This window comes from Phyllostomus discolor, chromosome 8 (assembly GCF_004126475.2).
Source record: "Phyllostomus discolor isolate MPI-MPIP mPhyDis1 chromosome 8, mPhyDis1.pri.v3, whole genome shotgun sequence".
NCBI classification, from domain to species: domain Eukaryota; kingdom Metazoa; phylum Chordata; class Mammalia; order Chiroptera; family Phyllostomidae; genus Phyllostomus; species Phyllostomus discolor.
Window position 1 is genome coordinate 11424353 of NC_040910.2, and position 108845 is coordinate 11533197.

Consider the following 108845-nt stretch of genomic DNA (forward strand, 5'->3'; position numbering starts at 1 on the left):
CAGACAGGTATTTAACTAGTAAAAACATTATATAATGTGCTTTATTATAGTTGACAGAGTTGCTTCTGGTTGACAGATGCCATCTGACAGGACAAATACTTGGCACAGAAATTACTAGCACATTCAGAAACTAATCTTTCCTGAATCCAGCTGCAATTCTCAAAAGCTGGCTTGAAACACACTGTCCTTTGTAACAGAAAATTCAGATTAAAAAAAAATGGACCGAGTTGTTATCTCAGGTCCGAGTTGTTATCTCAGGTCCATTGTTGTGCAGTACATTTCTCTCAACAGTTAAAATAATATTTAAATGGGAAGTAACTAACTTTAAATATAAAGTGATTTTTAAATATCCTTGTCTCATCGGAACAGGTGTTGCATTTTTGTAAACTTAGTTTTCCTTTACATCCCTGTCTTCATCTGGAGAGGTGATGTGGTCATCTGATCCTGCTGCCAGGGTTTAGCTTTACCATTGGGTCTCACACTCTGGGCCCCATGCTCTATTTCACTTTGACTTTTTTAAATGTATATCTTTTATTTAATTAAAATCAGTCAACGGTCTGATAGTAAAAGAGCTGCCAATGGAAACTGTTGTGAAACTTACATCACATTGCTTGTTAAAGTTGAGAAAGGTTAATAAAATATAGGTTGCTTTTGGACGTGATAACAGCTGCTTCAAAGGATTATTTTAAATACATACTGAGTGTTACAAGGAAGACAGGAGCCTTCAGTGTGCAGTCACACTTGGCATTCAGAAGTTCTAAATAAGGTTTTAGAGAAGGCAGCACTCGGCCAGAAGGTTAAGCCAGAAAACTTCTGGATCTGCTGAACACAGCTAGCTCTTTCTTCAGCCCTGCTGAGGAATGTGAAATGCAACAACACCACAACAAGTCTGCACCAAAGTTCAAAGTTAAGTTTTATTTCTTATCTTAACTCCAATACCGCTGCTTAAACGACCCCCTTTTCGTGGCATAATACACAGCCATCTTATTTGCTCACAAGTATGTGGCCCAGAAATTTGGTCTGTGTTCGGCTGGGTGGCTCTCTTCTGATCTTGCCTGGTCTCACTCTGACATCCTCAGTTGTCCAGCCTCCAGGCTGGAGCAGGATGGTCTGGGATGGCCTGGCTGGAGGCGGGGCCTCTCTCTCCAGACGCTCTCTCCTTCTCATGGAGGCTAACACAGGCTTCTTCACATGGTGGTCCCAGGGGCCCAAGAGTGTGAGAACTCACACCAAGTCATTTTCACAGGAGTCTATCAAAACAAGGCAAGCCCTGACTGGTGTGGCTCAGCTGGTTGGGCATCATCCCAAAAAGCGAAAAGTCGCCAGGTGGATTCCCGGTCAGGGCACTTGTCTGGGTTGTAGGTTTGGTGTCTGCGGTTGGGGCACGTACGGGAGGCAACCGACTGATGTTTCTCTCTCACTTCAGTGTTTCTCTCCTTCTTTTCCCCTGTTCCTTCCCCTCTCTCCAAAAATAAATAAAATAAATCTTAAAGAAATACAAGGCAAACCTGAATTCTAGCAGATGGAACAACAGTCCCTATCTTTTGATAGGAAGATGCAGAAAGTCGAACTTCACAAGACTGTGCACACAGGGGAAGCATCCGTGGCTATTTCCCCCCCAACCCGCTACACTAACAATGGCTCAAAAGTAATTCAGAAGTAACCAGAAACTTGATTACCTAAAAATTAAAAATCTCTTGCACTGCAAAAAATACCATAAGATGAATGACAAATTAGAAAAATATTCATAATTTATATTAGAAACAAAAGTTTACCATCTCTAGTACATAAAGAGCTTCTAAAAAATAGAATAGGAAAGTGCTAACGCTAAAAAATTCACTAGGCCCTGGCTGGTGTGGCTCAGTGGACTGAGTGCCAGCCTGTGAACCAAAGGGTCTCTGGTTCCCATTCCAGTCAGGACACATGCCTGGGTTGTGGGCCAGGTACCCAGTAGGGGGCACTCAAGAGGCAACCACTCATTGATGTTTCTCTCCTTTCTCTCCATCTAAAAATAAAGAAATAAATATTTTTAAAAATTTATTAGAGATATGAACAGACAGTTTTCAGGAAAAGAAATGTACATGGGCTTAAACCAAATGAAAAAATGTTCAACGTCACTCTTAATAAAAGAAATGCAAATGAAAATGACAGATATTTTTCATCTATCACATGATCAGAACTCCAATGCTTGACAATACACTCCGACAAGAAACAGGCACTCAGTACACAGCTATTTTGGGAGTGCAAAATGGTATGGCTCCAACGGAAGGACTGTTTCAATAGCTAGCAAAGTTACAGCTGTATTTGACCTAGCAATCCCCCTTTCAGAAATCTATCCCAAAGATACACTGGCAAAAATGCAAAAAAAAATGTGCAAGAAGCTATCACGGCAGCAATATTTGTGATAGTAAATATTAGAAGCAACGAAAATATCTATCGGTAGGAGACGGATTGAGTCAACCACGGAACGCACCCAGGGAGTTCTCTGCCACCGTGAAAAGTAATGAGGACTACCTCTGTGTACTGCCATAGAGTCATCTCCAGGCGCACAGTTAAATGAGAAAAGCAAGGTGGAGACCTGTGCATACAGAACACTGCAGTTTATCTAGTAAGTAAGGGTAACAAATGTATGCACACGTATAGCTTATACCAAAATATGGAAGAAAAAGCCCCCACAAAGTGGAGGAACCAGATGAAAGGAAGGAAGGGGAAAGATAGACTTCTCTGCATGTATCTTCTTTCATAGATTTCACTTTAGAGCCAGGTAAGGGGTTTACCTCATTGTTAAGAAGTTTAAAATGGTCTTACAAGGCGATCCTTCAAAAGCAATCTGAAAATGATTTGAGTTATGGCAAAGCTACACAGAGAGGAGCTGCTGCATGTGACCTTAAATCTCAGTATACCACTGTGTATACAGTAAGGGTAACAAGTACTCCAAAATAAATTCTGAAATGTTATCAGTAATTTTATGATTAATGAAAAGCATTTTTGGTTTTGAGGTGGCAGTGTGTGTGTGTTACGGGATAATTCACTGGAGTAATTATGTTGGTGTCTTTGAGATGCAAATTTTTGGAGTAGAATAGAGGATTGGTCAGGTTAAATAAAAACCCTGTGGTCCTAATTTGAATCAGAGGTATCAGTATGAATTCATGATGTATTTTATCTTTTAAAAAGCAAACTCCTTAGTTCTGTCTCCTTAAAAGCCTCGATATGATGGCCAGCCCAGCGAAGGCAACCTAACCACCCAGGTTGTTGTTTAAATATTTAAACCCTTAAGTATTACAACCATGTGAAAAAGAAGCAGAGCTCCTGCTGATTTCAGGTCTGGGGCAGGATATTGACATCTTATACCAGAAAGCAAGGATGGTATCCGACTATTAGCATTAAGCCAAAAGGATTCAAAAAAATAAATTAAAAATTAATTTAAAAGAAGAATGGATTCAGAAGACCTCTTGAAGAATCTCCCATTTGTCATTGATGGAAAATTTGAGTATTTTTTTAAATATCTTTACTATTCTTGAATTTGATTTCTTTTTTTTTAAAGATTTTATTTATTTATTTTTAGAGAGGGAAGGGGGAGAGAGACAGACAGACAGACAGACAGACATCAATGTGCGGTTGCTGGGGGTTATGGCCTGCAACCCAGGCATGTACCCTGGCTGGGAATCGAACCTGGGACACTTTGGTTCCCAGCCCACGCTCAATCCACTGAGCTACGCCAGCCAGGGCTATGACCCAGTTTTTTTAAAAAAAAAGATAAGTTGCAAAAGGGAGATGGAGGGGGAACCTATAGAAAAAGGGACTTAAGAATATGTTGACCAACTGCAACTTGAAGACTTTACTTGGATTCTGACTCAAAAACAAACTGAGGTGAGGGGAACCTTTGGGAGGCAGTGGAGGCAACTTGATCACGACTAGATACATAGTAACACTAGAAAATCGTTATCACTGTTGTTACTCCCTATCCGCAGTGGCTGTGGCAGGAGACAGGGGGTGGGGCGGCAAACACCAGGGCTGTCAGGCCTTGAGATCGTGAGTGAATCTGCGCGGGGAACTCACGAAGATGCCTTACTCTGTTCTCTACACTTCTGTTTGGAGTGTTCCACAAAACAATGTTTAAAAAAATGTATGTTTTTAAATGAGGAAATTCTTCCGTTTGAAAGGCTTCTAGTGGACATTATCATGGCTCAGTAGAATACCCAGAACTATATCCGTTCCTCCTGTGATTAGGAGGGGAGTCTGCCACAGATAAAGACCACGTGCTGCTGGATGCAGAGTCTTCCTTAGATTACGTGACCTCTTAGATGGATGGCACTGCGAAGTTCATGTGATGTGATGCGTGTGTGTGTTCATATATGCTGTATTATTTAGACATATAAATATTAGTGAATGAAACAGAAGCACTAAAGATATTCCAGCTTTATTCAAACGAGTTCACATCCAAACTCAAGAATCCAGATGTGCGTACATTGCAGTGAGGTGAAGGTAGAGTGAAATTAAAGCGAAAGCAGGTTGTACGGATAGCTCAGTTCCTATGACACAAAACTTAAACCCCAAGGCGAGAGTCTCTGAAGCTCTTCAGACACATAAGATCTCCAATTCCTCAGTCCTGAAACCTATCAAGTAGATACCAAAAATCTTCAAGGCACATTAAAGTTTTCTAGAAAAGAAGCCTTAAAAAAAAAAACCCAAAACTAAGATGACTAAAACTACAAAAGCACCTGTCAGTCTCTATGGCACTTTGTACTGAAGTGTCAGTCTGCATGCGATTCCTCTTGGGCCTGGGCCTCGGCCTCGGCCATGGCCTTGGTGGCCTCAGCACCAGCACTGGCTTCTTCTTGTAAGGCATCCCCAGCAGAGGATTCTGACTCAGCTGGAGAATTCGCTTCTTCTAGCTCAGCACATTCATCAGAGCTTTCGTTCTCTGCTGCACCTTCATCATCATCGATGGCAAAGGCTTCATCCAGAGCTGCACCGGTAACCTCCGAGGTCGTTTCGGTGCTGACTTCGGTGCTGACTTCGGCAGTTTCGCCCATGGCCACATTCAGAACCTCTGGCCCAGGTTCGGCCCCAACTGCGGGGGTCTCCACCTGAGCAGGCTGTGCAGTGTCGGGACAGGCTGCAGCCTCTGCTACAGGGGCAACTGTAGCATCTGAGCTGTCTTCAGCATCGACCACCTGAGCTTCCACTGGACATACTTCAGGGACTTCAGAACTTGCTTGCTCCGCTTCCACAGGGCTCTCTTTTTCGCCTGTAAGATTTAGTCCATTAAGCAAAGTATAATATTAATTGAAAGAGCATGGGAAGACAGTGCAACACTGTGCACTTAAAAAAAAATGAGGCAGATCTACATGCACTGGTGTAATGTCCTTCAAGGTAGACTGTTAGATGAAAACAGCAAGGAAAAGAGCAATGTACACAGCTCAGTACCCTTTGTATTAGGACAGAAGCAGGGTAGCTTACATGCCTAGCTAGTTACACTTGCAAAGATTCTCTCCAGGAGCATTCAGAGACTCTGGTATTATTGGTTGCCTCTGGGGAGGGAACATGGGGGAATGGACTTTTCTGCAAACCCTTTGAACATGGTGAACTTTCACAAAGAATTTACATGTATTATTTATTCAAATACAAAGGACAGGAGCGTTAAGAGCCAACCCATCATGAGACAGCATGGAGAAGTAGCCAACTTACTAGCCAATGACTCTGAGGAATCACTCGTTTATTCTCACCCTCAGTTGTGTCATCAGCAAAGTGGGGGTATTAATAATATCTATCTCACAAATCTATTGTGAGGGTTGAATACAATGCTGTACACAAAAGGGAGGTTAAAACTACTAAACTGCTATAGAAATGCTGCATTTTATTAGTATGACAATCAGCCTTCTTATCATTATATTCAACAATGTTTACTAATGAATTATGTTTCTTATCATTATCATGACTGAAAGGTTAAAACTGGTCCATGAGCAGCTACTATCTCTGTCACCAGATAATGCTCACGGTAACTGATAATAATAGCATTATAGTTGAGATGGGAGAAAAGTACGGTCTAAGCAAGGAGTGTAAGGCAAGGGATATTTATTAGTGTGCAAATATAAAGCTTCTGTTCCTGTAGTTGCCATTTCATTAAGCAGATCACCTGAGGGGCTCAACAGACATGACCGATTCTTACTAATGTCAAGTGCACTTCGGGCAAAGATGTCCGGATGGCTTTCGCCAAAACTGAAACAGGAATTAGTTTCATGATTTAAAAAAACAAAGAAGGAAACGAGAGGTCAGGCCGCTCAGAGGCAGGCACCACAGTTACGCCTGGGTGGACGGGAGCCTGGGTGGGGAGAGCGGTGCCGCCTCACGGAGAAGCCAGACCTGCTGGGCAGCAGCATCCGTGCAGAGCAGTTTTGTGTATTGACTGCGCTCGTCTGAAACGCATACCAATAGTTTCTAGGTTTGGGCTGGGCTTCCCCTGTCTGAAGGAACTCCTACCCAGAGCCATTCTGGATTAAGTTAGGAAAGAAGCCCAAAGCAAATAGGAAGCATCGTTAGGCTAAGACAGTGAAAACCAGAGCCTCGAGGAAAAAATAATAATAGATTAACTTTACCTTCAAGCGGCTGTAACTCTGTTTTGTTTTTTTCTTTCAGATTTGCTACAGGTTCGCTGTGTTTGCCGTGCTCAGATGTCACTGTCCTGTAAGTCTGAAAGCAAATGTGTAATTAAGTTTATTTCTCGAGTATTTTTTGGTCATGATTGATGTTCATCATGCCAAGTTCATCATACAATTCAAAGAAGAAGAAGCAATGCACATCATCTACTCATTCATTTCCTTTTAGAACCCATAAAGAAGGAAAGAAACAAATGTTCTAACAGGGGTGGAAGCTGACCGAAAATGTGCATAGTAGCTAGAAAGGCAAAGGCAGCTGACAGGAGCCATCTGCTGAGTCAGCACCCTCATTCTCAGGACACCAGTGCTGACCCTGTGCACAAGTTCACACCCCTGAGCTGACCTTCCCAGCAGCAACATCCCAGGGGACATTTGTCTTCTTGTTCAGGGGGCTAGGATGCAAGATGAGAAAACCAAACTACTTTAAGCAGAACTGAAGAGATGATGATATTAGAGTAATTCACACTCATGGGTGGCCCAGAGAACGTAGCTTTTCCAAAACTAATGTAGTCGAAAATGGAGCAGAAGGCCATTGGAGGAGAGGGGCTCAAATTTAGACCTTGGAAGTTATTTCCAAGGGGTACTAATTGTTTATTAAACATAAGCTTTTAATATACACCCCAAGTTTCACACACCAGTCTGGCATTATGTTTTTTCATCCATCCAGATCCTCAAATAATTAAAATGACCTGGGCCTGTCTCAGAACCCCATGTCCTGACCTTCACATTGCTTTGAGTTTCCCACAGCTCGTGAAACATACGAGTCCCTGAAGGCTGGGGGCAAACACTTACATAGTATCCACCAGCGCTGACCGTGACACCTACCACCAGATAGTAGGTCATGTTGGATCCAGGCAGTCCAGGGAACTTTTTAGATGACATCCAGCGGAAAGATGCTGGGAAAACAAGTTTAAACACAGTTAGCTCCTCCACTTAAGCAAAACTGTTTTAAATAATTATGTCTTTAAAAAAACTTCTGCTCAGTGAACCTAGAATCTATTAACATCGAGTGACTTGAGCTTAAGAAAATACGGTATGATGAGGTATGGTAATAATTGCACTTGACATTTTCCCAGTCTAATTTGACGAGTACTTATGAAACCTGTCATTCTGATGCTTAGCACCATGTTTTTTTTTTGGAAGGAGTGCAGGCACGAGTAAGGAGAAATGACAGGAAAAACAGCACTAACAATTTCAAAGTCAAACAAGAGGCACATACGCAAAAGAAATTTGTTTACTGCATGTACTCTACCACAGGACTTAGTGGAAAAGATTACTTTAAAAAAAGGAATTAAATACATTTATACTTAAATCTTTATGTTAAATAAAACATATTGAAATTTAACACACTGTCTATAAGTCTGTAACACAAATGTAAATATATTTTTCTAGTGTAAAGCCTTTAAAGATGGTCAGCGAGAAGCTTTTCTAAGACAAATGTTGCAAGAAGGTCATATCTGAAATAGAAGTACAATTCTATGCAAACTAATAGATGAGAGTGCTGAGTTCTCATATTCAAATATATTAACTCGTAGGGCTGGAATTTGTGTCTACCATATTTCCTGGCATTGAATTTTTATAATAGACTTAAAGCTAGAAGGAGCTGAAAGTTCCCAAAGCTGAAATTCTTTATTTTAAAGATAAAAAATGTGGAGACATTTATTTATCCATCGACAAACACAGTGGAGCACCTACTATGTGTCTGGCATTCTCAGAGGCAGTAGGGATACAACAGCGACCAAAACACACGAGGCCCCTGGCCTCCGGGAGCTCACAGCCTACAGGGAAGGAGCAGATGTTCAGACCAGTAACTGCCTGCGGACAACAATTTCAGGACAGCGCAACAGGCGCTGTCATCGGTGCCAGTAGGAGCTGCAACGACAGCGTGCAAGTACAGGGGAGACTCAGCCAGTTGGCCCAAGGTAGCTGCCACAGTCGAAGAGACGTGGCCTATTATAGAAATGACGATCAAAAAGTGATTAAAAAAAAAGGCACGGCCTGAGTTTTGAAGGACCGTGGGAGTTTGTCAGATAAACGAGGGAAGGGAAACTGCTGGAGGCAGAAGCCGTGTGAGTTGGAAAGGACAAAGGGATCTGGCGTGGCCTGGCAGAGGCAGTGTCGGTGTGGGGACCAGGAATTTGCCCTGCTGGCAAATCTTTGTGGTAGTAGAACTGGGAAAATTCATGTATATGGTCTTAGTTTGAATATAAATGTCCATTTCTTAGAAAAAATAATATTTCCCACAAATGCACCCAAATAAGCTATGGTAAGAGATTATGGGGTTGATTTGTAGGGGGACTTTGTTAGTTTAAAATACATCTGTTATTAAATAGAAAATATATTAGTGTTATAGTTGTCAACCAGACATAAATATCAAGAAGATTTTTTAAGTAGAAAGAAATAAAGAAAATTATTAGAGATTTAAGTAAGGAGTTAAATACAAATACAATTATGGCAAAGTTACTGAAAATGCAATGAAATGGGAAATAAATATTCAATAAGGATTACTTGGACAAATTTTAGCATATTCATACAATGAGGAAAAATAGATATAATTTTCCCAGAAGAATATTTACTTACTTGAGAAAATATTTACAATATATTAAGTGCAAAGTTATATCAAAATAATCTGTGTGGGACCATCCCTAATTTCTGCATGAGGGAAAAAATGCATAAGGGGGAGAAGAGGCCTGGAATATTATATATACTATAAATAAAGGTAAATATTATATTTACTATGTAGAAAGGTAAATAATGGTATTCAATGATGGGTATGATTACAGATGACTTCTATTTTGCCTTTCTGTGTTTTTCTGAATGATCTATTATAACCTAAGTTATTTATTCATTAAAAAGTTGCATTTTAAAAGGAAAAACCAGATAACAAAATTTGATGAGGCACACAATTTTATCCTTCAATAAAACTGAAGCAATTTTCTTTTTCCTCAGAGAAGAACCAATAAAAGGTTAATTGATGTCCATGATTGACGCCAAATTTCCAGTCAATAATAGTTCTTCAAACACACCAGCAAACCAGTGCTACAGAAAAGTAATTAGGTGAGAATTAGAGAAAGATCAGTACTGCTACAACCAGTGTTGCTAACTACCTATTTAGACCATTTAAACCACTCTTCCTTTGCCCCAAGGTAGACAGGAAATTATGTGAACCCTCTGCTCGCGCGCGCGCGCACACACACACGTGCGTGACGACCGTGGGGGGATGCAGACAGATAACCCGCGCAAAAGGCCAGGTCGGGGGGCTTCATCTTTCTCCCTGCCCCACCCCCATCACAACAGCCCTTCACCTTCAGAAGTTTAAGACGAATGGCTTCTCCATAACATCAGCGAAAAAAATTGGCTCTGTCTTACTCGGTATAAAGACAAAGGAAACGAAGACTCTTTATTTCCGTTCCTTCTAAGGCGACTTCTGCCCACCAGCCTTTTAAGAGAAAGATGAAACTAGCTGGGCAGACCTTTCGTCGCTCCCACCACCACCACCAGCAGCACTGGGCTAATCCAAGTGGGAGGTGGGGGAGGCCCATGGAGTTTTCCGCAAGAGTTTTCTTTCTCTCTGGCTCAAATGCACAAACTGGGCTAAAGCTACCCGAGAATTCTTAGGAAGTGAGGCTACGTGAAGGGAGACCTGAGAACTTTCCACGAAGTGACCCACGAGCAGCCCCCCAGTCACGGACACGGAGAAAGGGAGGGGAGACGGATGAGGACTCGCCAAGAGCCGGCTGGGGCCCGAGCGGCATCCGAGCGCGAACCTGGTGCGGGTGACAAATACTCCCACACTCACACCTGAGCACCTACAGGGTCGCAGGCATGTGCTAGGCGCTTTGGTGCCTGCCAATCAACGGGCTTCCAGCTGTCAGGGCAACTTCCCCCTTAAGGAAATTTCTGAATAGCCCCCTTTTCCCACGAATTCTCACATCTAAAGGTGATAGATACACGGACGGTGGAGGCAAACAGCTGGACAGCTCCAGGTCTGTTTGCAACCTCCAAGGAAAGTGCTTCGAAAGCCTCTTCCTCGCCGGGGAATGCCAGGGCCCAGGCTCGTGGGTTGAGGCTGCTGCGCCCCAGCCGAGTCTTGAGTTTATTTACTTAAGAGTCTTAACCAACTTCCACTGGACCGGCAGTCCGTCCTGCACCGTGCCTGGCTCGCTGGTCCGTGTCCGCCTCCCCTCCTCCCCAGGCCTGTACTTCCCCACGAACTTGGAGAGTGCATTGGTCCTTACAGTAGTAAAAATGGTAAGCCAAGACTACGTTTGCGGGCACTTTTCTAAGCGTTAACTACACACTAACCCATTAAAACTCAACCATACAATCCCCAGTTTACAGATGAGGAAACTGAGGTTAAAGCACGTGCGTTAAGATCGAGATTTGAACCCAGGAAGCCTAGTCTGTATTCACAAACTCCGCTGGAAAGGTTCCCTACTTTCAAAGTCTCCAAGAACTTCGGGGTGTCTTCCCCGGACCCTTCCCTATCCCCCCGCCCCACCCCCAGCTCAGGCTTATGTTGCTCTGGGTGGGTTTTGGCCCACTGGGGGCAGACTGGTACAAGGGCGCCCGCAGGATCCGCGCGCAAGTCTCCTGTCCTCTTCAGTTCGGAGCGCGGGAGAGGCGTCAGGGGGCAGCGCCTGGCACTCACCGTCCTTCCGGAGCGGCGCGGGGCTGGGGGGCGCCCTCAGCTGCAGCGCCAGCGTCTTAGAGACCGCTCTGCGAAGATACATCGCGCCCGCCGAGCTCCACGCTGCAGCCTCTGCTGCCTGCGCTCTGCCCGACGCATTGAGTTTGGGCGAGCCACGCCTTGGGGTGGAGCGCGGACCCCGGCCCAGCCCTGCCTGGGCGGCCGCTGTCGGCACCATCCTCCCTTGACCCCAGTCTCCAGGCTCTGTGGCTTTCTCAGAGATCCAAGAAGCTGATTGAGGCATCTCAGAACCGGGATCGGAAACCGAGAAGTCGCTGTCACCTGCCTGCTAGGTACGGTACTGTTGCGCTAAGTGGAATTCCTCAGTCAAGGCTGGAAATGTTTCGGGGTTCGCATCTGGAGTAAGGCATACACTTGGTTTATCATGCCGGGTGAAATATGAACCCACTTTATGCCACGCACTCCCTTAGCTCTCCTAAGAGTGGAAAGGGAGCAGGGAGCGGGGTAGCCTCTGCCTTCCCTTAGTGCCCTGGGTGATGTTCAGAATCGTGAAGTCCCCAAGCAATGGCGGACTTTCTAAGCCATTCACTGTTACAAGGACTTTAAATATAAACCCCCCAAATGCTGTGTATTCCTCTGTGAGATGTGAAACTAGTATTTCTGTATCAACTAAAATGCTAAATTATTAATTCCTTCACCCAGATTTCAGTCAATTGACTCATTGTGGCTACAACAATTTGTCAGAGTTTGAATATGAAAACCAATCATTTACAACATTTTCTAAATGAATACTCTTCGGTAGGGACTGTGCTGCTATAATCCCTTATGTGTGTTTGGCACTTTACAGTTAAAGCTCTTTCACTTATGTCTCCTTTAATTCTCACTTCAACCCTCTGAGGGCTGTGGCACTCACCCCTTAAGCAAGCGACCAGGTGGTGGGCAGGAATGTATAAGGATTAATGGTCATCAAAAAATAACAAGGATGGGCACATCGTTTTTCTGGTTCCAAGTTCTCTAAGGCATGTTACAGACAAAATATTTGCTCATTTGCTACTTGAGAACTAAACATTCTTTGGAGATTCTAGTTCTGAACACAGTTCCAATGATATTTAATGTCTTCTCCTTTGGAGAGTACAAACCAATGGTCAGAACTGTTTGTTTGTTTTTTTTTTTATACCCACAGTAGCTAGCTATTCCTAAGGATTAAATGTTTAACAAGAGCAATTAGGTAATCTGTAGGTAAGAAGAGGTCAAGTTTGGACTCCTAAGCAGCACACCAAGGGGCTAGACCTGGACCCTCCACTGAGAAGTTAGGTGGGGCTGAAAGTAACAAAACGAAGATGGGGACACTCGCTAGCTTTGACCAGTGTAAAACACACACATTCCTGCAAGCAGGGACCAGCTCTCTCGCTGGTGTTGGAGAATGTTGAATGAACCGCTAGCAGCTAGGACAGATGGACACACAAACCCAAATCTGTCCAGAGCACTCCTAACCACTCTGTTTGGCAAGGCCGGATTTAAAATTTAAAAACAAGAAAACAAATCTGTCTACCACTACCTCTCATTCTTTCCTTCTTGTACTTAGGGCTGAATTTTGATTTGGTTGCCAGGGAGAGGAATAGTCAAAGGCAGCAAATGCATTTATATGGCATGCATTATAGTTATTTGATGTGTTGGAAGCTCCCCTAAAAATACTTCTTTCTGAGGGAACAGAAGGAACTTGTAAAGGGTGATGGCTCCCAGGACATCATGTCAGGCTCCCCTTCAGAACTCAGGTGTGGACCGGGGTCTGGGTGTATAGTCTGAGGTCTTCTGGCTCATCCCCGGGTTCTATCAAACTGTCTGGTCTTGTCAAAATGCCAGCAGTATGCTAGGGACTGTGCTAGATGCTGAGGATTGCTTATAACTTATTTCACAAACATTTATTCAGTGTAATGGGTTTGGCCCTGTTCCAGGGCATTCTTTTTTTTTAATTTTTTTTAAAAGATTTTATTTATTTATTTTTAGAGAGGGAAGGGAGGGAGAAAGAGAGAGAGAGAAACATCAATGTGCAGTTGCTGGGGGCCGTGGCCTGCAACCCAGGTATGTGGCCTGACTGGGAATCGAACCTGCGACACTTTGGTTCGCAGCCCGCGCTCAAGGGCATTCTTTAATGAGTAAGATATGATTTCCACTGTCACTCACAGAAGTTAAAATACCAGGCTAAAGAGATACTGAACCAAGCCCACCATCAATGGGGTCAATGATCACAAAGAAACCCCTGGCCTGGTATCACTCATAAATGTAATCTAAGGCCTTTGATTACAACCCAAAATAACACATATGTACATAGGATTTTAAAAACTTTGCCCAAAGTACTGTCATACCTATTTTTGTAGTTCATAACTCTTACCACTCCTGAAGAGTAGGTAGGGGAATGCTGATTATCACCGTTACATACGGGAAAAAAAACCCCATCAAGTTAGTGTGGTTAAGAGCATGAGTTTGAGAGTCAGATACCAGGTCTGACTTAGGGTCTGAGTAAAACGTGGACCCCTAAAGCACGTTAGGCACGAAACACGCTCAGCCTTCGGAGGAGGCAGTGCGCTAGGTTCTACTTCGAGCCTAAGCTAGAGCTCAAGGCTGCCCCACTGTGTCCGGCTGCCTTTCAGGGAACAAAGGGCAGGATCCACTGTGTCCCACTGTCTTGTCTGTAGGTGGTACTGCCCAGTGGGGAGCTTGTCACATCCTTCAGACCGGATGTGGCCTCCCAGCTGGGAAAGGCAAAAGTGGCGAGAGTAGTGCCACTTCTCCAGATCCCTCTGCATCTTAGTTAAAAGCTCATGCCCCTTGGATGGGAGGGGATTTTCTCCACCTACTGCTCCTGGAGGACACGAAGCTTTCCATTTTCATGTCAAACTCGCTTCACGTCTTGAAACATCTCCCAAGAGAGGACATGTTTGTGGGCCGTCAGATTCACTCCGGGGCAAACAGTTTCTCCCAAACCCGAGAGAAGCTGAACATGGGGTCTTTGCTATAGAAGACTATGTGAGGCTCGGGCACCAGTTCGCCCGCCATTAGTCATGCTGTCTGCAGTGCTGCCCTTGAGCAAGCATCCTTGACATTTTTCTTGGTCCAGGAAAAACAAGATCTAGGGTCAGAGATGACTTGGCTTATCTGAGATGACCTCCAACTAACTGTGACTATTAACAAAGGTACTCGTTTTGAAAACATATTATAAGGGTCCTTTACTGGCAATACTAATCATACTTATTCAAGGCTTAAGTGCTATAAAATTAATAAGCAAACTTCAAAGATGAGTGATTTCCTAAACTCCACAGGAAGCTAGAAACAGCTCTGTTTTTCTTAGCACTAAATTCTTAGGCTGTGACCTGTACTTTCAACAAATCAATATGGATATAAAGTGAAATAATTTAGATAAGTATCTAGGAAGACAAATTAGCAAGCAATTAAGAAATTCCTGATAAGCACCCTCTTGATGGCCTAAAATACTTAAAATGAAGGGGAAAGGGTAATCAAGATGGTCAATTCTTCAACTGTTCTCGGGGGTGACTCACTCAGTACTTTCCCCATCTACGCACTTGCTCTTCCATAGCAAAATAAACATGGGATTCCGAGTATCCGTGTATTTCCCTAAGGCAACCACAACAAACTGTACAAACTTGGATGGCTTAAAACAGAACTTGATTCTCTCCTCGTTCCAGAGGCTAGAAGCCTGTAGTCAGGGTGTCAGCAGGGCCACGCCCCCTCTCAGACCCGTAGAGGAGAACTCTTCCTTGCCTCCTCCAGCTTCTCATGTTTGCTGCTAACCCTTGGCTTGCAGATGCATCATTTCAATCTCTGCCTCCATCACTACGTGGCTGTCTTCTCCCTGCGTGTGTCTTTTCTCACAAATACACCAGTCACATTGGATTAAGGCCCCACCCCACTCCACTATGAACTCCTCTTAACTACAGTGACCCCACTTCCACATCCGGTCACGTTCTGAGATACTGGGGTCTTAGGACTACAACACATCTTTTCCGGGGGCACAATTCCACCCATAACTTCTTAGGCTTGAAATGGAGTTTATATAGCCTGTTTTTTCCCCATGGTGAGTTGAGCAAATAATTTAAGTGACTACCTCACAGACACTAAATCTGAAAAATGGTCAGCCTGATTTTGGTCTAATAAAAAACTTGAATGCATTTTTCGTGGGACTACATTTCACCTGCATCCTTTTTCATGGGCACCTTTATGTTATTATTAAAGGAACCATCATTTGACTAGGTATCCTCTTGGGAATTTAGAATCAGGATTCTTTTTCAGTCCAGTACTCTTGAACTGAAACGTAAACCCAGGAGCTACTGGCGGTGGCCAGCTCTTTACAGCGTGCACTGGGGAAGGGGTCTGTGGGCAGACGCTCTAAAGCAGATGTACAGACAGCGGGGCCACACAGCCACGAGCAGAAGCCCTGATGACATCTGAGCCCCAGGCCCTGATTATGTCTGAGCCCAGATGTATTCCTATTGCGGGGTCTGTGAGTCACTCTGTATCCTCACCACCTTTTTCTAGGTTAACATAGTTTTAATGGGGTTTCAGTTTTTAATTTAGAAAGTGGTTTTTGGTTTTTTTTTTGTTTTTTTTTTTTGGTCAGCATCCTACATAGCCCAGCTGTAGGTGTTTACTCATAGGGTAATCTATGTGCTAACACAGCAACTACCAGCCCCTTGTGGCTACCTAGAGTAACTAATATTAAGTATTAAAAACTAAGTCACCTTAATCACATTCCAAATGCTCACTGGATAGCAAACAGGACATTTGTATCACTGCATGAAGTTCTCGCCGATGGCCCTGGTCTTCACGAATGGCTCCCCCTGGAGTTATTCCAGCAATGATCAAGATGCAAGTCCAGCCCTGGCTGGTGTGGCTCAGTGGATTGAGTGTGGGCTGTGAACCAAAGGGTCGCCAGCTTGATTCCCAGTCAGGTCACATGCCTGGGTTACAGGTCAGGTCCCCAGTAGGGCCCATGTGAGAGGCAACCACACATTGATGTTTCTCTCCCTCTTCCTCTTTCCCTCTAAAATAAATAAAACCTTTAAAAAAAAAAGATGCAAGTCCACACAGGGTAACTCTTCTCAAGGCCAGACATACAGTAGATGGTATTATTGCAGTTATCTTTTATTTCCAACTAAGGCTATCAGTTTCCAGAATTTCAAGAATTCCATTCCCTTCAGGAATATGAACTTTTAAGTGTTTTAGGGGAGCCCTGGCTAATGTGGCTCAGTGGATTGAGTGTCAGCCTGTGAACCAAAGAGTCACTGGTTTGATCCCCAGTCGGAGAACATGCCTGGGTTTCGGGCCAGGTCCCCAGTGGGAGGGGCACACAAGAGGCAACCACACATGTTTCTCTCCTTCTTTCTTCCTCCCTTCCCCTCTCTAAAAAGAAATGGTATCTTAAGAAAACAAAACAAAACACAACACGTGTTTTATTGGAAAGTGTCCTGAATTGGGACTTGATACCTGACTTCTTGGTCTCCATCACCACGTGACAATAGTTTTCTACTGCTGCTGTAACAAATTTAGTAGTTTAAAACATAAGACCCACTCTCCTACAGTTTTGTAGGTGAGAAATCCGATAGGGGTCTCAATGGGCTAAACTCAAGGTGACAACAGGGTTGTGTGACCGACTTTTCCATTCCTTGGCTCTTGGCCCCCTTCCATCATCAGAGGTGCCAATGGCCTGTCGCCTCTTCCTCACACTGCTTCACTCACACACACTCTCGCACCCCTCTTCCACTTACAAAGACCCTTGTGATCACAGTGGGCCCAACAAGCTAATCCAGGATAATCTCCCTATCTCAATGCCAGCTGATTAACAAACTTAATTCCACCTGCAACCTCAATTCCCTTAGTAGATATGCAGATTCCAGGGAGGAGGACATGGTCACCTTTGGGCTCCAGTATTCTACTTATGGCGGTGACGCTCAAATCACTCTTCACCTCTGGTTCTGCATTTGTAAAATTATGAGCTTGGTCTGCATGACCCCTAAGGTCCTCTCAGCTCTATCAGCTAGGACTCCGAATTGACAAAAGCTTAAACAGTTACTGTTGTATCTGGTCTTTCACTGAATTTGGATTAAATAATTATCTAAAATAATGTAACTCTGAATGTATTTTCAGAAGTGACTTCCCACGGTCTTGCATGAATCTCCCACAGTAAGTGTTGGCCAGACCCTAAAATATACATAAAGCCAATTATAAGGCAAGAAACCTTCCACTAAACATCAGAATAGGGACACAAATAATGAACTTTTAATGTATGGTATACTGTGTTTAAATTACAAGTTAACAAAGTGGTATGTAAATAAGTTTTAATCGATACACAAGAAAGGGTTTTGATGAAGAATAAATGAGGCGTATTTCAATTTGTGCCTACTAACTCCTCCCCTCCTTTTTGAAACACTCAGGAGTTTGCATTCATTGGATGAAAGTAACACCAGCAACAAGGGGCAACAAACCTGTGTTGCCATCACCAGTCATCCTGGTGAAAATCATTCAAAATCAAAGAAATGGAGTGAGAAGAAATTCTAATAAGAGGATTCAACTTCACTTTCTGACTTCACCAAAATGACTCACCTAGAAGAAAAGAGTACTTGGGCTCTTTTGTATTTTGATTAATAAAGTAGTTCTTATTCTAAAGAATAAGTGTTATGATTAGAAATTCAAAGTTAATATAAGGAATAAATCCTTCAGCAGTGATTTTTTAATCTGTCTCCCTAGAAAGTTTTCTTACCGATGGGTCTTTGGTGACCTCTGACTCTGTTATCAGATGGTAACTTCCACAAGGAAATACGTCTAATAATACACCTTAGAATTCACATTTTCTTTTTTTTTTCTCCTTTGTTTTTATTATTTCATGTGCATTAGAATTCACATTTTCAACACTGCCATAGTATACGAAATCTGAAGAATACAGGAATATTTTTATTTTTTCACTTAATGGTGCAAAACACAAATGCTAATGACATTCTTTCACATACAACTTTTCTCTCACGTTTACAATTCAACAGACTGGAACTGCTTTCATTGGAATATGGTACATACCTATAATGGAAAGAAAAAAAAAACTATAGCAATGACCAGCAGAAATATTAAAATTAGATCATTCTAAATAATTTACCTTAGAGCAGCAAGACAAGTCTAGGAAAAAAATCCACAGAGTCTCAACCCTTCATTTTAAGTTACAACAAAAAATATTTTATTTGAACTACAAAAAAAAATAGCAAAAACATCTGGCTTTGATTTAAATACCTATTTCATTTTATCTCTTGATTGGCTGACTGAAGTAATGATATGAGCAAGGTGACATCAATAGAAAAAAATTAAGAAGTTTTGGGTAACCAAACCCTAAAGAGCCAAGTTTGAGTGTTAATATGGGAGAATAAAATATATATTAGTGATTACTATTTTATTTAGCAGATATTTACTTTAATCAACCTAATCTATGAAAGTTGAGATTTTTAAGTGTGACTTTTTATTTTCCAGAAGGATTAATACAGGGTTTATTTAAAAGGATTTATGCACGCCAGTGGGGCTCAGCTGATTGGAGCACTGTCCCACGGCCAAAAGGTTGTGGGTCTAATCCCCCGTCAGGGCATAATCCTGGGTTGGGGTCCAGGTGCATATGGGAGGCAACCAATCAATGTTTCTCTCTCTCCCTAAAAGCAATGAAAATGTCCTCAGGTGAGGATTTAAAAAAAGAGGAAATATATCCACAGACAATGATAACTTACCATACATGCCACAAAGGCATTGGGTATAGTCCCATTAGATTTAATTAAATAACATGAGTTTGGTTTCATTCTTCTTCTTTTTTTTTTTTTTTAAATATATTTTATTGATTATGCTATTCAGTTGTCCCATTTCCCCCCTTCTCTCCCCTCCACCCTGTACCCCCTCACACCCACATTTCCCCCTTTAGTTCATGTCCATGTGTCGTATTTATGAGTTCTTTAGTTTCTATATTTCCCGTACTATTCTTGCCCTCCCCCTATCTATTTTCAACCTACATTCTATGCTACTTATTCTCTATACCTTTTCCCCCTCTCTCCTCTTCCCACCCTCCTGCTGCTAACCCTCCATGTGCCCTCCATTTCTGTGGTTCTGTTCCTGTTCTAATTGTTTACTTAGTTTCTTTTGGTTTTGCTTTAGGTGTAGTTGTTGATATTTGTGAGTTTGCTGTCCTTTTACTATAGATGCCTTTTCTTTATCTTCTTTTCTTAGATAAGTCCCTTTAGCATTTCATAAAATAAGGGCTTGGTGATGATGAACTCCTTTAACTTGACCTTATCTGAGAAGCACTTTATCTGCCCTTCCATTCTAAATGAGAGCTTTGCTGGATAGAGCAATCTGGGATGTAGGTCCTTGTCTTTCATGACTTGGAATATTTCTTTCCAGCCCCTTCTTGCCTGTAAGGTCTCTTTGGAGAAATCAGCTGACAGTCTGATGGGAACTCCTTTGTAGGTTACTGTCCCCTTACCTCTTGCTGCTTCTAGGATTCTCTCCTTCGTTTTTACCTTGGCTAATGTAATTATGATGTGCCTTGGTGTGTTTCTTCTTGGGTCCAACTTCTTTGGGGCTCTCTGAGCTTCTTGGATTTCTTGGAAGACTGTTCCCTTTGCCAGATTGGGGAAGTTCTCATTTATTATTTGTTCAAATATGTGCTCAATCTGTTGCTTTTCCCCTTCCGATTCTGGTACCCCTATAATTCGGATATTGGAACGTTTAAAGGTGTCTTGGATGCTCTTAATCTTTTCCTCAATTTTTTGAATTCTTATTTCATCATGCTTTCCTGCTTGGTTGATTCTATCTTCCTTCTGGTCCACTGTATTGTTTTGAGACTCATATTCCTTCCTTTCACTATTGGCTCTCCTCCGCGAGTCTTCCTGCATCTGTTTTATGGTACTCTGCATTCTTTCATCTAAATTTCGTCCAAAATCCACCAGTTCCGTGAGCTTTCTGATCACCAGTGTTTTGAACTGCGCATCTGATAGATTGGCTAATTCTTGGTCGCTCAAAAGGATGAGTCCTGGGGGACTGACCTGCTCTGTTGAAAACATGGTTTTGTCCCCCCCCCCCCCCCCCCCCGTCTCTCCTTTTTTTTTTTTTTTTCCAGTCTGGTTGCTCTTGTTACGGTGGGGGGCGGAGCCTTAGGTGCTCACCAGGGTTGGGCACCCTGGTCGCTAGATTGTGACGTTATATGTGGGGGCGGGGCGGGAGCGGGGCGGGAGAAAACAATGGCGGTAGTTCCGTTCCCCTGGACTCCGACCCTTGTCTGGGCTTCCGGGCCGCGAGCTCTGCCCTGGTCCACAATCGCTGCCCCTCTGGGTCTGCCAGCCGCAGCTTGCGTACTCAGGGATCACCGCTGCCTTCTTGCGCCCCCGGATGGCTTTTGCGCCGATTTCGCGCCAAACCTTCCCCCGACCTCCGCGCGCCGCCGACCCGAGCCAGCCCCGCTCCCGCCCGGCTCGTCTTCTCCTACCAGTCCGGATGAACGCGTCTACTTCAACTTCTTGGCTGCCCGACTTCCATTCAGATAAATCCTCTGCCGGACCTGGGTGTTATTCTGATAGTAAATTATTGTTGTAAATTATTGGTTTTCTAATCTTGGTTGTGCGAGGAGGTACGGTGCGACCACCTATTCCTCCATCTTGCTGGAAGTCCCCCGAATTTTTTAAACATATTGTCAGGCTTGGTTTCATTCTTCTTTAAAAAGAATTACTGATTGACTTTAGAGAGAGGAGAGAGAGAGAGAGAGAAACATCGATTTGTTGTTTCACTTCTTTATGCATCATTGGTTGCTTCTTGTGTATGCCCTGACCAGGGATTGAACCCACAGCCTTGAGGTATCGGGATGAAGGTCTAACCCACTGAGTCACTCTGCCAGAGCCTGGTTTCACTCTTAAACATAATTTTCTTTCAACATAAAGCACAATGGTTAAAAATGTTTATATTAAGTGATGATAGAGCCAAAGTACTAAAAATTCATAAATTTGTCACAGATGGGAAGATAGGTGCTAAGAAGCATAAACCTAATACAAACCCCGTCCCAAAATAACATTACTTAAAAAGAGTTCATATTAACTTGCAAAATCTATTCATTCTATAAAAATTGCATACTTACTGTATTCATATTTTAAAAGTTTATTCCAACCCATTTCTTCTTTTATACTCTAAAACATCCTCTCTATGTTGCTGGATGAGCTAGAAGGAGGTAACAATTACAATTAGAAATGTAATCTTTCTGTCAATTAAACAGGAGGCTAATGTTGATATTTTGCAAAGGAATAAGGATAGATGAAAAGAGCTACAACTATTCTAGTTAGAAATAAAAAGTTGGGAGATGCAAAAGTCCAAAAACTAAGAAAAGTATATGCCTGTTCATTGTAATTTGATAAGACAACTCTTAAAAGTTTAATTTTTACTTTTGCCAAGTAAGTTACTTCATTCAGTGGGTAGTTAACCGGATGCCTTACCACGGAGGAGCTAAACCCACACAGCAAAGTAGGCCTTGGTCAGTGAATGGGGTCCAGGCTTGCTGGTGGGTGGGAATTACACTTCTAACCTTAGAAATTTGATGCTGGGGGTGAATGAATAACCCCACACCCACTCTATGTGTATTGATTAGACGTTTCAGAGGACCGCCACTTTTTCAGAACCACTGTCTGACGGAATATGCAACTGGAACAATGGTTGATGTAGGGTGACATTCGCCCCAATTAAAGATTTAATTTCAATCAGAGCTCTCAGAAGCAATCACACTCCTTTTTAGGAAAACTTCAAACGAGGAATGTATAAATTGGTCTGTAGTGCAGCCAGCTCTGAAGTTAGGGAGAACAGGGTTCAGCAAACTAATTTCTCCAAGTGTTTTCTTCATCTGTTACAGGTCAACAATAAGTGTTTACCACATAGTGTTGAGAAGATTAAATGAGTGTTTGCATATAAAGCATTTGGCATGTTGTAAAGACCAAAAAGCCCCACAAAACAAACAAACAAACAAACAAAAGCCTGCTACATACCTACATACTCAGTACAATTTCCGACAATGTGTCATACAAACCAATGACTAAAATCTTATGTTTTGGAAGTCTAATGGGGTTTAATTTGTAATAACTTGTTCATTGATGGTTTGTCTCCATGGCATCTGAAAAAAATGCTTTCATAAAATCCCAAGCAACCTCTATCTTCATTAATAAATAAAATAAAGGATAATATGAGTAATACTGCCATTGGTGACAAAACCATGCTAAGTAACAATGAATGACAGACATTTCAACTTCATCAGATCTTATCGATGCCAATGAAATTTGTAGTCCTTGAGATTCCCCTCACGGAGAAATATGTCACCAGCAATTGTATCCCTACACTACCGCGCCGGAGATCAGCTCATGACTTTCAATCTCACACGGACGTTCCTCCTCCCCGCTGGGCTGGGGGCGCACGACGCACGCGAACACGGGAACACGGGAACACGGGAACACGACTCACATAGATCCACAGGAAGGCGGAAGTGCCCAAGGTCAACCCCACTTTCAGCCAGTCGGGTTTGTCATGTAGCGGCTCTCGAACATAGAACTTTGACCGCGCTGACGCTGGAAGGGGACAGAGAGTCTGTAAATCAGTAATTTGTCACCTTGCTGGGAAAACACCTAACATTAACAAGCGCGTTGTCGCATTTAATTTTCTCATTCACCGCCCCCCCCACCCCCCGCCCCGGCTTAAACTGCCAAAGAAACAGGTTCAAAGAGGTCAAGTAACTCGTCCTGGGCCACCAGCAGAGCCAGAGCGGTCGCCCTGCCCCTCGGGCGCCTTCAAAGCCTGGTTTACTGGTTTTTGCGGACCCTCGGAAGGCTCGGGAGGGGGCGACCCCCAGGAGAGTCTCCCCTCCTGCAAAGAGGGGGTCGGGGGGACCCAAAGCCCCTCACGCGCACCAAGAGGGGAAAGGGTGGCACTCGGAGGAGGGTCGGCGGAGCGTGACGGGGAGCGGAGTTAGGGGTGGGAGTAGACGTGGGCTCCGGCCGGCGAAGGTCACGGCAGGACGATCCCGGGCCGGAGCCGTTCCCTGTCTCCGCGAGCTGGGTTCACCCTGGGAAGGACAGGCGGGGAGGCCAGGTCGGCCTGCACAAGGAGGGATACTCACAGCCCCCCGGGAGCCTGGCCGGGGCGAGCAACCTAGGGAGGGACCGCAACAGCGTGGACGGCGCCATCTTGCCAGCCCGGACCCCGCCTCCTCGAGCCGGGTCTCTCCCGGAGTCGGCTCCCGGCCGAGCGCCCCCTGGCGTCTGGAGGCGCGGGGCTCGCCGGCTCTGCAGCCGCGCCGCAGAGGCTTTAACTGAGAATCACAGTTACCGCCAAGTGCTCCCACTCCTCTGCTCCGTCTCCTGTCTGTAAAATGGGGGGTTAGGAAGGAAATTATTAAAGCTGTAGATGGTAAAGAAGGGAGCAGGGCGAGGAGGAGGTAGTTTATCTTCTTCTCTGTCCTCTGAGAGTTTATTTCAGACCCCTCCCCTAGGGACACTCACCAAGAGATTTACTATAATCTACCGTCAGAAGCCAGAAAACTGAAAATGAAGTGTTGTGTTGGATAATAACACGTTGATTGACTTTTGTGTTCCGGGTACCGTGTATGAATGCATCATATAGTTTACGTGCATTGTCTCCTTTCATCTTCCCAACGACTGCATGCCATGCCATGATTATCTTCAATTTACAGCTGGAGCTCTAAGAAGACAAGCTATTCATCCAGGCTGACATACTACACTTCACATTTTGGAAAGCCCTCCTACAGTTCCTGAAGTCTGTTTACTCGCACTATCATAGTAAAGCCTCACAACCCTGTGGGGAGAAGAGAAACCTCTCATTTTAAAAGAAGTTTTCTGACTTGCTCTAGATCAGCCCGCTGGGGGAGGTGGGTGGGGCTCAGGTTCAGGTCTTCTGATCCGGGAGTCAGAGGTCCTCCTTAGCCCACCTAACAGGCTGGGACAGTCTCCTGAGGCCTTGAGCTGAAGGGCAGGGTTCAAAGTGCCATTCCTGCTCACACCTTTTTAGCTGTATGATTTTTAGGCAAATTACTTAACCTCTCGGTGCCTCAACTTTACATCTGTAACATTAAACCTATCCTATAGGATCCTATAGGGTCGTTGGGTGGCCTAGTTTTTAAAGTACTGTACTTGGTTTTGCCTATTCAAAGACATCATATTTGACCCACAGGTTTTGTTTTTCACAATCGAACCAGATTTTTGTGCACTGAATTCTCATTTTGATTCGATGTCTTAAGACCTTGTAAAAATACGTATAGGTAAAATTTTAATACCTTAATCCTTCCAGCCTTATGTCATTTGGGCTCATTTTAAAAGCAAGATAAATGTTAACACATCTCTTTTCCTTCTATATTTTCTTTAACTATGATACTGAAAAAGAAGCTTGACCAAAAATTATTAACCTCAGAGTAAAATGATTGTATGATGCTTTCTGGTTCATTCTTATGTGTAACCGATGGCTACATCGATTGCTGAACTGTGAATCACTTTATAGTCTGTAACCTAGTTTCAGCCTCCTGGACTCACGCTCATGTAAGCACACTGCTCAGCTAACATGCTGACTCAGTCGCTGGTTCTCAACTTCGCCTCTTCTTGTCCACTCAGCAACCCTTCAGCCATATATCCTTTCTACACCATCCCTTGGAAACTTGTCCTGACACAGCTTTTGCTAGGATCCAACAAGTCAGAACAAAAGCCTCCGTTTAGTCAGAGCACACAGAGCCAGGAATCGAATTGCAAATTTCAGTACTACTACTGGAAAAGGCTGTTTTGTTCTTTTGGCCCTTGGAAGCCTTACTGGTGTATATTTTGGGAAAGTGATGAAGTATAAGCACATTTCTCTCAGCGTGTTAGAGCTGATGGAACCCTACACTTGGAGTGGGCAGCCGTAGGTGAAACCACGTCTTGAAAAGAATCCTGGTGAAGCAGTTCCAGCCAGGAGCTAATAGGTCTGATATTTTGGCAGAAGTTGCTACATCTTTAAGCATCTCCAGAATTTGAATGCTAAAACCTTATTTATGGCTCAGGCAAAGGAAGAAGAGATTTGAATTAGCAGCTAGAAAACCAGAGATTTAGTCCCTCTACATACATCTTTTGTGGAATTAAAGTTCGCAGGATGAGTGGTTTACATTTTTATTTTTGGTTGATTTTGGGGGGAGGTGGCATTTGACAGTAGTCATATGCAAATATTTGGGGTAAGATGAAGTCACCACCGCCACTGTCATCATCATTTAGCCTCGGATATGTTCCCTTCCTGCATAGCTGTCATTCACAGCATAAATAGAATCTCCATCTGTCCAATAGTGGTGACCTATTAGAGTAGATATTTTATTGTTGAGTTCAGGCTATCAAGTCACTGACTGTGTGGTCCAACTGTTATCTGTACGTGTAGTCCATTTTAACTAGGATATGATTCAGATAAATGTTGACTCACACTAGTATTCACTGAATCTTAAAAACTGGTATTTGTTATCAGCCAAAAAGAATAACATTTGCCAAACTATATCGCTGGCTCAACTATTTAGGTGCTTAGCTTCTGATGGAAACTAGTATTTGTTTTAAAGGGGACAGTGAAGTTCAAATATTACTACAAATTAACTGTTTTTATGAATTCTAAGTTCATTCTTAGTTTTATTTTTTAAGTTAAGATTAAAAAACTGGCCATATTCCAAAATAATTTCCTTAATGAAACTTTTGAAGAGAGATCACAGAAACTGAGGCAATTCCAGGCTTTGACTACTAAAACCTTATTAATGGCCCATGCAAAAGGAGAGGGAGTTGGAGATAGCAGAAAACCCCAGCATTAGTCCCAGATTTTTCCACTGGGAAACATTAACTCACATCTTCCAGAGAGGGTGAAGGAAGAGGAGGTGAAACCAATAAAATATCTGGGTAAATAAATTTAAAAGAGGAAAGCTATGGCACATATTATTTAATGATTCACGATGCAAATAATGCTATGGATCAAATTCAGGATCTGGAGAGAAAATAAAAAATACTCAAGAGGCCCTGGCTGGTGTGGCTTAGTGGGTGGAGTGCCAGACTGCGAACCAAAGAGTGGCAGTTTGATTCCCAGTCAGGACATATGCTTGGGTTTTGGGCCAGGTCCCCAGTAGGGGGCGAGCGAGAGGCAATCATACATTGATGTTCCTCTCCCTATTTCCCTTCCCCTCTCTCTGAAAATAAATAAATGAAAATCTTTACACCAAAAATAATCAAGGGTAAAAATGGCTCATACGATGTGAAAAATTGTAGATCAACAATGGAATGCCACTTTTAAAGCTTAGTTCAGGCGGGTGGGTGGAGGTGGAAGAGTGTACAAGGGGATAAATGGTAATGGAAAAATACAATAAAAATAAACTACTAAAAACATTTAGTTTTACTGTGATTGTTAATGAAATGACATATATGTGGAAGAGGCCCTAGTGGACATCTGGTCCGACCCTGCCTACTGCAGCGGTTTCCTAGTATCTTTGGCAGATACCCTTAGGCTTTTGAGATTTGAGGATTTCTGGTGATGGGGGGGAGTTCAAGGAGCCACAATGGAAAGCACTAGCTAGACGCCAGCTCCATGGGAGTCAGGGTCCCTAATTCTACTACCCGAAGGTGACTCAGACAGTCGTCGACCTTGCAATGTATGGATTCAAGTATGAAATAAAAACACACTTTTGCATTCATATGCTTCTTGGCAGTGCAAAATGACACTTTGGATCTGGCTGACTACCTTTCCAGGCTTGTCTTAAGGAACAATCTAAATCACCAGTACTCCAACCAAGTCCTTTTAATTGCTCAGCTGTTTCACGTTTATTAGACTCCATTAAGCACCCTTCTCTCCATATGTTTATAAGTCCCCCACTGGCGTGAAGCCTTTTCCTCTCCGCTCCCCACCCCCGTGCCCCCTCACTTAATTAGGCACTTTGTCCATGATCAAACACAGCGCTCCTTGAATACCTGCATTTTAGCACTGCAAGCTCAAGCTATGATCAGTCGTGAAAGTCGATTCAGTGAACGAAAGGGCAGTCTAACAGCGGGAAGGCTATTTTTTATAGGCGATCGGAACCAAAGTTGACCATTCAGCCCTAGCTTCTTGGCCGCCTCCAAAACCCTCGGCTGCGATAGGATGGGCGGGGCCTGGAGCCATCCTGCCGGCCCCGGCCCGAGGCGGGCCTCCAAGTTTCCCAGCAAGCTCCAGGACAGAAGAGGTGGGGAAAGGAGGTCATCGCGCCTGCGTGCTGGAAGGTGTGACCCGGGTGCGAAAGCCCTTCGCGTCCGCCATTTTGGCTGCTTCTGTCGGTCTGTTCAGTTACCACGTGAACCGCCGACGGAGACCCGTGGTGGGAGGGGGGGGAGGCGGCGGCAACGTTAAGTGAGAAAGGAAAAAGGACAACGAGGGGAAGGGGGTGTCGGGGTTGGGCGACGCTGTGACACCCGAGGCCTGGTGGTGGCGGTGGATCAAGGCAATCAAGGCTGAAGCAGCCAGGGAACGGCGGCGGCGGCGGTCGGACAAACACACTGACCGAGCCGGGCGGTGGCGGGAGCAGCGGGAGGAGCCGGAACGATGCCGGCCGTGAGCCTCCCGCCCAAGGAGAACGCTCTCTTCAAGCGGATCTTAGTAAGTGTGAAGCTCCGAGCAAGCAGTGGGAAGGGTTCAGCCGGTACCGGGGCCTGTCACCCGTAACCTCGGCCGGACGGGCACCGAGCCACCGTGGCCCGGGACCCCGCCTTCCTACTCTTAGGCCGAATGAACTGTCTCGTCCCCTCCTTGTGGTTCCCACTTCGGTTCGTGCGCGTGGGACCCGAGGCTCCTTCCTCCCATCCCCTTGCTTCGGAGGCCGTGGTTCCGGACTAGGCCCTGTTCTCCCGGCTTCTACTTTGCCGGTTTTCATACACCTCACCGAGCGAAGGGAGGACAGGCCCAGCCTTTCGGAGGGAAGCCGGCAGTACGGGCCAGGAGTCACGGCCCGGGTGGTGCGGGAACCCTGCCGGCAGATCGGGGTGGTACCCTTGGAAGGAACAGGTGGTGCGGATGCGGCACAGCTCATTCATTGCCCGAGCGCGGCTTTCCCTCCGTCGTCTGTCCCTCCCTCTTCCTCTCCTCCTGGGATTCACCTGTCCCCGCCCGGCTCAGAGTCACTGAATGACCTGAAAGGAGGGAAGGAAGGAAGGAGTTCAGAAGAGAAAAGGAAGCTTTCTATACGACTCTCTTTTGGTCAGTTGCATATTTGAGTCTCCAGCTTCTCGGCCTCTCTTTTTAACTCCTTTCTAGAGTAGGAAAGGGACATTAATTTCTTGGTTTCTGAGCGGGAAACAGCCCCACCCCATCATTCTCCCGGGGAGGTGGGGCACCTTGCGTGGGGGCGGTCCGGTAGGAAGTGAAAAGTTAAGAGCTTTTAGTTGAGACGTTCTAGACTAGGGTTTTTCTTGCAGGCGAAAGTGCATTAACACCGATGGAAAAATTTAGCAGCAGAGAAAAGAGAATATAAGAACTTTTGAGGTGGATCTCTTGACACTTAAAACTCACTCATTCCTTACGTTTCGAATGTGTGCGATGTTCTCTCCTTTTTTTGGTACCATAAATGCACTGATGTTTGGAGGGACTGTTTACATCGAAAAATATATCTTGTCTCCTTGCACTATAATGAACACATTGTAGCACGTTGTTTGTTTGTTTGTTTGGCACTTAGTATGTGGCTTGCTCTTGCATGCAAACATTTCTTGTGAAAGAATTAACTATATTTGCCAAGCTTAAGACTTTTAAAGTTTGGAGTGTGTGTACCAAAGTGTTTGCTTTTTCTCTTGCAGTTTAAATTTATTTCGCTTGTTTGAAAAGTAGAGCGATTCTGGGGATCCAGTTTTTCTAGAAATAAGGAAGAGTAATCCACGTTGAACTAACTTTGATTTTACAAAAATATACAGATTTAGTGGATTCATGTTGAAAGACATCAGAAAGTCACATCCAATACCATATAACTCTTAGCTTCCTTGAAATCCTTATTGCCATTTTATTTAAGACTATTTAGAATGTAGGTGGGATTATAGTATAGTTTTGCCAGAACACTTTATTTACTTCTAAACCATTGAAAAGAGAAATTGGTGTGTAGCTTCAAATTAAATAATTTAAGAGTAGCAGTTTGTATTTAACCTTCCCCAATTCTTTTCTTACATTTTTTAGAAAGATTTTATTTATTTTTAGAGAGAAGGGAAGGGAGAGAGAGGGGGATTGAAACATCCATGTGTGTGAGGCAGTGGGGACCTGGCTCACAACTGAGGCATGTGCTGTGACTGGGAATCGAACCAGCAACCTTTCACTTCACAGGTCAGTACTCAGTCCACTGAGCCACACCAGTCAGGGCCAGTTCTTTATTTTGAAAAGCTTCAAGCTGAGAGAAGAGTACAAAAAGCACTCGTAAACCCTTTACTAGATTTAATATTTAACATTTTGCTGGATTTGCTTTCTCTTTCCCCATATATAAGAAATAAAAGTGAGTTGCAGACATTCATAATACTTCATTCCAAAATGCTTCAGCAAGCATTTCCTAAGAGTAAGGCAATTGTTATATAAAACCATAATATCATTATTAATCATTCCCTAATATTGTTTAATACCCAGTTCATACTCAATTTCTCCCAAGTGGTAGAGTAGCACTTTTTTAAAAATCAAACTTTATTTTGAGATAACTTATAAGGTCACACGTATTTTAACAAAGAATACCTTGAACCCATCCAGTTAATACAATGCTAATGTCTCCCATCCAAGTACTCACCAGGCCCGACCCTGCTTAGCTTCCGAGATCAGACGAGATCGGGCGCGTTCAGGGTGGTATGGCTGTAGACAATGCTAATGTCTTATAAAACTATTTCAATGTCGTAGCGTTGATGCAATCTACCGATCTTATTCATATTTCTCTATTTTACTTGAACTCCTTTTGTGTCTTTAGTTCTATGCAGTGTTATTAATTTGTATAGATTTTACAACTACCACAAGTCAATATGCAGAACAGTTCCAACAGCTCCAGGATCCCTCTATTACCATCCACACCCACCTCCCTCCCATCCTTTCTACTCCAAACTCTGGCAACTGCTGCTAATTTGTTCTCTATTGCTATAGTTTTGCCATTTCAAGAATGTTTACTAAAAAGTATATAACTTAGGATTGGACTCTTCATGCAACGTGATTCTTTTGAGATTCCTCCAAGTTGTTGGGTATGTCAATAGTTTGTTCCTTGTTACTGATGAGTAGAATTCTCTGAAACGGATTTACCACAATTCAACTTCATAGAATAATAATTTTTGGTTAAGCATCATTAACAAATTGTTTGGTAGTGGTTGTAGTGCAAAACGTTTAATTAAATTGCTAAAGTCAAAGTGCTAAAGGAATACGGTGTATGCAGAAGAAACGTGAAAATCACACTAGGTGAAAAACAAAGGGGGTATGATGTGTCCTTAATTGTTCTTTTACATTGGGAAAGGAAAAAAATATTACTAACCAAAAGTAAAATTAGTATTTCCTTTTTCAAAATTGTATTTGCTTCCTCAGTTGTTGTAACGGTTAGTTCTTTTGACTGTAAGCCTTTTCTCCCTGTTGGATAAAGAAGAAGTTGGGCGTACTGTAGCAGGGGTGTCCAATGCACGAGGTCCAGGATGGCTCTGAATGCAGCCCAACACAGCATCGTAAATTTACTTGAAACACTGTGAGATTTTTTGTGATCCCGTGTCGCAGTGTATTTAATGTGTGGCCCAAACAACTCTTCTTACACCGTGGCCCAGGGACGCCAAAAGGTTGGACCCCCTCCCTGCCAATGCCCTGTAATCAAATGTTGCTGGGTCGGTAACCTAAATCATTTCAGCAGCATTCAGTTTTTGAGCTACTATGTTAGTTGTACTATACTTATTTGTAGTAAACTGTGTAAGAAATGAGATTAGTTTATATTTTAAAAAATTTGAAACTTCAATTTCAAAAGAATGAAGTATATTTTGCCTTAATTTTTTCAGAGAAAAGCTGGCTTACACAACAGTTTGCAAAAAAATTTCACTTTCTGTAGTGGATTTGCCTGGCTTGTTCTAGTCTAGTTGATATCTAAAATTTAATCTTGTTGCATAGTTGGCCCATTTTTTTCCCCCACATTACTGTTTTCTGACTATAAAACATTATCATAAACTGGTCAAAATGACCAGAAATGTGTCTTGTTTATAATTCGTCTAGCACAAGGGCAAGGGATGAATTTAATGTGATATATATTATGTAGGGATTTAGTTTAAAGAAAAGATGTTTGTGTTTGCCAGAAGTGGTTTTGTGGGGTGTTTTGTTGCTGTAATGACACTATTTTAACAATTTGAAAAAATAGTCGTTAAAAAATTATGGCTTTGCCTACTCTTGATGTGATTTGTTTATGTAAACAGTTTGAGAGGTTTTTCGGATTTTTACACTACTTTCTCAGGATGTGAAGGGTGAAGGGTGGGAGAAAAGTGGCTGTCAGGGAAAATCCACACCTCTTTATTTTTTAGCCCACTTGGAAAAGTTAGACATGCTGTCTTGCCTTTCAGTCCAGGTTTGCTAGATTGGTAACTGTTGCTGCTTTCTTTTTCTTTAAATGTTAATGTGAGCTGTAAGAAAAACATCTAAGTTGGGAGTACTTAAAATATTGTACATCATTAATCTATTTTTGGACTTTTGCCTGAATGATTTATGTTGTTAGTTTAAAGTCTAAAGGACAAAATTTTCCTTTCCTGGAAAAGTGGTAAGAGGAGTAGCTCAGCAGGGTGATAATATTTGTGATTTATTGAAAACTTAACATCTGTACTGCAGAATACAACTTTCTGCAGTTCTACATCCGCTCTGTCCAATATGATAGCCGTTAGCCACAGGTGGCTATTGTATACCTGCAAAATGGCCAGTGGGATTGAGGAACTGAATTTTTAATTTTAATTAATTTAAATTCAAATAGCCACATGCGAGGGGCTATATTTTGGACAGTTAACAGACAGTGTCTCCGGGGTGGACATGGCGCCCTGTGCGCCTGGAGGGCTGGGGGGCTGCGGGGCAGCTGGCCTTACCTGAAGGGGTCGCTTTGCTTAGTGCGCGTTCTTATTTTTTAAAATGATTCTGCTTCTGATGATGCAGTTCTCTCAGAGCAGTGATTCAGGTAAGGTCTTTTTTGATCATATAAGTGTTTTTGGACCAAAAAAAAGAAAACTAGGTCATATAAGGGATCATATGCAAAGAAGTGTCCAGAATTTTCTCTCCCAGATACCTGCATGGCTCATCTCTTCTTTTAGAATTCTGCTCAGATGTCCTCTAAATGGGATATACTGAGGCCTTCTTCAACCAGGACAAGTCCTCCCCAATTCAACCTTCCTACTTTCGTTTTGATTTCTTTTTTCTTCATATTACCTATCATCATCTGACATATATGTATACAAGTAATTTGCTTATCATGTCTTGCACAATTAAAATGTAGGTTTTATGAGAATAGGAACTTTGTTCTGTTCATTGCTGTGTCCCAATTGGTTAGAATAATGTACCGTAACAGATGTAAGACACATTTGTTGCATGAAATGAGTGTTAAGATAGTGACTACAGGGCCAGAAAGAAAGAGCTTTGGACTGTGCTTGCAGAGAGATTTTCGTAGAAGGGAGTGAGGCTGGGCCTTGGCTTTGTAGAGCACAGCACTCTGTGAGGTAATTGTAGGGTATCAGGCCGAACCTGTATTGCCTGGTAAGAACTTGGAAGTTTCATTTGTGAATGAATCATAGTATTAGTTTGTTTACATGGCCTCTCCCCTACCACAAAAGCATAATAAGAGGAAATTTGATTTTTAAAAAATTGTTTCAGCATCGGAAGAAAAATGGCATCGGGATTCAGTGAGGATGTTTGTTGTGAGGAGCTTGCTGAATCAGATACCACAGCTTTTTTTGCAAGGCTCGGTCATCTGTGGTTTCATGAAGCTCTACAACTGGGTCTGACAGTCAGAGTGAGGGCCTCTGTGTGTGCTGCTCTGACTACAAGATGTTAGAAGGGGGAATTTCTCTAGTTTAGAGGTCCTTTGTGAGTCACTTTGAGAAAATGCAAAAAATCAAGTTGAATTCTTAGAATTTGGAAAGGTGTGCTGGAAGCTGGGGTGTCAGAGCAAGCCATTGAAGTAATCAGCCTAGCCAGCCATCAGCATTCACACCTAAATAAAACTGTGCTCTCTACTTACAGGCAGCAGCCACATTGAAGGAAAACTCCATATTCTTAGTGAAAATTGTTTTGAGGAGAATGTCATTTGCCAGTGCTAATGGCGAGAAGAGCAAGTAAAGCGGTTTAAAAGAGTAATGGTTCTTAGTATAAAAATCAGGGTGTGAAGGGGAGGGAATTTTATGCTGTGATTGTGTTTTCGACTCTTGGGAACTTCCCTGGTATGTCTGCGCTGTTTGTGGTGATGCATGCTGCATAAACCTGAATTGAAGCTGTAACTTTAAAAAAACTAGTTTAACTTGTTCTGTATGTTTTTTTTTTCCTCTTAGGTAAGCTGTGAATTATATTGTTCAGTGGTTAATTGGGAATTAAAATAATTTCTTAAAATTGTAATTAATAAAAGCAATCTTTTGGGCTATTTAAAAGTAAAATAAAAATTGCACTGTAGAAAAGAATGACAGGTTAATGTTTTTAGTACCTGATATGCTCTATTTCACTGAGATTTTCTTTGCTTAGTAAAATAGGAACACACTGTCAGTTGGTATAACGTGAAATTTCTACTGAAACCTACTGGTAAAATTGTGATCTTATTTTTTTAATTGAATGTATTGGGGTAACATTGATTATAAAATTATATAGGTTTCAGGTGCATAATTCTAAAATATATCAACTGTATATTATATTTTGTGTTCACTGCCCCAAGTCATTTATCCCCCTTTATCCTTTTCTACCTCCTGCAGCCCCCAACCTTTCCCTCTGGTAATCACCATACTGTTGTCTATGAGTTTTTTTCTTAATCCTTTCACCTTTTTCACTAAGTCCCCCAACCTTTTTCCCCTCTGAGAGCTGTCAATCTGTTCTCTTTATCTCTCTGTTTCTGTTTTGTTAGTTTATTTTGTTCATTAGATTCTGCATACAATTGAGATAATATGGTATTTGTCTTTCTCTGACGTGTTTCACTTAGCATGGTCCATCCATGCTAAGGATGGACTTCAGGTCTGTCCTTGGCTGTTGTAAAAGGTAAGATTTCCTTCTTTTTTATGGTCAAGTCAGGTAAATGTACCACAGTTTTTTTATCCAGGCACCGATGGGTACTTGGTCTGCTTCCAAATCTTGGCTATTGTAAATAACACCTCCGTGAACATGGAGGTGCATATATTCTTTCAAATTAGTGTTTTGAGGTTTTTTTAGTATATTCCCAGAAATGGGATCACCGGGTCACAAGGGAGTGGCTGTACCAGTCCACAGTGGCTGCACCCATCTGATTCCCACCAGCAGTGCACAGGGTTCCCTTTTCTCCACATCCTCGCCAGCGCTTGTTTGTTGACTTACTGATGATACCCATTCTGACAGTTGTGACGTGCTATCTCATTGTGGTTTTAATTTGCATTTTTCTGATGATCAGTGACATTGAGCATCTTTTCCATAGGTCTTCTTTGGAGAGGTATCTAAGTTCTTTGCCCATTTTTTAATTGGATTTTTGTTTCTGGTGGTGAGTTTTATAAGTTCTTTATAAATTTTGGGTATTAACTCTTTACCAGATTTACCAGCAAATACGTATGTTCTCCCATTCAGTGGGTTGTCTTTTCATTTGGTTGGTAGTTTCTTTGCTGTGCAAAAACTTTTTAGCTTTTTAAAAAAATTGTTGTTCAAGTACAGTTGTCTCCATTTTCACCCCACCACAGCCCCCCGCCCCACTCAGAAACTTTTTAGTCTGCTGTAGTTCCATTTGTTTATTTTTTCTTTTGTTTCTCTTGCTTACAGGGATGTATCAGAAAAAAAATATTGCTATGAGCAATGTCCAAGATTTATTGCCTATGTTTTTTTTCTAGGATTTTTATGGTTTTGAGTCTAACATTTAAGTTAATAAACTCCAGTTTCAGTTTATTCTTGTGTATGGTGTAAAGGTGGTCTCATTTCTTTTCTTTTCTTTTTTTTTTTTTTTGCATGTACCTGTCCATTATTCCCAACACCATTTATTGAGTAGGCTATCTTACACCATTGTATGACCTTGTCTCCTTTGTCAAATATTAATTGACTGTACAGGTATGGCTTTCTAGTCTGTTCCATTGATCTAGATGTCTAATTTTTAAAAAATCTGCATTGGATTTTTTTCCATTACCATTTAGTCCCCTTATACCCCCTTCTCCCAGCAATCACCACACTGTTGTCCATGTCCATGAGTCCTTTTTCCTAAATCCCTCCACCCTTTTACCTCCTTGCTCCCCCTCCCCCCACCCTGTTAGCTGTCATCCTCCTCTTCATCAATGAGTCTGTTCCCATTTTTCTTGTTAGTTCAGTTAGTTCATTAGAATCCACATATGAGTGAAATCATATGGTATTTGTCTTTCTCTGTCTGGCTTATTTCACTTAACATAATGTATGTCTGTTTTTATGCCAGACTAGGCTGTTTTGATTACTATGGCCTTGTAGTATATTTTGATATCAAGCAGCATGACTCCTCCAGCTTTGTTCTTTTTTCTCAAGATTGCTGTGGCTATTCAGGTTCTTTTGTAGTTCTGTATAAATTTTTGGAAAATTCTAGTTCTGTGAAATATGGCATGGTTATCTTGATAGGAATTGCATTGAATCTATAGGTTGCTTTGGGTAGTATGGACATTTTAATGATGTTAATTCTTACTATCCATGAACACAGTATATGCTTCCACTTATTTGTATCTTTAGTTTCTTTTTTTGGCATCTTACAGTTTTGAGTACAGCTCTTTCACATGCTTGGTTAAATTTATTGCTAGGTGTTTCTTTAATGTAATTGTAAATGGGATTGTTTTTCTTTCTGATAGTTCATTATTGGCATATAAAAATCCTACTGATTTCTGGATATTTGTGTCCAGCTACTTGACTGAATTCATTTACCAGTTGTAGTAATATTTGTGTGTGTGTGTGTGTGTGTGTGTGTGTAATCTTTAAGGTGCTCTAGAGTCATGTCATCTGCTTTTAATCTTATTTTGAAGCTAGTAATATTTGTAATCTTAAAGATTCCATTTGATTTTTTTTTTGTGGAGATTATTTAAACATTTCTGTGTGTCACCTGTAAGAGTTGTTTTATCTGGTTGTACATAAAAGGAGAAATGAAAGTTTGCTTTTAAAAATAGAGATCTAGAGAAAAAAACCTTAGGGGTCTGTTTTCTGCTTCCACGTGTGGTTGTTCCAATTTAAGAAGTTTTCTCTTTACAATAAAGGCTTCCATTAATATGGTACTTTTTTTATTTTTCAGAGATTTGGCTTGGAGATTACAAGATCACCTTTGATTATCAGTGCTTGGGAACTGAGACCAAATCTTTAGGAAGGGGAAGTGAAGCAAACTGGCATTTATTGAACATCTGTTTTGAGCCAGACTTGATGCCAGACCTTTTTTACACATTAGCTGATATAAACTTTGCATCATTTTTTGAGGAAATTATAAAAATATAGCTAATACATATATATATATTAAAGATTTTGTTTATTTTCAGTGAGAGGGGAAGGAAGGAAGAAAGAGAGGGAGAGAAACATTATTGTGTGGTTGCTTCTTATACACCCCCCACTGGGGACCTGGCCTGCAACCCAGGCATGTGCCCTGACTGGGAATTGAACCAGCAACCCTTTGGTTCACAGGCTGACACTCAATCCACTGAGTCACACCAGCCAGGGTGCCAGTACTTATATTTTGATTACATTGTTGAATGTGTATTTCTAATTACTTTATATACAGTCAGTTGTGCCATATCAAGACATATAGGTTCCTAAAAGTTACTGTGCTATACAAAATCAAGCAATAAAAACCCCCAGACTTATGGGAAAATGGGATTGTGCACACACTAAAAAATTTCATTAGTGACGTTAAAAACAAAGATAACTAACAAAAATGATAGCACAGTTTTACGCCAAATGGTTAACAAAGACAATGTAAATACTGCACTTTACCTTGGGAAAGACCTGAAGTTTGCTGGTGGAAGGTGTCAGAGGGATTGTAGTATGTGAGTTATTGTATGAAGTGAAGTAAGGAAAGTTATCTGAGGGAAACTGACATCCAACATGGATGGGTGTGGCTTATACTATACACTGAACAGTAGATATTTGACAGCTCTCTAGGCCTATTCAGCTCATTTTCACTGGGTGCAGTTTTCTGTGTTCACCTAGTATTTCTGGTAGACAAAATCCCACAGAAGCAAAGCTGAAATTAAAAATTCAGTATGCTAGCCCTGGATGGCGTAGCTCAGTGGATTGAGCTTGGGCTGCCAACCAAAGTGTCGCAGGTTTGATTCCCAGTCACGGTACATGCCTGGGTTGTAGGCCATGACCCCCAGCAACCGCACATTGATGTTTCTCTCCCTCTCCCTCCCTCTCTCTCCCTCTCCCTCTCTCCCTCTCCCTCTCTCTCTCTCTCTCTCTCCCTCTCCCTCTGTCCCTCCCTCCCTTCCTCCCTTCCCTCTCTAAAAATAAATAAATAAAATCTTTAAAAAAAATTCAGTATGCTCAAAATGTTCCCTAATCAGTTGTGTTGGGGCAAATGTGTATTTTCAGAACAAGCATTATAGCAGACTGACTGTACATTATCTAACTCAGTGACAGAGATCACACAGCCTGAGTTTGGGGTAGCGCCTCCTTCACTTTGTAGTGTGACTGGCTGCTGGGCCAGAACTTTTTCATCTAGCACCCGAGATACAGTGCCATTCTTTTCCATCTCAATTTGCCACCGCCACTAAGGAGACTTAAACTTCTTTCAGTGTTTTGTTAGAAGAAACTTTGTACTTAGCATATCAAAGTTTCAGGCTAATTCTAAAGATTTTTGTGTGGAGGCTAATATTTCAAAAACAAGGAAATAAAGTATCACATTTTTTAAATTTGTGTTTTGAAACAATTTTGATGTTCACCTGGGTCTCCTGGCATGGAAAGATTCTGGGTTTGAATCCTGCCTCTGCTTTCCTTTATTTCTTACCCTTTTTAAGACTGTAAATCCAAGTAAAAAGAAAACAATACTTGCCTAACCCACTTCACTGGTCAATTAGTGAGATGTTGTATGAAGGTGCCTGGCGAATAGTGAAGCGTGTGTATTGGTACTTGTTCTCTCCTGAGTGTAGTCTAAAGAACTTTGCCTTTTGTGGAATTGGGACCATCTTTTTTTGTTACTGTCATTGTGTCATATTCTTTTTGATATTTTTATGTATTTTGTATTTTTGAAGCTTTATGTTTCTGTTCTAGTCAGTTACCTTTACATTATACCTTTAAAATGTATCTTAGTCCTTTTTAAAAAAAAAATATGCTTCTACAACTCCATATGTTAGCTTTAAGTTTATTTATTAATATTTTTAAGACTATTTTTTTTTATAAAGTTTGCTTTTTTAAAAATTTTATTTATTTATTTTTAGAGAGGGGAGGGGAAGGAGAAAGAGAGGAGCAGAAACATCAATGTATGGTTGCCTTTCACATGCCCCCTACTGGGGACCTGACCTGCAGCCCAGGCATGTGGACCTGACTGGGAATCCAACTGGTGACACCCTGGTTCACAGCCTGTGCTCAATCCACTGAGCTACACCAGCCAGGGCCAAGATTTTATTTTTGGAGAGGGGAAGGGAGGGAGAAAGTGAGGGAGAGAAACATCAGTGTGTGGTTGCCTCTTGTGCATCCCCCGCTGGGAACCTGGCCTGCAACCCAGGCACGTGCCCTTGACTGGGAATCGAACCAGTGACCCTTTGGTCTGCAGGCTGGCATTCAGTCCACGGAGCCACACCAGCCAGGGCTAAATTTAAATCCTTTGGGTCTGTCTTCTTATGTGTGAGGCAATTAATGAGCTTATTCTACTTTACTTTTTTTTTCTTTCTCTCTCTCCTGACTTATAAGTTATAAAAATAACTTTTTTTGTGGGAGCATGCTATTTTATATACCATCCTTCCAACCTCACCAATACCTTTGTTTTAGATTTAGTTCTGTAATTAAATATAGTTAATACTCACCAACAGACTGCTGAGGTTTCCCCCATCAACCCATGGTTGGATAAAGCTGTCGTTAAAACAGAGCTTCCTCAGCAATGCTTGTGAAAATCTCATGAGTTTTTACATGTTCTAACAGATTTCTTACAGCATTGATATTTGAAGGACAACTTGGCTGGATATAAAATCCTTGATTCATATCTTTTTAAGTTTCTTGAAAATACTGCCTTGCTGTTGTTACGTGTTGCTGACGCCTACCTGATTAGCTTTTCTTTGTAGATGACTTGGTTTTTCCTTTTGGAGATTGAAAGGATTTTCCTTTAATCTCCTTAATCTGTGAATTGAATTGTTTTACAAGATACACCTCTGTTGATTACTCTAAATTTTTTCTGTAATGTTACAGAATGTAGATTGATGTTTTCTTTTATCTTTTTAAAATTCTATTTTTATTTTTCAATTACAGTTTGTATTCAGTATTATTTTTGTATTAGTTTCAGGTGTACGGCATAGTGGTTAGACAATCATACTTTACAGAGTGTTCCCTGATATTTCCAGTACCCACCTGGCACCATATATAGTTATTACAATATTTTTTGTAATATTAAAAAGTACCCTATGTTGTACTTTACATCCCCATAACTGTTTCCTAACTACCGGTCTGTACTTCTCAAGCCTTTCACCTTTTTCACCCAGTTCCCCCAACACCTCTGCTCTCTGGCGACCATCAGTCTGTTCTCTGTGTCTGTGAGTCTGTTTCTGTTTTGTGTGTTTCTTTATATTATTCATTAGATTCCACATACACGTGAAATCATCTGGTATTTGTCTTTCTCTTGACTGACTTATTTCACTGAGCGTCATACCCTCCAGACCGATGTTTTCTTTTAATTCAAGAATTAAGTTTTGAGTATTGTTTTTCTTCTTTGGTGCTCTTTGCCTATTGGGTGTTCTTTCCCTTTCTTTTATATCTATTTTTCCTTAATTCCTCTTCATTTTTCATTTATTTGAGAAGCATTCCTATTTTTCTATCTCTCGAGATTGTGTATCTTGTAATATAGTCATTATTTTCAAGATGATTTTGTGGGGCTTTTTTGGTTTGTTTCTTAAGTTCAGTCTGTTCCTGTTTTACATCTTCCAATTGTCCACTCTTATAAATTTTGAATATTGGATTATCACTAGGATTTATGGTGTGTTTATAATCTGCCTTTTTTTTTTTTTTCACTTTTTAAATTCCATGTAAGTAACTTAATATGGATTATGGGTTCTTTTTTCTATTCAGGTTACTTGTGGTGGATTTTACTGGACCAACAATGTAGATAATTCAATTTTTGGAGTGAGGTTTGGGTGGTTTCCTTAATCTCTTGGTTCAGGAGCACCCTCTTTTTTTGCCACTACAAAATGCAGTTTTTTAAATAAATATGAGCACCCGCTGCCCCTTTCCTCAGGTCTCTCTTATTTTAGTAGGGTCTTTATCTTTATTGGCCTCCTTCTCCACAAGCCTTCCAGTGACACTTCTTCCTCCTAAGGTACCTCTTCCTTCAAAGCTGTGCCTTGCTAATACAGTCACTTTTGGTCTTACAGAGTTTCTAAGCCTCTTCTTTTTGACTCCCTTAGCAGCCATTGAGCTCATCCTTCATGTCTCTCAGTACTTGCTCTCGACCAGTGGCCCTCTCCTTGTGAGGCTGAGTCCTAGTTAATATTCCATGTATTGAGTCACCACTGGGACCCTGCTATGCTGTTCTTTTGGACAGGTCCTTTGGAGCTTCTGGTCTTGGATGCTTATGCACCACATGTAAATTAGAGTTTTTAGTTGTCTCACTTCTTGTAATCCTTGTCCTCATCTCCTTATGGGTGATTTTATTTGTTGTATTTCCTGGCCTGCATGGTTTTTATGAGGGTTTGTGGAGTGTTTGGAAATCAGGAGGCAGCCATTATCCTGTAAGGAATTCATTTTTGTTTTTATGTGCTGTGCTTGAAAGATTACAGTTTGCTTTAAAGTAATTTACATTTGAGGTTTTATATAATTGAATATTTGGTTATACATCTGTTTTTGTGTTTCCATAGCCACTTCATTGTACTCTTCAAAGTCTTCTGTGAGCATATATTGTTGAAATACTGATGAGGTTCTATTATATAGCTGCCTCTCGCTTACAAGGGTCCAGCCGAAGCCTGCTAGAGTGTGGTTGGTAGGGTAATAATATGGGTATAATAATTTATAGTCTTAATTTGAACATTTCACCTAAAATGTTATATGGTGTGCTTAAGTGTGATATTGTTGTTACAGAATTACATGCTTATGATTTTGTAAATAAAGGTTTTGCAATAAAGGGGTGTTATTTGTGCTGGACCCAGCACGTTTTATACCTTGAGTTTCATTGAGTTTCGTTCTATCCCTAGCATCAGAGTTCGTACCTTACAGCATTCCTTCAGCAGAATTCCACTCATTAAGCAGGTAACCTAAGTTTTCCTTCAGCTTCTCGTAAGTCACATAGTTTAATGCTGAAGAAAGAAAAAAGAAAGAAAGCAAAAAAGAAAAGAAAGGAAGAAAAGATAAAATCTGGCACATTTTACAGATTATGTATGTACTTCCCATTTCTCCGCCCAAATCTTGGAGAGATGCATAGACCAGTGACTCCCTAATGCTGATACACAAACATTGGTGTGAAATTACCACAAGTCTTTCTTGTCTGTTCTTTAAAAATATTTATTTATTTTAGAGAGAGGATAAGAGAGGGAGAGAAACATTGATGAGAGAAACATCGATCGGTGACCTCTCTTACTGCACCCTGACTGGGACCAAGCCCACAATCCAGGCATGTGCCCTGACTAGGGACCAGACTGGCAACCTTTCGCTTTGCAGGATGACGCCCGCCCAGCTGACCCATGCCGGTCAGGGCTCCTGTCTATTTTAATTCTGAGACTGTGTACATGTTACTTTTATTTTTTATTTTTTTAAGATTGTATTTATTTATTTTTAGGGAGGGAAGGGAGGGAGGGGGGGAGAGAGAGAGAGATTGATTGATTGATTGATTGATTCAATGTGCGGTTGCTGGGGGTTCTGGCCTGCAACCCAGGAATGTACCCTGGCTGGGAATCGAACCTGGGACACTTTGGTTCCCAGCCCGCGCTCAATCCACTGAGCTACGCCAGCCAGGGCTACATGTTACTTTTAAAATATTGTAATGCCTTTTGTTTTTTGAAATACTAATGACAAATCTTTAAAAAATTGGTTTATTTAGAAAAATAATTCAGCAACTCCATTTAAATGATCCAATTTGTGTTTTGAACTTTACTAGTTTTAAAAAATAAAGAAGCATGGGAACCATATTGGTTCAACCTCATAAGGTGGCCCTGAGTGGCAAAGCACTTAAAACTTTAATGTAAGGAACAGCCAAAAGAACAGTTATGTTTAGATTCAATTAAGAGAAATACTGAACTCTGACAGACTAGAATCAGTAAACAGAAGTATTAGGGAAATAGAGTTTGGCTCAGTAAATCTAAAAACATTTTTGTAAAGAATGAGCTGGAGCCACGCATGGCCTCTGTGACATCTCGCACCAGACAGGGTTTAAAGTCTCTTTTGACTAGGAAGAAATTCTATAAAATAGCCTTGATTCTTAAGCCTTATCTCATTGGATCTTATTTTGTCTTTTATTGTAAAAGCTTATTTTAAAAGCAGTATAAAGCTAGGAGAAAAATCATTCTTAAGGTTTGTTTTCATGGTTGTAGTAGTTTGCCAGAAGTTGTATGATATGAAAATATGAAAGGGGCAACATTATCCGCAAGCGGATGCTCTAACTCAAAGATTTTTAGGAAAAAGAGAATGAAGGTAGTTTTTCAGAGATTCTGTGTTTTTAAAAAAACATTTAAAGATTGTGGATATGATTTACCGACAGTGAAATGCACAAGTCTTATGTGTACTGTTCTATTAGTGTAGACACGTGCGTACAGCAGTGCAACCTAAGCCCCTTTCAAGATGTGGAACATTCTCATCATCTCAGAAAGTCCCCCTGTCCCCCTTGATGGTGTAGTTCAGTTCAGTTTCTGATTTCTCTGTAATCAGTCAGGCTGGGCTGGGTGGCCATGACTGACTTTTAAAGCCAAATTTGGCTTTTATCATTTACCTTGATTTGAGGTTGCATTCCTTTAATCAGTTTCAAAGAGTGAAATTATTTTTGCATTAGCTGAAGGGAGATGATGGAAAGGTATGTTTAATACTGATGAAAACCTGTAATCTTAATGCCAAATCTAAACTATGTATTTTATTTAAATTTTTGGTGTCATTATATAATACCAATGTAAATAGCCTAGTTTGCCTTGTCACAGTTCTACTTCTAGGAGACTGGATTTTTTAGTATTTTGGGTTTTTTGTTGTTGTTTTCTTGTAATAAGGATTTGAGCAAAGATAATGAATTTCCTTTCTTCTGTAGATCACCGTAGGCTTTTTTTTTTTTTTTTAACTTTTCACAACTTGTTCAACTGTTCTATAAATATAAGCAGCCAATTGTTTTTATGACAAAAGTTCTGTTTCTTAACTCTGCACAGGTGCTTAAGGCTGTTCATTTTTTTAAAAAATCTTTTCTCTCTCTGTTCTTCAGAGGGGATTAATTGTGTTGATCCATTTTTTTAGCACACTGGTTCCTGTTAACCTCCATTTTGGTATTGAGCTCATATAATGAGGCCCCTTCCCCCCTCAAAAAGAAAAGTGTTTCAAAGTGTTCATTGCTTCCTCCAGCATTTTTGTAATAGCTAAAGTCTTAAATATCTCTCATCTCTATGTTGATGGCTGTTGTCTTTTCCCATGCAAGTTGAGATTTTTCTGTTTCTTTACATGCCATATCATTTTGGATTTCATCCTGGACATTTTTAATGTTAGTTTATCAGACTTTGGGGGCTTGTATAAGTCATGTACAGGAAGAATGTTCATTTTGTTTTAGCAAATTTGTTTAGGTTCAAGCTGCAACCTCCAGCTCTGGGGACTGGTTCTGTTATCATTTCAGTTTTCCTAGTCTTTGCAGCCCTGTTTGGATCTGTCCTGCTTATGTGCCACCCAGTAAGTAAGTAAGTAAGTAGCTGGTCTGGGGCCCTGACAATGTATCTGTTCAGTTCTCAGAGTCTTTGCAATCGTGAATAGGATTGGATCCATGAATATTCAGTTTAGGGGTTGGAGCTCATAAACAACTTTGTGGGGTTGCTTTCTGCAGTTCCTCCTCCTCTGTGATGCTTCTAATCACTTCTGTTTTCCTGGGTCTCCTCTTTTCATCCTTTGCCTAGAAATTTGGGACTTTCTATTTTTTTCATTGTTCTGTGCACTTTTGTGATTATGCCCAGGTCTGGCTAGAGGTTTATCAATTTTATTGACCTTCTCAAAGAGCCAGCTTTTAGTTCCACTGATTTCTGTTTTTCTATTTAATTGATTCTGCTTTCACCTTTTTCATTTTCTTTTACTTGCTTTAATTTGCTCTTTTCTAATTTCTTTTTTTTAAAAATTTATTGATTTTAGAGAGGGGGTGGTGGGAGAGAGAGATATTGATTTGTTCCATATGTTTATATGTTCATTGTTTAATTTTTGTATGTGCTGTGACTGGGATCGAACCTGCAACTTCAGCATATTGTGATGATGCTCTAACCAACAAGCTACCTGGCCAGGGCTCTTAATTTCTTAAGGTGGAAACTGAGATTATAATTGCCTCTTGCGTGGTCCCAACTGGGGACCTGGCCTGCGACCCAGGCATGTGCCCTGAACCAGCGACCTTTTGGTTCTCAGGCTGGCACTCAGTTCACTGAGCCACACCAACCAGGGTGGAGACCTTTTTATAATGGATGATTTTTTTGGACTACTTTTCCAGTTTTCTCTTTTGCTATTACTTTTCAGCCATCTTTTCTCTCTCTCTGTTCTTCTTCTGTTATTCTACTGGGATTTGTTGAGATTCTTGGATCTGTGGGTTTAGAGTTTTCATCACATTTTCAATTTTTATATTTTTCCCACTTTGGTCTTTCCATCCCCTCCTAATACCATTATTCCACTTGATATTGTTCCACAGCTCATTTAATTTCTGTGTCTCTTCTCTCTCTCTCCATATATATGTCATTTTATTCTTTCACCTTCTGTTCTGGATTATTTCTATTTTATATTTTCAAGTTCACTACAGCTACATTAAGTTCTCTGCAGTGGTTTTATTTTCACTGCCCTGATTTCAAATTCACTGTAGTGCCTAATATTTTAAGTTTCTAATATTTTTAACTTTTCATGTTGGTGTTATATTTTTCATTTTTTAGATTTTATTTTATTTTTAGAGAGAGGGGAAGGGAGGGAGAAAAAGAGGGAGAGAAACATCCATGTGTGGTTGCCTCTCATGCCCTCCCCTACTGGAGACCTGGCCCTCAACCCAGGCATGTGCCCTAACAGGGAATCATACTGGCAGCTTTTTGGTTTGCAGGCCAGTGCTCAGTCCACTGAGCCACACCAACCAGGGCTGGTATTATATTTTTCTATTTACAATTTTCATTTTTAATAGTTTTTATTTCTTTATTGAGATTTCCTATCCTTTTGTGTCCTTGCTTTCCTTTCATTCCTTTAATATTACATAATATTTTTAAGTCTTTGCTGCTAACATAATTATTTCTGAGTCTGTTTCTGTTTTTATATATATATATATATATATATATATATATATATATGGGGGGGGTATAGGTCATGAGTCAAAATTTTGGTTCTCCCCATGTTTAGTTGTTTTTCCGTAATATTGGATATTGTAGTATGTCTGGCTCCTGTTGTCTGATAGAGTTTTGTTTTGGCAGTTAATTTGCTTGTGTATCAGCTTGTTCTTTTCAGAACAAGTAGGTCCACATGAGCCTTATTCCTAAGGTACCGCATTTGTGGTCTCTGCTGAATCCAGGAGCATTTAATGAAGTTCCTGAATGTTAGGAACTCAGCTGTCTCCCAGCCGAGTGTGAGCACTAATAGTTGCTCAGTTCATTCTACTGGGTAGTTGATCTTTGCCCACCTTCAGTAGAATCTTGAAGTGTACCTGCTCAGCTTAATGTTTTACCAAAGATTCCTGTGCAGATTTCTGAAGCTTCACCTGTGTGCAGTTCTCTGGTACCTGCCCCACAAATTCCAGCTGTTGGAGTAGTTTCTTACTCAGATACCTGCTTAGATCAGCGAGACTGCCATGCCTGTATGGGTTCTCCCTCCCCATTCTGTAGCCTGGAAAATGCCTCCAGGATTTTCTTGGGATTTACCTTGTTTCCCTTCTGAGATTGCAGTCGGTGTTGGCTCTCACCCAACAGTTGAAAATGTGTATTTTATACTTACTAGTCTCATGCTCGGCAGAAGCATGCTTTTGTGTCATTTGTTCCTATAGATTTGGATGCAGGGATCTCAGAGTGTATGGTGCTAGTATTTAGCATGTGGAGTTTTTTTAAATCTCTTAAAACAGTTTATTCTGTTTTAATTATACCCTGTTTTACTTTACTGTTCCTATAGTACAGTGTGAAAATTTAATCGCTAGTAAAAGATAATAGTCTACTGTGTTCTAGTATTTTTGATGTTTAATCTGGAGTTAACATATGCCCATGTTACAGGCAAGGGGACAAATAGAGTACTATAGCATTCTTTCTATACCAAGGGAAACCCTTGTTCACAATTCTGAAATGTTGAGAACTTCTCCCAATACAGGTTTAAGAGATGAGATCGTGAATTATATTTTTATTTAATTGGATGATTCTACTGTGGAGAAATTGTCTGTTCACCATGTGCTTTATAAAACCTGTTTGAAATGAATTGAATATGGAACCTTTGCCCAAATTCTACTGTGTGTCATATTTTGCATCTCGCTCTCCATAAATACAAGGTAGTGACCTAAAAACTTACTTTAAGTCTCCCTGGCTGGCATAGCTCAGTGGATTGAGCTCAGGCTGCGAACCAAAGCATCGCAGGTTCGATTCCCAGTCAGGGCACATGTCTGGGTTGCAGGCCACGGGCCCCCAGCAACCGCACATTAGTGTTTCTTTCTCTGTCTCTCTTTCTCCCTCCCCTCTCTAAAAATAAATAAGTAAAATCTTAAAAAAAAACTTACTTTAAGTCAATGTGTTTGGCTTAAGAATTAAGAATCTTGTCATGATACCCTTCTTCCTCTATAGTTCTATAGAATGAGCTTAGTGATAGTAGTTATACAGGATTTTTTAAAAAAGCATATAAACCTATTTTTAAATTTTGTACATCTATACTTTTTGAATGGTTCATAAAAGAACTCCTTATGATTATATCTGTCATGATTTAAGACTACTTTTGGCCCAGGCAAGGTATGCCAAGAGTGCAGGTTCAGTCTCTCTGGTCAGGGCACATATAAAGAAGAAACCATTGAATGCATAAATAATGGAACAATAAACCAGTGTCCCGCCCCCACCCCCACCTGTCTCTGTCTTTCTCAAATCAGTAAATTTTTTAAAGAACATTGCTTTTATAAGATGCCATTTTATTTAGACAAAAACCTGTATTAAAGTCAAATTATACATAGATCTAGTTGTGCAAAGGGTTTTTTTTGTTTGTTTGTTTGTTTTTTGGTTTTATGTAGCCCCAGTTGCTTATTTTTTATTACCTTTGCCCAAGGAGACATGTCCAAAAAAGATATTACTGAAACTGCTGTCAAAGAGTTCACTCCTAGGAGTTTTCTTCTAGGAGTTTTCGAGTTCTGGTCTTACATTTAAGTCTTTTCTTAATGAAGAAGTTTAATGTGTTCCTACTAAACTTTATTGTTTTTCTGCAGAAAACAAAAAGAAACCTGTTTTAGAGCTGAATTATACATAGATCTGGTAGATCTGGCCCTGCACGTTTGGGGGGAAATTGCTGAATGAATGGGGTGCTCTTAGGTGCTCTTACTTCCTGTTTGTCTTGGTAACAACCCTGTTTGCTAGAGGGGTTTATCCTTGGGCTAGAGCAGAAGTTTTGAGGACATTTTATAGGATAAAGTAAGTTGCATATTTGTTGTTATTTTTTCCACTAAATTGGGAGACTACTATGATTTGTAATGAGTGACCTATTGTAGTAATGCTCTTAGAACCAAAAGAAATTGGGACACTTAATTTCCTTAAACACACACTTAATTCTTGATGGGAGAGAAAGAATTCTTAGCAGTTGTTTGGAGAGGTATGCTGTTCTGAATTATTTTTACAGGTTACAGTCAAAAGAGATAATTGGGTTAATGGCATTGAGTATAACTTCAATATGGAAGACTGCCAAATTTCATTAATTGGGAACATAATCATTAGGAACTGAAGCTTAATTACTGTTCTGAACTGTGATGAAATAAAAAGCTAAGTGCTATAGTATTATCATCTCATTCCAAGATAGTGGAATTTTGTTTTTTGATTTTTAAAAAGATTTTATTATTTTTAGAGAGAGGGGAAGGGAGAGAGAAAGAGAAACATAGATGTGTGACAGATACATCAGTGGGTTGCCTCACACATAACCCCACCTGAGGACCTCACCCATGACCCAGGCGTGTGCCCTGACTGGGAGTTTAACCAGCAGTCTTTCAGTGCACAGGCTGGCGCTCAATCCCCTGAGCCACACCAGCCAGGGCAGGGTTCTTTTTAAAACTTGGATTATTGAGCTATAGTTTTTATACCATAAAATTCCTTCTGGCAAACAGCTGAACCAATTGGTTAATCAATTTCCTCTTCTACTAGCCATAAGAAAGTTCCAGTTGTTTCAGAACTTGATTAAGGTATTGCCTAACCTATTTTATTAAAGTTAACTTAGTGGTATGGCATTGTGATTTTGAGGTACAGAAGTTAATTGCCCTTTATGTGTTTATCAGCCTTTAGGATAATCTCTTTCAGGTGTGTTTTAACTGTCTTATTGTTGCTGACTTTTATGAGTTCTTTATATATTCTGGATACAAGATAATTTGTCAGACATACTCACTGCATGTGTCTTTGACTTGCCTTTTTAAAAACACTCTTGAATTTTAAATTTTCAGAAAGTTAATTGAAGGTTTTAAGTACAGCACACTTAAACTGTTCTTTGTATGTATGTAGTTCCTGGAAAACAGTGACAAATTCAGTGCCCTTTTTAACCTAGTCTCTATGTCCTAGTTTCCTTTAATGCCTTACACTGTTGTTATTATAATCATATAGAAAAAAAACATTATTTTTTAGGGTTTCTGCTAAGTTTAGTTGCTAGGCTTCTATTTCTTCGGTTATATTTGGTTAATGCTAGATCCCAAGTTGCTCCTTCTGATGTCCCCTCCCTCTTACACTGCAGGTCATTTGGCCTGCTGGGTGCTTAGCTGACTGTGGGAGGGGCAATTGCAGAGAAACTGGGACAGGTGGGATGGGATGGAAGGATAAGGCATAGAAACACCAAGGATAATTAGGTTCTTTTCATCATCATTTGGTTGGATGAGTTGAGGGGAGGGTATCTACTAAGATGGTAAAGACTTGGTGAAGACTGGACTCTGGGGGAACATCAGTTGTGTTTTGGATCTATTGGGTTTGAGATGTGAAACAACAAACAAAAGTTGGCAAGTATGTCGTTGGTATAGAACAACTCTATAGTGGTCTGTAGCATTGAGATTTAAGCAATTGATTTCTTGATATTAAATGTAAAAAGTTACATTTTTACTATTTTGTTTAGTGTATTTTTCAGATTTTGAATATATTATTTCAAAAGTCGTGAGTAAATTTGTTTAAATTTATGTCAGTGAATTCTGGCATAAATTATCAATTTTCTTTTATCTTTTAGTTACAGATTTTTTTCCCATAACAAGTAAAACAATTTAAAGAAAAACTATGTGATACCTAAAAGTCAAACAGCACTAACAGGTTTATTATGAAAATAAAAGTCATTACCCCCTCTGCCACCCATGCCTTTCCACCACGGAGTCAAGTGCCCTCAGTCCTCCTAGCCATTTTTTCTGGTATTTGCTTTCTTGTTGTTTAAAAACATACCACTATTTCTTGGAACATTTGTTGACTTCTGGTTATGGAAAAAGAGGACTTAGAACTTTATCATTTCCACGTTTGCCCACTTTTCCTTTTCCCCATTATCCCATTATAGTTACAGTACAGTATTTTGGTAAATTAGTGCTTAGTATTTACACTTTTAAAATTGTGTACGTATTGTTTACTGTTAAGCCAGATATTACACTAAGACCTTACTTTTCTGTGTTATACAAGCCTTTATTTTTCCTGAAGTCAGTACTCTCTCATTTATGCAGTTGCCTGGTTTTCTGTAGACCTGTTGCTTTTCCCCCAGATGTGCCTCTATTTCTGTCATGTGCTTCTAAATAATATTTTTCATATTATGAAGTATGTCAGTTCCATTTTTGCTTTGGCTGCAAACTTATTCCATGGTGGCCTACAGATTCCCCTTTTATTTTTGAGTACTTGTTTTCTAGTTCTTTTTTTCTGAATTAGATTCCTTATTAAGTTTCATGTTACCTTTTAAATTTGTTTTGATTATTTTTAGTAACTTCCTAAGGGAGAGTGCATAGGAATAAAATGTTAGCTTTCTAGGAAGCCTTAAAATGTCACTTTACTTATATGCTTGATTGATAATTTGGCTGGGTATGGAATTCTAGGTTGAAACAAGTTCACACTGAATTTTAAAGGTTGTATATAGTTGTTTTCTGACTTTTAGCAATATTATATTATTATTCTGGAATAAAAGTTCAATGCCATTATGATTACAGATCCTTCATATGATTTTTCTCCCCTTTGGACCTTTTTAAGAAAACGTTTTGGGCTTTGAAATTTCAGCAGGATGGCCTGTGGTGTGGGTCTTTCCCCCCTCCCCCCCATTATTTTGCATGCACTTGTTTGTTCTTTTATAGCTTGAGAGATTTCTTTCCTTCAGTTAACAAGAAAATGTTATTTGAAATATAATACGCTTTTCCTTTTTTCAGTTTTCACTTTATGTAACTTGTACCTTTTGGAGCTAATGATTTTCTTTTTCTAATCTATACTCTGTCCCTTTGTGTTGCTTTTACTTTTTAAATTTTTTTACTTGCATTTTAGTGGGATTTAGGAGAATATGGAAATAACATTTGATCATTCTGTTGTATTAAATAATAAAAAATTTAGCATTTAATTTAAACTTTTTGCAATTCTTGCTAAACTCATTTTTTTCCCTTTGGCAGAGATGTTATGAACATAAACAATATAGAAATGGATTGAAATTCTGTAAACAAATACTCTCTAATCCCAAGTTTGCAGAGCATGGAGGTAAGTATAAATACCATATACTTTCTTGTAAGTGTAAGCGGATAAGGCTTTCTTACTTGTCTGGCTTTACTTCTTGGCTTTTATCACTCCCAGCTGCCTTATGTATTTTCCAGAGAGAATGGGCCTTATCTTTGACTCCTGTATTTTGAATTTAGTGTCAAGAAAATGATAGCACATCCTACTTGAGTTTGAAAATAAACACGGTAGGAAAGGCAGAAGAATCTAGAAGGACAAATATGTTTATTTAAATTTAATAAGTACATTTATTTAAGATATTTATTGTAAGAAAAATTTGCTTTAGAATTTTGGTTGAGCTGTAGACTTTTATTCCTTATAATAACATATTCAGAAAGTGTGCAGTTGGTTCTTTGCTGATGAACCAGCATCTTTTTATTTAACATTGTATCTTAGTTTTTCAAGACAGTCATATTTAATGCATGATTTGTATATTGTAAAGTTCTGAAATATTTTTTACCTTTTAGCTCTTGCCTATGCAAGGGTAGAAGATTGGACAGTGAGATGTTTACAGAATAAGAGAAGATTATTTAGCTAAACTTGTGATGAGACAGAGGGAAAAAATAAGCTTTCACAGGTCTGATTTGTATATTAGGAAACATGGCTCTTTGGTAATTAATTTGATAATGTTCTCTTAGCATCCCCCAAAATCAATCAATCAATTAATTAATTAATTTATTTTTGGAGAGAGGGGAAAGGAGGGAAAAAGAGGGAGAGAAACATCAATGTGTGGTTGCTTCTCATGTGCCCCCTACTGGGGACTCGGCCTGCAACCCAGGCATGTGCCCTGACTGGGAATCAAACCTGCAAACCTTTTGGTTTGCAGGCTGGCACTCAGTCCACTGAGCTATATCAGCCAGGAGTCAGTATTTTTTTAAAATTCTTTTTAGAGAGAGAAGGGAGGGAGAGAAACATCACATCGATCAATTGTGTCTTGCCCACCTCCAACTGGGGACCTGGCCCGCAACTGAGGCATGTACCCCAACCGGGAATCGAACTGGCCACCTTTGGGTTTGCAGTATGACACTCAACTCACTGAGCCACACGAACCAGGGCTCTTCTCTTAGTGTTGAAGAGGGAGTGAGTAACAGCTCTCTGTTAGCTTTCTTTACTCTTAGTATACATGCACTAAAATAGTAAAACCTTTTTTAACATTATTAAAAATATTTTTGCTGGCCCGCTGTATGTTAGGTTTTATATTCATTTCTAAAGTATGCATACTGGTCATGTAACTTTGATAGAGTTTCACTACAGCAGAGTACCAAATATCATTGTTCTAAAATGCAGTTTCTCCTCACATTTTAACATGTCTGAAATGAGGCTGCATATGAAGTATAATTTAATTGAAAATGTATTCTTTAAGATTTTATTTATTTTTAGAGAGATGGGAAGGGAGGGAGAAAGAGGGAGAGGAACATTGATGGGAGAGACAAACTTCTGTAGGTTGCCTCCTCTCACATGTCCCTGGCCCAAAACCCAGGTATGTGCCTGACCTGGAATCGAACTGGTGACTTTTGGTTTGTAGGATGATGCCCAACCAACTGAGCCACACCAGTCTGGGCTAAAATCTTGTTTGTTAAAGATTTTTATTTATTTTTAGAAAGGGAGAGAAACACCACAATGTGTGCTTGCCTCTCTACCTGGCCTGCAACCGAGGCATGTGCCCTGACTGGGAGTAGAACTGGCGACCCTTTGGTTTGAAGGCTGGAGCTCAATCCACTGAGCCGCACCAGCCAGGGCTGAAACCAGTTTTTAACAGTACATAAAATGATAGTTTGTCTTAAACTTAATGGCAACACCTTTGTGCCATTAATTAAGGAACTTAAAGATGTTGGGTTTAACTTGTAGGAGTAGATTTTACTTGTTTGACAACAAAGGGGTACTTTCTGCAGTACCTTGCTAATTTGGCTATTTGCCAAATATATTCGTTTGGTTTTAATTTTTATATGTGATTTATAAAAATTTGTACATGATTTCTCCTCTTTTTTGCCTCCATTTCTTTATCTGTATTTTCCTATAAATGTTGATTCTTCAGTATAATACCTTTATTCCTTTTCTATTATTCCAAAATAATTTTTCTATCAATTTTAAATTTTAGTCCAAAAAGTTAGGCAAATCAATTATAGTGAATATTATTTCTTGTACTTCATAATATACATATTATAAAATTAGAAATCTTTTTTCTCTTTTCTGAAAACTTAATATTGCCCTCAACTCAGTCTGTCTGTCTCTCTTTTTAATCCTCACCTGAGGATATGTTTATCGATTTTAGAGAGGGAGAGGAAGGGGGTGAGGGGAGAGAAAGACATCGATGTAAGAGAAAGAAACTTCAATTGGTTGTCTCCATTATGCCCCTGACCGCGGATTGAACCTGCAACATTTTGGTGTATGGGCTAACGCTCCAACTAACTGAGCCACCTGGCCAGGGCCTCAGCTTTCTGTTTTAATGTGAGTGTCAGGAATCTGATGTCTTCTTTTACTTGTATATTTAATAGCATCCTAAATAATCATTGTAAAATAATGAAATTTATGCAAATCAGAAATATATATATGTATAATTTGTGTATGTTTAAATCATTGAATGGTGATCTTTACGGATCAAAGAAGTCAAGTCTGTTTCACAATGAAGTTTTCATACTGTAAGGAGTAGTCATAGCCCTGGCTGGTGTGGCTCAGTGGGTTAAGTGCCGGCCTAGGAATCAAAGGGCCTTTGGTTGGATTCCCAGTGAAGGTACATTATCTGAGTTGCAGACCAGGTCCCTGGGTGGGGGTGGGGGTGAGAGGCAACCCATAGATGTATCTCTCACACATCGATGTTTTTCTCCTTCTCTTCCTCCCTCCCTTTCCCTCTCTCTCTAAAAATAAATACATAAAATATGTTTTTTAAAAAAGAGTAATATATATAGGGTCATTTAATGGAGTTTCCCTCAAAGAACAGTAATAGAGCCAGTATATCTTGTTTAGATATGAATTACCAGATATTAGTGCATTTTCGTACCATTATCTAAAAATAAATCTAAAATCTAGGGAGGCCTAGAGTAGAGAAGTGTGGTTTAACTTGGTTTGTTAATTTTTTAAATATATTTTTTTAAGATTTTATTTATTTAATTTTTTTAGAGAGGGAAGAGAGGGACAAAGAGAGAGAGAAACATCAATGTGCAGTTGCTGGGGGCAGGGGCCTGCAACCCAGGCATGTGCCCTGGCTGGGAATCGAACCTGTGACACTTTGGTTCGCAGCCCGTGCTCAATCCACTGAGCTACACCAGCCAAGGGCAATTTTTTAAATATTTTAATTCTGTTCAAACCTAGACATTTTCCCAATAATTGTCATTTCTTAGAGTAATGTAACATTTGTTTTTGAGATGATGGTTACCTTTTTTGTTTATTATATTTAATGTTTAATTCTGCTTCCCCCCTACCTTTTCTTGTGTGTTTTTGTTTTTTTGTTTGTTTGTTTGTTTGTTTGTTTGTTTTAATAGAAACCCTGGCTATGAAAGGATTAACATTGAACTGCTTGGGTAAAAAGGAAGAAGCTTATGAATTGGTTCGGAGAGGTTTGAGGAATGACTTGAAGAGTCATGTGTGTATCCTTTTCAAGATATATGTCCAAAGTGAATGGGGGTGTCTTGACCTAAGTTAGTAGTTTGGGAGTCAGAAGTTTTATATTCCTCTTCACCATGTAACTCCAGAGGAGATGATTTTTTAAAAAATTTATTTTAATTGTTGTTCAAGAGATGATTCTTTCTTAAATAACTGCATTCAGGGAACACTTTTTATACCTATACATGTTCCAACATACCTATTTACAGGCAAATGGACTTGCCTTTTAAAATATCTATGAAAGCTCTTCCCATGCTTCAGAAAAAGTCTACACCCTGCAGACTTTGTCATGATCATGAATTTACAGAAGGGGGTACACTAAGAAATACTAGAAACAATACAGTACACTGATGGAGAGCACAGGTTTAGGAATATGCTTCACTTAGGCTTGAATCCCAGCTCACCTTCTTTCTAACTGTGATCTTAAGGCTCAGTTTCCTCATGTGTGAGACGAGGGAAATCAGAACCCCCTCATTGTGGTGTCGTAAAGATTTAATGATGATTAACAAAGTCCTTGATATTGCTGATTACTATAGCAGATAAATCTTATTAAAGCCTGCCCGAAGTATGAGGAAAGGAGCAAGTACAATGTGTGAGGGAAGGTAGCAGAAAAGATTATGGGTTGCTATTTATCAAGTAGTTTTTAAGTAAATATTTTCTTGTCTATTTTGTGGGCAAACACAATTTTAAGTCGCAGATTTTTAAATGTTTACCAGGCCCCTGGCATAGTACAGACTAAGAAACACTGGGGATTGTGCTCTTGGGGACCTTAGTCTAGTGAAGGAGGAAGATACTCACTAGAAGCACATACGGGATGTTTCTGATATTACGTAAAATGTTACAGTGTGTTAAAAAATTACTGCTATTGCAGTAAAGCAAAAGTGAGTGTGTGGGGAGTAACCAGAAACTAAAACGGCAATCTAAGTATTAATAAGACTGTTATAGATATCTTTTCATCATTTTTAATGGTTGCGTAGTATCTATATGTTATTTGCCATGATTTATATAATTGGGTTCCTCTTGATGGATTTAAGATTCCTTGAGGGTAGATTTTTAGGAGTGAAGATTAGAGGCAGTTATAGGCGTTACAGTGCTCAAGAGGCAATTGAAATGTGGAGGAGTGGGAAGGTAGGTAGGTAATGGGAACAAGATTATAAAGGGTAGTGTGTCTTGGGCTTTTTAAAACCATGTTCTAGCCAATTGAGAAGATTTTGTTATGTTTTACTTTGTCATTTATTTAATGAAAATGAAGGGTTTTTGTTTTTTTTTTTTCAAGTAAAATTTTATAATATTAAATATGTACTTTTAGTTATACATGCTATCCCTTGGGTCCCTGGTGTAAAAATTGTCAGACTGAAAAATTTGAACCTGCCCTGAAAGAGAAACTTCTGTGAATGTCTGGAAAGGGGAGTGGAAATTTTTTCTTCTGGTAATGTACGTTTCAGAAAGGCCACTTTGTCAGGAGAGAGGAAAAGCAGACAGAATGGAAGTGGGAGGATGGGTGACTTGTCATAACCAAGGTCTAAGGCAATGAAAAGCACCTGCCTTAGGGGTGTGGAATTATGTCCTTCCCCCTTTATACCATTTTTATCTACCCTGCAATTTTGTTTACTCCTGTGACCCTTACTAGACTCTAAAAATTACTTGCGTCCTGGAGACTGCCCATTTTGGTTATCTACCATCCTAATTATTAAGAAATTTTAATTATTTGTTAAGTGAATGATTGCTTGTATTTTATGTGTGGGTGACTTATAGGAAGTATGTACTGTACTAAGGTTTCTCTCCTGAGGACCTTGTTAGCTAAAGAAAACATACCCATGATCTAAAATAATTGTATGTCACGGATATGCATTCCCTCTTTTTCCTTTAGAAATTAATATTTATGGAGCATTTATTTGGCGCCAGCCGGTGAGCACTTTATATGTTATTCCATTTAGTCATCAAACTACTGTGCTTTGCTTTATCGACTTTCTATTTACGTTTTATAATTGAGGAAACATAAGCAGACTAAATAACTCATCCAAGGTCACAGAGCTAACAAGTCAGGCTAGAGCTGTTTTCTCTGAGAGGCTTGGAAAGCTGTACTAATTTTCATTGTGTTCAACCACCTTCTGTCTTTATGTTTTCTCCTTTTTTTTTAAGCTTGTAACTTTATAAATAGCTACAGTTCTCTGAGTTTCCTAGGGAATATTACTGGAATATTATTTCTTGACTTAACTAACTCTTTTAGGTTGTATCCTTAACTAAAGCCTTCAGGTTGGCATGTTTATGGCCTTCTCCAGAGGTCAGACAAGAAATACGATGAAGCCATTAAGTGTTACAGAAATGCACTAAAATGGGATAAAGACAATCTTCAAATCTTAAGGGACCTTTCTTTACTACAGATTCAAATGCGAGATCTTGAGGGTTACAGGGTAAGTAAAATAGAGAATTTTTTATTCTAGAGGAAAATATTGTTGAAATGTTTAAACCTTTTTGAGTATTTACTGGTAACAAAAGTTTCCATTTTAAAAAAGAATTTAATTAAACCTTATTGCCCTCCCCCCAACAGCAGTAGTGTTTATGACTGGACCAACAAGATTTTTAGAATAAATTACTTTACTGTATGGTAGAGTTAGATTACTGTATAGGATTTAGTTAATTAATTCAGTGGAAATTAACATCGGCATTCCTCAAATAGGTGATGTCTTTGTTATTAACATGTAAATATAGTCTTTAGTTACTACATTTTTGGGGAAGCAAAATTTTTTTTGTTATTTTACATTTATTGAACCCAGTATTCTGTCTTTGTGGTGACATTTTAATTCTTGAATCATTCTGTTAAATCAGATCTATTTCATTCCTGTTTTCGCACGTGGTGCCTGCTGAGTTGTCTGTGGATCTGAATGCAGTCGTCAGGCATTGCATTTTTAACGTTTTTTATTTGTACTACCTTTTCCATCCTATCTTTTCTTAGATTAAGTATATCAGGAAATAACATAATAAATAGATAGTACCTGCTCATAACTTTTTAAAAAATTACAAGATGACCTTGGAACCTTCATTGTGCTTCTTAACAATTTTTTTTTCTTCTATAAAGCTACACAATAGGGACGTTTCAAACTGTTTCTGTTACTTTTCCCAGCATTGTGTTACAGATTGCTCAGGGTTGTGGGGGAATTAAGGAGCATTCGCTTTTACTGTAACCTTAAGAAAAAATATTTTTTTCCGCTTAAAGGAAACAAGATATCAGTTACTTCAGCTTCGACCTGCCCAGAGAGCATCATGGATTGGTTATGCTATTGCTTATCATTTATTAGAAGATTATGAAATGGCAGCAAAGATTTTAGAAGAATTTAGGAAAACACAACAGGTAAACTAGTAAAATAGGTTTGATTCTAAATGTAAATAAAAGAAAGAAGTGTACATAAACTTGTTAACGTTTTAAAGTTACAAGAATAATATGCAGTGAACTTCATTGAGGAGTTCATGCACATTAATTGTTAATATTTGACACATTTACTTTATAGTCTCTACATCTATTTATTTAAACTTTCTTCCCAAAACATTTGAGGGTATTTGTGGACACCATGCTCCTTTACTCCTAAGTGCTTCGGTGTGGTATTCCCTAAGAATAACTCTGTGATTCTGAACTCTGTAGGTAGTACCATATAGATTATTTAAAAAATTAGGAAAGTTAACATTGACAGACTATTTAATCCATAGCTGATATTCAAACTTTATTAATTATCTCTATCCTTTTCTGAATTGTTTTTTCTGTTTCAGGATCCAGTTTAGAATCATACCTTGCATTTGCTTATTATTTCTCTTTGGCTTCTTTTAATATTTGCAACTTTCTAAGATTCTTTCTGTATTTCACAACATTGACAGTTCTGAAGAGTATGGGGCAGTGCTCTTAGAGTGTCCATCAGTTTGGATATGTTTGGTGGTACCTCATAATTGGATACAGTTACATACTTTTGTCAGGAAACCACAGAAGTGATGTTGAGCCTTTCTCAGTCCATCACCCTAAGAGGCACATGATATCTGTTTGTTGTGTTTGATTTCTTGGTTAAGATGGTGTCTATTGGGTTTCTTTGCTATAAACTTATTTTTTCTCTTCGTGTTTAATATATAATTTGAAACTTTATGAATAGCCTTTTCTTTGTCAAATGTTACCATTAGTTTTAGCATTCATTGGTTATGATTCTTGCTGGAATCAACTGTTCCAATGATAGTTGCAAAGGGATGATGTTATCGTATTCCCTCTCGATGTATTATTTGACATTCTGCTGCTAAGTAAGAGCTTTCCTTTTCCCCTGTTAATTTATCACAAGGGTTTATGAATTCTTAGTCAGTGGGTTATAAGTTAATACTGTCATTACTTAATTGCTCCCTAGACAGATATTTAGAAATCTTTAAAAAATGAGTAGTGTCACCCTGGCTGGTGTAGCTTGGATTGAGTGCCAGCCTGTGAGCCAAAGGGTTGCCAGTTTGATCCCTAGTCAGGGAACATGTCTGGGTTGTGGGCCAGGTCCCCGGCGGGAGGGGCGCAGAAGAAACAGCCACACGTTGATGTTTCTCCCCCTCTCTTTCTCCCTCCCTTCCCTCTCTCTAAATACAAATAAATAAAATCTTTTAAAAAAATGAGTAGTGTTAATCAGATAGTATCCTTAGACTTCTTGTGTATATTTGAATGTGTAAGCAATTTTCTAATATGAAACCAAAATTCTTACTGTTAGTATTCCTTATGTCCGTATATAGACATCCCCTGACAAAGTGGACTATGAATATAGTGAACTCCTTTTATATCAGAATCAAGTTCTTCGAGAAGCAGGCCTCTATAGAGAAGCCCTGGAACACCTTTGTACCTACGAAAAGCAGATTTGTGATAAACTTGCTGTAGAAGAAACCAAAGGTATTTTTTTAAGAATGTTATTTATTCTAGTATTTAATTATGACAAAGAGCAAGGCTGAAATTCAGTTGCTGTTGATAATTGCATATAATTCAACTTTCTGATGATAGAAAATCTGTTTCTTACATATGTACTTTGAATAATTGATATGTGGGAAAATATACCTTTAAACAATATTGTTGATATAGGTTAAAAATTGTGAACAGTAAGGATATTGAAGTGACTCGGTAAAATATTTTTCTTGAAATAAAGTGTTTTTATCTTAAAATATAGGATTTGATCAAAACATAGGAGATAATTGCTTGATTTTATAAGACAGAGGGTTAAATTTATTAGAAACATCTTATATCAGAGTTCTTTATTGCCAGGCATATATACAGATAAACCAGTCTTTACTAAAGAATATATGGGGCATCCCTAGAGTTCCTTATAGTTTATGTGAATGTTGAAGGAACACGAATCAAAACCAGAGATTTGGGTTTTTATGTGTGGATTGCAGTAGGAGGGGTAGATCATTAAATAAAGATCTTTAATGCTGCTGTTATTTCTCAGAGGGCTGAGAAAGAAGAGTCTTACAGTTTTAAGAGTTAAGGAAGTGATAATGGAAAATGAAAGAATAACAAGTAATTGAAAACGCAAGTACTTTTTAAGAATTGCCATCTGAAATATTGCTTTGCCCTTGTTAGTGCAGGTAACTGAAGTTTGCTAGTTTCAGGTTCCCTCGGCTCCCCTTGAAGTTGAACACCAGAAATGCGTGGTATCTGTGTGCATACTGGGTATAGTCATTATTTGCCACACGAACTCTGAGCAGATGATAATGCCACTGGAAAGAAAGAAAGAAAATGGAAGTTTAAGGTTCCTGGGCCTCAGTTGTGAACTATAGACTCTGAGCGGCTCTCTTCCATTTGAGCTGTCATCCCTTAACCGTCTATTAGTTATGAAGGGAGGAGCTTCATGACTTGCTGGGAGGATCACAAGATTGGAAAAAAGTAGTTCAGGTCCTTTCATTTGCTGGCCTCTCACTAGATGAATGATCCGGGCAAGTCTTGGGTCTCAGTTTCTTTTTGAAAATACGACAGTTTTCAAAATACTTTGTAAGTACACCATTTCATTTGCTCTTGTTGATAACCTTATTAGTGAGGAAGAACGGATAGATCAAGTTAGATGAGGACTCAGAATTGACCAGTGGATTTTAGCAGTTTGAAAGTAATGGTTGACCCTAACTAAAGCACTTTTTGAACATTTGGAAGGAAGGTGGTAAAAGCCCAAGCAAATCAAATACATTTAAATAAGACAGAAGGTAGCAGAATTGTAGATATAATGCATTAATGGCTCCCATAAGTTTTGCTATATGGAAAAACAGAGGTGGATAAAATGGGTTACAAGGTCAAAAAGTGTTTTTTTATAGCTTATGTTTATGTTCACTTGAGAATGAGCTAGTAAACAGAATATTTGATACAGTGGAGGGACTGTGATCTGGTGGATAAGTTGAAGGGTTAGCCTTAGATAACAACATGAATACTTGATCCCCAGTAATAAGAGACGGTAGACGGTAGAGTGTATGGGCAAGTGGATGTGCACATGTAGTGGGCATTTGGGAGTTCTAATTTCTTCCATTTTCTCAGTGAAATAGAAAACAGCGCCATCAGTGCATTTCATAAAGTGTGCATTGATTACTGGTAGTGAGTCAGGTATCGGGGACAGTATATATAAGGAGAATAGAACAGAACTGACAGCAGAATCATCAGTCTTTGGGAATTTCAGTAATAAAGGCATTTTAGTGGTGGGTGGTCGGGATCATTTGGGAACTTCCTGGAATTGGTAAGTGGGCATATAGTTAGGCAGAAGTTTCATCAATTCTTATTCCATCAGTTCCTTTTGCAAAAAAAAAAACGTGGGAGAAGATTAAAGGAAGGAAATGTGGATGGGTGTAGTGTAGAGGAGAAAAGTTGTAGGATATTTTGTTTGTTCTCTGTGGAGTAGGCTTTTGGTTAATATAGAACAGGATGTCAACCTCAGCACTTTCGAGATTTTGGGGCCCATGTTGGAGGTGGAAGTCTCCGGTACGTTGCAGGATGTTTAGCAGCATTCCTAGCTTCTCCCCACCAGATACCAGTAGCAGCTACTTCCGCTTTACTGGGACAACTAAAAATTTTCCAGATATTGGCAAATATCCCCTGGATGGTGAAATTGCCCCTGGTTAGAACCACTGGTACAGACATTAAGAACATGGGTTCTTTAAGCCAGATTGCTTGGTTCAAATCCCAACTCCAACAATTAACTAGTTGGAAAACCCTCAGCAAGTTTACTTAGGTTCTCCCTGCTTTAAATGGTGAAAGTAACAGTAACCTACCTCATAGCATTTTGAGAATTGAGTTAGGTAATGCATGCAAAACATTTAAAAGTCACTAGCACACAGTGAGCACTCAGTAAGTGTTCATTTTTATTATCTGGTGAGAGCCAAGGACATAAGGGTGAAGTTATGCTTTGGAAATAATACTTTTGGTTAGTAGCCATTAAGGGTAAGGATTCTGAGCAGTGTTTGAGGCTTATGTGGATTTGGAGCTCATATTTCTACTGAAACAACGGCCTCTGTGCATTCATCTTTTAACTGCTTTCTCTTGTGAGAAACTGTGGAGCAAACAAACAGTTGGAATGGTCCAGGCCTTAAAGCTGGTAAATAAGGAAGCTGAGGTTTTGAGACTGATTTCGACACTCGACACTTGGGACTGCTGATACTATTCAGACATGAGATTGGTCCCGCAGCCGAGAGGAGACAAGCAGTAAGTCTCACTGGCTGCCGAGATGGCCTAAGGAAAAGAAGAGAATGGTTTTTTGATAAAGTTGAAGGATGGGATTGGTGAGATGAGAAAAAGGAAGACAAATCAGTTACGCTTAAAGCAAGATTTTTTTTTGGTAGTCAGAAGCACTAGAAAATGCAGGTTTTAGATGTGGTTATGAATATAGGCTTTAGAGCAAAGTAGTTTTATAGTCGATGAAAGGATGATAAATTTAGCATATTAGATTGTTTCATTAATTTGGATGTTAAGCCCTGACTGGTGTGGCTCAGTTGGACATCATCCCATTAACCAAAAGGTTGCTGGTTCGATTCCTGGTCAGGGCACATGCCTGGGTTGTAGGCCAAGTCCCCAGTTGGGGTATGTTGAGAGGCAATCGATTGATGTTTCTCTGGCACATTGATGTTTCTCTTCCTATCTTTCTCCCTCCTTTCCCCTCTCTGAAAATAGATAGGAAAAATCTTTTAAAAAATAATTTTGATGTTAAAATTGTCCATATGATATCAAGAATAATTAACTGAGTAGTAGATAGTGGTTTGGTGATTGTGTTCACTGAATTTGGGAAAGCAGGTTGGAGTTAGACCAATGCCTGAATAAAGTGAGGATGTGACTAGAATGGCATTTCTAACTATGAACTTCAAAAAGAGGGGGACAATAAAAGGACAGGATAAATAGTCCCGCTACAGGAACTTGGGAACTCAGGAAGATACCTAATCTGTCTGCTTCCCAGCATTGAAGAGATTTTAAGAGAAAGTTTGAGGAAAAGTTAAAGTTATAACTAGAAAATATGTAGTTAATTTAATTTGTTTTTTATCAGGGGAACTTCTGTTGCAATTATGTCGCTTGGAAGATGCAGCTGATGTTTATAGAGGGTTACAAGAGAGAAATCCTGAAAACTGGGCCTATTACAAAGGCTTGGAAAAAGCACTCAAGCCAGGTAGCATTGTTTAAAACTTACTTTTCTAAGTTTTAATTGCTTCTTTTGTTAATACATTATGTTGACCTAAAATTCCATGTGTTTTTTTTTTTTTCTGTAAAAGAAAAGACACATTTTCATTCTCACCATTAACTACATCGATTTGGTTATTTTGAGTATGTTGGGTATCTTCTGCGTGCTATAACGTTGATTGTTCTCAATTAACGTCTTGATTTGATCGCTGTTAACTTCAGCTGGGCCACCCAACTGTGGAGCATCGGCCAGCGAGAACTCTCCAGCACCATTCATTCAGTCAGTCACAGCACCGTCTCCACACTGCATACATGGTTTTTTGCATTTTTACCTTTCTTGAAATAATGAAGCATAATATGCCGAAAATGTCACGTATTTTCTTCTGTTTTCAAAAATTAAAATTGCTACACAAAAATTTACCGATTTTGATAAGTTTTTCTTTTTTTTTTTAAATGCATGCTGATACGACAGCTGTCACAATACAATCTAACAAAATTGTTTCGACTAAAGTTTAAAGACAACTAAGTACTAGTAGAGCCATCACACAAAAAAAGACCAAATGAACTTTTTGGCTAACTCAATATTTTATTAACTCATTGAAAAGTATGACTAGAAAAATAGTGGTTAAGAATTGGTTCAGAATCTAAATACACAAATACATTTGCAAACTTCTATTGAATATGGCAGGCAGCATTTTCTGAATCTTCTCTTTAACACCACAGATTCATAGAAATAGATGAGAAAAAAATTAGAAACAACTTTTAAAATTTCATAAATGCATAGCAACAACAAAAGCGTGAAAGGGAAATTTCCACTGACAGAGATGGAGATGTCTCCCTGAAGGAAAGAAGCAAACATAACTTCCGTGGTAACCTGTGGCCACAGCAGAGTGGCCTGCTAGGGGCTCATGAATGTAGCTGAAAGAACAGTGCTTTCCTCTGTTGGAAGAGGGACTACCATATTTCGCCATGTATAATATGCACTTTTTTGCCCAGATTTTTTAGGGAAGAATAAGATGTGCATTATGCATGTGTAGTACTAATTGCATATCTATATAAATGTCTTTAATTCTTTTATTTATGCTTATGTGTTAAAAGTGTAACTCTTGCCCTGGCTGCCATAGCTCAGTGGATTGAGCTCGGGCTGCAAACCAAAGCATTGCAAGTTCGATTCCCAGTCAGGGCACATGCCTGGGTTGCAGGCCATGGCCCCTAGCAACCGCACATTGATGTTTCTCTCTCTCTCTCTCTTTCCCCCCCCCCTTTCCTCTCTAAAAAATAAATACATACATAAATAAATAAATAAATAAATAAATAAAATCTTTTAAAAATACTATGCATTTGAAAAGAATGATCAAATAATAACCATGAGATAATAATCTTATTTAAAAAAGTGTAACTCTAGAAAACAATAATGATATCCATATGCAAAATAATATCCTGGAATATGATAATCAGTCTTGTTTCTAAATATAAATAAATAAAAACTGAATTAAAAAATTAAAATAAAATTTTTTTCCTGAAAGTTTGGGCCAAAAATGTGGGTGCACATTATACATAGCAGTGATTATACATGACAAAATACGGTAGATTTCCGTCACTCTATAAACCTGAGTCCAGAGACTCTCTTCTCCCCTCCCTGCCCCATCCCTCTTTTCCCCATCACTCTCCAGTGAATGGTACCCACTTGTAAGGACAAGCCCAGAAACGTGCCATCTACATAACGGCCTGCCTGTTCCTTAGCCAGGATGTTTCCCTCAAGACTTGTACTGAGCCATTTCTGATCATTGCTTTATGCAGGAGAAACTTCGTAGCACAATGTCATACCACCCTAGGAACACCAGCACAGCAGTGATACTCACCTGTGCTAGCACGAGGACGAGTAGCGGTAATGGAGAACCTGAGATGAGGACCAGGAGTTCTAGCCATGAAACCTGAATGGTTATGAGAAAGTACCAGTTAGCAGTCTGGGAAAAGAAAGACCTACTTATTGACATAAAAATGTAGTAGAGTGAATGAAAGGCGACAGCTGAAGAGAAATTAGTGCAATGGAAGATTGGTGAACCTAGGAAAACTTGGAACTGTGAAAGAGAAAATATAAAAGAAGTAAGGAAAAATGGAAGATAGGGGACAGATCCGGAAGGTCCAAAGTAAATCAGAGGAAAGGAATTAGAAAAGCAGGGGCTGAAGACAGTAGTGGAGAAGCCATATATGGAAATAGAATAATTAAGCCTTTCTTGGAACTCATGTGAAGGAGTCCTCAGGTTTTTAAAGGCTACCTAGAACAGAACAGGTTAAAGAAAATCCCGTATTTTATATGAGCGTAGGCATTTAAAGTGTGAAAACATTAGAAGGAAGGAGTACTCTAAAATGATCGATGATATATTGAAGCAGTTAGAGATGATTTTCTTATCTGCAAATTTTCTGTTTAATGATGGTAATTTTTATATACTTTGAGTAATTTGTAATTTGCTAGAAAATATGATAGTTATAATCAAATATAGAAAGAATTTTTGTTTTGTCTGCAGCTAATATGTTAGAACGATTAAAAATTTATGAGGAGGCCTGGACTAAATATCCCAGGGGACTGGTGCCAAGAAGACTGCCATTAAACTTTTTATCTGGTAAGTGAGGGTAATTGTAAGAGATGAAAATGATAGTATGATGTACAGTTTCCTTGTTTTTAAATAAAACTCAGTGTCCCTACTGAGATTCAAGTGCACATTGTTAGAGCGTTGTCTGGGTGCGTGTAAGTCAACAGGATTTTTTCTTCCAAGGTGAGAAGTTTAAGGAATGTCTGGATAAGTTCTTAAGGATGAACTTCAGCAAAGGTTGTCCGCCAGTCTTCAATACTTTGAGGTCATTATACAAAGATAAAGAAAAGGTAAGAAAGCAAAAAACGATTTTTTGACTATCATTTTTTTGCTCACTACTTGGAATAATGGATTCTTTCTTATCTGTGCATGTATCGTCAGTATTTTTCTTTAAACCCTGCTCATGGTGAAACTCCAAAGTGATTTCTTTTTGTAAACTAAGTTTTAGCTTAGCAGCAATGTTTTTCCTTTCTTATTTGGTAGAAAACTATTCTGTCAAAAGAGTCTATTTGCTATCCTAGCCAGTTAACTTTCTCTTTCAGCTCTGTATTACAATATTCAAATGCATGTTAAGAGGATGTTTTGATCTCAGTTTAGATTATTTTGTTTGCAAGAGTAGAGGCATCAAGACATGCTGGCTGGATATTTTTTTAATCAGTTATAGTGAAGAATCAGATGGGACAAATTAAACATGTTAAACACTGACATACAGCACATAAGGTATACTAATTTGCCAGTCTTTTGTTAAATGGCTCAAGGCATGGGCTTTATTGATGACCATTTCGCTTCTTTTTCTTACATAAATCACTTTTATAAAATGTGGTCTGTTATTTTCGGTTTGGGTAGAGTGAGAACTTGATTGCAAAGCATTCTGAATTGTAGAATTCCTATATACTTCTATGATATTTATGGTTCTCTCATTGAACTCGAAGTTGGTTAAAAATACGTAATTCATCCCAAGTGTTTCCACGATGTTCAACTTACAGAAAGTTCTTTCTGTTCTTGTTTATTAATGTTATATAACAGTGACTTAAATTCTACGATGATAATAAATGCAACTGATTCAAACAGGTTTGGGGAAAAAAACCTCTTAGTAAGGATGTAGCTCAATTTGTGGGAGCAGAAGAACGTGGATGCGCCAGAGTAACCTAGCTGTGGCCGTTCAGTCCTCACAGTTTTCTAAGATGATGGAGCAAGCTGGTGCTAGTCTGTTGCGTCAGCTAAGTTGAGGTCATTTAAGAGAGCTTCTACAGTAACAGAAGTCCATCATAGGTGGATTAAACAAAGAAGGAAATGAATAAATTAAAAGTATTTGCAGATGTGTTAGGGAGCCGTGAACAAGGAGTATAGTCATGACTCGGGAGAAGCCAGAATCTGGACAGCCCCTCCTCCTCCAGGACCTCAGAAGCCCACTCGCGGTTCCCCGTCGGCTTCTCCGATGCTCCCCCTGGTTACGAGGTGGAGAGCGATGCTATCGTCTACTTACAGATTCCTCTTTCCACACAGTATTTAATTTTTGATTCCTGAAGAGTGAATCCTAAAGGGTGTTACTTTAAAGGATGTCATTCATATAAAGGGTGTTATTTTATGTGGATTATCTGGTTCAGCTTAATGCTTTGTTTTCTAGCAGGGAAAGGAGTTGCCAGAAAGTTTTTAGAAAGTTATGTCTTAACACGTACCTTCAAAAATACAAGGTTTAACTTGCTTTTAAGTTTTTTTCCATAGGTTAAGAGATTTATAAAAGTGTGTGTCAGTGTTTATCAAGTCCTTTAATAGTTAAATATAACATTTTGCACAGAAATAATGTTTTTCTCTCTCTCTCTCTCTCTCTCTTTATATCTTTAATTAAAGTGTGCCTGTGTATTTGTATTCTAGGTGGCAATCATTGAAGAATTGGTAGTAGGTTATGAAACCTCTCTTAAAAGCTGCCGGTTATTTAACCCCAATGGTAAGTGCTCAATTTTGTTTTAAAAACATCTTGAAATTTTTAATATACCATGAAATTCTTAGTTAGAAGATCAGTATTATTCATTATCTAGGCAGTAAGTTTTGTATATTTACACCTTTCCCCTTTAGGATAGAGTTCCATCAGTTTGAACATTGTGAAAATATTTGGTAAAAAGAGAGTCACATTAGCTCATTTAAAAACATTTTATGTCAAATGTCCATGAAATTAGATGTAATAGCATAATGATTCTCCATTTACCCACCACCCAGCTCCAATAATTTTTAACTCATGGTCAAACCTGATTCGTTTACATTCTTACCTACTTCTTCTCGGGCAGGGATGTCCAGCCCGTGGCCCACTGGCCACATGTAGCCCAAGATAGCTGTGAGTGTGGCCCAACGCAAAATTTACTTAAAACATTTTTTTTTATTTTTTGCTCATCAGTTTTCATTAATGTTTGTGTATTTAATGTGAGGCCCAAGACCTCTTCTCTTCCAGAGATGCCAAAAGGTTGTACACACCTATTACTGCTATGTTATTCTGAGGCAAATCCCAAACGTTTTATCATATCATCAATGAGTATTTTAATATTAAGATTGTGATCATAATATCACTACCATATTTGGACATTAATACTTTCTTAATTTCAAAGAAAAAGGTCCACATTTATATTTCCACTGATACACGTCATTTTTTGGTTTTGGAGCTTGTTTGAATGAAGATGCAAATGAAATGTATACTTTGAATTTGGTTGATATGTCTCTTAATTCTCTTTAATCTGTAGGTTTTCCCTCCATCTTCTCTTCTTCCTGCAACTTCTTTGTTAAAGAATTTAGACTTTTTTGCCCTGGCTGGTATAGCTCAGTGGATTGAGTGCTGGCCTGTGAACCAAAGGGTTGCTGGTTAGATTCCCAGTCAGGGCACATGCCTGGGTTGCAGGCCAGGTCTCCAGTAAGGGCGTGTGAGGCAGCCACACATTGATGTTTCTCTCCCTCTCTTTCTCCTTCTCTTCCCCTCTCTCTAAAAATAAATAAGTGAAGTCTTTAAAAAAAATAATTTAGACTTTTTTAGTTTCTCTACAGTCTAGATCACAGGTGGCAAACACAAGGCCCCGCGGGCTGGATCCGGCCCACCACCTTGTTTTCTTTGGTCCAGCACCTCGTTTCTACCCAGCGGCAGCCCAAGTTCCTTGCCCCTAGTTAAGAAGTAGTTACATGTATACAGTCCTAAATTACATTTGGATCTTTGAAGGCAGCCGCGAGGCTGATGTGGCCCCTGGTGAGAATGAGTGTGACAGCCTTAGTCTAGGTTTTGCTGAATGTTCCTCCATTGTGTTCCTTAACATGTTGTTCCTCTGTTACTTGAATATATTATAAATTGGTCATTGGTGGATAGCTGTACTGTCGAGTATGGTAGGCATTAGCCACATGTGGCTATTAAGAAATTAAAAATTCAGTTTCTCAGTTGCAGTAGCCGCATTTTAAATGCTGCTCAATAGCCATCTGAAGCTGCTTACCATGTTAGAGCAGATACAGGACATGACCGTTATCACAGAAACTTCTAGTGGACAGGTCTGACAAGAGGCTTGAAGTTTAAAAACTGGGGGTTTGCTTTTTGTTTTGTTTCAACTGTAAGAGTGGCGTGCCAGATTACTTCACAGGTGGTGGTGTGTTCTTCCATCAAGAGGCATGGAGTATTTGTCATGCATGTTAGCAACTGTTATGAATTAAAAACTGGTGATATTCCATCATTCATTTTTTTTTTTACCTTAAAAGAGAACTTTTTCTTCATTTATTTCTGCCTTTTCTCCCCTGCCGCCTCTACTTTTTTTTTTCCTGTTGCTCTTTACCAGTTTTCAAAAGAATTAATTGGTTTAGTAGCATTCTTCAAAGGTGGTTAGTTTTAAAAGTATTATGAATTCCTGGATTTAAACATATTTAAAAATCATTGTAGTTTTAAATGCTTCCAGCTTCCTTATAAGATGGTAGTAGATGATAGCTTCCTTGCAGTTGGGCATGACAAGATTATTCCAGTTCATCTTGTCCACTGCCCCTAGTGGGCCTGGAATCCGTTGTTTTTCCCGAGGAGCCCTTAGTTCTGACAGTGGGAGAGCCCAGTGTGGGACCTGGGGTGCTCATTGCTGTTGGGTTGATCGTTGTTTTTAGGTCTCAGATTAATTTTAATAATACTTTTTAAAAGGCGTTACCATGGTTTCATTGGTTAATCATCATAATATTCCTTTGATTATCAGCATTTTCCTACATATTTTACAAATGTGGAAGAGGTTCAATGACATGCCCAAGAATATGCAGCACTTTAGTTGCAGATCTGTCAGATCGGGAGTTGGTGAGTTCCACTCCTATTGTTTGTCCGCTGAGCCATCCTACTTTTACCAGAAAAAAATAAGCAATCTATTGCTTTCTCTGAAAGCCAATAGCAGTTCTGATTTTAGAAATTTGTATTAAAAAGCACTTTTTAATGTGTGGGTTGTGTATTTAACTTCCACATTTTCTTATGAGTACATAAAATTAAATTATGAACTAAAACATAGAATAAGCATTTTTACTTATCTTTTTTGATATAGTGTTTATTCTACCTCAATTATGAATTGTTGCATATTCAGCATATTAGAATATATTAAGAATATTATAATCACCAGAATTTAAAATAACCACATCACAAGTATATTTATGTATGTATTAGCTAGAAACCCAATTAAGCACTTGGGCCTTGTTGTTTTGTTTTCGTTTTGTTTTTTTACCTCATATTAATGGGATTTTTTTCTTTTCCTTTTCTCTCTCATATATAACACCCTGATCAATATACTCTCATAGTTCTCATACAACTTGTCTTCCCCCACACCTTTCAGTTTCCTTTCAGGTAATTTCTTGTATCTTTGATTTCACTTACCTGCCATATTTACTATGTAAAGAAAGTTCTTACTAACTGCAAGGCGTTGTGCAAGGGGCTATCGTGATACAGAAAAGAAAACATGGTCCCATCCAAAGATCTTATAAATTTAAGGATAGTTTTATAGCTAGGTACATAAATAACATGGTTCAAACTAGTTTCTTTATTAATAAAGATGGAGTACCCATTTTGAGGTGGGTACTCTGTGTATGTATATATGTGTATATATATATAATGACTAATCTTGGTTTCTTTCTTCTTGCACCTGCTTCCCCTACTTTTTAAAGATGATGGAAAAGAAGAACCGCCAACCACATTACTTTGGGTTCAGTACTACTTGGCACAACATTACGACAAAATTGGCCAGCCGTCTATCGCTCTGGAATACATAAACACCGCTATTGAAAGTACACCTACATTGATAGAACTCTTTCTTGTGAAAGCTAAAATCTATAAGGTAAATATTTATTCCCTTTTTTTCTTATCAGGTAATAAGACAAATTTTTCTGTATTTTACAGATTCTGAATGCTATAAGAACAATGACTATTTTATAGCTTATAAACTATGGATTAACAAGTATAGTACATTTCTCAGTCTGATTACTTTTAGGCTTGTTATGGTCATGCTAATTGGATCACTCATAACCATGTATACACATACATGTAGTTATTTATGTATGGTTGTTCATGTTATATATTCTCATACATTTATTGCATACATCAGGTTATTTTCTCGGTCTTAAGTAGTAAGAGTATAGGTAATTAAAAGTAAGTACATTTGCTGTGAGATGTTTGTGTCTATTAACATCTGAGTATGATCATTACATGTTAGTATCTGGTAATGTTAGTAAAATTAAACTAAAGATTCTACTGTGAATATTACATATTATCTCTTACATCCTCAGCTTTTGGGTCTTACATGAGAATCTCTAATCATATTTTAGCATCATCTTAAAATAAAGTTGGCTTTTAATACAAATATAATTTAGTAATAAAAGCTCTTGGGGAAGAGATTATAAACCAATAATTTATTTACCAAAAATAATGAAATTAGGTAATGTTTTAAAAGCACTTTCCAAAGCCAGATTGTGTTCGTTGGTTTTGTGACTTTGCCAGGCGGACGGGTTAGGTGAGACAGGAGGAGGGTCATTGTGGAGTGCCCGCTGATGACCCCAGCCAGTAGTGTTTCCATGGTTCCTGTGTGTAGGACTTGGGCCATCTCTCTGCCTTTTATGATCTTTACATTGAATTATGTTGTTCAGGAATCACTTAAAAGATTTCAGTGATTATTTATTCTTTTACTTAACCATTATTTTTGAGTGTTCATGACGTGCCAGGCACTGTTGCAGGCGCTGAGATTTGTAACCGTGTACACTGTTACCAAAACAAGCCTTTACTGTCACAGAGGCTGTATTCTGCATGGCCGGAAAGGCATCAGATCTGTATTACGGCAGGATTTATGCATCGACATTGATGAGGGTCTCAAGAGTCAGAAGAGTTCCTTTCTTCCATTTGTGGTTTTAGTCATTTATCAACAGGTAACTGATTACTGGCATAGTAACGTTAGCATACTGACTGGTTTGTTTTGCTTTCGTACGCTGGAAGCATGCTGGGAATATTAAAGAAGCCGCGAGGTGGATGGATGAGGCCCAGGCCTTGGACACGGCAGACAGATTTATCAACTCCAAGTGTGCAAAATACATGCTGAAAGCCAATCTGATAAAGGAGGCTGAGGAGATGTGCTCAAAGTTTACAAGGGTTCGTATAGCTGATGTTCTTACTTATGAATAAACAGTTCACAGTTGTAGACCTTACCTTTCAAAATTTATTTCTGATATTTTTAATGTCAAAATAGGATTTTAATCAGATTACCTTATCAGGAAAAAACCCTGAAATCAATGTTAGAGTAAAACATTATTCCCTTTTTATATGGTTGTACAATGGGTTTTTAAACTCTTAAATTTTTATGTTTATTTACTTTTAGAGAGAGGGGAAGGGAGGGAGCAAGCAACATCAGTGTGCAAGAGAGACATCGATTGGTTGCCTCACATGCACCCCAACTGAGGATCTGGCCCACAGCCTAGGCATGTGCCCTGAATGGGAGTTGAACTGGTGACCTTTTGGTTCTCAGGCTGTCATTCAGTCCACTGAGCCACACCAGCCAGGGCTGAACTCTGATACACTGATGGATGTTTATATCAATTTTTAGATGTGAAGGAAACTAATATTAATAATGGGGTACCTGCTGTGTGGTAGTGTTCTATTTCTTATATTTACTCTCCAACCCCAGTTACGTAGATAATTTTGATTAATTGTTTACAAAAGTATGTATTTTGTTTAGTGGTTAGGAATATAATTTCAGTTTCTTCCACTTATTAACTACTTCCTTTTACTCTGAGAATGGGTTAAAAAACAATGATTTCAAAAGAATTCAAATCAGTTGATTCTTTTTCTTAAATTCAGTGGTGGAATAAAGTATTTGGTAAGAAATGGTCTTGAATATGTGTGGTTTTCACGTAGGAAGGAACATCAGCAGTAGAGAATTTGAATGAAATGCAGTGCATGTGGTTCCAGACGGAGTGTGCCCAGGCTTATAAGACAATGAATAAATTTGGCGAAGCACTTAAGAAATGTCACGAGATTGAGAGAGTAAGTACCCCTGTACATGTGAGTTCCTGATTTTATTCTGCTAAATGCTAAAGATTTAGAACAAATCCCATTTTTTCTTTCTATAATTCACAGTGATTTCTAAATATTAGTACTTATATTTTTCAGTTTTTATAATTGAAATAGAAACTACATTTTCTGCAGACTTCTTCATTGTCTACTCTTCCTGCAAGAATTCATGTAAAATCCTTATCGAAAGCTTGTACCTTTCTTAGGGGTTCGTTGATTTTTTTAATGTTTCTTTCAAATAGTTGCTGTTTCCTTAGTAACATGTGCAAAAAAGTTCATTAAGTTGTCCCAGAAATCTGTTTGCCATAATTTAATTAGTGGTGTCATACACCTTGATGTTTATAAGATAGGAGCTTTGAAGCCTTTTTACAATATTTCTGTAGCCTGTGTAATTCTTCATTTTTTGATAAATTCCTTTTTTTTAGTCTTCTTTACTTTTGATTCATTTCTGTGTTTTTCCCAGATAAAAATAGTTTATATAATTTCATGCTTGTTTGGTTGTTAAGTAGAGAACCCCAGAGCTTAATTGAATTGTGTTAGTTTCTGGTTGCTTGACCTACTTGCTCATTGATTTCTACAGTACCAGCATTACCATTGCATAGGATTCAGATCTGTAACATCAGAAAAATCACCAGATACTACATATTATAATACTTGGCAAATCGTCCTAAATATAAAAACAATGTATAATGTGTAAATCCACTGTATTGCATCATTGTATATACTAATAAATTGTTTGATTTCTCATGATAGCTTTATATTTGAGTATGATTAAGGAAGGAATAAATATATGTTTAAAGTATTGTGTTTCCTTTTTATTTAACGAATAATTCGGTGCCTTGTGATGCCATATACTGTGCTAGGTGATGGCCAATTGTATTAACTTGTTTGATATGCAAGGTATTTATATTGGATGATTGTAATTTTTATTTTATTTTACTAATTTTTTTATGTCTAGGACACAAGTAATTCCAAGGCTTTGATATTTATAGTTTTCTTTGGCATTCCTATACTTAGTATAATAAAAAAGGCAATTTTGTTAGCATTTTATAGAAATCACTGATGACCAGTTTGACTTTCATACATACTGTATGAGGAAGATTACCCTTAGATCATATGTGGACTTATTAAAACTAGAAGATGTACTTCGACAGCATCCGTTTTACTTCAAGGCAGCAAGAATTGCTATAGAAATCTATTTGAAGCTCCATGACAACCCCCTTACAGATGAGAATAAAGAACATGAAGCTGATACAGGTATAATGTACAAAGATGTCTTATTGTTTTGCTTGTGTATGTGTATTTATGTTTTTTTGTGTAGTGTAGATTTTTCCTGAGTGTTTTGTCAAGTATCTTGTGGGATGATGATCTCATCAGCGCTTCACATCTGTTGGTTTTGCATCTTTGGATTCAACCAACCATGGATTGAAAGTAACGGGGGCCAGATCCCAGAAAGTTTCAGATAGTGAAACATGAATTTGCCGTGGGCTAAGCACTAAACCGAATCCATGCAAATGAAGTGATATGTAGTCATGTCCTGCTGTAGCTTATATGCAAATATAGGTTATATGCGAGGACTCTGCTACATAAGGAACTTTAGCTCCCTTGGATTTTGGTTCTGGGGGGATCTTGGGACCAATCCCCCGAGGATACTGAGGGATGACTGTGCACATACTTAGAAAGTGATGACAGCCATTTGTGAGTTTCTCTAAGAAACAAAAGAAATGTACCATTTACTGTATACTTTCAAAAGTTTAGTAAGAATTTAATTTGTAACCAGTCTTTAACTTTTAAGAAGTTCAGTTTCATGAGTATTGCATTTAGTAACTCATTTACCCAATATTGTTGTCTAGTTCCAGTAGTATAAATGACTAACCGTATAATTAATGTTGGCATTATACATTAGTGTTGACTGCCAGTATATGTAGGTATTATTCTTTATAATAATAATAATTTATAATTTAACCTACTAAAAGATGAATATTGCTTGAACATTAAAAGCCAGCTTGGAATTAAGCTAGTAAAATGGCCCAGTGACTTTTCTTCCTTCCTTCCTTCCTTCCTTCCTTCCTTCCTTCCTTCTCCTCACCCAAGGATATATATATTGATTTGAGAGAGATCAATCGATCAGTTTGCCTACTGTATGTGTCCCAACTGAGGATTGAACCCACAACCTTTTGGTGTATGGGATGACACTTCAACCCAACTGAGCCAGGGCAAGACTTACCATTTGACCAGTTTTTAACATGCCATTTTTACAGCAGGGTGTCTGGGTATATAGGGAGAGATCTTTCTTAGGTAATTGGGGAAGAATCTCAGAACAACAGTGATCTAAGCATGTAGAAGAATATGAATTGATTGTATGTCCAAATATTTTGTCACTCATGACAAACATGTTACAGAAATTGGGGCATAAAAAGTATGTCCGATTTTTTTCTTCAATCCTAAATTTATTCCTCTTCTGATGTTTTGGTTGGTTGCTTTGTTCATCCTTCCTCCCGCTGAATATCTTTGGACTTTTTTGTTGCTGTTGTTGTTAATTTGCTATTAAGTTTTACTTCCTGTTAGCCAAGAATAGTTTATGACTTTCTAAGGTCACACATTGAAATCCTTGTAGAGATTTCACTTGAATCTGTCACTATCTGTTACTTTTTCTTCAAGTAGAGAGAAAATGCCAGTAAGATTCTACAGGACAGTTTATAGTTGAAGCTGAGAACTGAAATTCTCTGGTGTTTTTTGTTTACCTTTTTGTTCACACTCCCTGGCCTCCTCTTCTTCCTCATATTGTACAAATAATACATAACTAACTCTAACTGTACAAAGTTGAAACAGTTCAGAAATATACCCTGCAAATACGAAAATATCCTTTCACTTTTCTGCTACCCAAAGCTTATCTTCTTTCAAAAGGTTATCCTTATGGAAGGTACAGTTTCCTACAGTTTTCAGAGTTTTATCTGTAGGTAATACTTGATACACACATTGCAGGGTGGTTCCTTGTAGTCATTTGGTTTACCTTTAGTTTCTTTACTTGGAAGAAAATAAATGAATGATAACATACCCACTGTTGAAACGTATACTTTTTCATTTCACAGTACTGTTCCAAATCTGGATGCAGCTTACTATCATCATTAATCATTTTGATGGCTATGTAGGAATCTATATGGATTTCTTTTTTGACCTTTACAGTGCTATAGTAAATGTCCTTGTACATCATTATGCACATTTTTATTTAGCATGGACTGTTAGAAGTGGAAATTGCTGGGTCAAAGAGAACTTGGTGTAGTGCCAGATTGCTTTCCAGAAAAGGTTTATCAGTTTTTATCGCTGCCAACACTGTGTTGAGATTGTCTTTATTTTACTTTCTTGCTAAGAATGAAAATTATTCCTTCTTTACTTTTTTTGTTATTTGGGGGAAGTACCTAATTTATAATTTCTAGATAATTAAGAATGGAGCATCGGCATATGTTTTCATGTGGCCCTTAGGTTTCTTTTGTGAGCTGGCTGTTCATGTCCTTTGTCTGTTTTGCTTTCAGCCTCTTGATTTGTATGGGTCTGTGCGTGTTCAGGGCTCTAGTCCTTGTTTATGTGTTGCATGTATTTTCTTCCTGTCATCTAGGTCTCACCTGTATTTATGGTGGGTGTCTTTCATTACGTAAAAGGGTTAGTATTTCTGAAATAAAAAAGTGTTTATTCTTTAATGCTTCTGGGTCTCGCTTAGAACAGTTCTTTCTACTTAAAAATTTAAAATATATTTAATAAATATCTTCTATGTTTTCTTATGATACTTGTTTTGTTATTTTTACGTTTGGTATTTTAATCATCTAGAATTGATTTCTGTGTGTGATAGGAGGTGGAGAGTGGCTATTTTTTACCCCCAAATAGACTCCTCAACACTGTTTCTTAACTAGGTTCTCGTGTTCCCTGGTCACTTGAAATGACAGCTTTCTCACGAGCTGAACAGTGACAGGAATGTGGTGGGTTGTGGGCATGGGGTTGTGATTTCCAGTCTTTCTTTTGAGACATTCTACATGTTCTGCCTCGGGAAGCTGTTGATGTTTAATGTCAAAGTTTTAATTTACCATTTGGTTATTCATTATTTCATCAGCAAATATTTAGTGTTCTCTGTGTGTTTCGGTATGCCGCTAGGCCCGAGAACACAAGTGAGACACGGCCTCTCCCACCAGGTTGCTCACGGTCTAAACTGGAAACATGTATATGCTGCGTTTTGTGGCATGCAAACTGCGGGCTGGGAGTGGGGGCAAAAGTAGGTTTACAGTAGTGAGTACGTGAAATAGTTTATTCTTCTATTATATTTAATAATTATTGTATTGCGTTCCATATGAACCAGTGTAAACCTCCTTTTGCCCCATGCTGTATATGTGGCATATTGGCAGCACAGACTGGAGAAGGAATAACCGTTTGACAAGGTTAGAGAAGGCATAGATAGGAGAAAGCACGGTCCAAAGCCACAGGGATGTGAAACAGCTTGTCGTTTTGCTACAGTGGTGAGTAGGCTGATACTGCTGTAGGAACTTGAGTACTTCTGTGCTTTGCTGTGGTTACAGCACCAGGGCTCCGTCTGTTCTCAGACGTTTTTTGAAGAGGTTTCCGGGCTTTCTGTCAAATGTGGAATCACTTAAAGGCTAGGCACACATTGGCATATGAGCGCGTATAATAAAGTATTTTTATGGGAGTTTGTATGGGAATATTTAGTAATTACTCATTACTAATCCATTCAACATGCTTATAATTTTATTAATTAATAACGTATTGCCTACAGCAAACATGTCTGACAAAGAACTAAAGAAGCTACGTAATAAACAAAGAAGAGCTCAAAAGAAAGCCCAGATAGAAGAAGAGAAAAAAAATGCAGAGAAAGAAAAACAACAGAGAAACCAGAAGAAGAAGAAGGATGATGATGATGAGGAAATTGGAGGTCCGAAGGAGGAGCTTATCCCTGAGAAGCTGGCCAAGGTACTTGAGACTGGTGGTCAGCACAGCTGAGTGCAATTTCATGACCAGCTCTTGTCACCTTATGTTTACTTAGTTAACCAATTTGATTATAGATTTTAAAGTGAAAAACCATTGTAATTTTAGTCTTTTTCTTCTTTAAAAATCACAGTGCAGGTTTAAAACTTGAAATACCGATCCTGATCCAGACTAGCCTACTGTTGGTGTAGTGGGAAGTTTCAGCTTTTGAGTCACTCTGATCTGGGTCTACCGCTCCTACACTTCACCGTGTGTCTCGGACACTGTGTCTGACCTCTCTGATGTCTTTCTCATCTGGAAAATGGGACGAGGACAAAACCCCTACTAGGCAGAGATGTTAGGGCTAGAGAAACTGTGTGTAAAGAAGGTAGTGTCTGTTATAAGTGGTAAAATATATGTGTTTATATCTAGGCAGGTTTTTATATCGACACTCACTTGTTAAAAAGTGAGGTCTGTACGTGTATCTTTCACTTATCCATGTTGTCAGTTTACAGTATCTCTATTGGACTTTACTGTTTAGAACCTATTACCTTAAGCTGAAATCAAGATAAGATATTCATTGTCACATGAAACATACCCATGCAGTTTCTCTTATGACTCTTGACATCTTCCTATTCCAGGAAAAAATAACTGCATAATTTATTATGTTAAAGCAATATAAATAATAACATTGCCTTAGGTTCAGTTTCAGCTTTACTAGTAACTAAAAATTCAAAAATCATGGAATGCTCTATGACTAAGCAAAATTATAATACCTAATAAATAGAGTCAGAAAAACAGTTTTAGAATTATACCAGAAAAGATGGACAGTACTATCTCATAGCATTATTGGTATTTAAGCACCGTAGAAAAATCTAGCTTGGGTTTTACAAGGCTATATTGACATCTTTTCACAAATAATTGTGTGTTTTCTGGGAAAAAAGATACTAGCTTTATTGTTTTGGGAAGTTAATTGGAAAACTATACAGGGAAGTGAGATAAGCACAGAAAATTGAACTTTCAGGCTTCATGGAGAGTTGCAGAACTTTTCAGGGATAACACCGACTTCTGGCCCTTCTGTTTTTCTGCCGAAGCTTTCTTTATTACACCACTTTATCACCCCAGAGTCCCTGCCACCGCTGTCCTTTCTCCACGCTTTCTGTCTACCCTAGGGCTTTCCGTAACAACCTTTTCCTTTGTGACACTTCATGTCTTGCATTTCAGATTGTAAAGGAGTGGGTCTGTCTGGACCCAGTAGCCCCACAGAGCAGGATTCAGTACCAGGCCTCCTTACAGACTCAGGTTTTTCTTGTGTCAGGCCTGTATGTAATACCTGCATTTGGGCCAGGTGTCCCGTTGCGGTCTAATCCTTGGAGCTAGAGGATTACAGAATCTCAGAACAAAGCAGCACTTACAGACAGTGCTTTTTATTTGGAAGAAGCCTAGTGGAAGACACCTTAGTTTCATGGACTGCTCTTCAGTATGTACTATTCTTACCTGTTAGGCCCATAACACTCTTCCTAGGATAGCTGCCTCCGAGATGCCCCGCATCTAATAGCATCCACATTTACCCGTAGCCTCAATGTGGTGGCAAGGCCAAGTTGCATCACATCGAGCCATCACTACCAGCAGTGACATTGAAGGCCACTTTGAAAGCCACCTGCCAAGTCTGGACCTATAATCTGTACTTGTTTTTTGTTTGTTTTTTTGTTTGTTTGTTTTTGTGATCCTGTATTTGAGCATGTGTAAATGGTGAGTTTAGGGTCTCGAGTTCAGGATAATATACATCACATAAATAAAAGCTTGACTGAAGCAATTCCAGTTAGGAAGGAGAAAAGGAAAGTAGGAAGAGGTGTAGTTAGTGGGCTGAATACTGAGTTGACAGAGCGTAACGTCCAAAGCCCCTCGGTGGATGCTGTGCTTGTTCTCCAGCGCATCCCGAGGCAGTGGCTGGTGTGTGTGAGCGTCCTCGGGGGCCGCCCTCCCTGCCCCTCCTTGCCTGCAGTCACGTCCGTCTGAGCTGGATGTGTCCTCCCCCATCCGGGGAAGGAGTCCTTAGTATTCTGTCCATGTAGGGTTTAATGGTTGGGACCTTTTTGTCACCATACTGGGAGTGTAGGGAGATATGCTCCTGTACAACTTACCTTAACATGGATTCGATTTCAGGTTAGTTTATAAATTAATAAAATAAAAACTGTCCTTGCAGATGTCTTACTTTGCTCATCAATACAGTTTCATTCTACATTTAACTAAATTCAAATCTTTGACAGGATTTTTTTTGCCTATAATTTTAGAGAGAGGGGAAGGGAGGGAGAAGGAGAGAGAGAGAGACTTCAATGTGTGGTTGCTTCTCTTGCACCCCCTACTGGGGGCCTCACTCGTAACCCAGGCATGTGCCCTGACTGGGAATCGAACAGCGACCCTTTGGTTTGTAGACTGGCACTCAATCCACTGAGCAACAGCAGCCGGGGCAGAGGGGGGTGTGTGTGTGTGTGTGTGAGAGAGGGAGGGAGGGGCACACAGAGAGACAGAAAAGAGTATGCACAATACTGGGAATTCCATCCATTACTCCACTCAGTGAACATAGGACCCCAACAGAGTATGAGATGATTTCAGTTAATAAAGTGCTTGTGCTGATTCAAATTCCCTATATTCATTGCTTGCATTCTTTAATAGCAGCCATATCTGAGTGACCTTCATTTCCATTTCTACCCCTAGAGTCATGAAAAGATACAGATGGATGGCACTGTTTGTTTCCAGTTCTTTTCCTTTCCCTGGTAGATGTTTCTTCACTGTCTACCACAAATCCTAACTCAGTAGAACTCAGAATTTGGAAATAAGAAGCAAAATATTTACAAATGTGTGAGAAAGGCATACTTATAAGGACCCTTATTTTCTCCTTTATGTTTTGGTATCTGTAGCTATGAGAGAGAGGTGGTGCTGTATACTGATTCCTGGTTTAGAGTATGTATCCTTCAAAATAACGCAGTCCTGGTCGGTATGGCTGGATTGGAGCATTGTCCTGTAACAACGGTCCTGGGTTCCCTTCTCGGTCAGGCACCTGCCTGGGTTGCGGATCTGTTCCCTGGTCCGGGTGTGTACGAGAGGCAGCTGGTGGATGCTGAGAGAAACTTCCATGTTTCTCTCGCTTTCTCTCTCCTGCCCTCCCCCTCTTTCTAAAATCAATAAGCATGTCTTCTGGTGAGGATTAAAAAAAGAATACTAATGCCAGAGGCTTTACATGCTGTGTAAATCCCATAGATAACACTTTATTGCTTGACTTTTTATTTTTAAATGCTGTAAAAGAGTACCCTTGGCTAGTCTGTGTTGGTGAAACCGCGATTACTGTGCCGGCAGACGCATGTGTGGCTGTAGGGCAAACCCACACTCCCTGGAGGGGAGGCGGCTCCGGCCTCTCTGCTGAGGGAAGGCAGGTGCAGAACCCAGGCACTCAGGGCCCCTCTGGTAAATGCGGGGTGTCCTCTGCCCCAGCCCTGTCTGCAGAGAAGGGGTTGACTCCGTACTCGGATGACAGCTGTAACAGTGGCATGGTTCTGTGGTAGACATCATACCTGCCCAGCAGTGGTTACAAGCTGTAATTTATATGACATTCCTACAGTTAGTAAAATGTGGTGGAGACAGGTTCTATAAATATAAGTCTTTTGAAACACCATCTCACCATTAATAAGGCATTTGAACAATGACTTTCTATAGAATTTGTAGTGGAACAAAGCAAGACAATGGATATTGTACCTTTTTTAATAGCTTAATTATACATACTTTGCTTGAATTAAAAAAAAACAAACATTCACTCATTCTGTAATGATCTCTACAATTTTCTTCTTACCCCTCCAACGCTGTTTCACATCTCCCCTGTGCCCCGCCTCCAGTTATGTTACCTGTTTCTCTTGCTGTCTCTCTTCCCCTGGTTTTATTGTACCTTCTTCCTTATTTGTTGGGTAGTGTCTATCCAGAGATAATGGAATCTCTGTGGTTAAAAACCAGTGAAGAGTTCAAGTTCAAAATCTCCCTTTAGGTTTTGGGGGTCTAAAATATGACAGTTATTCCTGGGTGATGGGTAAGTGATTTTTACAAAAAAAAAGTTGTTTTTTTTTTTTTTAATAAAAAGAGTAACAGACACATCCTCCCCCAAATTGTTTCCATTTGTATAATATCTTTTATTTTCGTTAGGTTGAAACTCCATTGGAAGAAGCTATTAAATTTTTAACACCGTTGAAGAACTTGGTGAAGAACAAGATAGAAACTCATCTTTTTGCCTTTGAGATTTACTTTAGGAAAGGTAGGCAATTAGGATATAGTGGCCCTGACAAAATTGATAACTGTATTTCCTAGACATAGTCTTCCAGCTCCGATAGCCTTACTACTGTAGGATTTTTTTGGCAAATGTCAATTCACCTTCCTCACAGAAATGCACAAAATGTTGTGGAGGGCTACAATGACATAATTATCTCTTCTAGGACATTAAAATCAACAATATGTATACATACATAACTAGGATTAGGGTCAGATATAGTAACTACCATATGCGTGTGTGTAAAATTGGTTAGTACTTTAGAAGTTAGAATAGTGTCTGGTACATAGTAAGCATCAATAAATGTAAGCTGTTATTAGCTATTGTTAAAAATAGATGATGTGATACTTGAGGTGTATCTTCAAGGATGGGTCATATTTCTAAAAGAAAAGATGCGTAGAAGGGAAGAGGTTTTGTTAAGAAAATACAAGTGAGTGTTAATGTTGAGGTTGGATTAGGCCCAGGTAAAACATAAGTGAGGGGTCTTGGTGGCCGGGCTTAGAAGACTTGTACTGTGTGTGAGTGGATGCTAAGAAGATTCTATGGTATGGAATGGATGTTATCCAAGTGGTTCATTAGGGGAAAGGTTTGTCATTAAGGTGATGTGCATTAAAGGGAAGAAAAACTGGCTAGTAAGATCCGATAGAAGGTTGTGCTCCAAAGAGTGTGACTGTCCTGCTGCAGGAGGTTGAGTAAAGTGGTGCCTCTGTTAAAAGTCATATTTATCAAAAGTAACTTATAATGTTGGAGAAAGGTTGCCATATCACACTGTTTGAAAACAGAATATAAAATTAGTTTGATTTTCATTGTAATGAGCTACTTAGATGTGTATGCAAATAGAAAAGTGGCCAGGAAGAAATAGATCAGAAGGAAACAGATGATTATCTCATGGTGGAATTTGAATGACTAGAATTTAAATACTAGAGTATTTTCTATTTTCTACAATGATTGTGTAATAATTTGGAAAATAAGTTATTTTAAACTTTTAACAGTTACCGCAACTCCCTTTTTTGACTAATACTCTTAAATCAGTCCCAAAATGTAAAACACAAATGGTGTTCTGCTTGAAGCAGGGAAGGGGGATCTAAACCCCCCTCACTTGGCTTCTCTGCTGGGCACCCCCCCCCGCCCCAAGGGCCCTGGAGGGCCCGTGCTGGCAGCCCGCTGCAGTGAAGTGAAATGGATTGTGGCAGAGGGCACGGCCACGCTCTTAGCTTTCTGAATGTTGGGGGTAAGGGAAAAGAAAGTGTCGGAGAAGCCTGAGGTTTTGAATTTTGGTATTTGGAAAATGGTACCAAATTAGGGAAGCCTTAACAGAGAGGTATAGTCCTAGATGATAGAAGGGCGGTGGGAGTTTCCGTTTGACAGGTGGAAGTTCCCGTTTGACAGGTGGGAGCACCACTGAAGCTTGGGGCCGTGGGGGTTGGGGGGAGGGGTGGACAGCAGGGAGAGAGGTTAGAGCGTCACTGAACACTTGACCTCCTGCGAGGGGAGAGGAGCTGGGGCGGAGAGGAAGAGTCAGCTAGGAGGCAAACCAGGACCTGTGGCAGGAACCCACACAAAGGAGATCCTTTTATAAACAAGGGTTTCTCAGGAAAATCCCTTTATTTTGATTACAGGAGGTTAGGAAATGAAATGGCTTCAGATTTGTTTGTTCAAATACTGTTGAATGCTGTCTAAATTTTTTATGCTTCATTGAAAACTGTTTTCTTTAAAAGCTTTGTGTGGAAAAGAGCTAATGTTGCTAATCTGAGGAAATTATTTGCTTCAGTCATACACTTTGTAGTTCAGATATGATTGACTATAAATTAGTTTTTTTATTTGTAAGGTTTTAGTCCTCCAAAGGAGGACATTTTATTTTATCAAATGATAAAATATGTATCTTACTTTTTCTTTTTATAGAAAAGTTTCTTTTGATGCTACAATCAGTAAAGAGGGCATTTGCTATTGATTCTAGTCATCCCTGGCTTCATGAGTGTATGATCCGACTCTTTAGTACTGGTATGTTTTGTTTTCCATTTCTTAAGTATTTGATTACAGTGGTTGATGGTGACTGTGTATAAGTTGCTCTGTACAAGTTTATCCTCATAAACTCAATCCTTTTAAGCCTGTTGCATATTAAAGTAGCTGAGGGAAAAAGCAGGGCTCTTGTTTTTGTGTTAAAGGTCTTTATTTTTTAAGGCTAGAAATGTTACCTAATTTTGATATAGAATCATTCAGTTCAGATACTTGAGAATCACCTTTTTTTCTGTTTTTAGAAAGTTGCATGTAAGTTAAAATTTTGAATCATTTTATTATGGTAAGCTTCTTAGTAAATTGTTCTAAAATGGATGAATCTCTTTGAAGTTGACTGGTTATCTCCTTATTTATGTCTTTAGCACAATTCTTTGAGTCATAAAAATTTCATTGCTAAATATAAGTTAAAAAGAGCATTAAAACAATCATTGTACTTTTCAAATGTTTTGACAAGATTCCATGCATCAGTTTTAATGTGAAATAGAAGTACAGAAATTTACAGAATGAAAGATGGAATTTTATGCTAATTACATCTCATTTTACAGTTGAGAAATTTGAGACCCTTAAAGATGACGTTATTTATTTAAGTTAACATGGGTAATTAGTAATGAACCAGGGATGAGAGCCCAGATCTCCATACTGTTCTGCATATTATAAGAGCTTTAAGTTGAGACGGTATTCCTATACTCATGTCGTGGTGTTGTTTTGATTTTTAAGTGACTAGAGAAGGAGAAATGGAATTTTTAATAGAACACTGCTAAATTAATTATCTCATGGCTAAATACTCAGGCCCATGTGAATTCATGCTTTATATAAAAATAATGAGATTAGCCCTGGCTGGTGTTAGCTCAGTGGATTGAGCGCGGGCTGCGAACCAAAGGGTCGCTGGTTCAATTCCCAGTCAGGGTACATGCCTGGGTTGCAGGCCATGACCCCCAGCAACCGCACATTGAAGTTTCTCTCTCTCTATCTCCCTCTATTCCCCTCTCTCTAAAAATAAATAAATAAAACCTTAAGAAAAGAAAAGAACTAATGAGATTAAACCAGGCATCTCAATCGTTTTGAAAATTGCTAAATTGTCCCAATTAAGAATATTGTTTAGTCTTCTAAGGAAAAGTAAAACATCATTTAAATTATACTTATGCTTGTCAAAGAAGTGATTCCTGTTATAGAAACTGAATCATAGAAATGTTTTTCCTCAATCTTTAAATTCATAAAGTAATAATACAGCTACATTACACAAAATACAAGAAGGAGTAGCTGTATTTAGAAAAAGTAAAGCAGTTTCTTTTTAGTCTCTTGTATTTAAAAAAACTTTGAAACCATGAATCAGAATATTAAGGCTAGAAATAAGTTTTAATCCATTCTTGGTTAAGAGGGAATGCATGTAAACTATTCTCAAAAGCAACATACACTTTGTTTTTATATGATCAATTCTTTCCTGAAAGGTAATAATACAGATAAGTGCTATGGAGTTAGAGACTTTTTTAAAAATGCGAATTAAAAGTGGCATTTCTAAATGTATTTCCTTATAGTGAGTGGGTGGACTGATGAACATGTGACTATTTTCTTAGAACAGTTGTTTCAGAAAATTAAAATGCATGTTAGCTATTCCTGGTTCTCCAGGTGTTCAGCTGACATTGTCAGAAAGAAATTTACAAAGAGATCCTTATTTTGACTAAATTTAAGTAGTGAAAGCAATTCTAATTTATACTGATACATTGTGTCTTCAAAAAGCCTTCAAGAAATTGGGTAGACTGCTTAATAGCTGTGTTAAGAACATGAGTATACTTAAAGAGAGACAAAATTGGGGTATCTTTGTTATTCCCCACAGGATCCCTTTAAACCAAGTTGCAAGTATAGCCATAACGGCAAGTGACCAGTAGCTCGTTCATTTGGACGTTTATTTGGACCACTCACTTGTGTCGAGTGATGGAGGCAATGCTGTTTAAGCAGCATAGGGCATATCGGTCAATTACTCAGTCAGCAATCCTGTGGCAGAGTGTTTTCTGACTTAGGGTAGTGAGGTAGTGTTGACACAAGGAGAGCAATTTAATGGGTCATTACCAGCATTTGAAACCCTAAAATAAAAATAGAGTTGAAAACACCAGCACGTGTTGCACAAAGTAAGGACCAGTATTTTGTGAAACTTAAGCTGCACATAATTGATGTATGACGGGTACATACCCATCAGAGTACACACACTTGGTTGTAGGCAGAGTTTGAAAGCTACCACCATAGTTCCTAACCAAAGAGAAATCTATGTTTTCAATCTGTGACAACACAGTAACTACAATTTATTGAGTCTGTTATGTGATTGGTTCTTGTAAATTTAGCCTTTCCTTGCTGTGATCCTTCTGTCTTGGATATCACCTCAGTTTTATAGATTAGGAAATAGGTTCAGAGAGGTTATGATTTGTCGAAGCCGAGATCCATGCCCAGGTCTGTCTGCCTCAAAGACCCAGACTGTCTCTCTATACTGAAGTGATACAGGCGTACCTTTTTTTTTTTCATCATGGTTTGCTGTATTGTACTTCGCAAGTACTGCATTTGTCACAAACTAAAGGTTTGTAGCAACCCTGGTTGAGCACATTTTTTCAACTGGCTCACGTGATGGTTAGCATATTTTAGCAATAACATATTTTTACATTAAGGTAGGTACATTGTCTTTTTAGATATAATGCTGTTGCACACTTAGTAGACCACAGTATAGTACAAATACAATTTTTATATGTACTGAAAGCCAAAAAAATTTGTGACTCCCTTTGCTGCGGTACTTGCTTTATTGCGGTGGTCTGGAACCCACCCTGCGATGTCGCCGGGGTCTGCCCGCAGTGAAACAGCACAGCTGGGACACAGTTTGGAGAGGAGTCCATGGAGGTGGTGGCCAGCTTGCTGTCTCCAAATCCCAAGACCTGGGGATGTGATGGCTGCAGTGTATTCATCACAGAACAATACTTTGGTGCTCCTTTGGAGTTGATTATGTAGGTAGTGGTAGCTCTCAGTTCACGTAGCCCCTGAAAATAAAGGTTAGTGAAGTCAACCATATCTCCTTATTATATCGATAAGCTTGTAATCCCTTACTTGGGGGTAGAAGGAGATGGAGATGGTGAGGAAAATTCTCTTGTCTTTGGCGGAACTGTTTCTATGACATTGTTACCAGGTAGGTGTCAAGCCCCTGCTTCGCAGACCCCCTTAAAGTTGGCGGGGGTAGTAGCTAAGAGTTCATAAGGCAGTGGACCTGCATCTTTCGCCATGTATTTTGCTTTCTGTTCTTTTCTGGAAATGAATCCATCTGTCAAAGAAATGTCTTTGAGTGCCTTTAGAAAGTCATTAGATTACTTTGCTGACACATTTAAATTGAAATTCTGTAAGTTTACATAGGGAGGCTTTTTCAGTGTTGAATGATGAGTAGATGTGTCTAGTATTTGTATATAATTGATCAGTCTCACTGGCCTCATCCAGTAGATAATTTTTTAACTCCTGCCAACTTTATCAGACTCTCTAACTGCTCATGGGGTTTGTTTTTTCATTTGTTCAGCAGTGGGTGAAAGTAAAAATTTGCCTGAAACAGTTAGAACAGTATTAACACAAGAGATGAATCGTCTTTTTGGAGCAACAAATCCAAAGAATTTCAATGAGACTTTTCTGAAAAGGAATTCCGATTCATTGCCACACCGATTGTCAGGTAATCCCTCGGTCCTACCCTTAGCTGCCTAACACAACTTTCACTTTCATGGGTCAGTGACATCGTCACACAGTTTTCACGTGGAAGGGGCAGCATATATGTGTCACGTATTAAACCACGGAAACAGGCAGCTTAAATATGCTTCCGATAGAATTTTCCATTTCTGTTTCTTTCTCCCATCACCTTGCTCTTAAAATTCACTTGGTTGTGACTGTCGTCTTCCCTGTCTCGTGTTTACGTGAGAGTGCAAGCTTGACGGTGCTGCGCACCTGAGACCATCTCCTGGGCAAGGGCCCCCTGGCAGAGTCGCGTGGAGAAAGTCGGGACCTGATGGGACGCTTGGCGGGGGTGGTTTAGGCAGCTTTCAGAGCACCTGGCTAAGAAACCCAGCAGCTTTGTATGCCTCTGGAGTTCAGAATTCAGATTTTTGGCTCATACTATCAGGGTTGGGTATTCCCCTAAACCCCAAATTATGCTCACTTTAGAAAGAAGACTGTCCACGGTCCTGTCATACAAAGACAGATATTACTAGAATATTTGCACTTCTTTATAGTCTTTCTTACCTTAATCATTCTCCCAGCTTGGAAAGTTAGGCTATTTCTGGTCTACTCTCTCAGAGTTTTTAAAAATTAACAGTGTTTCAAAAGGCTGTTCTTAATTTTTTTTCCTAAAAGTACCACACTCTGTGTGCATGTATACCTTGCATTTTATCTTTAAATGGATGGAGGATAATGTGCTGGTTTTACCTTGAAATAAAAGGGATTTTCTTTTTTCTTTTCATGTAGCTGCCAAAATGGTATATTATTTAGATTCTTCCAGTCAGAAGCGAGCCGTAGAGTTGGCAACAACACTTGACGAATCCCTCGCAAACAGAAATCTCCAGGTAAGGAGTTTTTCATACCTGTGCTGTACAAGTACCTCACCAGTGTTTGTTCTTCTTTTCCTCAAGAGAACAACGGTCACAAACAATGTTTTTGTTATTTATGCGTACTGTTCTTTACGCCGCTACGAACCCTTATCAGAAACCTGACCTTAGCTTTATTTAGGACCAGGTGTTGCACATGTGCATCGGCAAGTGCTTGGTGTTTAGTAACTGGTTTCACATTTGTTATTTACAATAATTTTTTCAGAAATATGTTTTAGGTCCTGACTGGTATGGCTTAGTGGCTTAGGCATTGTTCCACAAGCTCAAAGGTTGCCAGTTCAATCCCCAGTTAGGGTGCACACACCTGGGTTGTGCCAGGTTTCCCTTTTGGGAGTGTGCAAGAGGCAACTGATAGATGTTTCTCTTGTACACTGATGTTTCTGTCCCTCTCTCGAAAACAAAATCTTCAAAAAAATTTTGTTGTAGTAAAATCATATATACATTTCATGGTTAATGGATTTCAATTCATATTTTATATTTCTGAGCAAGCAGTGGTCTCAAGATTCTGACATTTAAGATGCATTTATCACGGGTTGAATTTCGATGCTCATTTTATAGCTTATAATATAATGAGATTAAGTAGAGTGAAAGATAGTAAGGGTAGTTAGAGACATGTATAGTGTGGGTAGTTAGATTCTTCTTACATGCCAAGGTTGCAGGTTCGATCCCTGGTCAGGGCACATAACGAGTCAACCAATGAATGCATAAGTAAGTGGAACAACAATCTAATACTTCTCTCTCTACCTTCCTCTCTCTGTAAAATACCAGTAAGTTAAAAAAAATTTTAAACCTTAAGATAATATGGGTATGTTGCGAAATACAGATTCTAGTTTAGACTAAAAATAAAGGACAGCTACCTCGTGTGATGATCAGCCAGATTAAAAAAAAAAAGCACTCACTGAAAGAGTTAAATATTTTCCTTTAATAGCACATGAAGGAAATATGGTTAAGGAAAAAAATTAGACTTGCTGGTTGCTGATTAATGCAGCATTTAGATCAGAACCTTTCCAGACAGGTAGGTGTGCAGGCTGTTACATATCTGGAAGCTACATAGTGCCTTCCAGGTGAAAAGATGAAGAAAGAAAACCCGAGAAATGCAAGTCAATGTGAATCATTTAGAAATATGAGAAGCATACATATTTAGGGGTTTGGGTGGAAGAATTAACAATTTTCAAGAGCACCCCCCCCCCCTTTTTTTAAATGCATGCATACCCTTTGTGTTTGAAATGTTCCTCCTTAGTTATTGAACGTAACTTAGGGTTCTCTTTAGTTTGAATACTTAAGAATACAAAGCAGTAATTGACATTGGCATGTAAATTTTGACATTTATGTACAGGGCCAGGCGAGGCTGAGGCGAGGCTGTCGCCCAGGCGCCAGCACTTGCGGAAAGTGTCTCTTTCCTTGTAGCTGCCTGCACCCCTTGCTTGCCCAGCCTTGGTCCTGGCTTAAACAGTCATCTTTGTATAAACCCTGCAGCTCTGAAGAAACAGATAGATTCTAATGGAATATATATATATATATATATATATATAGGAATGTTCTTGTTTATCCTAAATATGTGCATTGGCCTGTTATTGCAGAAAACTGTTGATCACAAAATGTCAGATTCACCTTAGTAACTTTTCTCTTGGACGGGCTGTAACATGACCTTTCTTCTTTCCGTAGACATGTATGGAGGTATTAGAAGCCTTGTGTGATGGTAGCCTAGGAGACTGTAAAGAAGCTGCTGAAGTTTATAGAGCAAATTGTCATAAGCTTTTCCCTTATGCTTTGGCTTTTATGCCTCCTGGATATGAAGAGGATATGAAGATCACAGTTAATGGAGATAGTTCTGCAGAAACTGAAGAACTGGCCAATGAAATTTGAACATCATTAAACAAGCAAATGGATTGACTTTGGACCATATCTAGTATATAATATTTTTGTCACGCACCTGCTGCATTGCTCTGACTTACACAGAATGAGAAGAGTAAATGTTTTTGCCTTCAAATAGTGTTTTACGTTTTTATCCTGCTGAAAAAGTATGTATAAAATACCTAACATATTACAGGATATAGGTTCAGTTTCTTAAAAAATTAAAAGCTGCTAAAATTGAGGGGTTAAAAAAAAGATACCTATCCTCTTCCTACCTACCCCCCCATGTTTTTAAACTAATTTATAAAATCTGGAGGCTGTTACAGCTAACAAAGCAGGTGTGTGGCAGAAATATTACTTTAAATTTGTCTTGTGAGATTTTACTATATCTCAGACAGCATAAATGCTGTTTTAGCACTGGATTCTTTCACTGAGCACAAAGAGTTGTTGGGGCTTTAGCATCTGACTGGTTTTGTTGCGGGGTTGATTCTGGCCATAGGAAGTATGCAAATGTGAATCACTATTTACAGAGAAACCTACAACAGATGCTTGACGTTGTAGAAGCTGGGACATATAGATACCAAGCAGAATTCTAAGAAACCTAGAGGGTGTTCAATACGCTGTGTTTTCGAAACTCACTGTACATGATCAGTTTGGTGTTCTTGTACCACAGTTTTTAACTGAAGGAACCAGTTGGAACAATCTCAATTTTAACTTAAACTTGAAGAACTAAAATAGCAATGCAAACCTTTCAGCATTGTTTTGGCCAAACTTGTTAAAACTGTAATGCAAGAACCAAATGCACTGTGATGTGGCACCAACTAATTAGCAAGCATGAATTTTTTCACCGCAGAGTGAAAAAAGGAAATCTACCATGGCTTGAAGTTACAGAGCAGAACTCCTGACTACCATTCTATGACTGATCAAGAGACTAATAGTTAAAAACCTCAGCAGGCCTTGTTCACGATATGCAGAAAAAAAGTGCTGCAGTTTAGATACCTCTGGAATTTTTCCACAGTGTCACAGGTTTGTAATACTTGAAGCCCTACATTTCTAAGAATATATTTCTTGCTCAGTTGTTTCAGGCAAGCCCAAGACTTTGTAATTTTTAAAGGGCCCAAGATTTTTTTTTCAATAACAGACCAGCTTCTTTTTCCTGCAGTTACAGATGTAATTTCCTTTTTGTTGTCAAACATGAGGTACCAAATATGATGCAATAAATTGTTTTGAAAAACAGTCGTGTGAATATTTCAACGAATCTGTGTTGGGCTTCTGTGAAAACACACAGGTGGAAACAGAGGTGCAGGCCAGAGGTGGTGCAGCGTGCTGGCGGGCTAGCGCAGGCGGAGTTTCTGCAGGGCGGTCTGGTGCCGGCGCCAGGAGCCGCACAGTGCCAGCCAGGGCTGCTGCTGCGGCACGAGGTGTCACTGAGGGCTGGGACGGCAGGTACTATGAATCTGTGAGTCGTCATTTGAAAGGAGAACTGAGAACTGCTATTTTGATTGAGAAAAAGGAGCCTTAAAGTGATAAACCTATACACTGAGAACTAGCCTCTTGCTCAAGGTTCTCACTGTGTTTTGCAAGATCCGAGTGAGTAAGGCCAGTAAAATGAATCGGTTGTACATACAATTAACCTTTTCGTAGTATTTGATGGAAAGTGTATCCTAAAGGGGATTTTCAGGAGACCTGATCCTTTCATTGAGGGGATGGTTCTGCTAAACTCAGCCTTTCGTAGCACATTCCTGCGTTTCGCGTCCCAGTCTAAGAATCCAGTGATGTGATTGATGGAAAGTACCAACCGAACTCCAGTGCTTTGTTACGTTTTATTAACTGGCCTTGTCTCAGGAACATCTTAACAGATGGAAAAACGAAAACCCAACTTTCTTTTCAACTTTTACGAGTGGCAACTGAAGGTCTCGCTGCTGGGAAGGAACACCAGTGCTACCTCTGCCGCAGATGAGGCGTCGAGGAGGCACCGGCCGTACGATGAGGGGGCGTGTGTGGATTGTGCTTGAACGCTACTGTATACTGAAACGAGAGTCATATATTTGTCTCGACGATGTTCAAATGATGTAGATTGTCTTAGAATGAATATCCCGAGTACTTGGAACTCTCCATGCAGATGCCACCGTGAGGAGCTGAATTCCTTCCACGGGTGTTGTATTCCAGCCCGGTTCTACTGGAACTATTGAATAAATATTTTCTTTCAGGTTTACTTGATAGTGGATACGTTGTCTGGTGTCAGGGGACCCTGACGGGGTCCATTTTATGTCCAGACATCACCCTAACGCACTGTACTGTACTGTTGTGCCCTGAGTAGTGTCCCCTGGGTCCCCTCACATTTGCCTCATTCACTCTATTATAAATTCCAAATGATGCTGTGGGGTGGGGGACGGGGTTAGAGAAACAAGTGCGAGAGAAAACGCAGTCATGTTGTAATCTAAACAAGTGCCTTATGTTTATTGCTGAGAGAACTGGTGTTATCAACCCTTTGGGAAGAAAGGGTTCCCTTGACCTGTATCGACATAGGAAAGTAAAGTTCTTTTTGTGTTTCTTCGTATTTCCTCCTCTTGTCATTTCTCATTTAAAAATCAAAATCTGACTAGGTTAGTTGACTCAATTTTAATTTAGATAGTTGAATCTTACATTTTCGACATTTTTCTGTATCTATTTATTATGCACAAAGAATAAAGTGTGATCTTGAATAGCATGACTAACAGTAGTCCCGGCGTTAGTGACGAGCTTTTCCGTGGGTTTGTCCGGCCCTCGTGTTTCACCTTGCCGTGTGTCCCCCATGGTGTGTCGCTGTCAGAGCTGTGACACGAGAGCTGTGATTGTAAGACCAGGGACGCGTGGTCTGGATTCAGGTAGGTTGTGATCGATTCACTCTCTTCTGCACAGTTTCTAGCAATGTTTTAGGTGCCGTGTGCAGCATCTGTTCAGAAAGCGCTAACAAGAGTTGTGTTGGGTTCTCTTATAGGAAACATATATGCCTGTCTTAGTGATTACCCGCATTAAATGTTGAAATCAAGAGAATTCCAAGGGAGACTGGCCTTTCAGGTGGAAGGTGGTCTTGTTCTAGCGCGTGCTCCACTCCTTTATGTTACAGGCAGGGTTTCTTCATACTGTTCTGCGGGCGCCAAAACCTCGCCAGATCCACTGCCGAAACAAAGTCCTGTGAAATGGTTCTGTTGCACCACAGGGAGCTGAAACCTTAAGTTTTGTTTCAGAAACCTTGAGTTTTTGATAGTTGGAAATCTCACAACTTGTAGCAATAAAACATTTTGGAAAAGATTCTTTGTTGAGTTGCACTTTCACCTTTCAGTGCACGGCTCCCAGGATGGCTGTCGAATGAAAGCACTGGTAGTGGGCGGGAGGCTCTGGGGAGGAGAAAGCGCTCACGCTGGGCTGGCGGAGTGGAAGAACACACCGTGCTCTGGCTTGTGGGGCCTGTGGGACATGGAGAGGGCAGAAGCAAGGGGAGCGGTGTGTTACAGGAAAGAGGGTCTAAAGGTTTCCAGCCTCTCAGTGTATCCAGTTGTCTTTGAAGTAATGCCATCTTGGGATTGGAGCAAGAAAAAAAGATGGTACTATTTAAATTAGAACGTTACTAAATTGACGACTATAGGCAAGCTTTGCATCTTAATCTTGAGGGATCTTTGTCGAGTTCTGTGTGCCAAAAACAATACAGACTTCGTCTCAAGGCTGCTTGTAGCAAAAATTGATCATTGACACTCTAACAAGACTAATGTACTTAATACATTTTTAAATATCAGACTGTCGACTCGGTCTGTTACTTCAAACAAGTGATGTGTCTTCCTAATTGAATACAAATTGATGGTGATGAATAATGAGGGAAACGTCATCTGTTCAAAATTTCTGCTATTGCTGAATCTTTAACTCCACCTCAATAAATACACATTACCTTCTTTAGAAACCACGGAGGAGTGAAGAGATTTTTGGAATATGTTCTGGATCCCATAGTTTGCTTTGAGTCAGTGATTGTATTTGCCTAATTACCTGTGCTTTGTATCACAAACAAGAAACCTCTCTCCATACCATTCTATGGTTATCTTTCCAATCAATTGTGGTTTCCTAACATTGGGCTTTCATAAACTTGCCACTAGTTCACTTGGTAAGTTTATTGGGTCCATTGTCTAGTGCTTGATGTCTTACTGCAAGTGGAGTAGGAACTGAGTTTTCTACAGTGTTCTTCCAAACTCACTAGTGTCTCTTTGTTAATAATGAATAACTAAATTAACTACCACCTCTCACCTTTCTTTTGAACTACTTTTTTTTGGTCTTCAAGTAGTCAGTCATACTGCTGGTTGAGTGCTTTAAAAATGAAAAGAAGTAAATGATAACAGACCTGTCTCCCAGACTTAAGTTCTGAACTGTGGAATACTAGATACTAGTATTTCCCTTTATTAACAGTAAAAATTTTTATTGTGTGTTAGTAATAGCAATAGAAGTGCTCAGAAACAGTGAGCTGGCATCGTTACACTGCTTAAGTTAATTTGCTCAGACATTCATTGAAAAGGACCGAAGAATAAGCCAACCACTTCGCTTTTATTTTTTAATAGCGTTTTATTTCAGGAGCCTACTTGTTATTTCAAGCATTCGATTTCACAGCATTTTTCTGAGAAATGTCTAATTACAATATGAAACCAAGGGGTTAATGCTTTGGTTCAGACTCATGTAAATCCATTTCTATTGTGATGTATGAAGTCTTCAGGATTTACACTGGGTGCATTTTAGTATAAAGGTATAGTGATGGGGAGAATACATAGTAGATATTCAAATTCTTGTTAAATTTGATGTAAATATTAATGTTGTTCTACAGATTGTAGAAAATAGCAATAAAGTACTATTAACTTCCAGGTCACCTGCAAAGGCTCACAATTTTTTTATCCCGTACTGGTTGATTTAAAGTATTCCCATTCATCTCCCCCTTGGCCCTCTCTGTTGGTTTTCAGGAATTTCCTCAAAATACCACAGGTCCATTATATTTTCTTTTATGTTGAATGCATTTCTCCTAATTTTTGTAGGGTTTTTTTTTTCCTTTGTATAGTTTGTCAGAAATGTCTGTGATCGGGAGACCACCCTGTCACTTACCGGTCACCTGTCACTGTGGCTTTACTTGGCAGCGAATCTGTTCATCCCGCGTGTCTGTGGCAGCCAGCCCGCCCACGGAACATGCCCAGTGGAGTCACGTTGCTGCAAAGACTCAGCGGCCGTTTTTCATCTTCCAAACTGTGAGGAGACGGGTGCAAGCCAGCTGCCTCAAGGGCTCTGGTTTCTCTCTCTACATCTGTTTTACTGACCGTGCTGTTACAGCTGGCCCGTTCTTTTTCTCTCCCCTTTGTCCCCCTCTGCCCGGTACCCCCATTCCCTCCAGCATCCCTCTCACTAGTTTATGTCCATAGGTCATACATGTAAGGTCTTTGGCTTCTCCATTCCCTATACTATTAACCTCCCCTGTCTATTTTGTACCTACCGATTATGCTGCTGACTCCCTCCACCTTTTCCCCCACTCCCCCCTGGAGGGCTGTTCTCTACAGCCTGGGGTCTCCACTTCTAACCTGGACAAGAAAGGAGACACCAGGTAGGGAGACCCGCAGTGGTGGTTTCCGGATGCTTGACCTGCAGGCAGTGTCCATCACAATGAAGCCGAGCCTCCCCGCTGGCCTCTGGAGAGGCCCAAGGGAGGCACGTGAAGCCTTTCAGTCGTAAACTCTACTTTTGTATTAGAAGCCCAGGGGAACTGTTTGAAAACACACACACACACACACACCCCTCCCCCGGTGCCCAGACGAACCTGCAAAGATTTTGATTTAAATGATCTGGAGTCAGGCCTGGGTATTGGTCCTTTTTTTTCCTTTTTTCTCTTCCCTTCGCCTCCCTGCCCCCCCCACCTCCTTTTTTTAAAAGTCTACCCCAGTGATTCTTAGGTGCATCCAAAGTTGAGAACCAGTAGAAGGGGCAAACAACTATGTAAGGACAAGATGAACTTTCTCCCATTTTATATTAAGGGAGAGAACTTGAATTTTCTGACAAGAGCTCCTGGTTACTTTTAAAGTCCATTCGTTTCCCTACTTAAGTCACCTCGTCATAGTTCCGTTAGGTACCTTGTCTCCATTGAAGCGGCTGTTGAACTATAGCTGCCACGGGCAGGCAGGTGCACGGTCTTTGAGTGGATGCAAGTACCAAGCACAGCACAGCGGGGCTCTGCAGTCAGGGTAGCGGGTAGATTCTAGCTGCTCCTCCCTGCAGATGCACACACACCTAACCCCCAAGGACACTCAGTCTTGTAAGTCTGTTTCCTCCCTGAAGGACTTCTGTAAATGAGTGATTTCTGGTTACAAATCTCAGAGTGGTAAGAACCAAGATTCTAGGATGGACAATTGAAACATTGGCCTGTTGCTGTAGAATGTGGAAAGGAGATTGACATGCTGCAGAATCGTACAGCCAATGAAAATCGGCTTCAGATCTGTTGACATTTTGCATAGATGTCCCAAATCTACCCAGTGTAGCCCTTTGATAAAATAGGAACTGTGTTGTACAGACCACCGCTTGAGTCTGTGTAGTTTGTCTGCGGTTGGCTGCAGAGTTGACAGACAAGCTTGCGGGGGTGGGTGCTGCGGTCAGGTGCTGTGGAATGCCAGGCACTGTGGTGAGTGTTCTGTATTGAGTAGCTCATTTAATCCTCTTTAAAGTGTGTGTGTATGAGGTAAGTGTGACTCCTGTTTCACACAAAACTTGACCATCATTTGCCCATAGTCATGCAGCTTGTAAGGGATGGAAATGTGCCTTTAAGCCCAGGTGTGTGCATCTGCAGGGTGCTTGGTCTCAGCCTCCAGTGAGAAGTGGTAGCGACAACAGTGAGTATGGAGAGGAGGGCGAGAAACACCAGAGATACCAAAAGGTGGAATCTAGATCACCTGCCTGTTGAAGGACGTGGGTGGTGAATGGAGAAGAGTTAACAATGATGTCCAGTTTTTAAAGGCATAAAATAACTTTGACAGTATCATTAAAGAGAGAATTGGGAAGAAGTTGTTGAGGGGAAAAGTGGGGTCCTTTTGATACATGAATTTCAGGTGCTTAACCTGCAAGTTCCATTAAATTGTTTAGTTAGTGACTGGTGTGGCTCAGTGGATGGAGTGCCGGCCTGCAAACCAAGAGGTCTCCGGTTTGATTCCCAGTCGGCACACGCCTGGGTTGCGGGCAAGGTCCCCAGCTGGGGGCATGTGAGAGGCGACCGATCCTCTTCCTCCCTTGCCCCTTTCTGAAAGTAAAATGTTTAAAAAAAATGGTCAAGGTAAATATGGCAAACTGTTAAGATTTGGTGTTCTGTGAATTTTGGGTCTATATACTGGTTTTAAACAATTGAATTTTTTATTTCCCACTAAAAAAGTGGGGGACAAAAATACTGGATAATACTAAGAAACTACCTACAATGGAACCAAATGCTACTTAGCTTTTTACACTTGCCCAAAGGTCAGGGGTACTTTTCCGTGCTTACCGAGAATGAGAAGATGAAAAGCAGGAGGCGGGGGTGGATATCCGGATGTGTAACAATTTTTCAGGAGGAAAAGAGGCTCCAATAATATCTGAAACATTTTTTACCCTCTGTAGTTTCCAAAGTGCTCATTGTAGACACTATTTCCCACCTACAGATGAAGATATGTGCCTCCGGGTCTTAAATGACTTGCTGAAGAGGACCCAGGTAGTCAGAAGAAAGAACCTGTGTGTCCCTGTCCCCGAGTTGCTCCTCCCATTGTCCACTGGGTAGCCAGGGTCACAGAGCTGTACATGTTGGAGCAGGAACTTGAACCCGGGGTTTTCATTTCAAGGCAAACTATGCTTTATTTCTGGATCCCATTATTCTGCCTACAGAGCTATTATTGAAAGGTAAATGCCTTGGACTGTTTACAAGTTCCTTGAAAAACTGTTGAAATAAGTGGGTATTTTTTTAAGCTTTTTATTTATTTTGCTTTTTGAGAGGGGAAAGGAGAGAGAATGCATGGGAGAGAAACATCAAGAGTGGTTGCCTCTCACACCCGTATTGGGGACCTGGCCCGCATCCCAGGCATGTGCCCTGACTGGGCATCGAACCAGCGACCCTTTGGTTCGCAGGCCACCACTCAATCCAGTGAGCCACACCAGCCAGGGCAAAAAAATGAGTGTCTATTTATAAACTATGTATTTTTATAGGATTTGTTTACCTGTTTTAATTAATTCAGTATACTTTATGCTGACACTGCTTTATGTTTTGCATGTATCTTGTGTCTTCCCCATAACCTCCTGTTTATGCTGACATCTGGACTTCCTTTTGCGATGGGGAAGTGGCTCTGTAGGATGATGGAGCATCTAAGGTCGTGTACTAATTCTGTAAATCAGAAGCTACCATTCCCATCTCCCTTAACTGAACTACTGTGTCCTGCAAGATAAACGCTCCAGTGGAAAGGATGCCGGCAGTGAAATGGCCGAGAGGTGTACATCACAGACGTATTGATTAGATTATTAGAGATTGCCAGGTCACCTTGCTGAAGTATTACAATGAGAAACCAAGAAGAACACAGGGTCTGTCTCTACTTACCTTTCATTCCAACCCACAGCGTTGCAGGCTTCAGGCCAAAGAGCCACTGCTCCCGAGTAAAATGAGGGATAATATCACCACTGCGGAAAACTGTTGTAACTCAAGCTCTGATGTTTATTAGATTCTGCGGCTAGGAAGTCCATCCAGTTAGCAAGATTTGTTTTCCCAGAGCAGGGTGGGCACCGAAGCCAGGGAAGAGCGCTGAGCGACGAAGGAGAGGCGCAGACACGGAGACTCCAGGAGATTGCCACTTTTCCAGAGAGCTCTGAATAAGATGGGAAGACATGGAGGGCAGAAACCAGAAGCAGATCGAGGGGGGAAGAAAAAAGATTGAAGCATGACTGAGACTTGAATGAGGGGCACTTTCGGAGGAGGGAGAAGAGTGATGGAGGCGGGTCCCAAAGGAGACAGGAAAAGTGGGCCGTGAAAAAGACATCTTTACCCGGAAACTAAAGGGAAGGGAACCGCTGTAAGTGTGAGACAGGGTCATGATAAGTGGCCTCGATAATTTTTTGTGAAGTAGGAATTAATAGCTGATGCGCTCTGAAGTAGCAGGGGGGGTTAGCCTGGGGGCTTGAAGAGACTGGGCATGCTTTGGAACAGACAACTGACTGGAGACAAGAGCATTCGGGAACAGTGTTGAACCAAGTTGTGCTCGGGAATCAGGAACCTCTAGGGGTGGTGGGATGGTTTCTGGCACCTCGGCTGGATGGCTTGTCGGAGCGGGCACAGGGTTGGACGGACCCAGCACTGGGACTTGCACGACAGACAGGAGAGACCCAGGGCCGAAGGGCGCCAAGGGCCATCGCCGGAGGAGAGCACAGTTCTAGAAGCGTGAGTTGGAAAAGATACCAGGGAAGGAGAAAAGGGAGGGGGGTTGAGAGACCCGGTCGTAGGAGCAATTCAGAGCGCCAGGCCGGACCTGGAAGGAGGCGTGGCCAGGACTGAACTGGGAGAAAAGGCCCTGTTGCAGGAATGGGGGTCCTGAGCTTGTGGACCACGGGCACTGGGGGTGACGTGGACGGAAGAATGAGGGCGGGGGACCAACCACTCCATGGCCAAGGGAGTGAGCGTGAAGCGGCCGCGGAACCGCGGTGCCGGAGTGTTCCGCAGACCACGGTCACGAGGATGTGGAAATCTAGGAAGTGGCGAAACGGATTTCAGTTTAAAGGACTAACTTGGTCTGCAGGTTAGTGGCTGTTAGGAGCGGAGCAAGGTGGAGGGCGACAGAAACTGGATGGAACAAACTTCTCAGGAGTGAAACTCTTTACAAGAGCGAAATGGTTTCCAAGAGGCAGTGGGGGAGAGGGGGTGATGCCAATGCTGAGCCTTGTACACAGAGTTTAAGAAATTGAAAAGGAAGCAGCATCTTTGAGGAAGGGACCGGGAAAATAGACTTATTCATCAAAAAGTAGCTGAGGGTACAGGTGAGTTTGTTTACAGAGGAACAGGTTGCCAAAGCCCATGCTGGGAGGGGTTGAGGGAGGGCATTGTGGGAAAGGTGAGGAGGAGGGGTCAAGAGGGCACGCCATCAGGTCCACAGCAAGCTGGTGGGTGGGTGGGTGGGGGAGGGGGCTGCTCCCACTGAGCAGTGACCACGTGTAATGAACAGGAATGTAAAGTGGCTGGAACTACAGCCTCTAAGCTTTGCCCCGTTTGTCTTGAACAACACCGATAAACTGAGGGTCTCAGGCAATGTTTGCCCTTATCTTTGTACGAGTGTCATTCTGGACGAAGTGTGTCCAGTAACTGATGGGTCCCTGCAGGGGCCGCTGTGCAAAACACCGAGGGGGGCAGCCCTTGGCCTCGTCTCCACTGCACTCCCCTCCCTCCAGCGAGGAGCAGCCACGGACTGGCACATTCCCACTCAGGCACAGCATGCAGCAGGCGTCCCAGGAGGGTGAAGGCGCCCTCTTCAGCAGGAGGATCAGCATCTGCGCATTCCAGAAGAATGCAATCCCTTTCCCCCTGCTTTTGTGAAGCACAGGCTTCACTCACCAGTCAAGTATATGGTGAAAAAAGGCATGGACTCACCGAGACAGGTCCAAATCCTGGAAGCCCGGGCAACACACTTCACTTGTCTGAGTCTTAATGCATCACGGGTATAATAATAGCCCTTGTATGTAAAGTGCCTGAAACACAAGCCCATCATTAATTATTTCATGGAAGTCTTATTAGAAACTATCTACCAGACACTGCTAAGTTCTGGGAATCCCATGATCACTGTGATCCTTAAGATCCTCAGAGTTTCATAGAAGGAGAGACGAAGACAAACTTGATGACAGATGAGGTGTGCCTTGACAGATGCGCAGATGGCGAACGGGGTGCCCAGGGAGCAACAGGAGGCCCTCTGGCCCACCTGCCTGGGGCAGAGAGAGGAGGCAGGGCCTGGCTGGGCTTCTCCTCCTCAGTTTTCTCTGCTCACCTCCCTGCTACTCTATGTGCATGTGTGTTTTCATCCAGGCTGCATTTCCTGAAACATATCCATTGCACCTTTTGCCTAACTCCTCTGGGATCAGTGACAAGCCACGAGGTCTGTCCAGAAGGTATCCAGCCATGTAATACAAAAAATAGAGACACTGATTGAAGAAGATACAAGAAACAGTGTACACAGAAAAATGACACCTCCGTCCCCTTCAAAGTAGGCACCTTGGGACCTCACACAGTTCTCCCAAATGCCGTCAGCTGCCCTGTCATATTTTCCTGAATCTCATCGATGGTCTGAGATCTCTCTTTCAAAAGTGATTTCAGTTTTGGGAAAAGCCAAAAGTCTCAGGGCACCAAATCCGGGCTGTAGGGGAACTGAGTCACCTGGTTGATTTGATGTTTTGTCAAAAAACTCTGCACAAGATGAGATGCATGAGCAGGTGCATTGCCATTGATGAAGCTGTCAATCATCAGGTGCCCATAGCCGCAGGCTTCAGCATCATCTGAACAGTTTCTGGAGAGAAATGTTCAAACTTAATACAAAATTTGATGCAGATTTGTTGCTCCACTCATTCATTTTATCTTTTTCTCAAAACCCATTCCTCCATTTTTTTTTTTTGAGCACCTCCTTCCACTCAGTTGTTATGTGAGAAACATGGAAGTCGTCTTTGGTGTTTCCCTCTTCCTAATTCTCCACAGTTAGCTTTTAGCAAGTCTCATTTATACGATCTGCAAGACGTCTTTCAAATCCACCCACTTCTCTCCATTTCCATGTGTACGATCCTAGTTTAGTCTCATTATCACTGTTTTCCATCATCTCTTTCCTAAATCACTCCAACAACCTCTACTTAGTCTCCCTGCCTCTAATCTTATCTCCTTTATTTTTTAGAATACATTTTATTGATTATGCTATTACAGTTGTCCCATTCCCCCCCTTTATTTCCCTCTGCCCTGCACACCCCCTCCCACCCATATTCCCCCCTTTAGTTCATGCCCATGTGTAATAAGTTCTTTAGCTTCTACATTCCCATACTATTCTTGCCCTCCCCCTGTCTATTTTCTACCTACCATGTATGCTACTTATTCTGTTTACCTCTTCCCCTTTTCTCTCCCCCTCCCACTCCCTTGTTGCTAACTCTCCATGTGATCTCCATTTCTGTGATTCTGTTCCTGTTCTAGTTGTTTGCTTAGTTTGTTTTTGTTTTAGGTGTAGTTGTTAATAACTGTGAGTTTGTTGCCATTTTACTGTTCATATGTTTAATTTTCTTTTTCTTAGGTAAGTCCCTTTAACATTTCATATAATAAGGGCTTGGTGATGATGAACTCCTTTAACTTGACCTTCTCTGAGAAGCACTTTATCTGCCCTTCCATTCTAAATGAAAGCTTTGCTGGATAGAGTAATCTTGGATGTAGGTCCTTACCTTCCATGACTTGGAATACTTCTTTCCAGGCCCTTCTTGCCTGTAAGGTTTCTTTTGAGAAATTAGCTGACAGTCTTATGGGAACACCTTTGTAGGTAACTGTCTCTTTTTCTCTTGTTGCTTTTAAGATTCTCTTCTTATCTTTAATCTTGGCTAATGTAATTGTGATGTGCCTTGGTGTGTTCCTCCTTGGGTCCAACATGTTTGGGACTCTCTGGGCTTCCTGGACTTCCTGGAAGTCTATTTCCTTTGCCAGATTGCGGAAGTTCTCCTTCATTATTTGTTGAAATAAGTTTTCAGTTTTTTTGCTCTTCCTCTTCTTCTGGTATTCCTATGACTCGGATGTTGGAACGTTTAAAGATGTCCTGGAGGTTCCTAAGCCTGTCCTCATTTTTTTGAATTCTTGTTTCTTCATTCTGTTCTGGCTGAATGTTTATTTCTTCCTTCTGATCCACACTGTTGATTTGAGTCCTGGTCTCCTTCCCATCACTGTTGGTTCCCTGTACATTTTCCTTTATTTCACTTAGCGTAGCTTTCATTTTTTCATCTAATTTGCAACCATATTCAACCAATTCTGTGAGCATCCTGATCACCAGTGTTTTGAACTGTGCATCTGACAGTTGGCTATCTCTTTATTGCTTAGTTGTATTTTTGCTGGAGCTTTGATCTGTTCTTTCATTTGCGTCATTTTTTTTTTTGTCTCCGCACACCTGTTATGTAGTGAGGGGCGGAGCCCGAGGTGTTCACCAGGGCAGGGCAACTCATGTCACTGGGTTGTGACGCTGTATGTGGGGCAGGGGTCCAAGAGGGAACAATGGCTCTTGCTCCGCTCTCTGTTGGCTTTCAGTCACTTCCCCAGCTTCCCACAAACAGGGCCCCTCTGGTGCTGATTCCGGGTGGGCGGGCCTGTGTACATCCTAGGACCCCATGGGCTCTCCAACGGACTCAGCTGTGAGGCTGGGAGTTTCTCCCGCTGCTGCCTCACCCCCCACAGGTGTTTTCAGTTTGAGGCTTTATTTCCCGGTGCTGGGGCCATGGGCTGCGTGGTCTGTCTCGCCCCCCAGGGGGTCCCCCCAGTTTACCTGCATGCCAATGTGGGACCACCCAGACTGCAGTTCGCCCCCTCGCCGGTCCGCCAGCCACTGCCTGGCCGCGAGTCCTCTCCGCCCGGCTGCCCATCTCCTCTGTGCCGACCGCTCTGGGTGAGTGTTTCTTCTTTAACTCCTTGGTTGTCAGACTTCCATACAGTTCAATTTTCTGGCAGGACTGATTGTTTTTTGTTTTTAAATTTGTTGTTGTCCTTGTTTTGGTTGCAAGAGGAGGCACGGTGTGTCTACCTACGCCTCCACCTTGGCCAGAAGTCTCTTATCTCCTTTAAACCTGTTCTCCATACTGCAATCAGAATATTATTTCCAAAAAAACCCCCAAAATCTAATTCCTTCCTTGGCTCAAAATCCTTCAAAAGCTCCCCATGGCTTCAAGAATAAGAGTTGGCAAGGCGCTGCAGAACCTCGTCTTTCTTAACCTTTCGAACCTGACCATCTCATCAGCTCCCTCGCCCGGTGCTGTCATTGTGGGTCAGCGGCTTCCCGCTGGTCTTCCCCAGACCCCCCAGCGCTCCCGGCGCTCCCTGGGCTCGCGTGGTTTCTGGGCGCCCGCGCTCACGGCACCCACAGCACTGTGCTGGAATGCCTGGTGGCTCGTTTCCCTGGCCAGACCCCCCCAGCCTCCTTGGGGCCGCGGCCACGTTGGGGGCCTTGCTTGTGTTTCGCTCACACCCTGCGTGCCACACAGCAGAGCCTGGAGCACGAGGTCATCGTCGTGGGAGACACGGTCACTGGCCTGGGCGGAGGCCCGCGGTTATCCGGGGCGGCGTTCAGCCGTGCTGCGACAGTCAAGTTCACAGCCTCCCGAAGGAGATGTGATTGGCTGGGGCCTTCTGTGTGGTCCCTGGACAGGTACCTAAGAGAGAAACTGAACACTGTCGAGAATGCTTCAACGGCATACTCGGTATTCCAAAACGAGACGGCAGCGTTGCCTGTGCAGTTTACATCTAAAGGAAGAAGCTGGTTAAAATGAAATCTTCTCTCAGGGAGTGGACTGTTTTTACCTCATTGTATGAAGTAGTAACAGGACCATTCCATTATCTACTTGCATTCTGAATTTAAATATTCCCTAGTAAATTCCTTAATAAAGTTGGGCGATTTCAAGCTATTGTGGACCATTTTACCTTATGCAAGGTACTTAATCATTTAGCGATAGTAGTTTATAACTAATCATATAAGGACCTTTATCATTGTTATCTGGTCCAGCAATTAACATATATACACACTCTGACCTTATTAAAACTTTACACTACCGTTATACTGAGATTTGACGTGAAGTGGTACGAAAGAGGAAGTTGATGGTCCTCAAATTGAAGTGCCTTTTCAAAAAAGTTTCATTGACGAATAATTGGCATGCAGTACACTGCTCACATTTAAAATGTACAGTGGATACACGTGCACACCCATGAAGTCACCACCACAAAGCGATGAACATACCCATCACCCCAGACATTCTCCTCATGCTCTTCTGCGATCCGTCCTTCCTGCCCATCCCAGCCGACCTCGGCGTGTGGTATCTGTAGGTCAGTCTGCATTTTTTGGTTTTCTATAAACGAGATCATACAGTACTTTTTAAAAATCTGATTGCTTTCACTGAGCATAATAATTATAGTTGACATACCATATTACAGGTCTTTAAAATCTATGTACTTGTTCATCAAGCACTGGCAGGGGACTGTTGAAGTCTCAGCTGTAATTGTGGATTTGTCTATTTCTCTTTTCTGTTTTGTCAGTCTTCGTGTAATTTGAAGCTTTGTTACTGTATCTTCTTGATGAATTGACCATTTTATTATTATGAAATGTCCCTTTTTATCTCTTGTCTTGAAGACAGGCCCAATTCCTTTTCCTGAAGTCTACTTAGCCTAACATGGCATTCCAGCTTTATTCTGTTTACATAATTTCCCATCAATTTACTTTGAACTTATCTGTCTTTATGTTAGTGATGCCTTTTTTTGTCAGGGGTGGGGAAAAGTACCATAACTAGGCCTTGCTCTTTCATTTGCAGAAGTGTATCTCCCTGTTTTCTTTTTTTTTAAAGATTGTATTTGTTTTTAAAGAGAGGGGAATGGAGGGAGAAAGAGGGAGAGAAACATCAGTGTGTGTTTACTTCTCCTGCACCCTGCACTGGGGGCATGTGCCCTGACTGGGAATCAAACCAGTGACCATTTGGTTCGCAGGCCCACGCTCAATCCACAGAACTACACCAGCCAGGGCTTACGTCTTCCTTTAAATTGTAGTGGTCAGACCATTTACAATTAATTTTCAATATGGTTAGTATTTTTCTATTTGGCCAATCTACATTTTTATTTTTTATTTTTCTTGTCTTGGCTCCTTTTGGACTAATTTGTATTATTCCATTTTAATTCCTCGGTTGGATGCTTAGCTATGCTTGTTTTATTATTTTAGTGTCTCTATGTTTTACAATGTGCATCTTTAACTCAGCATCCTACCGTCAAATAATACTATACTAGAACACATACAACGTAAGAGATATTTCCAGTCTTCCCTCCCATCCTTTGTGACATCACGGGCATACATTTTCTATGTGTTTTAATCCCCACAGTATATTGCTATTATTTTTGCTTTAAATAATCAACTGCAAAATTTAAAAAGGAGACTTTTTTTAACACTTCGCATATATATATTTTGGCATGTCTCCCAAGAACAAAGCCATCCTCCTAAAGGACCACAATGCCATTATGAAATCTAAAAAGTTACTAGAATCATCGAATGTATACTCAGATTCAGATTTCCCAAATTAAACCCCCAAATGTCCTTCATAGTTGGTTATTAATATTCTCAGTATTCCCTTAAAGCTCCCATTGCATTTGGTTATTATGTTTCTTCGGTCTTTATTTAGCTCCCCTCTCCCAAAATTTTGCTTTTTAATGCACATGCATGTTTCCAATATTTTTTTATTTTTTATTGTTATTCTATTACAGTTGTTCCAATTTTCCCCCTTTGCCCTCCTCTGCCCAGCCCACCCCCTGTCCCACAGTCAATCCCCACATCGCTGTCCATGTCCGTGGGTCATTCACAGTGTTCTTTGACTAGTCCCTCCCCTCTCCCTTCTGGCCACTGTCAGTCTTTTCCATGTTTCTGTGTCTTTGGTTTTATTTTGCTTGTTGGTTTATTTTGTTCATGAGGTTCCCCTTACAAGTGAGATCATATGGTATTTGTCTCTCACCAACTGGCTTATTTCACTTAGTATCATATTTTCCGGTTCCATTCATGCTGTCGCAAAAGGCAGGAGTTCCTTCTTTCTGAGAAAGAAGACTTTTATAATCTGCCCACTTTTTAAAGAGTCCTCTTTTCCAGATAGTAGAATCTCCTTCAACCTGGGGGTTCTGGGGTTATTCAACTAAGAAGAAGAATATATAATTTAGTCACATGATGGGTCTCTTCAACCGCAAGCTGAAA

The 108845-nt window shown here is 40.2% G+C and overlaps 3 protein-coding genes and 2 long non-coding RNA genes across 8 annotated transcripts; 1 reads left to right on the forward strand and 4 right to left on the reverse strand.

Annotated features, from left to right (window-relative positions):
- Nucleotides 1-4396: 4396 nt before the first annotated feature.
- Nucleotides 4397-11459, reverse strand: LOC114503575 (mitochondria localized glutamic acid rich protein). The gene is made up of 4 exons (XM_028521241.2): nucleotides 11311-11459; nucleotides 7452-7555; nucleotides 6600-6693; nucleotides 4397-5251 (listed from the first exon to the last, which is right to left on the reverse strand). The coding sequence occupies exons 1-4, from the start codon at nucleotides 11390-11392 to the stop codon at nucleotides 4755-4757; spliced, it is 777 nt and encodes a 258-aa protein (XP_028377042.1). The 5' UTR covers nucleotides 11393-11459; the 3' UTR covers nucleotides 4397-4754.
- Nucleotides 11460-18252: 6793 nt separating this feature from the next.
- On the reverse strand, nucleotides 18253-23633 carry NDUFC1 (NADH:ubiquinone oxidoreductase subunit C1). 2 transcript variants are annotated; one of them, XM_028520985.2, is made up of 4 exons: nucleotides 23492-23633; nucleotides 22840-22943; nucleotides 21476-21555; nucleotides 18253-18396 (listed from the first exon to the last, which is right to left on the reverse strand). In XM_028520985.2, the coding sequence occupies exons 1-3, from the start codon at nucleotides 23556-23558 to the stop codon at nucleotides 21496-21498; spliced, it is 231 nt and encodes a 76-aa protein (XP_028376786.1). In that variant the 5' UTR covers nucleotides 23559-23633; the 3' UTR covers nucleotides 18253-18396; nucleotides 21476-21495. The 2 variants fall into 2 exon arrangements, with proteins under 2 accessions (XP_028376786.1, XP_035887721.1); XM_036031828.1 differs by lacking the exon at nucleotides 18253-18396 and adding an exon at nucleotides 18767-19010.
- Nucleotides 23634-24567: 934 nt separating this feature from the next.
- On the reverse strand, nucleotides 24568-27557 carry LOC118501920. Its single transcript, XR_004904573.1, has 2 exons — nucleotides 27342-27557; nucleotides 24568-25701 (listed from the first exon to the last, which is right to left on the reverse strand). It is a non-coding gene; the product is annotated as an uncharacterized LOC118501920 (long non-coding RNA).
- A 61-nt stretch (nucleotides 27558-27618) lies between these two features.
- Nucleotides 27619-94429, forward strand: NAA15 (N-alpha-acetyltransferase 15, NatA auxiliary subunit). 3 transcript variants are annotated; one of them, XM_028519165.2, is made up of 20 exons: nucleotides 27619-28002; nucleotides 51641-51725; nucleotides 55220-55324; nucleotides 57597-57754; nucleotides 58558-58692; nucleotides 60084-60237; nucleotides 63851-63970; nucleotides 66510-66605; nucleotides 66759-66865; nucleotides 68451-68523; nucleotides 71721-71890; nucleotides 73039-73191; nucleotides 73954-74082; nucleotides 75153-75366; nucleotides 78890-79083; nucleotides 83269-83377; nucleotides 85292-85390; nucleotides 88947-89093; nucleotides 89879-89976; nucleotides 91684-94429. In XM_028519165.2, exons 1-20 carry the CDS (start codon nucleotides 27949-27951, stop codon nucleotides 91882-91884), a joined length of 2601 nt encoding a protein of 866 aa, XP_028374966.1. In that variant the 5' UTR covers nucleotides 27619-27948; the 3' UTR covers nucleotides 91885-94429. The 3 variants fall into 3 exon arrangements, with proteins under 3 accessions (XP_028374966.1, XP_028374967.1, XP_035887720.1); XM_028519166.2 differs by having other exon boundaries at nucleotides 27697-28002; nucleotides 88950-89093; nucleotides 91684-93732; XM_036031827.1 differs by lacking the exons at nucleotides 73039-73191; nucleotides 73954-74082; nucleotides 75153-75366; ... (4 more) ...; nucleotides 89879-89976; nucleotides 91684-94429 and adding an exon at nucleotides 70775-70869 and having other exon boundaries at nucleotides 27786-28002; nucleotides 71721-71852.
- Nucleotides 94430-102408: 7979 nt separating this feature from the next.
- On the reverse strand, nucleotides 102409-103323 carry LOC118502292. The gene is made up of 3 exons (XR_004905005.1): nucleotides 103283-103323; nucleotides 102897-103006; nucleotides 102409-102603 (listed from the first exon to the last, which is right to left on the reverse strand). It is a non-coding gene; the product is annotated as an uncharacterized LOC118502292 (long non-coding RNA).
- Nucleotides 103324-108845: the final 5522 nt, after the last annotated feature.

Coding starts and splice junctions, on each gene's coding strand:
- NDUFC1 (XM_028520985.2), bottom strand. CDS start 23,558: ATGGCGCCGTCCACGCTGTTGCGGTCCCTCCCTAGGTTGCTCGCCCCG. Junction 22,944..23,491: donor GGCCAGGCTCCCGGGGGGCT/GTGAGTATCCCT, acceptor GTCCCCTTCCAG/CGTCAGCGCGGTCAAAGTTC. Junction 21,556..22,839: donor CCGCCTTCCTGTGGATCTAT/GTGAGTCGTGTT, acceptor ACCTCCTTCTAG/CTCATCCAGCAACATAGAGA.
- LOC114503575 (XM_028521241.2), bottom strand. CDS start 11,392: ATGTATCTTCGCAGAGCGGTCTCTAAGACGCTGGCGCTGCAGCTGAGG. Junction 6,694..7,451: donor TCAGCGCTGGTGGATACTAT/GTAAGTGTTTGC, acceptor ATTTGCTTTCAG/ACTTACAGGACAGTGACATC. Junction 5,252..6,599: donor AGAGTTACAGCCGCTTGAAG/GTAAAGTTAATC, acceptor TAAATCTTACAG/GCGAAAAAGAGAGCCCTGTG.
- NAA15 (XM_028519165.2), top strand. CDS start 27,949: ATGCCGGCCGTGAGCCTCCCGCCCAAGGAGAACGCTCTCTTCAAGCGG. Junction 58,693..60,083: donor AATTTAGGAAAACACAACAG/GTAAACTAGTAA, acceptor GTCCGTATATAG/ACATCCCCTGACAAAGTGGA. Junction 89,094..89,878: donor ATTGCCACACCGATTGTCAG/GTAATCCCTCGG, acceptor CTTTTCATGTAG/CTGCCAAAATGGTATATTAT.